We start from the raw sequence: 144,179 nt of genomic DNA, 5'->3' as shown, positions 1-144,179 counted from the left end.
CCGATTCGGATTCGGACGACACTAAACAAATTGTTGATGAAAAACCCTTGGTATCCGAAGATAAATTCCTTTCTCTACGTTTACGACGTACACCACCACCTTTGGATAAGCGTCCAACACCACCTCTGCCTCCAGGGCCAGCAGTACACTGCAGCGTAATACAACGAACGCCAAAGTTAGCACCAAGTCATCCAGATCGTAAAGGTCAACACGAAGTTTTATTTCCACCAGGTTCACTTAATCACCCCGGACCAGAGCGCAGCAACCACCAACAGTACCAACACAGCGCGCCCAAGACCGCGCGCCATAACCAACAACGGCGACAACTTCACCAGCAACAACAACATCACCAGTAACCACGCCGGCAGAGGCCCACGGTACGTACTCTGGCGGCCATGTAAGTACCAGCCATGTATGAACTTCAAAATAATTACCCTACAAAAAAATTTGATCATAAAACTTACCCACGCCCATGCAAATGTGACTAGGAATATAATCTATGACTGTATAATAGCAAGTCAAATGACGTGGAATGACGAGAGCGTTTTGCAGGGTATTTAAAGAAACTTCTAAGCAGTACCTAGAGAGTTTTATACAGCCCGGTTAAACCATTTAACAAGGGTCGATTTTTTTTTCGTCAAATTGTATTATTGAATACTCGAATTGTTAGCTTTACAACAAAGGGCATACATTTTTTATATCATTTTAATAATATATTTTGTTGCTTGAAAATGATTGAAGTTAGCTCTATAAATCTTATTTATAATAAGCCGTCTTCATCACGTGAAACGTTTTAGCGATCCATTTTTGGAGCTCAATCATAAATTGTTAGAAAAAAAAAATTTGCGACCGCAGCCATTGGCCGATTATGCACGAATTGGCTAAAAGATTTAAACTTTTTTTCTTATATCATACAAATACAATATATATATATATACATGTATACATATGAATCAATATTGCTAGCAATATCGTTCGAACAACCAGAAGAAAATAATATACGTGCATATAATACGTAGTACTATCACAATTTGATCTTTATTGCTTTTATAACAAATTTTCTTAGCATATATTACATATTATTCTCATCGTACTATGCGCATTATACCAAATTGATATTTAGTAACACTCAAAAGTAAGTTCTACTACGACCACATAATAATTTTGTAAGAGAGCCCCAAATATCGAAATTTGTATCCAAACTTTATAGTCTTAAAATATGTTTTGTGAATGTGAATGAAAAAGAAAAAAAATTCAACCAAATTCTTACTTTGTATGTAGTATATTTACAATACATAAGTACATTTAATTGCATATTTTTCTCACACATAAATAATTGTATAATTTAAAATATTACGCGCAAAAGTAAGAGAAAAGAAAAGAACCCCCAACAGAACAAGCTTAGTCAGACTTAAGTATTCATACTAGATTTCGTTTCGATTTCGGCCCAATAAAGTGTGATCTGTTGGATCATTTTTTTTTCTCTCACTTATGCACTACACACACTTACCTACATTTTTATAGTGCTGTAGCCCTGGTTAAGAAACTTGCATTATCGCATTTTTTTTTTTTGTTGCATACATACATTAATATGAATTGTGAATAAATTGTGTAATTTATAATGGGAATGCTGACCTTTATTTAGAAGGCATAGGGTAAAGCAGGGATGGGGCCACCGAAAAATTAGGTGCGTCGGTGGCCATGGATTTGAGGGTGGGATAAGCACCGGGCGTCGCAACACCACCCGCGGCGCCCCCTATATATATTCGGCCCTTTTCTGTTTTCATTTTAATTTTCAGATTTTTTTTTGCAATTTTATTTTACAGCAGTTTTCTTTGAATTTCAGCGTTAGTAACCGGCCATGTCCGGTTCGGTAAATTTTTTTTTGTGTTTGATTTTTTTTTTTGGATTTAATTTTTTTGAATGTTAACGGTCTGTCCGTGACATCCGGTTCGGCCGGATGTTGTTTTAGTTTGAATTTATAAGCGTTTTGAGTCGGCTCTGCGCTTCTGTCAGTTTATTTTAAATTTTACAGCTTAGTTTTGATAGGCATGATATGACATTTTTTCTGATTATGGCGCAGCAACAGTAAGGTTGGCAAGGACCCGCCCCAGCCGACAATGACTAGCCACTGTGCACCACCACATCATGCCGGCCGCCTTCCTTACTGCTTCCATCGTAGATGCGATTCCATAACAAGGTACTTTTTAAGGGAGACGGAAACGGTACGCTTGCGGGTGTTTATAAATCTCCAAGTTATAGTAAAGGTGAATTTATTGGTGAGTTCTGTTTGATAATGGAAGAGCTGTTAGATAGTAGTAGAAAGGATTGTATTATTGGAGGAGATTTTAATATCGATTGGTTGAAAGAAGATGATTACTATACCAGATAGTTTAAATCATGTATTAGGGGAATATGTATGAAACAAATTGTGTCAAATGCTACTACAGTGACCCGAAACAGTGAAACTCTGATTGATTTGGTCATAACTGATAAAAGGAACTTAGAATGTACAGTATTACAAACGCCAAGCATATCGGATCATTATATACTTAATATTGATATTGGAGGGTTCTTTAACTATTTTAAAGATAACCAAACAAAGTTTCTTATAAAGGGAAGGATTGATTACCAGGTGGTGACCAGAGTAGTACAGGATAAGTTAAGAAATGAAGAAAGGTTGAGTACTGATTGTGGGTGTAGGTATCAGGTGTTAAAACAAATACTAGCTGAGGGTATACAGCAGGGAAGAAAACCAAATATATGGGTTAAAAGTAAACCGTGCCCTTGGTATTCAGCAGACATAAAACAACATATGGTGGAAAGGTATATTGCTTATAACAGGTTTCTTCTGTTGAAAGAAACGTGATATGGGCAATTAGAAGCGTGGGAGCAATATAAGCAAAAAATAAATAAATTTATTAGCATCTGGAGAAATGCGAAAATGAAGTATCATGAAGATAGTTTTGAAAAACTAAAGAAAGATTCGAAGAAACTTTGGAAATATCTTAAAACGTTATGTAAAGTTGAGTCTAAGCCAATGAATAGCTTGATAATTAAAAACGAACAGGTATTTGATGCTTCTGAAATAGCTAATAGATTAAATCAGTTTTTTGTCGGTAGTGTGGAGGAGATAGTTCAAAATATACCTAATGTAAATACCTATGAAATGGAAGAGAGGGCTGGATATGCTGCATTATGTGAATTTCCAGGAGTAGATAAAGAATCTATTACAAAAATAGTAAAAAACTTAAAAAATACGAATGGCCCTGATGGAATCAGTTGGGATACAATTAAAAAACTTTGGGAAGTGGTGGGTGATGAAGTAACTAGTATTGTACAGCAGTCACTTACACAGAGAAATATGCCGCATGCACTAAAAACGTCAGTGATTTTGCCCATCGCCAAAATCAAGTGAAGTGTGCATTGCAATAACCTGAGGCCAATTAATACCCTTCCAGTGATAGAAAGTCATTGAAACTATTCTACAAGAAACATTGCTTAAGCATATATCTGAAAAGAGATTACTTACAAAGCACCAGTCAGGCTTTAGAGAGAAGCACAGTACAGAATCGGCATTGCAACTAGTTACAGAAGACTGGTTAAGGGCCACTGACGGAGGTGAAGGCGTACTAGCAGTTTTCTATACTACAAAAGAGCACTTGAAACTATTAATAGGAATATGTTGTTGAAAAAGTTAAGGAAATTATATAACATCACTGGAAGAGTTTATGAATGGATTGAAGATTATCTAAGTAACAGATATCAAACTTTAAGATTTAATAATAAAGTTTCACAGGAGATAGAAGTAAAACATAGTGTTCCACAATTAAGTAAATTAGGTCCGTTGTTGTTCATAATGTATATTAATGATTTGCCAGGAGTATTACAATATTGCAAAATACATATGTTTGCGGATGATACACTGACTTATTTAAGGGAAAAGGATGTGCAAGTGGGCTTGGAAAGATTAATGATGATTTACTTACTGTATACGAATGATTGTGTATGAACCAGTTGTGTGTTAATGTGCAAAAAACAAAATGTATGGTAGTAGGAAAGCCTAGATTTAGGGAGGAAGCTGAAATGAGATCAGTTTTACTTTCAGGGTCACAGCTGGAATTGGTCCAAAGGTACAAGTATCTAGGGGTACTTATAGAAAATAGTTTGAGTTTCAAAGAACACGTTGAATATATAAATGGCAAAATAGCAAAGAAAGTAAACTTACTGCGTAGATTGAGAAAAACTATTTCGAAAGCAGGAAAAACTACATAATTTAAAATGATTTTGGTGACTCGTATAAAGTATTGTTCTACAATACTACTGATGGCAAGTAAACAAGCAATATCCAAGTTGCAAAAAAAATTTAATAAAGGTATGAGGGCAGTATTGAACAAAAGTAATACTGATACTTATCTATAGAAAATGAAGTGAAAAGAGATGTACTAACTTTGATCTATAGTGTTAAAAATGGCCTATTACCTGAATATTTAGAATCTTTAATTAGAATAAACTCTGATGTACATCAGTACCTAACCAGGCAGGCAAATCAGTTTAACTTGGAGCCTGTACGTACGTACTAAGGGCTTAAAATCAGTATTTAATAATCGATTAGCAATGTATAATGCCGTCCCAGATGAAATAAAAAAATGTAAGAACAGTTGGATTGTTTAGGGAAAAGATAGGTATCTGGTTAGATGCTAACGCAATAGCTGATGATTAATGTGATATAAAATAATATTTAATAAATTTATTTATTTTAGTTATAATTAACCTTAAATTTTGTATAAAGCTGGCTGTTAAACTAAATAAGAAATAATAATTGAATAGAAATTAATTGAATTAGCCTTAGGCTCCTTTTTAATAAATAAATAAATAGGGTTAATTACCACCATTAGTGGCCACAAAATATGTGGTACGAGATCAGGGTAACTCCTCGACACGTTACGTTAGGTATTGATATTCGAAATTAATGTTTTGTTTGGCAATTACATTGATCTTTCTCCTTTGCAGGTCCTCTTTGTATTGCATACCTGTAACAGCTGATTTATTAAAAACAACAGCTTAGTCCATTACACTTACCGTATCATCAATGGGACGCACGGTTAAGGGTGAATATGAGCCACCCATTGTAAATTTTTGTGAATTGGGTCCAATTAGATGTAATCGTTGCAAGGTTAATATGCAATTTGTAGATGCTGGTCGTCGTTTCTAATGTCTTATGTGTAAAGTAACAACAGATGGTAAACAAAAAATCTTTCACTTTTACTTGTGTTCATTGATCCATATTTTTTCTCAACAGTGCCAACTGTATATTTCCAACATTTGGGCCACACCGGACAGCGTGTCGATAAATATGAATGTCCTGAACTTGTATTGGGTACATATGAGTTTTTGTGTAAACAATGTTTGGGCACCGATAGCTCTCATCCTCCCAGCAGCTCCTTGCAGCGGGACTGCACCATATTCTCTTGCTCCGGGAAGGTATCGAACCCAATCCAGGTCCGTCTCCTGACCCCGGTCCGGAGAAATGGTTTTGCTGCATCTGCCGGAAAAGAATCTTTTTAGGACGGTGATACTCTTGTCAGTGTGTCTCGTGTAAGGGATGGTTGCATCGGACAAGTTGTTCTGGGCTAGACCCCAAAACCAGACGTCCACGTAACTTCTATAAATCTTTTGTGGCTCCTTGCTGTTAACGTCCTAGTACGTCCCGTAGTCTGCGCCTTAGCCCCCCCCCCCCCCCCCCCCACGTTACCTTCCAGCAGCCCCGCTGCTCGCTCAGCAAGCCATAACAAGTAACAAGCACCAATACTCATACCTACAATCTCCGTAGTAGAGTCGGGAGCGATGCCGAGCATCAGCCGCTGCCCCCGTCTCCATCCCCCCTCTTTTCCGGCAGCAATTGTGTAGGTCAGGGAAACAGACTCTTAGTCCCTACCTCCCTTTGCACCGTTTGCCTGCACAGAATATATACGTTTGCGACATCCGCCCAATGCAGCTCCTGCCATGGACGGTGCCACTTTCCTAGATGTTCTCGACTCCACGACGGCAACCCCCCGACGGGTTTCATTGCGCCATGTTGCCAGGCCGCATACCCAAATACAACGGGTACCCCAATGCCTACCCAAGGGCGTCTAGTCCCAGGGCCTCAACAACAATCACGTTCTGGCCTTCCACAACCCAGGCGTAGTCACCCGTCACTTAACCCCAGAGTAACGACGTCTCCCCCTATGAACTTCAGAATTCTGCAGTTAAACTGTAATGGATTAACTGGGAAGATCACGGAGATAGTCGACTTCATGAAGCAGCACAACATCCGCATTGCTGCGATTCAAGAGACTAAACTCACAGCAAGATTTGCATTGCAGACCTGTTCTGGGTATAATGTCTACACAAAAGATCGCGAAAGCGGAAATGGAGGTGGCCTCGCGTTTATCATACACCATACTGTGCAATATCATATATTTGATCACGACATCGACCGCAGGGACAGTGTTTTAGAAGGTCAAGGATTATCTGACCGATCGGGCGATGCAAATCTAGAAATCATCAACATCTACATCCCTCCAGTCCCCTGTTGCCCCAGTGGATACCGCCCTGATATCAGCGGCGTACTCACTGGAAACAATCGCATTATCTTAGGCGATTTCAATGCCCATCACGATCTATGGCATTCAGACTTGCGGGTGGACAGTAGGGGTGAGATGTTAGCGCATCAAATAGAAGAAACGACGTTCTGCACTATAAACGGAGACGCCATCACACGTATGGTAGGAAGCTGTCACAGTTCGCCGGGTATTTCAATCGTGAGCGCAGAACTCGTAAACTGCGTCAACTGGCAGCCGATGGTAACATTGGCATCCGACGACCTGCCTATACTTATCTCGCTCGAGCGTCCCGCCGACTTCATCGTCGCAGAAAAACGCACTTTCATTAACTTTAAAAAAGGAAAGTGGGACGAATTCAAATCCTTTACAGACAACCGCTTTGCTGCCCTCCCTATCCCAAGTGATGCCCGCCAGGGGGAATCCGCCTCGGCTCGCTTCATTCCCGCCAGTAGAATTCCCGAAATTCGGCGCCACTTCCCGGCAGAGGCCGAAAGTTTAGCGAGAGAACGTGACCTTATAAGACTCCGAGCGGCAAGGCATCTGAATCTGTCTGTTTATTAAGTACCTATACTTTCAGAACTGTACTTTATTTTGCATTTTTCACAACCACACTCTGCCGACGTGTAAGAACAGAAAAGAAGAAAAAGGTTCGCAATAAGCCGAAATGCGAAAGGAAACGTACTTTGCTAGACACTTCTTTTATAACTTTCTATAGGTTGATCCGCGGGGAAATGGGGGATAAACTGGTGCCGTGTCATAAGCGAGTAACAAGACACAGTGGTAAAACTTAAATGGGGCGTTAAATTGATCAATACCTATTTAAAATAGTTACTCACATTATCAGCATCATCGGTGCATCCTCAGCAACATGTTAACCACAAATATGGACACGATGAACATCTACCTTAAAGCTCTTAGCTTCAGCTCTATAACCGAGGGCACGCTTGCCGGAGTGTGGAAGATTGAAACCACCAGACTGGGGATCCAGACCCCATTTTACAGACTTAGTTTAGCACGGAATTGTAATTATCAAAGTAACAAAGATATTTTATTTAACGAAGTGAACGTATATTTTTCCCATACCTTTCCATTGTAGGACATAATGTCGGTTTAACATCTTTCGCAAGCTCATCAATTTCGGTGAGTACCAGTAGTTTAAATTCACGTGGGCCTTACGCGTCGGTGTCGTAGGTATGATTCCATGTATACACGCATAAGTTTCACAAGTTGTTTGCATTTATATACGATTAAAAAGTTAACATTATCTCAAAGACGTAGGTTGTGAACTTCTGAATACTCTCGGTCAGGTCTTCATTCAAGTTCTCTGTATGCTCAATTGTCCAACGCAGATACAGGCTCCTCCAAAGCTCCAGTGAGATTGGCGCAACACTAGGCCTAATAACATTTGAATTGGGTTCATATAACGGATTTAGCATATTTTTCAAAATATCTGGCCGATTTAAATATGACCATAGACTAGTCGTGCGGGTATGTACGTTCAGTTCGTGGCGTTCGCATTCGGAATCCCATAAAAATGTTCCAAATTGCGAGAAGTAACTATGCTCATACAATAAAATTAGCAATTGTGAACTACATTCAAAACTGCATGGGAATTGCGTATATACTTGAATCCGAATTTTTCGAACGACTCTGTGCAGGCGTATAGCATGCGTAGCGAGGACGTGATGCAAATGGATGACCTGCCTGTATCCATTCGCGCTCAATCAGCGCTCGTAATCCTCGCACGGAGCGACAGTCAGGATTGAGAATAATTTGTACAAGGGAGGTCACAATCAGTGCGGAATCTAAACCTTTGGATCCATGCACCAAACACCGGACTACCTTCCCGGTCTAGACATTGCCCAACTACACCAGCGGCATTTCGCGAACTTAGAACAAGACTAACAAGACTTAACCCTTGTGGTTCTTGTGCTGTTTTTGATGCCGTGCTTGTTGTTGCAGTAGCTGTCGCAGCTGAATTTGGCACATTTGTTTTGCTGCTTATAACGCCCGCGGTTGTTGGGACCGCTGATTTTGTTTTACTCTTGGGATATTTTAAACGTACTTGCAGCTCAAAAAGTTCGCAACCAATATCGGGTACACCGGTATTTAGGAATGTTAGAAAACCACAGTTATGTTCTAACTCTAAATAATTAGCCAGCTGTTGTACAGCTTTATGGTTAGACCATGTCCGCTGACATGGATCATCACGATCGAAGGGGAATGCCTCATAACACAATCGATCAGGTGACCGTATGCCATAGCCTTGTATTAAAATGCAGCCATTCTTCAATTGATCATTGAGATTATGGACATTCTCAGAATTTAAAATGTATGAATCGGAATGTAGTATATTCACATGCAATTTGCCATACCCAAGAAAGATGCGTGGTAAAACTGAAGTCGCTTGTATTACCATCGCTAGAGAGATAACCAATTGAACTACTACCTTTATCTTGTTGCTTATATTGCGGCGGCAACAAAAAATTATTTTAATTCAACAGCTGACAGGTACGAAAGATCAAACCATAATGTCGGCTATTCTTAGGACTCTGTTGAGTATTTGTAATCAAATAATTGCTACTCAAGAGCAATTACCGGCGCCGTTAAAATATCGTAAGCAAATAATGGAGGCTGTTTTCAGCATACCAATGGAGGCACCGTTTAATGATTTGCCTTTGCTGCCAATTAGTGAAATTGGGCACTCATTTTATACGAATTGGTGGAGTTGATACCGCGGATTCCATTGATGGCAGTGTTATATTTGAGATTGCTTGCAAAAATTTCTTTACGTGCGCTCAGCATTTAAAAATTAAATTTGATTCTCCAGAAGAAGATGAACGTAATAGTTTTTTGGCAAAACATTTGAATGAATCATTGCCCGAGTTGAATGCACTCGCAAAGGCAATCATTGAAACCGATCCATCACCATCTACACTCGATTTAATAATATCAATATTGGAATCGTGGACAAGAGATAAGAATTCCGAAGTACGCGTTTGCGCTTCACACGTCTTCAATAACGCCTTGGACGTTTATATTAAATCAATGAAAATCGGTTGTGAGGCACCATCGAAATTCAATCAAACTGACCAAATGTTAGGTAAAATTGTTCCACGTTGTATTGATTCAAATGGCACTGTGCGTCAAGTGTCGGTGGATATATTGCAAAAGACTCTTGAAATTTCGTGTATATATGAAACGCTCACCGTTGCCAATGTATAACGATCAACTTGAGGTTTAACATTAATATTATCTTTAGCATTGGCATTCAACCAGGCTACATCAATTTTACAATCGAAATGACCAATATTACATACAATTGCATCGTCGGGCATATGTTGAAAATGAGCGCCAGTAATGATGTCCTTGCAACCGGTGGTGGTAACAAAAATAGTTGCTTCTTTGCATGCTTCTTCCATAGTTGTAACTTCATAGCCTTCCATAGCAGCTTGCAGTGCAATAATTGGATCAATTTCGGTGATAATAACACGACCACCAAAACCACGTAAAGCCTGTGCGCTACCCTTGCCTACATCACCATAGCCGGCAACACAGCATACTTTACCAGCAATCATTACATCTGTAGCGCGTTTAATACCATCGATCAACGATCCACGGCAACCATATAAATTATCAAATTTACTCTTTGTTACAGAATCGTTGACATTAATGGCAGGTACACCAAGGCGACCATCCTTCATCATTTTATACAAATTGTGTACACCGGTTGTGGTTTCTTCACTCAAACCTTTAACATTTTTTAGATATTGTGGAAATTACAAGTGCATGATGACAAAATCTGCAACGAAAAAAGAGAAAAAAATCCATTAGTACATGCATAAATGGGCAGCGCAAAAAAGGTGACAACTGACGGCGCGGCCGACGCCGCAGTTGGAGCACCCCTTTTGTGATGCCGGTACAAGCAAAACCAAAAAAAAAAAAAAAAACCAGTGAAAAACCAAGAAAAACTGGCGCCCTGTCCGATGACCATCACCATCCACCAGAATCACCTGAAAAGATAAAAATTTAATTATCAATAAGTTCTTAACCATATTTTTAATTGAATGTTAAATTTTAGTTACCCTTATTCTGCATACAAAAATCCGCAAACGGTTGTACTACGGCCACGCGCCGTAGTAAAAAGAATGAAGCAACGGAAAAAATCTTTCGATTAGTCCCGTTTGTTTCAATTCTGAGGAATTTACATTCTATACACGGGCGTGTATGAATGTGCGCAATTTTTTTTGTCTTGCTGCCGGTAAATATCTACCAGTACGCGGACTTTTTAAGAGGAAAATGTTGGAAAAAAAAAAAAAAAAAAACCAAAATGGTAGTAGTTGGTAGTTTTTACCAAGAAAACAACCGCTACGGTTCATATTTGTACCAAACAATTAATCATTTGTTGTAAAACCAATAACGCGCATTTCAAGGAAATGACACTTTTAAAACACGTAAACAAGACAAAACTACATACATTTGTTTATACATAGCTTATGACTATACGATACTCACTTTTTTCATGTATTGTGAGTGTGAAGTACTAACACAATGTACCAAAACGTCTAATCACAACAACCATATTCCAAAGTACCAAAATACTGCCACAAAATAACCGATTTCGGCATGTTACCGTTTACGTCAAACTTTTTTTCTTCAAATTATTCAAAAAAAAAAGGGCTATTTATCTCATCAAAAATTTACTTCTTGTTTAAAGTTGTTCACAAAGTTTTTCAAAAATTGACTGATTTAATCAGTATCCCCTCCTAAGATTAGTTGGGTGGGCTCGGCAATTCAATACTGTAATGCAGTATACGTTTTCAGCGCGAAAATACTGAAATATTGGTAGAATATTAGTTTTGGTAGCAGAAGTCGTAAAAGTAGTAGAAAATGAAAAGGGATCAAAAAGGTAGGTCAATCTACCAATGCAGTAAAGTCCGTGCACTGACTGCCCATATACTTGTACCAACGTATGTACATATATATGCCGGGTTTTTAAATGTACATTGTATTAGGGATGCATAAAAAGATGCAAACGAGTACCCAAAAACCCGTTTCTGGCAAATCGGTATCGGAGCCAACTACACTTCTGGAACCGTGCCTTTTAGTAAAGACCATCAATAACACAGGACTACAAGTGTAATTGGGAAAAGTTGAACAAATAATCGAAGGACAATACAAAAGAATGGTTCATTCGACATATTTTTCGCCTCGTCCAAAACGAAGATTTTATATTTTTTCTTTATATAGATAAAATTTTACTGCCCAAACATTTTTTTGTGGCGGGCAGGAAAGTTGTTGGTTTTTAGCACCAACAACACAAATAACAACGACTCGAAAGATCCCACATTAAACACTCTCTACCCGGTTCGGTACCAAAATGTGGGTACCAAGCAACTTAAATGTCCATTTTTCTGCAGCACTAGTATGCCTGACTAGCTGAAGCGCTACCGGATGACACAAAATTAAACAGAATAAGGCACTAATGACCCAGGCACATAACGTGCGGGGAAAGAAGCAACGCACATAACGTACGCGAGATGAATATATTCTCGTAGGCATCTAGACATGTTTTCACCCTACTCACGCGCGAAATTTCAAATGCGCCGATAATAGAATTGGGGCTTACTCGCCGCCGAACGCGTAACCTAGTCATAATAAATCAACAAGTTCCCTTTATTTTTTTATTCCATCTTCTCTAAATAGAATGACTCGTTACGCTTCGCTACGAAAGGGGACCGAGCGCCAGGCCGCTCGTTATCCAAAGCCGTGCCACTTATGCGACGCGAAACACCCAATCAGGTCATGCCCGATATACCGCGCGAAGTCCCCGCTGCAACGACTGCGCGAAATTATAAAGGCCAAGTACTGCCAAAATTGCCTTTCAATGGTACATCGTGCACGAGACTGCTCGAGTCAGGGCAGGTGCCGAAGATGTGGTAGCAACCATCATACCACGCTGCACCTGTCGATGGAGGACTTGTCGTCCGAGCCAGAGCCGCCGAAGAGCTGGAACCAGCTGGTCATGGAAGAAGAGGAAGAAGGGTATGAGCGGATGCCCACTATGCAAGAGGTGGACGACGGGACGATGGATGAGGCGCTGTCTCTCCACGCGTCCGAGTCGGCCTTTACCGACGAGCAACTGTTACCATCCGGGAGTGGAGCAGGCACCCATATAGCCCAACCAAACAGTAGGGGATCGGACCCACGGCCGTTCCGACCGCTACTAGCCCACGAGCGACGAGAAAGGAGTGGAGCGGAATCACGGCCTTTCCGCCCACCCACGAAACGACGCCCACGAATAAACCGAGAGAAGCGCGAACGTAGACTGGCCCCTCGGCCGCGCCAGCTACGCGCTGTACGACACCTCCACGAAGAAAACCGAGACGGTAGACTGGCCACTCGGCCGCGCCAGCTACCACACAACGGAGGCATGCCGGCCCGCACTATAGCCGGCCCAATCCTTCGCCCAATGGCCACTCTGGCACCGACTGCGGTCGTGAAGGTGGAAGCCGGGGGGCGTATACATCTCATCCGGGCACTCATTGATGCATGTTCCCCCCGCACAACGATCGACCGCAGGCTCGCGCGAGAGTTAGCACTGCCGACGACCAACGCCGCCGGCGAAACCGGCTGTTTTATCAGATTTAGGGGCAAATATGGACAGAGCAAGACGGTGACGACTCACGCAGTCTGCGTCCATGAGTTTAGGCGCGTCAGCCCAACTTATAGCGTCGACCCCAGCGTCGCAGCTCCTTACGAACACATTCGTCTGGCAGATCCACAATTCCACGCGTCAACACCAATCCGCCTCGTTCTGGGCGGCGACGTTTACGCGGAAATAATTACACCGGGCACGTTACCGCCGTCGTTTGGCTCGCTCCTAGCCCAAAGCACTATCTTTGGATGGGTACTCTCGGGGACCCACCCAATCTAACACGTCTTTACGTTACGTAGTTTTAAGCTTTATATATATATGTGAATAACATCTTTCCTTTTCACACAATAAATGGATTTCTGTAGTAACTGGCAAGAAATATATGATGCGTGTTCTTTTACTTTACCATTCCTTTATCTCGTCCTAGCTACAGATACCGGCGAAGGCAAGGAGGATGCCGTCGCGCCATCCGGCGCGCATCGTTTAATTTTAGTATCTAGGTTTAAGACAAATCGTGGTCGGGGACGCTCGGGCGGAATCTGGGCTGTTGCGTACCGCAAGGGGGGCCGGCATGTTTAGGCCCGAAGCCTAAATTCTTCTTAATTTGCGCCACCCTAATAGCACCACTTTATCGACCCCTAGTTCGCCCACCTGCATGTATATGTGTACATAGATAGGGTTATGTTGTCCGTACACATATACATGCATGCCGGTACAACTATGTGGGGAAGCTTCCCCTTAAAACCGGAGACTTTTTCCGCGGTTCAACGGTTGTCCTCGACAAGGCAACCGTCTACTTTTTCAGCGATCGTTGTGCGAACCAGAGCTAACACCGTCCGAGGAGCCCCACCACATTTTATTATAAAAAAGGTAATTTATTGTTCAAATTTAATTTTTCACTATAATAAAGAAATTATTATAACGAGAAATATCTCTCGCCTTTCTTTAAATCTAACCTAAACGCAATTGTGGTGCCTCCACTCCGTTGCCGAGTTTGCGAAACACCACAATTGTTCACACATTATCTCCATAATTGTAAATCGCTTGTAAGAGCCGGATGTCGTTTTCTGGAGCGTGCGTAGTAGTTCGCATGTAAACCAGAATTCCATGTCAATAATGAAAAAAAGGAAATTTTGCAAAGCAAACAACTCGTTCTCCATTAAGAGAAAGTAATCCCGGAAAAGGTAGATCTTCAAACAGTATATTAATTTTGCCATCCATCGGGCACGGTGCACTGCTCCAGGAGCTCTAATTGTTATTTTTAAATCTACCGGTTTTCCGATAACCAACAGTGACAGCTCTAGAAGTTCAGCGTAATCGTGCCGCGCGTGATTTTTTTTAACTGCTCGTGGATAAACTTTATTTTATTATTTCTTTTAGGTTCCAACAAATTCCAGATCGCATTATCACCAGCGGCACTTATAAACTGATTTGTTTTTATACTTGACCATTTTTTCTTGAATCTATCAAAGAGCTGGATTACTGGACCGGTAGAGACTTCAAATAAGGAATCAAAAACTGACGAGACTATACACTCTAACATGTGATACCGACAAGCGAGGTAAAGAAGTTCCCTACCTCCGGTGTTACTTGACATTGTGTCTGAACACAGATTAGTTATTTGTGAATGCAGATTTCATTCACACAACAATTGAAAACCGGCTTCGACTTGATCCTCGCCAGTTCCTGAGGTAAGTTCCGGAGTCCTTAAATGTTGTTCGATATTATCCGCGCCCGTCACCACCACAGCCAACCGGTCTCTTTTTTCCTTGGTTTACGAATGTTCCATAATTTTCCCGTCCCAATGTACTGTATAAAACTTATCTGGCTGAAAGTTTTCCCTAACCATGTGCACGCTCCTGGATCCGGGCTCGGCGAATTGCTTCTCGAGAGCAAGACACATCTTCAACGTCTACATCGAGAGCAGCGACCACGCCAGTAATAATCTTTGCAGATTTTATGGTCGATACACCGGATACATCCTGCACGAATGTTGTAGAAAAGTTCCTGCAGCACCGCTTTATTGCTTGGTTCCGGCATGCTCGACAAACTTTTTCGCGGACTCCCAAGAAGCCACAGTTTTTCATGATTTTTATGGATTGATTCTTTTGCGAACATTTCGAATGGTTTATTCCGTCCGATGAGGTCAAAGTACGGTACTGCACTGTTATTTACCTTCAAACGATCCACAACCTAATACTGTTTTCACACAGACGGCTTATTGAATAATAAAGGCAGTTTTCTACATTAAGACGCTTATTGAGCTCAATCTTCCCTACAAAATTCGAATCTATAATTTTTTCATTAGTAGCTAATCGAATGCCTAATGAAGTGAAAAGCACAATGCAACTCTGTTGGCAGCGTTCCGCTTTTTAGTTTTTGGTGTGTTCAGTGCTTAAAAATGTCATTTGTCAAAGTAAATGTCATTGTCTGCATGGCGGAACGATACAAGGTGGCCGCATCGAACAGCTGATTATAACCTTTTTTATTTGATTTGATACATCAACTACAGGCGCAGTACGATTTTGACATTTGTCCACCGAATTTACAAGTACACGGAATTTTTTTTACGTTTGTAGGTATGTCACCATGCTGCCACCTTGTATCGTTCCGCCATGATTGTCTGTCATATAGCATTGTCATTTTATTCGCTTGACATTTCATTCTTTATACTAATCGAGCAGTTACTTCTGTGTGAAAGCACAAAATTTACGATTTCATTAGAAGGTGAAATGAGATCATTAAGTTTCGGTGTGAAAACAGTATAATACTAATTTTACACAGACGGCTTATTGAATAATAAAGGCAATTTTCTACATTAGGACGCTTATTGAACTCAATCTTCCCTACAAAATTCGAATCTATTATTATTTCATTAGTAGCTAATCGAATGCCTAATGAAGTCAAAAGCACAATGCAACTCTGTTGGCAGCGTTCCGCTTCCGTTTCTTAGTTTTCAAAGCAAATGTCATTGTCTGCATGGCGGAACGATACAAGGTGGCCGCATCGAACAGCTGATTATAACCTTTTTTTATTTGATTTGATACATCAACTACCGGCGCAGTACGATTTTGACATTTGTCCATCGAATTTACAAGTACATGGAATTTTTTTTGTTTGTAGGTATGTCACCATGCTCCCACCTTGTATCGTTCCGCCATGATTGTCTGTCTCATCCTTCATACTAATCGAGCAGTTACTTCTGTGTGAAAGCAAAAAATTTACGATTTCATTAGCAGGTGAAATGAGATCATTAAGTTTGTGTGAAAACAGTATAAGAAAAGAAAAGCGCGCCAGACAATAATCGATAGCGCCAACAGTGTTGCCGATACGTTACTTCAGTGTTATGATCGCCCGAATTTAAATTAAAAAAAGAATCTTGTGCCAAAAATTATTCAATACGCGAAGATAAGAAAATGTCGGTATTACAGTTATCGAAATACCGTGAAGAGAAGAAATGAGTTCATTTATAAATTGTACTGTGTTTTTAAAATTCATGTGAGTGAACACACATTACTTTCCAGACAGCCAAATAAAAAAGGTACATCTTTGTACTCTTCTATTATGTACTTTATATTATGTACTCTTATTGCTACATATGTTAACTTGCCTACATAACTTCTCTATTAGGCTACTATTGACATAAACAAATTTAACCTTTTTTCTTAGTTCTAAATATAAGTACATAATTATTGATAAACTTTAGTAAGTAAGATCAAGTATATATATAAGTGCATTTCCTTTTTTGAGCGCTGTTTGGGTGATATTGTCAATATAACGAGAGCACGCACGAGAACTATTGGTGTTTCTGACACAAAAAATCCAAAAATGATAAAAACAATACAATATCGGTATTATTAACGAAGTAAAAGTTTCAAAACTTAGAATTAACCTCAAGAGTCCATTCCCAAAGTCATTGACCCGATTACACGTAGTATTACTGTTTTTCGTATTAGGATCATTTCAGTATTTTGCTCATATCTCGAAGCGAGTCGATTCAAATTGAGCCGGCTTTTTTGCATCTCAAAGCTCTTGAAATTTGCTACATTATGCAGTATTACATGTTGAAAAAAACAAATTTTTTTAACACTTTTATTTTAGCATTCAAAGTGAAAATTTCCTATTTTTTGTACATCTGTTGTTAATTTTTCGTGATTTTTGTGAGATATATTGGTTGTAGAGAAAAACTAATACCGGCATCCTGTTCAGCGACCTCGAAAACATATAGTTAGCCTATTATCGGATAAATTTTTTATCATCAACTATCCCCGCCTTCTCTGCAAGGAAGCTCTAAAATGGAGTGGCCAAAACACTCGCACCGGGTAAATTTTCGAGATTCGCCTCCAAACTTTGGGAAATGACTTCTGACGCCTATTCGAAGGTTTTTAGCATTCAGCATCAAAAATCTAAAGATATGATGTAAAATCGGGTCAGTCTAATGTACATATGTTCACTATACTGTTCCATTACTTACAGCTTCATTCTGTTTGGCGATATCGTCTCCAAAACGATCATCGTTCGTGTGTTCGTATTATGAATTGCAATACGATAGACAAAACGATAACAGCTGACTGTTACGTAACGAAAGTGCTCGTCGATTGGTATTCTGTATCACGAAAAGTTGCTACCAATACGAAAACAAAGTGTCAAAAACAAACAACAGGTATTCACCTATCGTTTTGGTTTAAAATGAGCGACACAAACAAAAAAAATGAGTATTATTATTTAGTAGTTATTATTGTATAAAAAAAAATTGTATTTTATATTAGAAGATTCAAGAAAGACCCAATTCCTCGTGCTTGTTCATGAGCTGGAAGAAAGTGTGGATCTGGCCAGAGGAGCACCGGTATACGGCGCAAATAAAACTTTATTTGATAAGCAATGGGCCAAAATTGCGCAAAAAGTAAATGCCCACGGTCCACCTCAAAGAAGAGCGAGTGAATAGAGAAAGGTATTATATGTACATACATATGTATATCCAAATATTATTTTTTTATGTTATTTTATAGATTTTTGCCGACCTCAAATGCCCCACCAAAAAAAAAATTGCAAAAACGCGGCAAATATGAGTGCTACAGGTGGCGCACGATTTCAGCCGTCTCCTCTCAACGAAGTGGTGGAGGTTATAGACAGAATGCTGCTGATGACGAAAGGAGCAGCGCCAAGCGGAATGACACTTGGTGTGTCAAGGCCATCGAGGGCAACGTCCTCCACAGCTGCAGCGCTAGTTGAATTCGCAGGAGTGAGTGCTATAGCAGGCACAGTGTCCCCGTCGCCACCATCTGCCTGTGCCAAATTCCACAGAGGAAGTTAATACCAGCACGACCGCTGTAGTGACACCGAGCAGAACGCAGCGCAGAACCACTCAGACTCAAACATTCCAACACCGCATTGCCGATTCGGCGAAAATTCAAGCCGATGCAACCAAAGCACTAGTTGACGTGGGTGAGGCACAGGCCAAGGCAATGGAAAATTTAGCTGAAGCAGCTATGCTACAAGCAGATGCTATAAATTCCATTGCCAAGTCGTTAGAGCAGCTAGTTGCTATTTTTTCTCGGCAGTCTGAGGCATTAGAAGCTATAGTAAGTAGCAAATATGACTACAGAGTTTGTACGTGAGTCCTAAACTTAATTGTTGTAAACTTTGTTTCTAGGTACCGGAGCGGTTCCTCGAACGACGAGTAACAGAAGCTTAATAATAAGCAGCAACAAAAAGGAATATCAACACTAAAAGCAGAAGAAAAAGAAAATTAGTCGAAGAAATCAATAGTGGATATTCCAAAGAAGTAAAAGTCGAAATTTCCAAATGAAGAGGGACAATAGTTTTAGTGAATCGCGAGGATTTTTACTAATTCAGTGCACTTTTCAAGAACCACTTAACTATGCATTGTTTGAAGAACGCCCTGTTTCAGATTATATTTTGAACTGCTCCTTGCGATTCACTAAAACTATTGTCCCTCTTCATTTGGAAATTTTGACTTTTACTTCTTTGGAATATCCACTATTGATTTCTTCGACTAATTTTCGTTTTTCTTCCGCTTTTAGTGTTGATACTTCTATTTATGCTTCTGTTACTCGTACGTCGAGGAACTGATTCGGGACCTAGAAACAATGGTTCGGCCTTTCCAGACATAAGTATTCAACCAGAAGTACCTAAAAAGTTAAAACGAAGCTTTATGGAAGCACAAGTACCTTAATAAGATAGATAAAAAAATTTTTCTCACTAATTTTTTTTCTGTGATAGTAAATGAATAAAAGTCTTGAACAATTTCGATATACAGATGTGAACACAAAAATAGTAGTGGCACTTTTAGCAAGTTTCGGTTCCAGTGCCAATTTTTACCAAATTTCAGCAAGTTTCGCTTCAGTTAAAATATTTTTGCAATTTTTTTATAAAATTATAGGTCAATTTATAATTAGACGAATATAAGTTGGAGCTTAAAACTTTACTCAAAAATCGGGAAAATCCAGCGGTCTCATGAAAATTTGCAACTTTTTACCAAGAATTTTTAGAAATTTCTGAGAATTCGGTTTTGTAGCTAATTCTATTTTAGCACGATAATGTGCTAATCTTATTTCGATAAAAAGACTTCCTCATTTTTGGCAATTTTTTTTCTAACGGACCTTCACATTTTTTTTCCATACAAATTTTGGAAGGGAATTTTTTTTTATAAAAGGAAAAAAATACGATGGTCCGTTAGAAAAAAAAATTTCCAATACTAAAAAAAATGAGTTACAAAACTGAATTCTCAGAAAATTTCTAAAAATTCTTGGTAAAAAGCTCCAACTTATATTCGTCTAATTATATATTGACTTATATTTTTATAAAAAAATTGCAAAAATATTTTAACTGAAGCGAAACTTGCTGAAATTTGATACAAATTGACACTGGTATTTTTGTGCTTGCAACTGTATAGTAAATAAGTACTATAAAACATGGATCTCACAACATATTTATTTAATATAAAGTTTAGATATAAGTAATACTACAAATATGGATTTAATAGCTTATGCAAATAAAACAATGAAATTTGTAGAAATTCATTATCAATCATAACTATTCATTCACATACTTATACCATATTTCCACCTAGGCTTTATTCGAGATTTAGGCCTCTGAAAAGATTTAACGTTAAATCTTGCAAGTTTTATCATCAACGTCGATATAAATGCTCTTGTTTTTATGAAATGAATTTTATGAATTGATACAAGCTATCAATGTTATACTTGAGTTCTGCCACCACATTGCCTTTGACGCCCCAATCTTTAAACTTTTTATGAATGTAGTCATTATATATGGAGTTAAGAAAAAAACAAAACTAACCTAGCGCGCTCAAGTATATCTTCTTCATAGCTGAAGCGATTTAAGTCCATGATCCGAAGATTGGATCGCTTTTAAGCACATTCGTATTAGACATTTTATAGAAACGGCAAACAAGATCCTTAGGCAATTGCAACCATTGTGGGCGTATTGCAGTTACTTTTGCTGAGCGATAATCAATTATTTTGAGTACGGATGAATCTGAACGACTCTCTGCAACACGTTCAATTAAGCTTATAACAGTTTGAACAAAACACATATCGATACCACTGTTCTGTTGTACAATATTGAAACTGTGCCGATACTGTACCCAAAAGCGTTGGACCTATAACGCCCACATCACCAGTTAATGTAAATGAATACGCACCGGATCTTACTTGTGAGCACCTAATTGAGCACGTGCCAGCGCCCATACACACACAGATAATATATTGTTCATTGGCAATTTGTTGCATACCTGTACCACCAATTGAATTTTGTAACGAATTGGCTGCTGAATCATAGTTAAAACTCGATACTGTGCCACTTGTATCCATGTAGTATTGCAGCATCCAGTGGGAGCTTGTGTAGCTTGGTACATTCACTGAATGTGGTATATCCTTCATCACAAATTCCTGTAATTATTATTATTATTTCTGTTGTCGAATTTCTGCCGATTTGGCAGGTATTAACTTACCGCTTGTTCAAAGAAATCTTCATAACCATAGACACGCACCATCAATGAATTGGTCAAGTCCGCCAATTTTTGTAGAATAATTTTAGTTTTCTTGGCATAATCTTCCAAACTGTTTGACTGCTGCTTTAAAAACACGAAAATACGCGGAATCTCTTTTAAATGAGGCTTTCAGCTATTTGGATTCTTAAATTTAAAGCTGCACTCGACGCTTCTTCATCGGGTAGGAGATCTTGATGTACTTCCGAGAGATTGTCGCTGTTCAAACTCAGAGGCAGTTCATGCTTAAACGAAATGCAAATATTGTGGATTGCGCAGCAAACATTTATTATTTTTATTGCCTTTTCAGCCGAATAATGTAGTCCCCTCGACCCTATGATACAGCGAAATCGGTTTTTCACCACTCCAAAGCAGCGTTGAATAAGGTTTCGAGCTTTACAATGTACCTCATTGTATCGAGTTTGAACCGCTTCTGAAGGGGTCCTAAATGGCGTCATTAAATAAGGTTGCAGAGGATATCCGGAATCGCCTGTGAAAAAATTTTTGTTTGTTTTTTGTTGAATGATAGAGAAATTAAAAACTATAATTACCTAGTAGCCAAAAATTCCTTTTTCCATTTTGATATTGTGTTCTCATATGCCGTTCTGCTTCATTATGCTTCCATATAAATGAGTCGTGGTTTGCCCCTGGATGCCTTAAATCCACAAACGTTATGACCATATTGTGGTCACATATCTATAGAAGGAAACAAAAAAAGCTGTCACCATATTGAACGTAGCCTATGAGTATACATACTTAAAACCAGCACATTTAAGCCATAAAATTCTTTCCGGTTGTAATATAGGTGCTTCATATCTGCAGGAGGTGACGTGATCCGCACGTGAGTGCCATCCACGCAGCCAACAACACCCGGTATGCCGAATTTGGCAATGAAGTGCTCTTTTACTGCACGTTCTTCTTCCTCACTCCTCTCAAAATTTACCCACTTTTGGCTGAAATGATTCTCAAAAATGGATAAGCATTCATCAATGGCTTTCGCTACCGTAGGCTGGGCCATAGATGAAATGCTTTCATTTCCAACGGATTTTTGATAACTGCCTGTTGCCAAAAAACGCAGGAACGTGGATAATTTTAGTTGGAGTGGTAAATGCGTGCTACGAAGTGTATCTTTGAAATATATTTGTATTTCGTCAAAGATATGTTGAAATATTTATTTGTTAACGCGAAAATTTTGATCAAATCTACAAATAAAATTATTTTGTAAACAATGTCAACACAGGCGCAATTTGTTATTTTACTCATCGTCCGGTAAGTGAAGAACGTTCGAGCGGTCTTTCAATATCCGCCTTTGGATTTTTAATTCTTCTTCTTGGGACACTAATAGAGCCATACCTTGATACATTTTTATTATATTTATATCACTGTATTTAGTTCGCTAGCAACTTTATTTTTATTTCACTTATTTTGTTAACTTTATGTACGTGCGCAAAAACAAAACATATGTGCACAGAGTTGCAAGTTTGACACTTGATTATCGTGTAGTTGACGAACGACGTAAAGCTACACGATAAACGGCAACGTAAGATTCAGAATACCACAAGCACACGATATCGTCCAAGCAGGTATTGTTCGTTGAGCGTATCGTTCGCCAAACAGAATGAGGCTGTTACACTCTTTTCATTATAATCAGGGCTGTCATGGAATCCAATTGTTGTCGGAATCGGATTTAAAAACGACAAAATAATACTTTGGTGTCATGAAATGTTATCGGTTTAATGTTCGAATTGGAATTAGTGTCGGTTTTAGGTGTCACAGAATCAGATAATATCGGTTTTGCTATCGGAAACAATCCAACCAGTTAAATGCTGTTGGATTTAATTTTTTCATAGTTGTATTTCTCTTGCAGTTGAGTATTTTCTAAAAATGTAAGTAAATAAAAGTTTATTTTATAAAAATAAATGTAAATTTACATATATTTTCATTCTTAATAGGGGAAAACATAAAAATTCAATGCAAAACAGTATTTTGACTGAATTTATGGAGAAACATCCAGATAGACTAGATTAGATTTATTCATTTTCTTTCAAATCACAATATTTTATACATGTTTCCATATATAAAATTGACACTTGAATTAATACATTGAAAATGAAAGAAAAGTAAGGCATTCTGTAAAGTTATCTAAAATTTAGGTTTAAATGCCATCTCAAAATAAATTAGTGAATAGTGTGTGGGGTGAAAATAGTTAATAAGTTATAACCTAAGTGGAAGTTAAAGTACCAAATGCAAAAAAAAATGTATAAACAATAGAAAACAACAATGTTGATTTTAAATTACTAAGTGGCAGGGTTCAGCAAAGTTTTGATGCCGTCGTGTGACTGCTGTAATAAAAATGATTTGATATTTTTTTAAAATTCACGCATATTTCTAATGACACGTATAGACACAGGTAGCGTATTGAAAGCTTTACAAGATACGATAGTAAAAAAGTTATTATAATGTGTAGTACGAGATGTAGGAACAACAAGTCCGAGTGAGTTTTGCCTCAAATTATAATTATCCGTGTCTAGGCTGTGTAAGTACCCGCAACGAATAAAGAATATTTTTAAAGTTTTGTAATAGTGCATGTATTTTACTGGAAGAATTTTCAGCTCTATAAACAACTCCATGATGTGGTGGAAACGGTTCACATTACATATTTTCCTTATGACACAGTTTTGAATAGTAAAAATTTGCTGGCTTTTACTGTAAGACGCACCACCCCAGCAACATATGCTATATTGAAGCTTAGAGTGAAACAAAGCGTCTTAGGCAAGGTGCACACGAGGCTACGCGTCATAGACGCTGCAGGCGAAATTTGTACGCTTTGATGCCGAACAAATGTGTTTGAATGGAGAGCTGCATACGAGACGTCAGCTGCATGAAAGCGACAAAGCATGAAATTTTCGTGTAGCTAAGCGTACAGACATGTTGGTCGCTGAGCGTACGTACGCTTGAAAAAAGGAAGAACAAGATGTTTGTTTAAATTTTTTTGTATGCAAATTTGTGTAATTAGTTAAAAAATGTTACTTTAGTTAATAAAAGTGCGTGAAAGGTATATTACCAAAGCGAAAAAGAGTATTAAACACCACAACAGCTTGGTTAGACATTGTTGAAGCGTTTAAAAGTCTAAAAAGTGTTGGAAACTGGAAATCACCCTTTTCTCTGTTGTTGTTGTTGTTGTAGCATGGCTCGCCCTACCTAATAGCCGCGACCGATCACAAATTGTCATCAATATCCTCTAACGGGATTCCAAGGAAACTTGCCGTTTCAACAGGGGTGGACCATAAGGGAAGGGGTGTTAGAGGCGTTGGTTCCACATTACAATTAAAGAGATGGTTGGTGTCATGTGGGGACACATTGCAAGCGGGGCATACATTTTGTATGTCGGGGTTGATTCTGGATAGGTAAGAGTTTAACCTGTTACAGTATCCAGAACGAAGTTGAGTAAGAGTGACACGCGTTTCCCTGGGGAGTATGCGTTCCTCTGCCGCGAGTTTTGGATACTTTTCTTTAAGTACTGGATTCACCGGGCAATTCCCGGCATAAAGGTCCGACGCCTGTTTATGGAGTTCACCAAGGACCTGCTTGTGTTTTTTCACTTCATACGGCTGGGTTCTCAGGTGCCGTATTTCCCCAAAATGCTTACGGAGATGACTCCTTAAGCCCCTAGGCGATGCTGGTTCATCAATCAGATGTCTGTTGGGATGCCCAGGTTTCTGGGTATTCAACAGGAACTGCTTGGTCAGCATCTCATTTCTCTCCCTGATGGGGAGTATTCTCGCCTCATTATGCAGATGGTGTTCTGGGGACATAAGAAGACAGCCCGTGGCGATTCTGAGAGCAGTATTTTGGCAGGCCTGTAGTTTCTTCCAGTGGGTAATTTTTAGGCTTGGCGACCATATGGGTGACGCGTAGCACGTAATCGGCTGGCTAATTGCTTTATATGTAGTCATGAGCGTTTCTTTATCTTTTCCCCAGGTACTGCCAGCGAGGGATTTGAGGATTTTGTTACGGCTCTTAATTCTCGGAACAGTTGCGGCTGCGTGCTCACCAAAATGTAGATCCTGATCAAACGTTACACCCAAGATTTTGGGGTGTAGGACAGTCGGTAGCGTAGTGCCATCGACGTGGATGTTCAAAATGGTCGACATTTGGGACGTCCATGTTGTAAATAAGGTCGCGGAAGATTTAGTCTGTGATAATGCCAGGTTTCGCGAGGCGAAAAAACTGGAGAGATCAGGGAGATAGCCGTTTATTTTATTGCATAGCGCATCGATCTTTGGGCCTGGGCCTGTGGCCATTATTGTGCAGTCATCGGCGTACGAAACGATTGTGACTCCTACCGGTGGTGAAGGTAGCTTAGATATGTAGAAATTAAACAAAAGTGGGGATAGGACAACCTGTGGCACCCCTTGTTTAATTCTCCTTTGGTTTTGATGTTTCGTTTCTAAATTGCACCGATGCCTGCCGACCACCCAGATAATTTGCGGTCCACCTTTTAAGACATGGGGGAAGGGTAGACCCTTCCAGGTCTTGCAGTAACGAGCCATGGTTGACCGTATCAAAAGCTTTTGATAGGTATAGCGCTACGAGTACTGTTCTATGGTGGGGGTATTGATTTAAACCGCAATTTATTTGGGTGCTAATGGCATTTAGCGCGGTGGTAGTGCTATGGAGTTTTCTGAAGCCATGCTGATGAGGGGCTAGCTGCAAATTTGCTTGGAAATAAGGGAGCAAAATGGCTTCAAGCGTCTTTGCCACTGGCGATAGGAGAGATATCGGACGATACGACTCACCTATGTTAGCTGGTTTCCCAGGCTTTAGTAGCGGGACCACCTGGGCCATTTTCCATTTCTCGGGTATGACAAAGGTGGAAAGAGACAGGTTGAAGACATGCGCTAAATATTTGAAAACCTCTTTCCCTAGGCTTTTAAGCATCGGCATGGCTATGCCGTCTGGGCCCACTGCTTTGGATGCTTTAGCGTGACCAATGGCGTCCTCAAACTCTTTAGCGGTGATGGTGATTGGTGACGCGCTGAATTTGTGTTTATGTGCGTGTCTATTGGCTCTCCGTCTATCTTTGTCGACCGTAGGATGCATTATATATTGTCGGCAGAAAGCGATCGCGCATTTTTTCGCATCCGACAGCACTTTGTCGCCAAAGGCGATGGAAACTTTGTCTTTGTGCTTAGTCGGATTCGATAGGGACTTTACGGTGGACCAAAGTTTACCCACACCGGTAGAGAGGTTACAACCTCTTAGGTGCTCCTCCCATTTCGCCCGCTTGTGTTCATCCACAAGCAATCTGATGCGTTGGTTTATATCCCTTATTTGGGGGTCGCCTGGATCAAGCTGTCTTATAAGGTCACGTTCTCTCGCTAAGTTTGCGGCCTCCGCCGGGAAGTGGGCCGGATTTCGGGAATTCTCCCGGCGGGAATGAAACGTGCCGAGGCGGATTCAATGACCTTACGGAAGGCACGCTCCCCTTGGCGGGCATCAGTCGGGATAGGGAGGGCAGCAAAGCGGTTGTCTGTAAAAGATTTATGTTCTTCTCACTTTCCTTTTTTGAAGTTTATAAAAGTGCGTTTTTCAGTGACGATGAAGTCGGCGGTACGCTCGAGCGAGATAAGTATGGGCAGGTGGTCGGATGCCAATGGGACCATCGGCTGCCAGTTGACGCAGTTTACGAGTTCTGCGCTCACGATTGAGATATCTGGCGAGCTGTGACAGCTTCCTACTATACGTGTGGGGGCGTCTCCGTTTATTGTGCAGAACGTCGTTTCTTCTATTTGATCCGCCAACATCTCACCCCTACTGTCCGCCCGCAAGTTTGAATGCCATAGTTCATGATGGGTATTGAAATCGCCTAAGATAATGCGATTGTTGCCAGTAAGGCCCTGATATTAGGGCGGTATCCACTGGGGCAACAGGTGGCAGGAGGTATGTAGATGTTGATGATTTCTAGGTGTGCATCGCCTGACCGGACAGATAGGCCTTGACGTTCTAAGACATTGTCCCTGCGGTCGATGCCAGGATCAAATATATAATATTTCACAGAGTGGTGTATGATAAACGCGAGGCCGCCTCCATTTCCCCTCTCGCGGTCTTTCCTGCGGACATTATACCCAGAGCAGGTCTGCAATGCAGATCTTGCTGTGAGTTTAGTCTCTTGAATCGCAGCAATGCAGATGTTGTGCCGCTTCATGAAGTCTACTATCTCCGTAATCTTCCCAGTTAGTCCATTACAGTTTAACTGCAGAATTCTGAAGTGCATAAGGGGAGACGCCGCCACTCTGGGGGTAAGTGGCGGGTGACTACGCCAGTGTGACACCCTTTTCTCTAGTCCGCGGTGGTTTAAAATTGCCTTTCATAATTTACAAAGGCACGGGGATGCAAAAAACGTTTAATACCTATTTTCCTTTGGTTTCGGGGACTGATATAGCTGAAGAAATTTATTTTTTTTATTTTTTTCAATAATTGTTTGCTTTTTGTAGCGACGCTCGAAAGTAGCTTCGTGTGCAGATCTTGAGGCGTAGAGAAATTGTAGCTATATGAAATATCTGGTATGCGTCTATGACGCGTAGCCTCGTGTGCACCTTGCCTTAAGCGTTGCGTTTGAACATATACACCAATTTAAATCAATATTGGTTTGTAATTCCGACAAAACGCAAAACCGACTTGGATTCCATGACAGCCCTGAATATGTTAATGATCGTGTTTTTTTTTTTTTTTGAAAAGCTTGTCAGTTCCCTCTCCGTCTCCTTCCGATTACATATTACTTTCACTCTCCCTTTGCCTGTCTGTGAACACTCTTCAGTTCTCCTGTTGTAGCGGTACTTCGCCACGTTCAATCGAGACCACCACGACGCATGGGTAGTCATCGACAACTTTTGAGTGGTGTGTAGTGGGTTAAACGGGGTTATACCGTGATGACAACACTTTTTCGGGAAAAAATCCCGAGGAACTGCGATAGATTGTTGTTGTATTAACAGTACTTCACGCTGCTTAGCTGACGCATCCATTCATGGATTGATGGTCTAAACAGGGTTATACTGATATGGCAGTCCTTTGTCGGATATGAATCCGGTACGTTTCGGTACCAGCCCCTTGCGGCACCAGCCCGACATCCTTCATTGGATTTACATAAGTCGCCGCTTACGACCGCAGGGGGGAACTCTGTTATCTGAGAACCGGCTGTCTCCAACTCTTTTTCCTTAAAGCACACTACCTGGTAAGGTCGACCGCCATTTTATTACCTTCATTGTAATGATATATCCAAAAATGCGACATAAAACCTGCATCCAAGCATACATGAAAATTTTTCTGAATATGAATTGTAATTTCCTGAATATGAATTGTAATTTTCTGAACATGAATTGTAATATTCTGAATATGAATTGTAATTTTCTGAATATGAAATTGAAATTTTGAATATGAACTGCAACTTTCTGAATATGAATTGCAATTTTCTGAATATCAATTGTAACTTTCTGAATATAAAATGGAAATTCTGAATATGAATTGTAATTTTCTGAATATGAAATGTAAATTCTGAATATGAATTGTATTTTTCTGAATATGAATTGAAATTTTCTAAATATAAAGTGAAAAAGGTGTAGAAAAAATCTTGCAATGTTGCACTCTTAAATTCTAACTTGAACAAGGTCACCTGTCGTTATGCAAAATGGCTCTTTTTATAGGTTATGAGACCCTTTTTGTTACTTAGTGGAAAATATTTTGTGAAAGGAACACACAAACTCACATGAGAGCTGAGAAGAATCAAGAGAGCGACACTATTTTCAGAAAAGAAAACGCCATAAGACAGCCTATAAACATCCCTTTTATCCAGGGCCTTATAAGTTCGGCAGTATACTGTAGCTGAGCCGGAAAAATTCCATCCGGCCCGGCGATTTATAGGGCTTGAAGGTCTGTTAAGCCCAATCTATCCTTTTATCATCTGTGATTTCGCTTATTAGCTGATTATGTGACCCTCCGCTAACAATATTTGAAGACAGGCCCGCGCTTGCTGGGAAGTGTGTATACATAAGCAAGTTTATGGTATCAGCGCTGGAGTCCGTCCAGTGACCGTCCGGCTTTTGGACGTAACTTAGCTGAGTTGGAGAATTCGATAGCACCTTCCTTAACCGGGAGGCCGCGGATGTGGATTCAATCCTGCCGCAGAAATCCCTACAGGAGGATCGCTTTTCATTTCGGATTGCTTTTTTATATATATTTATTTTCGTTTTATAAGCAGCCCATGAGGATTCGTGTCCGTCATGCTTTGCTTTATTAAAGGCCGCCCTACATGACTTCGATAACGAGTGAATGAAGTCACCTTTTCAATCAGCCCAGTTCTAAATATTCCCCCGGAATTTTGTTCTCGGGGATTTTTTTATTTCCGCGAAAAAATTCCTCCAATTCTTTTCTCCTAGGGATAACAATAATTGGGGAATAGGAATTTCGAATTTTCGAAGTCAGCTGTTTTGTCGACTGAAATTTCGTTCCGCATTTCTTATTTTGTTTAAAAAATAGAAGTTTAATTATTGTTGCGAATTTGTTTGAAATGAAGAAATAAAATATAAACAATGCACAGTATTGCATTTCATGTGGTATTCACTGAATTGAGTAATGAATTGGTGCCACAGCAACATCCGAGAAGCATAAGAAGACGGAGGCGGGATAACACAAATCCACCGGAGTTGCCTGCTTTCATTCAGCAGAGCAATTTTCTGGCGGCCAAGTCGAGTTGAGTTCGCCAAGAGCTCTTTCGTTGATTATGATATACTTTTCGACTTAAAATAAAGAATATTGTGGTAGAATGTAAATATTTTAGCACAAATTTGTACAAGTAAGTGTTCTTTCTTAAAAGAACCAATTTCCTTTAACTATTTTGATGCATTCCATTTAATTTAACAAGTGAAAAAACTCCTATGAAATGGCAGAGAAATTCCCTCTCCCACACATTCATAAAACTTACTTTTCTCCCATAACCGGTTTCCGCTTTTTCGAACATTGTTCAGAATAGGAGGAAAGGGAGAAGTGAAAAAACTCAGAAAGAATTTTTATTTAGAATACGAGGAAAAAACTTGCACCGAATTTTTGTTTAGAATTGGGCTGAATATATTTCGTCCAGAATCTCCTTAGTAGAGGTTTACGCCGATCACTTTATCGGCGGCGGTGGCGTGGGCGGCGCGCCGGCGTACGCCGGTCTTGTTACGTTAAAAAGCTTGATTTTTCTATTTAAAAAAATAATCAGAACAATTCTAAATATTCTCGCGGATTTTTTTATTACCGCGGAAAAATTCTTCCAATTCTTTTCTCCTAGGGAGAAGATTAATTGGGGAATAGGAATTTCGAAGTCAGCTGTTTTGTCAATTGAAATTTCGTTGCGCATTTCTTTTTTTGTTTAAAAAATTGTAAAGTTTAATTATTGTTGCCAATTTTATTGCACAAATCCGCCGGAGTTGCCTGCATTCATTCTGCAAAGCCATATGCCAAAATCTATTCTTAAAAAATCCTTGCTTAATTTCTGGATGGCTGCATCAAATATGCGAAGATCTCTTCCGTTGCTCATGATATACTTTCCGACTTAAAATAAAGAATATTGTGGTTGTTGTTATATTAACAGTGAGAATATTGTGGTAGAATGTAAATACATATTTTAGCACAAATATAAGTGTTCTTTCTTAAAATAACAAATTTCCATGTATTTTTGTTGGGCCAAGGAAAAATTATATTTTTATTGCTATTTTTGGAGCTTTTTCGGCCGGTTGATTTAAATAAAACAGGGATTTATTAGATCCTACGCGTTTCGACGCTTATTCGCGTCTTCATTAGGAATTTATTTCTAAATATGAAAAAATAAGTTACAACCAATATTCATTGACTTGAGACATGTAACACTTACGACATTTAACATTTAAAATTCGAATGAATATATTTTTATCACAACATAAAAGTATGTACATAGCAAACATAAATACACAGATACATTTTCAAACATTGAGCAACTTGCACGTCCTCTACCGTCAACATCACGCATTGTATGTGATCGAAGCCGAATACGCGCAGTTTATATTATCCGTCCTCTTTAAAGTTGATAGCTTTATGTATTTGTTGTTGTATTCGCAGGCTTTCTAAAGTCATCCTTCTTCTCGTTTTATTCTCCACATCTAATACTTTAGTATTGTCAAACTCTGCTGTGTTTGTTTTCTGTTAAGTGCTGCGCGAAAGCCGTGAGCTATTGTTCTTCTTCGCATCATGTTTATGTTCGTATATTCGCGTGTCTAATGATGTTTTTGTTGTGCCGATGTAAACTTTGTTGCACTTTTCCCCTTCTTTGCCATTGCACTGGATTTCATACACTACGTTGTGTAGTTCTTCCTTTGGTATTTTGTCTTTTGTTCTTGTATATATGCCGTGTATTGTGTGATGTGGTTTATGTGCATAGCTAACGTTGCTGTTCTTTATAATTTTAGTTAATGTGTTGTTGTCCGCAAGGAATTTGTAATCCATTGTAATCACAATTGCGGATAAAGGGAATAGGACAGTGATGATGTACAAATCCGACTACAAAAGAAAAATGAAAGACCTCTTGGACGATAAACACACATACAAAACAATTAGAACGGATCCTACCCAAGCTTTGTTGAGGAAGAACAACAAAATCGCCAGTGACCTGTACCAAAACCAACCCATAAATACAAAGCAAAAGCTATCCTTAATATGCCCAGCGGCTACAGCTCCGAGACTTTATGGATTACCGAAGAGAACATTCCGCTGCGGCCTAGTTCGTCTTCGATAAATGCACCTTGCTCGAAACTATCAAAATACGTAGGAAGTATTCTTAAAAACGTTATCTCTGAAGAAGTTAATATAAAAAGTTCAATGCAACTTAAAGAAAGTATTAAAAATATAACCATTGACGACGATGAAATCCTAATATCTCTAGACGTTGTATCCTTGTTCACCAATATTCCGATACACTTGGCGATAGCCACAATAATGAAAAAGTGGCATACAAAAATGTCAAAAAGTCAGTTCCTAAAAATTTTAGAGTTCTGTTTGAGAGAGAACAATTACTTTGTATGCGATCGAACTTATTACCAACAAACTTATGGTATGCCCATGGGCAATCCTTTATCGCCAACTATAGCTGACATTGTCTTAGATGCGATTATTGACGACAGCATCTCCGAGCTGATACTTAAAGATATTCAGCCCTATTCTGCATTTCGACTTGGATTGGAATTTTTTCGATTTGGCAATTTTGGTATTCTGTGTTCCAATCTCTTTCGATCCAACTTCGAATCTTTCGATTTTGTGTATTCTGCATTTCGATCGTAGTTCCGTTTTTCTAAGTTGCAAATTAGTTGGCGGAAAAATATTTTCTTTTTATTTTTATCAATTTTTGTTGTTATATTGGCCTACTGATTTTAAGATCGCGGGTTCGAATCGAGCTCAAGGCCTAACAATAATTTTTTATCATTATTATTGTTATGATAAATTTTTTCTTAATTGAAAAAATTTTTAAATTAGAATAGAAGAAAGAAAAAATTTTAGACGACTGCCAAAGCTCGTTTTATAGATCCATTTCGGGAACTGCTAAATTCCTTCATCGGCAACGTTTAGGCGCCGCTGCTATAACCATTCAGCCACCACAGCGGTTTTTTGTTTGTCTTCATTAATCCTACTTCCATTCTGGTTCGTGCCAATTGATATTCACAACACTGCGACATCTGTTGCAGAATAGCTGTGAAAATTGGACTTGTTTGTTGGCAATGCTGCCATAGTGTCATATTTTATTGACACTCTTTTCCCCGTGCTCTGGGATGTATTAACAATTTTTGTTGTTATATTGGCCTACTGATTTTAAGATCGCGGGTTCGAATCGAGCTCAAGGCCTAACAATAATTTTTTATCATTATTATTGTTATGATAAATTTTTTCTTAATTGAAAAAATTTTTAAATTAGAATAGAAGAAAAAATTTTAGACGACTGCCAAAGCTCGTTGTATAGATCCATTTCGGGAACTGCTAAATTCCTTCATCGGCAACGTTTAGGCGCCGCTGCTATAACCATTCAGCCACCACAGCGGTTTTTTGTTTGTCTTCATTAATCCTACTTCCATTCTGGTTCGTGCCAATTGATATTCACAACACTGCGACATCTGTTGCAGAATAGCTGTGAAAATTGGACTTGTTTGTTGGCAATGCTGCCATAGTGTCATATTTTATTGACACTCTTTTCCCCGTGCTCTGGGATGTATTAACAATTTTTGTTGTTATATTGGCCTACTGATTTTAAGATCGCGGGTTCGAATCGAGCTCAAGGCCTAACAATAATTTTTTATCATTATTACTGTTATGATAAATTTTTTCTTAATTGAAAAAATTTTTAAATTAGAATAGAAGAAAGAAAAAATTTTAGACGACTGCCAAAGCTCGTTGTATAGATCCATTTCGGGAACTGCTAAATTCCTTCATCGGCAACGTTTAGGCGCCGCTGCTATAACCATTCAGCCACCACAGCGGTTTTTTGTTTGTCTTCATTAATCCTACTTCCATTCTGGTTCGTGCCAATTGATATTCACAACACTGCGACATCTGTTGCAGAATAGCTGTGAAAATTGGACTTGTTTGTTGGCAATGCTGCCATAGTGTCATATTTTATTGACACTTTTTTCCCCGTGCTCTGGGATGTATTAACAATTTTTGTTGTTATATTGGCCTACTGATTTTAAGATCGCGGGTTCGAATCGAGCTCAAGGCCTAACAATAATTTTTTATCATTATTATTGTTATGATAAATTTTTTCTTAATTGAAAAAATTTTTAAATTAGAATAGAAGAAAGAAAAAATTTTAGACGACTGCCAAAGCTCGTTGTATAGATCCATTTCGGGAACTGCTAAATTCCTTCATCGGCAACGTTTAGGCGCCGCTGCTATAACCATTCAGCCACCACAGCGGTTTTTTGTTTGTCTTCATTAATCCTACTTCCATTCTGGTTCGTGCCAATTGATATTCACAACACTGCGACATCTGTTGCAGAATAGCTGTGAAAATTGGACTTGTTTGTTGGCAATGCTGCCATAGTGTCATATTTTATTGACACTCTTTTCCCCGTGCTCTGGGATGTATTAACAATTTTTGTTGTTATATTGGCCTACTGATTTTAAGATCGCGGGTTCGAATCGAGCTCAAGGCCTAACAATAATTGAGCCTTCGTCGTAATGCAGAATACCGAACTTCGATTTAAGCGGAGCGTAGAACGGGAACGTAATCGAAATGCAGAATAGGGGTGAATAAACAGCTATAATTTGTGTCTGTTCGTTGGGTCCAGTTATATGCCAAAGCAAGCTGCCGGAGTAGAGGAAGGTGGAGCGAAAACGTAAACAATCCTTGCGGAAAGAATAAATAAATCTTTATAAAGTATTTTAGGCCAGTGCAATGAAATTAGCATCCATAAAACTCAGAAAATGTCAACTATATTCGTGCAGGAATCCGTTTTAACAAAACTTGGTGGCCACGGCGGGGAATCGGCCAAAAGAACGACAAAAACACACTTACAATTATGAAAACACTTCACTCAAAAAAATATAACACGGCGGTAATATATTCTATTGCTTTTTTTTACAAAATGGCCTGGATAATAAAATATAAACGTTTTTCAGTGTTTTTTACAAATTTTCTTTAATTTATTTTGTTCCAATGTTCACACATTCCGTACAAACAGCTGATTTCGAAAAATCATTTGCTCTTCCTCTTCCCGTTACGATTCCGTGGTAATGCAGAATACCCAAGTTCGATTAAAGCGGAGCGTAGAACGGGAACGTAATCGAAATGCAGAATAGGGGTGATTAATATCAAATACATAACCAAATATGTAGATGATATGTTCGCCATAGTCAAGGCTAAAGACGTGGAAGAAATCCTCAAGACATTCAATGGACAGCATACAAAAATACAATTTACCCTTGAAAAGGAAAAAGCGAACAAATTACCATTCATTGACGTAAAGATTCACAATATGGAGAATAAGGTAAAAACTAATTGGTACAAGAAAGCCGCGGCATCATCCAGGATGATACATTACCAATCCAATCACCCATGGACTCAGAAGAAATACTCAAGATCACATTAAATGTTATATTCAATGGAGATCTTTACAAAATCTAATTCAAACGGTGGTGTGATGGCAGCGTGCTCCGCCTACAACATCAAAATTTTAGAAATAAGGTTTTTAAATTAGAAGATTTTTCTAAGCGGGGTCGCCCCTGGGCAGTGTTTGGCAAGCGCGCCGGGTGTATTTCTGCTATGAAAAGCTCTCATTGAAAACTCATCTGCCTTGCAGATGCCGTTCGGAGTCGGCATAAAACATGTAGGTCCCGTCCGGCCAATTTGTAGGGAAAATCAAGAGGAGCACGACGCAAATTGGAAGAGAAGCTCGGCCTTATATCTCTTTGGAGGTTATCGCGCCCTACATTTATTTTTTTTTAATTCAAAAGGAGGCTACAATTGACAGACTTATCAATGAACAGCTAATCACTGAAACTCAAAAGTGGAAAGAAATGTTATATAGAATTTTGGACACTATCTTGGTGAACGAAATCGCTCATCTAATTTGCCATACTTTAGATAAACATGAAATCACATTAAAAGATTGTCGTGCACAAGGGTACGATAACGGCGCAATATGAAAGGAGATTACAACGGAGCACCACGTCAAAAACTCGAATGCTGATTACTCGCCTTGTGCAACCCAGTCTCAATTTATGTGGTTTTGATGCTGCAGAATGTTGTACGGCTGCAATTACTTTCTTCGGAGTTGTACAAAAATGTTTTAATATTTTCAGCTGCAGTCCACAACGATGGGACATCCTCAAAAAAATGTACCGAGCTCTCTTCATAGTCTTTCAGACAAAAGCCAAATTTGACTACGTAAGCATACGGCGATGTTACCGGCATTCTCAAGTACATAACCAAGTTAGAATGTATCCTGCTGTCCTCAATTTGGTTCAAAATACTGACTACCATTAATGAAAGAAACGTGGTCCTCCCAGCTAGATACGCCACCATAGATGTTGAGGTCCGACATCTGCAGACCAATTCTAAATATTCTCGCGGATTTTTTTATTCCCGCGGACAAATTCCTCCAATTCTGTTCTCCTAGGGAGAACAATAATTCGGGAATAGGAATTTCGAATTTTCGAAGTCAGCTGTTTTGTCAATTGAAATTTCGTTGCACATTTCTTATTTTGTTTAAAAAATAGAAGTTTAATTATTGTTGCGAATTTGTTTGAAATGAAGAAATAAAATATAAACAATGCACAGTATTGCATTTCATGTGGTATTCACTGAATTGAGTAATGAATTGGTGCCACAGCAACATCAACAGCGGAATATAAGAAGAAGACGGTCGCATAACACAAATCTGCCGGAGTTGCCTGCTTTCATTCAGCAAAGCAATTTTCTGGCGGCCAAGTTGAGTTGAATTCGTCCTTCGTCATATGCCAGAATCTATTTAAGCCTTATTAAAAAATCCTTGCGCAATTTCTGGATGGCTGCATCAAATATGTATACCAAGAGCTCTACCGTTGCTTATGATATACTTTTCGACTTAAAATAAAGAGTATTGTGGTTGTAGTTGTTGTTGTATTAACAGTGTGAATATTGTGGTAGAATGTAAATACATATTTTAGCACAAACTTATACAAATAAGTGTTCTTTCTTAAAAGAACCAATTTCCTTTAACTATTTTGATGCATTCCCTTTAATTTAACCAAGTGAAAAAACTCCTATGAAATGGCAGAGAAATCTCCCTCACATTCATAATACCTACTTTTCTCCCATAACCGGTTTCCGCTTTTTCGAACATTGTTCAGAATAGGAGGAAAGGGAGAAGTCAAAAACTGACAAGGAATTTTTATTTAGAATACGAGGAATGGGAGAAAGGAAAACTCGCACGGAATTTTGGTTTAGAATTGGGCTGCTTATAGATGAGAGAGAGACAATCCGACATCTCCCCAGCGGGTTAGGGGGTCAGAATATACCCGCGGTAGGTATGCCTGTCGTAAGAGGCGACTAAAATACCAGATTCAAGGAGCTGTGTAGCGCAACCCTTTTAGGTTGCCAGCGCAATATATAACTTCTCCAAACCCAATTGTCAACCGCACCTATCCGTGGCGAATCCTGTTTCACTAACAGACGAGGCTCTGGCGACCCGAAGCTCCTAAGGGAACTTGGCGGTGGGGAGGGAGGGATGGCCTGAAGGTTTAATGTGGCCATATAAATCGTTCCCGAGATGGTCGGGCTAGCTCTTTAATGGTGCTGTTACTGGAGCGTACCGGATCTGTATCCGGCAAAGGATCATCACATCGACAACACTCCCCAAAGCCTTCGGGGAGTAACCTTATCGCTACAACAACAAAAACAACAACAACAACAAGGTCCGACATCTTCATGCCTTATTAGCTAATTTGAAGTTGATCAGGAACCAATGGGAAACAATTTTAAACGAATACAAAACAGTTGCTATTCAATTGAACATCCCGCCAAAGTTTCCGGATATTCGAAAGAGAAAACCCAAAAGACGTTCTGAAGATAAGTTAAATGAAATGATTACAGATCATTCAGAGTGTAATACATTCCTGGTGATCGTTGATTCGGTAATCACTGGCATTACTAAACGATTTGCAGCTATGAGAAATTTGAGCGAGACGTTTTCCTTTCTGTGGCAATTTCAAGACATGGATGAAACTACGGTTCGGGCGAGCGCAGCAAAATTTTATCGAAAAATACAAGTCGGACATTTCTCAAAGCTTAGAATGCGAAATAATTCACTTGAAACACATTTACGAAGCAAATTTTGATAAAGGTCTGTCACCATCGGAATTGCTAAATGCCATCTATGTTCAAAATCTGTATACAATTTCCCCAACATTTGCGTTGCTTTACGTATCTTTTTCACTATACCTGTCAAAAAAAAGCAAGAAAAGCCACTCTTTGATATCCGAACCTTCTGTATTGAATAATTAGTATTTATATTTTATTTATTTATTTTTTTTTTTTTTTAAATTAAATTTATAATAAATTATAAAATTTAATTGAATTACAGCGCTAGCTGCCAGGGCTATTGGCTGTATCGGTAAAGTAAAAAAGCGTTATATTTTTGTGTTGATGGCCCGGATGTAGCTGTAGACAGTGTTGATGTTTTCCGTAGTTGGAGATTTCAGTAGGTTGATGGGGTTTTGATTATTTAGGTTGGAAGATCGGTGGTTTTGGTAGATTGGACATTCCAGTAGTAGGTGGCTGACAGTGAGGCGAGTGTTGCAGTGTAGACAGTTGCCGCTGTTTTGTGTGTTAAGCAGGTGTGAGTGTGTTGCGTTTGTGTGGCCGAGGCGTAGGCGTGAAAATGTGACGATTTTATTCTTTTCCAATTTAGTGGGATATATTGCTGGTGTTTTATTAGGGTTTATGGTAAAATAATGGTAATGTTGAATGAGTGCCCTCTGTTCGTTAAGTTTGGCTTGGTGTTGTTTAAGACTGAATCTCAAGAAGTCCAATCTCTCCACGATGGTGCTTGTAATTGTTGGGGTTTTGCAGGCAGACCTCGCTGCGATGTCTGCTTTTTCGTTCCCAGTTATGCCTACGTGTTCTGGTATCCAGAAGAGCTTGTTTTGGGGAGACTGGTGCAGAATGTCTCGGATGGCATTTATTGTGTTCCAGTTGGTGTTGGTGTTGTATTTTACAGCTTCTATGACTGAAAGACTATCGCTGAATATTACGGCTTTTTTCTTGTAGTTTTGAGCCATTTCAAGGGCTTCGAGAATCCCAGCGGCCTCGGCCGTAAATATCGATGCGGTGGGTTGCATTATGTGGTTTGACATCGTTTGACCTTTGGAGTTTACTATGGCGTAGGCGATTTCGTATTCTCCTTTTGAGGCATCTGTGAAGAAAATTTCGTATTGTTGGGTTTCAAATTGGGATAGTTTTTCTTTGAATAGTTGTACATATACGGTGTTGGGGGTGTTGTCTTTTTTGTGTTTTGTAAGCTCTGTGTTGCATGACTTTGTTGTTGTTGTAGCGATTAGGTTACTCCCCGAAGGCTTTGGGGAGTGTTATCGATGTGATGGTCCTTTGTCGGATACAGATCCGATAACACAGCACCATTAAGGTGCTGGCACGACCATCTCGGGAACGATTTATATGGCCACATTAAACCTTCAGGTCATCCCTCCCTCCCCACCCCCAAGTTCCATGAGGAGCTTGGGGTCGCCAGAGCCTCGTCTGTTAGTGAAACGGGATTCGCCGCTCGAAGGTGAGGTTGACAATTAGGTTGGAGAAGCTATATATTGCGCTACACAACCCCTTGAATCCCTGCATGACTTTGTGTTAAAAAGCCATGGTGGATGCTTTTTGATATACTGTATGTAGGTGTGATTTATGATGTTTTGATTTTCGTGAATTATGCTGAGTATTGCCGATGGGACTTTTGGGATGTTTATACATGCAATGGCTTTTTTTGTATCGCTGTCAAGTATAGATTGTTGTTCGAAAAGTATTTTTGAGAGAAGTCTGAGCCTGTTTTCCGCTATTCTTTCCTCTAGTGATGGGAGCCCTGATTCGGTTAGCATGTTGTTTACAGGGGTGGTGACGAAGGCGTATATGCTGCTCCTAACCGCTTGGTGGTATAGTGGTTTAATGATGTTTAGGGTAGTTTTTGGGCTGTTTCCGTATAGGAATAGCCCGTAGTCTATTTTGCTCTTAAAAGAATTGTTAAGCCTCTGACGGTGCGGGTAAGCTATGGTCTACGGTAAAGTCCCTATCAAACTCCACTAAGCGCAACAAAAAAATATCCATCGCCTTTGGCGATAAAGTGCTGTCGGGTGCGAAAAATTCGAGCGCTCTCTGCCGACGATATGTAATGCATTATACGGTTGACAAAGCTAGACAGCGGGCAAAGAGACGCGCGCACAAGCACAAACGCAGCGAGTACCCTTTTACCATCACCGCCGAAGAGGTTGAAGATGCCATCGTTCATACTAAACCATCAAAAGCAGTAGGCTCAGACGGCGTAGCTATGCCGCTGCTCAAAAAACTTGACATTACATTTAAATATCTAGCGCATGTTTTCAACATGTCCGTGTCCACCTTCGCCATCCCCGATGAAATGGCCAGAGTGGTACAGCTACTAAAGCCGTGCCAACAGCTAACATAGCATAGTGTTATCGTCCGATATCTCTATCGCCAATATCCAAGCCACTTGAAGCCATTCTGCTTCCTTATTTCACTTAAAATTTGCGGATTGCCAATCATGTTGTTGTAGCGATAAGGACACTCCCCGAAGGTTTTGGGGAGTGTTATCGATGTTGATGGTCCTTTGCCGGATGCAGAACCGGTACGTTCACCCAAGCACCCTTAAGGTACTAGCCCAACCATCTCGGGGACGCTTTAGTATGACCACATGAAGCTTTCTGGGCCACTCCGCCCTCCCACCGCCTAGATCCATGAGCAAATTGGGGTCGCCAAATCCTTGGCTACTAAAGGAACAGGATTCGACACAGTAGGTGCAGTTGACAATTGGGTTGGAAAAGCTATAAAATCCGCTGGCAACCACTTGAAAGCGTTGCGCTACACATCCCCTTTAATCAGTTCAGTATTTTGGTCATCTCCTAACCCCCTGGCAGTCTTTCCAACCATCAGCATGGCTTTCGAAAACTACATATCACTACCATGGCGATTAACGCCATCAACACGCATATAAATTGAATCAAAAACCCAACCACAGAAGAGTACTCGTAGCGCTACTTATCAAACCATGTCGACCATATTGGACATGCACGTCGATGGCATTACGGTACCATCATACACACGAAAATACTGGGTGTGATGTTCGATCAGGATCTATGTTTTGGCGAGCAGCAATAAAATCCTCAAATCTATTGCCGGCAACACTAACCCCAATAGAGACGCTCATTACCACTTACAAAGTAATTGGTCGGCCGCTTGCATGTTACGCGTTCCCGATATGGTCGGCAAGCGTAAAGGTTACTCACTGTAAAAAATTCAGACCTGCCAAAACACTGCCACGGGGTGTCTTCTTATGTCTCCAGAAGACCACCTACACAGTTAAGCGAAAGTACTCCCTATTAGGGAGGGAAATATAATGCTGAACAAACATTCTGTGAAATACCTGGGCATCCCAACAGACATCTGATTGGAGAGGCCACACCCACAGGGGCTTAAGAAGTTATCTCCGCAAGCATTATGAGGAAATACTGCACCTGCGAACAGCCGTATAAATAAAAAAGAAAACAGGTCCTCAGTGATATCCACAAAAATGCGTCGGACCTCTATGCCAGGAATTGTCCGGCGAACCCAGTTCTTAAAGATAAATACCCTGAACTAGCAGAAGAGGAATGCACTCTCCCTAAGGAAACGCGCGTCTCTCTAGCCCAACTTCGATCTGGGTACTGTAACAGGTTAGACGCTTACCTATCCAGAATCAACCCCGACATACAAAATGTATGTCCTGCTTGCAATGTGTCCCCAAATGACACCAACCATCTCTTCAATTGTAATGTGGAACAACGCCTCTAACATCACTCTTATTATGATCCACCCCTGTTGAAACAACAGGTTTCCTTGGAATCCCGTTAGAGGACATTGATGACAACTTGTGATTGGTCGCACCTATGGGGCGAAGCACTGCTACAACAACAACATACATAATTTGTGTCCTGCGTGCAATGTGTCACATGACACCAACCAACTCTTTAACTGCAATGTTGAACCAACGCCTCTCACTGTAGGGTTCTTATTATCTTTATTTAACTTTGTATTTTAGTTACTTTGAACTTTTTTAATTTTTAAATGTATTATCAATATTTTAAATTTCAATATTGATTTTCAATTTTCAAAAATTTTCATTGTTGTAAAAAATAAAAAATATTGACGTATACTTTTAGGCGAATTAATAAAATATAGTATAGTTTAAAACGTGGTTTCAATCTCCACACTGGCGATCTTGCTTTAGTGATAAAGTGAACTTTTGTGAAAATTAAAAAAAAAAGACAAATATGTGCGAATTGTAATAAAATCATAACAGATAACGAACAAAAAAAGTAAATTGTGCAAAATGAGAAGAATCTCTCAAACAAAGAATAATTAACAAAACAACAGGCATTCATTCCAGTTTACATCGGTCAAAAAGCATACACGCCGAATTGGAAATAGCTTAAACAAAAGCAAAAACCAAAAACAAATATTTAATCAACAAAATATGAATATTTTGGTGAAACACTCGGACACGTACAACTGAACAATTACGCCTTTATCAGCCATAGCATCCAAGAAAATATTACAATCAATACGAAACGAATTTCGTATATCGTTACCCGAACGTTTACCTCACATAGAACCAATATCTAATGCAGAAAGTTTCATTAATTTCAACTCAGTACAAAGATTTGTAACATCGTACGAATTCCCATCAAGACCGGATTGAACGTGTATCAACAAGAATTTGTAGAATAATGTGCAGTTTTTCAAGCTGATCCAAATCACTACTTCGGTTGCTATTATTAAATGCGATGTTAAATAACAACAACAAAACAAAAATTAACTCATCAATATTGTATCATCCAACTATATTGAGGACACACAATCTCAACAAAGCCATTGCATAAACACAACTGTTATTTTTGAGTTCCCTGATTGAGCAGCTAAAACATCAAAAGCCATTGCATTAACAGCAACAAACTGCATATTCACAGCAAGTATTTTGGTGAACAGTTATATTTATATTATATGTGTTTATGTATGTATACTAATATATAGATATATTATTATTATTGTAAACTCTCTCTTTATAGAATTACTAGTTTATTTTACTGTTTTGTTAGTTAACTCTTTTTTCATTTAATTCATTATGATTCGTTCACCACAACATAATACGCAAACATCTACATTTACTAACAATTTAAACGACACTTTGATAGATTTATCACATGACACTTCTCAACAACAAATTACAAATCCATATGCAAATGTTACTCAAAATGAAATTTTGTCAGTTTCAGTAAAACTTCCACAATTTTGGACTAATTGTCCGGAAGCATGGTTTATTCATGCCGAAACACAATTTAGTACTAAAAACATTACACAAGAAAACACTAAATACGAACACATCATTACAGCACTTCCGCAGGAAGTGATAATAACTATTTTGGATTTTATCCAAAATCCCCCATTAATAACAAATTTACTGAACTTAAAAAAGTGTTGATAGAAAGACACTCACTTAGCGAAAATTCGAAACTTGATAAAAATTTTAAACGATTCTGAGATGGGTGATCGTAAGCCATCAGAATTTTATCGCTCATTAATTATATTAGCCAGATCAAATTTTAGCGAAAATATTTTAAAGAAAATTTGGATGCGTAAACTTCCTAAAAATTTGAGTATGATTTTAGCTAGTTCGAGTTCTGATAATATTACCGAATTAACAAAATTAGCAGATAATATTTGGGAAGTGATAAACAAAAATGAAGTATTTTCGGTTAATAATTTTTCGGATACAAAAGCACAAAATTCTGTTGTTGAAAACTTGGTTAAAACCACCTCTTTGGTGAGTGAAAATTTTCAGAAACTTTCTTTGGAGTTAGGTGAAATTAAAACAGAAATGTATCGGAATCAATCTAGGTCGCGTTCCAATTCTAGGAACAATTTTAGAAATTCTTTTAGGCGTCGTTCTAACTCGCGTAATAATCCAAATTGGTTGTGTAGATTTCACTACAAACTTGGAAATAATGCTAGAAGTTGTGAACAACCTTGTTCTTATAACAAAAAACAAAGATTCAACAAACTAAATTCTTTCGTTCTTGCAGCGACGAACAGCGGAAATTTAGAATTTTCGACGCGTCGCTTATTTATTTTTGATAGAGAAAACAAACAAAATTTTTTAATTGATAGTGGAGCAGAAATTTCGGTATTACCCGCATCTAAATATCCTCATACGAAACGTTCCGACATAATTCTCACTGCAGCTAATGGCTCAACAATTGCCACTTACGGGAAAAGGCTTTTAAACGTAAATTTGGGTTTAAGACGTGAATTTCCCTTTACATTTTTGATTGCGGATATAGCCAAGCCAATAATTGGCGCTGATTTTCTTTGTAAATATGGTCTTCTTATAGATATTAAACATAAACGTTTAGTAGATCCATTAACCAATCTCTCAGTTAATACAGTATCCTACTTTTGTGATATTCCATTACCTAAATTATTTGTGGTTGACAATAAATTTACAAAATTATTAAAAGAGTTTCCGTCACTTATTTCAGAGCCAGATTATACTAAACCTGTTAAACATACAACAGTACATCGAGTTGTAACAGAAGGTAGTCTTACATTTTCTAAGCCCAGGCGCTTAGATCCGGTTAAATACAAAGTCGCGAAAACGGAGTTTGATTTCTTAGTTAAAACAGGCATTTGTCGGCCTTCAAATTCTTCAGTAGCATCACCACTTCACCTTGTACCTAAAAAAGAGTTGAATGATTGGCGTCCATGTGGTGATTTTAGAAGATTGAATATTGTAACTGTTCCCGATCGTTATCCCTTACCTCACATTCAAGATTTTAATATGAACCTTGATAATAAAAATATATTTTCAAAATTAGATTTAGTTAGGGCATATCACCAAATTCCTATGGCTGAAGAAGATATTTATAAAACTGCTATTACAACTCCTTTCGGTATGTTTGAATTCATGAGAATGCCTTTCGGACTTAGAAATTCTGCACAAACCTTTCAACGATTCATAAATGAGGTAGTAGGTGACTTAGATTTTGTATATGCTTACATCGACGACTTACTTATTGCAAGTACAGACGAAGAACAACATTTAAAAGATTTACGTATCCTTTTTCAACGCCGTACAGAGTACGGTTTAAACATTAAACCAAGTAAATGTACTTTTGGTGTAACGAATATAGATTTTTTAGGACATAACATTTCTGGAACAGGTATTCGACCTTCCGATGAAAAGGTATCAGCTATTCGCAATTTCGAACGTCCAAAATCAGTTAAGCAGGCACAGAAATTTATTGGTATGGTAAATTATTATCATAGATACATTCCAAAACTAGCAGAATTTACAAACAAAATTTATGATCTAATTAACAAAGTAAATAAGAAACGCGACAAAACTTTGGTATGGGATGAGAATTCGAATGAAGCTTTTGAATGCATTAGAGATAAATTTGCATCTACGATATTGTTAAATCATTTTAACAAAGATGCTAAATTATCTTTAACAGTAGATGCATCTAACACAGCGATTGGGGGCGTTATACAACAAAATTACAATAATAAAATTGAGCCCATTGCATTCTTTTCTAAAAAACTTTCTCCAACTGAAATTAAGTATAGTGCTTTTGATAGGGAATTATTGGCGATTTATTTAAATATAAAACATTTTAGATATCTTTTGGAAGGACGACAATTTACAGTTTATACGGACCATAAACCTTTGACTACTGCTTTAAATTCAAAAACAGAACGAAGTCCTAGACAAACGAGACACTTGGAATTTATAGCACAATTTACTGATGACATACAATACATTAAAGGAGAATCCAATGTGGTAGCAGATACGCTATCTAGAGCTTTTGAGGTTAATGCAATATATAATACAGAACTGAATTTTAAAATTTTACAAACTGAACAACAAAAAGATGATGACTTAAATCAACTTGTATCTGATTCTCAATATCTAAATTTAAAGTTAATTAATATTCCTATTTTAAATTTTAATATTTGGTGTGAAATTTCAGGAGAAACTCCTAGGCCATTTGTACCGAGTAATTTGCGAAAGACAGTATTTGATATTTTACATGGAATAGCACATCCGGGTACAAGAGCTACACGACGGCTCATAGTTAAAAAATATTATTGGCCTAATATGAATAAGGATATTAATATTTGGTCAAAAGAGTGTCTTAATTGTCAAAAGTCTAAAGTTTATCGTCATACAAAATCCCCTGTTGTCAAAATTCAAATTCCCAAGAATAGATTTGAACACATCCATTTAGATATAGTTGGACCATTACCTATTTCAAAAGGACATCGCTATATTTTAACGATTATTGAAAGATTTACTCGTTGGCCTGAGGCATATGCATTAAAAGATATTTCAGCAACTACAATTGCAAATAAGTTTTTTAGAGAATATATTTCTCGGTTTGGAGTTCCGTTAAAGATAACAACTGATCAAGGTAGCCAATTTACATCGAAATTGTTTTCAGAGTTAACTAAATTACTTGGTAGTCACCAAATTACAACATCCGCATATCACCCTCAAGGAAATGGTATGGTTGAAACGTTCCATAGACAATTAAAGACTACTATAATAGCTAGAGAGGACACAAATAATTGGTATGACGAGTTACCTGTCATATTACTTGGTTTGCGATCTATTTACAAAGAAGATATTTCGGCTACACCAGCGGAAATGGTTTTCGGTCAGAATTTACGGTTGCCAGGGGAACTTGTTGTGCCATCAGCTAAAAATTTCTCATCAACTGAAGTTTTAAGTAATTTACGTGAAAATTTTCGAAATGTTAGATCAAATTTAAGTCATCATAAAGATGCTGATACTGGAATTTATGTTCCAAAAGATCTTCAAACTTGTAAATTTGCATTCGTTCGAGTCATTAATAAACATTCATTACAACAACCATATGAAGGACCTTACAAAATTGTGGAAAAAGACCAACAATGTTTTAAACTTGAAATAGATAATAATATTAAAACTATTCCTATTGATAGATTAAAACCGGCAATAATTGAGACAACAGACACAAACAACACAAAGAATTTACATAAAAAGAGAGTTACATTCAATTTGTTTAATGATAAATTTTCTTGAAGGGGGAGTAATGTAGGGTTCTTTTTATCTTTATTTAACTTTGTATTTTAGTTACTTTGAACTTTTTTAATTTTTAAATGTATTATCAATATTTTAAATTTCAATATTGATTTTCAATTTTCAAAAATTTTCATTGTTGTAAAAAATAAAAAATATTGACGTATACTTTTAGGCGAATTAATAAAATATAGTATAGTTTAAAACGTGGTTTCAATCTCCACACTCACCTGGTCCACACCTGTTGAGACTGAGCTCCCGTTAGAGGTTAGTGATGACAATTTGCGAGTGGTGGCGTCTATTGGATGGGGCGAATCAGTACAACACTCTCCCTAGGGAGACTTGCTTCACTCTAGGTCAACTTAGATCTGGATACTGTAACAAGTTCAACTCTTATCTAGAATCAACCCCGACATACATAATGTGATAAAAATGAAATGCTAAACGGAAACCTGGGCATCCCAACAGACATCTGATTGATGAGGCTACACCTCCTAGGGGCTTAAGGTGTCATCTACGTAAGCAATATGAGGAAATATGGCACCTGAGCACACAGCCGTATGAAGCAAAAAAGCACCAGCAGGTCCTCAGTGATATCCACAAATAGGCGTCGGACCTCTATGTTAGGAATTGCCCTGCGAACCCAGTACTTGAAGAAAAATACCCAGAACTAGCAGAAGAGTAATGCACTCTCTCTAGGGAAACGCGCGTCTCTCTAGCTCAACTTCGATCTGGGTACTGTAACAGGTTAAACGCTTACCTATCCAGAATCAACCCCGACATACAAAATGTATGTCCTGCTTGCAATGTGTCCCCAAATGACACCAATCATCTCTTCAATTGTAATGTGGAACAACGCCTCTAACATCACTCTCATTATGGTCCACCCCTGCATAACATACATAATGTGTGTCCTGCGTGCAATGTGTCCCCACATGTCACCAACCAACTCTTTAAATGCAATGTTGGACCAACGCCTCTCACCTGGTCCACACCTGTTGAGACTGAATTCCCGTTAGAGGTTAGTGATGACAATTTGCGAGTGGTGGCGTCTATTAGATGGGGCGAATCAGTACTACCACAGCAACAACCAATCGTCTGGAAGACGAAACGCTCTCTCGCTTCGAGATACATAATAAGGCTGTAAAATATTTATATTAATAATTGAATCTAGAGTTTGCAATGTATTTGTAGAATATTCAATACAAAGCGAGAAGTCGAATCCTTTACACGCAAAATAGTTCGCTTAACCAATAAAGAACTCATGTTAAATTTAGAAGAGTTCGTTTTAAATATTTTTATTATTATATTCGACTCTATCGTTTGCGGCGCATTTGTAATGTATTTTTCCGTTTCCATGCAGCACGACGGGATCCACCAATAGTTTGAGAATATCGATAACCCTTACCAATTCCACGTGAGCTCTTGCCTGCTGAAGTCAAGCCACGAAGCTCACGATGTTTGTGTACATGCTTACAAAGCCAATTAATCTTGGGATCTCGGCGAATGGCGTTATGATGAATATCTACCAATATAACTTCAAAATATTTATACGAGGCATCCTGAGCCACCCAGTAGGAGTTTAGAACTCTGAGGCCTCCAAGTCTACGTCCAACGCGCTCCTAAAAAAAAAAAAACATATTAGATATATCAAGAATGAGTGTATCATAACTTTTGTATTCTCTCAGACATCTAAGGAAGGTAAATAAATCATCAATATTTATTATGACATTAATTGTGTCATCATTTTCTTTCCAGGTATAAAAGAGCAGCCATATGTGCTAGAAGTTTACACGGATCACTTTATCAGCGGCGTAGTATCCATTGTATAGCTGTCATACTTTAAAAATCTTGATTTTGGCATTTAAAAAAATATTATTTGAGGAAGGTTTTGTTTAACTTTATTTGGGGGAGATAGCAACAAATTAAATGGGGTTACACTGAAATGACAGCCCTTGGTCGGGGGAAAATGACTGACCCTGCTGCGTATGCCGAAAAAATCAGGAATATTAAAATGGTCACACTTTTGTTTGTATGGCATTGCAAAGGTACTAGTTGCTTGTGTATATAACCCTCATAAGTGTTTCATATTAGATTATTTTTTTACAGATCTATCTGAGTTTTTACTTGAATATGACCGATATGTTATGTGGAGACTTTAACGTAAATCTCCTTGTGAAAGAACTGTATTCCACGAAGCTATTGGACAATGTCTCTACTGCAGGCCTTAAAGTAGTTAACATGACTATACCAACAAGGTACTCCAATAATTGTAATTCCTCGCTGTTGGACCTTGTAATCACCTCTAATCTTGTCCTTAAATTTGACCCAAATGTGTTTTGTCTCTGATCATGATCTTCTTTTTTGTGAATTTGATGTTGCGTTTAACTATTCTCCTGAGAATGTTAACTTTTTGTATCGTGATTTGAAAAATGTTAACGTTGATGTACTTTTCAATGACCTGTCTAATATTAACTGGGGTGATTGCTGGTTTCTACCGTCACTAGACGAAAAACTTGATTTTTTAAATAAGACGTTAAACAATGTTTTTTGTAGTCATGCTCCTCTTCGTAGTGCTCATGTTAAGAATATGTCTTGTCCCTGGTATTAAAATGCGTAATAGGCTTCGCTCAAAATGGAGGAGAACCAAAACTGATGTTACTTGGGCACAGTACAAGGCCGCCCGAAACAGAGCTTCTGCCATAACCAGAGAGGCCAAGCGTAGATTCTGTAATTTTAAGCTGAACCCTTCGCTTTCATCTAAAGATTTATGGCCCAATATTTGAAACTTGAATGTACATGGAAGACTGAAGTCAGAATGTAGTATTGATCCCAATGTACTAAATGAATATTTTAATAGCGCAAGTAAAAACAGTGAAAGTCCTCCGGCCCAAGATTTCACAGTGCAGCATGAGCTGAGTGAGGAGTTCAATTTCGTTGGCGTCACTGAGACAGAAGTTGTTACTTCAGTCATGGCCATTAAGTCCAATGCAGTTGGAGAGGAGGGAATTTCCTTAAAATTCGTTAAGCTGGTATTGCCTTTCATCCAGGGAACGCTAACACATGTAATTAATCATATTTTCACTGTCTCATCTTTTCCTTCTGCATGGAAAATGGCTATCATAGTCCCTGTTGCGAAAAAGAATACTCCCACTAACCCTTCTGATTACAGGCCGATAAGTATTTTGCCGACCTTTTCTAAAGTGTCTTTAATAAAAAAAAAAAAATGTAAGGCGCGATAGCCTCCGAGTAGATCTAAGGCCGAGCTTCTATTCCAATTTGCGTCGTGCTCCTCTTGATTTTCCCTACAAATTGGCCGGACGGGACCTACATGTTTTATGCCGACTCCGAACGGCATCTGCAAGGCAGATGAGTTTTCACTGAGAGCTTTTCATGGCAAAATACACCCGGAGCGCTTGCCAAACACTGCCGAGGGACGCCGCTTAGAAAAAAATTCTTCTAATTTAAAAGCCTTATTTCTAAAATTTTGATGTTGCTTTGCCCGGGGTGCGAACCCAGGGCATACGGTGTGGTAGGCGGAGCACGCTACCATCACACTACGGTGGCCGCCAAGTCGTGAGTCTTTAATGGCCTCTCAAATATTGTCGTTTATACAAAAACATAATCTTTTGTCTCCTTTACAGTCAGGGTTTAGAACTAAGTATAGCCGTGCTACAGCTATGATGAAAATAATGGACGACATTCGTATAAAATTTGATAATGGAGATCTGACTCTTCTTTACCTTTTGGATTTTCCCAGGCATTTGACTTGGTAAGCCATGATCTACTTTGTAAAAAGCTGAAATACTACTTTGCATTTTCTAATAGTGCTGTTAAGCTTATGGCCAGCTATCTTACAGGAAGATCTCAAAAGGTAAAAGGTAGTGCTGGGTCTTCGTTGTCAAGTGGTGTTGGATTCGGAGTTCCACAGGGGTCTATACTTGGTCCGCTCTTGTTTAGTCTTTTTGTTATTGATGTGTTCTCTGTGTGCCAGTATGTCAGTGTGCATGCCTATGCTGATGACATTCAGTTGTATTTGTCCAGTCGAATTGGTCTTGTCGAGGATTTGTGCTTTAAAATAAATTGTGATCTGCTAGGCATTTCCGAATGGGCCCGGAAAAATTTTCTCCGTTTTAACGCGTCCAAGTCGTATGTGTTACCCATCAGTAATAGAAGTGTCCATGTTGAAGATATTCCCAAGCGCTTCCCAAGGCAGTCGGTTCTATGTACCGGAGCGACTCGGGATTTTTCCCGACCAAGGACTGTCATTTCAGTGTGACCCCATCTAATTTGTTTCGTCCCTCCCACAAATTGTCATCCTCCCAGCAGCTCCTTGCAGCAGGACTGCTCCATATTCTCTTACTCCGGGAAGGCATCGAATCCAATCCGGGTCCGTCTCCTGACCCCGGTCTTGAGAAATTGTTTTGCTGCGTCTGCCGGAAAAGAATCTTTTTAGGACGGTCATACTCTGTTCAGTGTGTCTCGTGCAAGGGATGATTGCATCGGACAGGTTGTTCTGGGCTTGATCCCAAAACCCGACGTCCACGTAACTTTTATAAATCTTTTGTGGCTCCTTGCTGTTCACACGCGAGGGCGTCCCGTAGTAGACGCCCCCACACGTGTGGTAGGAAGCTGTCACAGCTCGCCAGATATCTCAAACGTGAGCGCAGAACTCGTAAACTGCGTTGTAAGATGACCATCGTGGTCATCTTTATTCTTGCGTCGTAGTTGACGCAGGTTATCGCCCAAACGCTTTAACGCAGCTTAAGTAAGGCACACAATATAAATTGCGTAGACTTCTCGCACGCACACCGCTTTCAATACCAAAACAAGAAACTGATGAACTTTACTCTTTAAATATAGTCTTTTTATAATTTTATTTGTTGAATATAAAAATGTTCACAAACTTAGAAATTTAATATATATGTGAGCTGCTGAAAACTTTTGCTTCTTGACGAGTTGAATGCGCGAAATTAATTGGCGTCATTCAAAGTGACGTTTATGAAGGTAACCCTCATTGTGAGTGATTGGTGTGGTCAAAAAATTGACGTGGTTAATATTTAATGATTGATGTTATGGTCACTCAACACTTATCATAAGGGTTGCCTTACATCATCCCCCTTTGGAAAAGAAGAATTGGCCAAATTCTTCTGTCCCAAACGTGATGTATTTTATCTTAATAAAAGTTTAAGACTGTTAAACTAAATTTAAATCTACATCTATGTTTAGATCTAAATTAAAAATGAAATTCTAAAGTCTAATTCTAAAGTAGGACTTAAATTTAATTTTTATAATTAAAAACAATTTTTTTGTGTTTTAATTCTACTGTATGAATTAAGTTCTTAATTTTTAATGATTGTTTAAATTTATTTGATTTCATTGTCTTTTTTTCAGGTTTGGAAGAAAAACATTTTATTCCTAATTTAACAATAGAGATTAACTTTAAATAATCTTGAATTTAAAATTTAATTTAATTAATTTTTCTTATTCTATTTTTATGTACTATTTTTTCCTTTTTCGTTTCGTCATCAATTAACGTGACGTTTACGCCGTCAATACCTATTACGGTATACGGACCAATATAGATACTACTATGCTTGTCGCGGGGTTCTTTTTCAAGCAATACCTTGTCAAATACCTTGACAGATATTGGTTGTGAACTTTTGTTATATCCGGTTTGATTTTTTAATTTGTGTTCTGTAACTGTTTTATTCGCTAATTCGTGAGTTTTTTGAAAACGAAATTTAACTTCTTTCGAATAGTTTGCTATGTTATAAATCGGGTCTATTTTATCGGTTTGCAGTTCTTTTGGTAAATTAGCTGTTTTGCCAAAGACTAATTCATATGGTGAGAATTTATTATCGAATACTGTGTTTGTTGTTGTGTTGTGAAGAAAAGTAAAATATTTCAAGTAAACATCCCAGTCGGAAAAATTGGGATTTAGAAAAGATCTTAAATATTCATTGAAAACTCTGTGATTTCGCTCTACTGTGCCGAGAGTTTCATGATGGTACGCTGTGGAAAATTTATGTTCTATTTTTAATAATTTTGTTAACTCTGAAAAAATTTCATTTTTGTATTCGGTACCTAAATCAGTTTTAATTGTTTTCATAATGCCATATATTAGTATGAAATTTTCGAAAATAGCTGATGCGACCGTTTTTGCACTTTTGTCAGGTATCGCAATCGTTACTAAGTATTTGCTGAGATCGCATATAATGGTGACAGCGAACTTGTTACCATTATCGGATTGAGGTAGAGGTCCTATAGTGTCAATGACAACAATGTCGAATGGCTTACATGGTGTTTCGGTTAGGACTAAATTTTCTTTTGTTTTTGGCTTAACCTTATTCAAAAGACATTTTTCGCAGTTTTTAACAAATTTCGCTATATCGCGCGTCATGCCCTTCCAATAATATTTGGTTCTGAGTTTTGCATAAACTTTTTTGCTACCGAAATGTCCTCCTAAAATTGGGTCGGTATGGTAAATTGTTATTAATTGTTGTTTTTTGTCTTCGTCTGTCACAGTTTCTACGGGTTCGGTTAGGACGATTTCTAAATGTTTTAAAATTTTATTCCCAATGGTTTTCAGATCTGATATCGAAAAATATTTAAAAAGATTATCATTTTTTTGCAATTCAATTATATTAATATTGCGCTTGCCAGCTTCTTTTTGTAGCTTCAAAAGTAATTCATCTAAATGTATTATTTTGTTAGCACACGCAACCTTAATTAACTCAATCTTTTTGTGTTTTAAATGCGCATTTAATTCAAAATTCGTAATTTTACCACTTTTATCATAATTTATTTGGGATTTTACTCTGGGTATTTTCTTTGAAAATTTGTTTGAAAAATTATCATAAACTTGTAATTTTATGTTTTCTTTTAATTTTTCTTCTTTGAGTATTTCTTGTTGCATTAATTGTTCTTGTTTTGTCTGTGATCTTGTCTGTACTGCTAAAATTGATGTTCCTGAATTTTTAATTTCTTCTATTGTGATGCGAGAGAGTGCATCTGCTCCTACGTTCGTTTTACCTTTTATGTATTCAATAGTGAAGTTGTACTCTGCCAGTTCAAGTCTGATACGTGAAAGTTTTGAAGAGGGATCTTTCATATTGAACAAGTAAACTAATGGACGATGATCGGACTTGACTGTAAAGTGTGTGCCATATACGTATGGTCTGAACTGTTTTATTGCAAAAAATATAGCTAAAAGCTCTAACTCAATTATTGATTTCTTTTGTTCTGAATTATTAAATGATTTGGACGCGAAACAAATTGGTAAGTCAATGCCATCTTTATTTTGACTTAAAATGGCACCACAACCAATTTTTGAAGCGTCGACAGTAATTATAAATTCCTTTTTGAAGTCTGGGTATTGGAGAATTTGAGGAGAAATTAAAGATTTTCGAAGTTTTTCAAATGCTATATCACATGATTGATCCCATTTAAATTCCACTCTTTTCCTGCTAAGTTTATTTAAAGGTGCTGCTATGGAAGCAAAATTTGGTATAAACCTTCTGTAATAATTGGCGAATGCCACGAATCGTCTTACTGCATCTTTATCGCAAGGTTTCGGATATTTTTTTATTGCAATTATTTTGGAATCGTCTGGAAGTAGACCTTTTGACGAACATTTGTGTCCTAGGAAAGTGACTTCTGAACGCATGAAGTTGCATTTTTCGGGATTGAGACGCAAATTAAATTTTTTGCATGTTTGAAAGACTTGTTCTAAATTTTTAAGATGGTGAGCTTCGCTGCACCCAATGACTATAAGATCATCGACATATAAAAAGGCTTGGTTTGGAGAAATTCCTGAAAAGGCAATTGACATCATTCTTGAGAATGAATTCGGAGCTACGTTTAAACCAAATGGTAAAACTTTCCATCGAAAAGCACCACGATCAGTGCTGAATGAAGTGATGTCTCTAGAATCTTTATTTAATGGGATTTGGTGGAAACCTGAATACAGATCCAATGTAGAAAAATATTTGGCTCTGCCTAGATTATCAAGAATATCGTCTATTCGTGCAAGTGGGAATTTGTCTGCTATCAATTTTTTGTTTACGGCTCTAAAGTCAACACACATCCTGTAGGATTTCTGTCCATTTGGATTTTTCTTTGGCACAAGTATCAATGGACTATTATAGTTGGAATAGCTGTGTTCTATAAGATCGTTTTGCAATAAATTATCAACTTGTTTATTAATTTCCTCTCTCTGACAGTATGGTAAACGGTAGTTTTTTATGTAAACAGGATTTGTATCTGTCAATCGTAATTTCTGTTCATAAAAGTTGTTAAGTGTCATACGATCGGTCTTTAGTGCAAACACGTCATTATATTTTAGACATAAATCGAGAAGTTTTGGTTTGGCATAATTTGGCATTTGTTTTTCTAAAATTGATTTTAATTCCTCTGACCTTTTCGAATCTTTTGAAAGATCATTGATTTTATACACGTTATAGTTGGTGATTTCATCCGTAACTATGTTACAATTTCTTACGTATTTTACCTCGTCGGTGACGTTTAATACCTTTATTATCGGATTGTTAGTGTCAACAATACACTTTGCGGTGAACACACCACTACAAATTTCCTGTGCGTCTATAAAAACTGGATGTTTAGATTTTTTCAGCTTAAATAAGCGATAAACTTCGCATCTAGGAGGAATTATCAATGTATTATCGGTTGTATTATGTAAAATTGAAATTTTATGAATATTTTTGCCAATGCCAATTGTTATGCTCTCGTTTGCATAGTCTATGATGCAATTGTATTTTTTCAAAAAGTCTTTGCCTAAAATACCATCTGACGGTATGTTGAATTTGTCATCTACTACATTTAAAGTATGTGGAATTGAAAAATTTGAATAAAAAAGTTCTGTTTTAATGGTACCCAATGTTGAAACTGTATCTGTCGTAACACCCGTTATATTTATAATATTGTTGTTATTTATAGAAACATTTTGTTTTAAACTTGAAAGTTTTATAATTGATATATCAGCCTGTGTATCTACTAAGAAAGTGCATGTTTTAAAAGAGTCATTACAATTCAGTTCGATAAAATCTGAGTAGTTCAGGTTTAAACAATAAATTGATTTATTTTGAAAAACGTTATTTAATTCAGATTCTGGTCCCCCAGTGTTCGCTCCTGAGGGCCGTTGGCGTTTAAAGTGCGTACACTAGCGTTATTGGTAGTATTTGAACGTCGGTTGTTGTTGTTACTGTTGTTATTGCTGTTGTTTCTGTTTACGGGCCTGCTATTATTTCGAAAATTATCATTATTTCGCGAGCCATAATTATTGTTGTTATTATGCCTATAATTGCTATTGTTGTTTCTGTTAAAATTGTTGTTGTACCTCGAAAAGTTGTTCCTATTATATTGATTTGACCTGAAGTTACCTCGAAAACTATTATTTTGCCTGTTATAACGTGATCTAAACGCTAGTACCTGCCTTTCACTTGTTTGGTTATTTTGTTCTACGATCATTTTCGCAACTACATCCTTAGAGTCAGTAAACGTAGTTGACGCTAAAATTGATTTTACTAGGTCTGAGCGAGTGTTAAGCCGACAAACGTTGACGGTTTGTTCGACTGCCATTTCGTGCGCTTTTTCCTGAGTCATTCCTTCTATAACTAATGATCGTTCTAAAGCATCGGAGAGTTCCTCAACACGTTTAGCGAATTCAGTATGATTATTATTAAAAACTTTTAACGATGCAATTTTTCCTGCAACAACTTTTGAGTTGTCAGGTTTTATTCTAACTTTTAATGCATCTTTTATTTGTTGAATTGTTGTTACTTCATTTGGAATTGCCTCACGCGCTTTCCCTTCTAACTTGGATTTTATAAACGAAATGAAAGTATTTGTCAAATTTTCTTCCATCAAATCTTCTATCAAAACTATTTTATCTATAAAGGATGCAAGTGAAAGCGGATCGCCGCTGTAGTTTTCTCTAATTATGGATGCACACATAGTAATAAAAGTTTTCTTTTGCTCTGAAGTCGCCATTGTTGGTTGTTCTTCGCTAATTGTGTCTAAATTATTATTGTGGAGTGAATTGGAAAATCCAGGGAAATCCTCAAGAAAAGATACGTGACTTTTTTTAATAATACTAGCTTTGTAAGCTGAAGTTGTCGATGCGTCGGATAATTCTTCCTCAGTGTCAAAATCAGAACTTGATTCGCTTTCTTGTATTAATTCAGAAAGATCTTTGGGTATTTTTATATTGCAGTTAATTCTAGAAAAACATTTAGTGAGTTGTTCTCTGCACTTTGACAAACTTTCGATTATTGAACTAGGCTTATCTCGATTTTCAAAATATGAGTTTACTTGTATTATTATTTGGTTATAGCTTTTAATTAAAGCATCTTCATATTCTATTGATTTTTTCGCTGAGATAGATCGGTTATTTAAAACTCGTTTAGTAACTTTAGTGAAATTAGAGCGTAAATTTTTGAAATTGGAATCAAAATCTGACATTTGACAACTGACATTTGAAAACTTTATTACATTTATTGAAAATGTTTACCTCCGTGGCAGAAAAAAAATGTTTCCTAAAAAAAAATTCGGAAAAATGTTAGATTAACGCTGTAGGCACTGTTTATACAAGAATGAATTTGAAACTATTCATTCGCTCAGTAATTGTGGTTTGTAATTTAAAAAAATTTTTTTTTTTGTTTAAAAATCAGAGAATATTCGAAATATTCAAAATCGATGAGTTAATTGGTAAATGGTAAAGATTCGCATATTCGAAAGGCACTGTATTTAAGACTTATTTTGTAAATGCAAGTGAATGTTGAAATATTTTAACCGCACTGTATTCGTTTAATAATGCAAAGAGAAAAAAACTGTTGGGATATTTGAAAGACACTGTATATAATACACAGTTTGAAAAGAGTCGCAAATGTAAGATATGTTGAAATATTTGGAATACACTGTATTCGTGTGATGCTTCGAAGGAATTGTTAACTATTTGAATGGCACTGTATTTGTTGCAAAAAAAAATATGTAAATGTTTATGATATTCACTATGTTCAATTTCCGAAGAAATAATTAGAAAAAGGGAAAAGTAAGCTTTCACCGATAAAATAAATTTTCACCATTACCATTATGTGACTGTAACCTGTCTATATTGATATTTGAAGTCAATGAAAGATTTCAAAATTGATTAGCTTCGAATAATTATCGCAAAATTTTGGCGAAAAGGTTTGATATTTTTGGTATTATACATATAAAATTGATGTATAATTTGCGTTTCAAAAAGGTTTTTAAAAAAAATGTTTAAATTTGAAAAAATATTTTTCCGATTGTATTTATTACGAAGCAGTGTTCGCATTTAAAATAAAAAATTCAAGTTCCATGTTAATGTTTGAAAAAGAAAGAATATAGTAATATATGCATGATAATTTGCATGTGGTGGGCGTATATTTGAAATTACTTTGTTTAATGTACATTTGAGTTTTTCGAAATTTGAATGTTTATATTTCAATATACTAATTTTATGTATGTAAGTAATTTGAAAAATTCAATTTCTTAATTTAATTAGTTTAACATGTTATTGTCTTTAAAGTAGAAAAAGTATGTTGCTACATGCGTAGTAAACAAATGTTTAAGAAAAGTACGTTTATAATCAAAAGTGTCAAATTGTGTTGCTACATGCGTAGTAAACAAATGTTTAAGAAAAGTATGTTTATAATCAAAAGTGTCAAATTGTGTTGCTACATGCGAAGGCTACATGTGTATTACGAAAAATTGTTGCTACGTTTATAGTATACATGTATTTATATTGAGAAAACCAAACTACCTACGTATGTACAAAGTTAAAATTTTATATACGTATATATTATGGTACTGTACCACCTTTTTTCTGCTTTGCTTGCTGCCTTTGCTTGTATACTGCTGAAATTTGTTGTTGTTGGTGTTGTCTTCCGTTGCTGCCGTTACCAAGTGAATCTTTTCCTATTTGCCTCTCTCTTCCGCTATGCTTTTTTTTCTTTCTCAGGTTGAGTTGGTGGAATAAATGGCGTGAATAATTTACCGCACTTAACGGTGCTTGGTAATAGCGTCACTGGTGGTTGTGCTTATCATCACCGTTATGGCATAGTACAGCCAGTTCAAAAAATTTTAACATATATGTGTATGTATGTATGTAACACCAATAACTTTCTTTCTTTTTAGTATATTAAATGTATGTATATTTTGGATTTTGTTCCAAAATTTTTGTAAAAGTCCACTTTTAGTTTTAAATTTGGTTTTTATTTACCATTTAAAATTTTTTGAAATTGTATTGGTTTTTGTAATTTATAACTTTTTTTTTTTGTAGGTTTTTGAAAATTTTATGAATTTTTTCTTGTTTTGTAGGTTTTGAAATTTTATACTCTTTTTTTTTTGTAGTTTTTGGAATTTTATATTTGTTTTGTAGGTTTTGCAATTTTATGATTTTGTATTTTTGAAGTTTTATTAAAAAATTGTTAGTAGTCTTTTTGAAATTTTGTAATTTTTTTTTTTTTTGTAGACTTTTTATAATGTTATAACTTTTTTTGTATTTTTTTTGTAATTTTTCGTAAAGTTTTGAAATTATCTTACTTCGAGTAATTTTCTTTTTTTTTGCATATATTTTATGAATTTTGCAAAAAAAATTTTCTTCATATTGGCACAACCACCACGCACTTTTTCGTCGCAACCACCACGCACGTATTCTTCCAGATTTTATTTTTAATTATGCTGCTTTTGTAGTGCAGGGAATTTTTTCCTTCCCCGCCGCCAGTTTTTGCCGCAGGCATGGCCACGGTCGCCATGTAAGATGACCATCGTGGTCATCTTTATTCTTGCGTCGTAGTTGACGCAGGTTATCGCCCAAACGCTTTAACGCAGCTTAAGTAAGGCACACAATATAAATTGCGTAGACTTCTCGCACGCACACCGCTTTCAATACCAAAACAAGAAACTGATGAACTTTACTCTTTAAATATAGTCTTTTTATAATTTTATTTGTTGAATATAAAAATGTTCACAAACTTAGAAATTTAATATATATGTGAGCTGCTGAAAACTTTTGCTTCTTGACGAGTTGAATGCGCGAAATTAATTGGCGTCATTCAAAGTGACGTTTATGAAGGTAACCCTCATTGTGAGTGATTGGTGTGGTCAAAAAATTGACGTGGTTAATATTTAATGATTGATGTTATGGTCACTCAACACTTATCATAAGGGTTGCCTTACATCATCCCCCTTTGGAAAAGAAGAATTGGCCAAATTCTTCTGTCCCAAACGTGATGTATTTTATCTTAATAAAAGTTTAAGACTGTTAAACTAAATTTAAATCTACATCTATGTTTAGATCTAAATTAAAAATGAAATTCTAAAGTCTAATTCTAAAGTAGGACTTAAATTTAATTTTTATAATTAAAAACAATTTTTTTGTGTTTTAATTCTACTGTATGAATTAAGTTCTTAATTTTTAATGATTGTTTAAATTTATTTGATTTCATTGTCTTTTTTTCAGGTTTGGAAGAAAAACATTTTATTCCTAATTTAACAATAGAGATTAACTTTAAATAATCTTGAATTTAAAATTTAATTTAATTAATTTTTCTTATTCTATTTTTATGTACTATTTTTTCCTTTTTCGTTTCGTCATCAATTAACGTGACGTTTACGCCGTCAATACCTATTACGGTATACGGACCAATATAGATACTACTATGCTTGTCGCGGGGTTCTTTTTCAAGCAATACCTTGTCAAATACCTTGACAGATATTGGTTGTGAACTTTTGTTATATCCGGTTTGATTTTTTAATTTGTGTTCTGTAACTGTTTTATTCGCTAATTCGTGAGTTTTTTGAAAACGAAATTTAACTTCTTTCGAATAGTTTGCTATGTTATAAATCGGGTCTATTTTATCGGTTTGCAGTTCTTTTGGTAAATTAGCTGTTTTGCCAAAGACTAATTCATATGGTGAGAATTTATTATCGAATACTGTGTTTGTTGTTGTGTTGTGAAGAAAAGTAAAATATTTCAAGTAAACATCCCAGTCGGAAAAATTGGGATTTAGAAAAGATCTTAAATATTCATTGAAAACTCTGTGATTTCGCTCTACTGTGCCGAGAGTTTCATGATGGTACGCTGTGGAAAATTTATGTTCTATTTTTAATAATTTTGTTAACTCTGAAAAAATTTCATTTTTGTATTCGGTACCTAAATCAGTTTTAATTGTTTTCATAATGCCATATATTAGTATGAAATTTTCGAAAATAGCTGATGCGACCGTTTTTGCACTTTTGTCAGGTATCGCAATCGTTACTAAGTATTTGCTGAGATCGCATATAATGGTGACAGCGAACTTGTTACCATTATCGGATTGAGGTAGAGGTCCTATAGTGTCAATGACAACAATGTCGAATGGCTTACATGGTGTTTCGGTTAGGACTAAATTTTCTTTTGTTTTTGGCTTAACCTTATTCAAAAGACATTTTTCGCAGTTTTTAACAAATTTCGCTATATCGCGCGTCATGCCCTTCCAATAATATTTGGTTCTGAGTTTTGCATAAACTTTTTTGCTACCGAAATGTCCTCCTAAAATTGGGTCGGTATGGTAAATTGTTATTAATTGTTGTTTTTTGTCTTCGTCTGTCACAGTTTCTACGGGTTCGGTTAGGACGATTTCTAAATGTTTTAAAATTTTATTCCCAATGGTTTTCAGATCTGATATCGAAAAATATTTAAAAAGATTATCATTTTTTTGCAATTCAATTATATTAATATTGCGCTTGCCAGCTTCTTTTTGTAGCTTCAAAAGTAATTCATCTAAATGTATTATTTTGTTAGCACACGCAACCTTAATTAACTCAATCTTTTTGTGTTTTAAATGCGCATTTAATTCAAAATTCGTAATTTTACCACTTTTATCATAATTTATTTGGGATTTTACTCTGGGTATTTTCTTTGAAAATTTGTTTGAAAAATTATCATAAACTTGTAATTTTATGTTTTCTTTTAATTTTTCTTCTTTGAGTATTTCTTGTTGCATTAATTGTTCTTGTTTTGTCTGTGATCTTGTCTGTACTGCTAAAATTGATGTTCCTGAATTTTTAATTTCTTCTATTGTGATGCGAGAGAGTGCATCTGCTCCTACGTTCGTTTTACCTTTTATGTATTCAATAGTGAAGTTGTACTCTGCCAGTTCAAGTCTGATACGTGAAAGTTTTGAAGAGGGATCTTTCATATTGAACAAGTAAACTAATGGACGATGATCGGACTTGACTGTAAAGTGTGTGCCATATACGTATGGTCTGAACTGTTTTATTGCAAAAAATATAGCTAAAAGCTCTAACTCAATTATTGATTTCTTTTGTTCTGAATTATTAAATGATTTGGACGCGAAACAAATTGGTAAGTCAATGCCATCTTTATTTTGACTTAAAATGGCACCACAACCAATTTTTGAAGCGTCGACAGTAATTATAAATTCCTTTTTGAAGTCTGGGTATTGGAGAATTTGAGGAGAAATTAAAGATTTTCGAAGTTTTTCAAATGCTATATCACATGATTGATCCCATTTAAATTCCACTCTTTTCCTGCTAAGTTTATTTAAAGGTGCTGCTATGGAAGCAAAATTTGGTATAAACCTTCTGTAATAATTGGCGAATGCCACGAATCGTCTTACTGCATCTTTATCGCAAGGTTTCGGATATTTTTTTATTGCAATTATTTTGGAATCGTCTGGAAGTAGACCTTTTGACGAACATTTGTGTCCTAGGAAAGTGACTTCTGAACGCATGAAGTTGCATTTTTCGGGATTGAGACGCAAATTAAATTTTTTGCATGTTTGAAAGACTTGTTCTAAATTTTTAAGATGGTGAGCTTCGCTGCACCCAATGACTATAAGATCATCGACATATAAAAAGGCTTGGTTTGGAGAAATTCCTGAAAAGGCAATTGACATCATTCTTGAGAATGAATTCGGAGCTACGTTTAAACCAAATGGTAAAACTTTCCATCGAAAAGCACCACGATCAGTGCTGAATGAAGTGATGTCTCTAGAATCTTTATTTAATGGGATTTGGTGGAAACCTGAATACAGATCCAATGTAGAAAAATATTTGGCTCTGCCTAGATTATCAAGAATATCGTCTATTCGTGCAAGTGGGAATTTGTCTGCTATCAATTTTTTGTTTACGGCTCTAAAGTCAACACACATCCTGTAGGATTTCTGTCCATTTGGATTTTTCTTTGGCACAAGTATCAATGGACTATTATAGTTGGAATAGCTGTGTTCTATAAGATCGTTTTGCAATAAATTATCAACTTGTTTATTAATTTCCTCTCTCTGACAGTATGGTAAACGGTAGTTTTTTATGTAAACAGGATTTGTATCTGTCAATCGTAATTTCTGTTCATAAAAGTTGTTAAGTGTCATACGATCGGTCTTTAGTGCAAACACGTCATTATATTTTAGACATAAATCGAGAAGTTTTGGTTTGGCATAATTTGGCATTTGTTTTTCTAAAATTGATTTTAATTCCTCTGACCTTTTCGAATCTTTTGAAAGATCATTGATTTTATACACGTTATAGTTGGTGATTTCATCCGTAACTATGTTACAATTTCTTACGTATTTTACCTCGTCGGTGACGTTTAATACCTTTATTATCGGATTGTTAGTGTCAACAATACACTTTGCGGTGAACACACCACTACAAATTTCCTGTGCGTCTATAAAAACTGGATGTTTAGATTTTTTCAGCTTAAATAAGCGATAAACTTCGCATCTAGGAGGAATTATCAATGTATTATCGGTTGTATTATGTAAAATTGAAATTTTATGAATATTTTTGCCAATGCCAATTGTTATGCTCTCGTTTGCATAGTCTATGATGCAATTGTATTTTTTCAAAAAGTCTTTGCCTAAAATACCATCTGACGGTATGTTGAATTTGTCATCTACTACATTTAAAGTATGTGGAATTGAAAAATTTGAATAAAAAAGTTCTGTTTTAATGGTACCCAATGTTGAAACTGTATCTGTCGTAACACCCGTTATATTTATAATATTGTTGTTATTTATAGAAACATTTTGTTTTAAACTTGAAAGTTTTATAATTGATATATCAGCCTGTGTATCTACTAAGAAAGTGCATGTTTTAAAAGAGTCATTACAATTCAGTTCGATAAAATCTGAGTAGTTCAGGTTTAAACAATAAATTGATTTATTTTGAAAAACGTTATTTAATTCAGATTCTGGTCCCCCAGTGTTCGCTCCTGAGGGCCGTTGGCGTTTAAAGTGCGTACACTAGCGTTATTGGTAGTATTTGAACGTCGGTTGTTGTTGTTACTGTTGTTATTGCTGTTGTTTCTGTTTACGGGCCTGCTATTATTTCGAAAATTATCATTATTTCGCGAGCCATAATTATTGTTGTTATTATGCCTATAATTGCTATTGTTGTTTCTGTTAAAATTGTTGTTGTACCTCGAAAAGTTGTTCCTATTATATTGATTTGACCTGAAGTTACCTCGAAAACTATTATTTTGCCTGTTATAACGTGATCTAAACGCTAGTACCTGCCTTTCACTTGTTTGGTTATTTTGTTCTACGATCATTTTCGCAACTACATCCTTAGAGTCAGTAAACGTAGTTGACGCTAAAATTGATTTTACTAGGTCTGAGCGAGTGTTAAGCCGACAAACGTTGACGGTTTGTTCGACTGCCATTTCGTGCGCTTTTTCCTGAGTCATTCCTTCTATAACTAATGATCGTTCTAAAGCATCGGAGAGTTCCTCAACACGTTTAGCGAATTCAGTATGATTATTATTAAAAACTTTTAACGATGCAATTTTTCCTGCAACAACTTTTGAGTTGTCAGGTTTTATTCTAACTTTTAATGCATCTTTTATTTGTTGAATTGTTGTTACTTCATTTGGAATTGCCTCACGCGCTTTCCCTTCTAACTTGGATTTTATAAACGAAATGAAAGTATTTGTCAAATTTTCTTCCATCAAATCTTCTATCAAAACTATTTTATCTATAAAGGATGCAAGTGAAAGCGGATCGCCGCTGTAGTTTTCTCTAATTATGGATGCACACATAGTAATAAAAGTTTTCTTTTGCTCTGAAGTCGCCATTGTTGGTTGTTCTTCGCTAATTGTGTCTAAATTATTATTGTGGAGTGAATTGGAAAATCCAGGGAAATCCTCAAGAAAAGATACGTGACTTTTTTTAATAATACTAGCTTTGTAAGCTGAAGTTGTCGATGCGTCGGATAATTCTTCCTCAGTGTCAAAATCAGAACTTGATTCGCTTTCTTGTATTAATTCAGAAAGATCTTTGGGTATTTTTATATTGCAGTTAATTCTAGAAAAACATTTAGTGAGTTGTTCTCTGCACTTTGACAAACTTTCGATTATTGAACTAGGCTTATCTCGATTTTCAAAATATGAGTTTACTTGTATTATTATTTGGTTATAGCTTTTAATTAAAGCATCTTCATATTCTATTGATTTTTTCGCTGAGATAGATCGGTTATTTAAAACTCGTTTAGTAACTTTAGTGAAATTAGAGCGTAAATTTTTGAAATTGGAATCAAAATCTGACATTTGACAACTGACATTTGAAAACTTTATTACATTTATTGAAAATGTTTACCTCCGTGGCAGAAAAAAAATGTTTCCTAAAAAAAAATTCGGAAAAATGTTAGATTAACGCTGTAGGCACTGTTTATACAAGAATGAATTTGAAACTATTCATTCGCTCAGTAATTGTGGTTTGTAATTTAAAAAAATTTTTTTTTTTGTTTAAAAATCAGAGAATATTCGAAATATTCAAAATCGATGAGTTAATTGGTAAATGGTAAAGATTCGCATATTCGAAAGGCACTGTATTTAAGACTTATTTTGTAAATGCAAGTGAATGTTGAAATATTTTAACCGCACTGTATTCGTTTAATAATGCAAAGAGAAAAAAACTGTTGGGATATTTGAAAGACACTGTATATAATACACAGTTTGAAAAGAGTCGCAAATGTAAGATATGTTGAAATATTTGGAATACACTGTATTCGTGTGATGCTTCGAAGGAATTGTTAACTATTTGAATGGCACTGTATTTGTTGCAAAAAAAAATATGTAAATGTTTATGATATTCACTATGTTCAATTTCCGAAGAAATAATTAGAAAAAGGGAAAAGTAAGCTTTCACCGATAAAATAAATTTTCACCATTACCATTATGTGACTGTAACCTGTCTATATTGATATTTGAAGTCAATGAAAGATTTCAAAATTGATTAGCTTCGAATAATTATCGCAAAATTTTGGCGAAAAGGTTTGATATTTTTGGTATTATACATATAAAATTGATGTATAATTTGCGTTTCAAAAAGGTTTTTAAAAAAAATGTTTAAATTTGAAAAAATATTTTTCCGATTGTATTTATTACGAAGCAGTGTTCGCATTTAAAATAAAAAATTCAAGTTCCATGTTAATGTTTGAAAAAGAAAGAATATAGTAATATATGCATGATAATTTGCATGTGGTGGGCGTATATTTGAAATTACTTTGTTTAATGTACATTTGAGTTTTTCGAAATTTGAATGTTTATATTTCAATATACTAATTTTATGTATGTAAGTAATTTGAAAAATTCAATTTCTTAATTTAATTAGTTTAACATGTTATTGTCTTTAAAGTAGAAAAAGTATGTTGCTACATGCGTAGTAAACAAATGTTTAAGAAAAGTACGTTTATAATCAAAAGTGTCAAATTGTGTTGCTACATGCGTAGTAAACAAATGTTTAAGAAAAGTATGTTTATAATCAAAAGTGTCAAATTGTGTTGCTACATGCGAAGGCTACATGTGTATTACGAAAAATTGTTGCTACGTTTATAGTATACATGTATTTATATTGAGAAAACCAAACTACCTACGTATGTACAAAGTTAAAATTTTATATACGTATATATTATGGTACTGTACCACCTTTTTTCTGCTTTGCTTGCTGCCTTTGCTTGTATACTGCTGAAATTTGTTGTTGTTGGTGTTGTCTTCCGTTGCTGCCGTTACCAAGTGAATCTTTTCCTATTTGCCTCTCTCTTCCGCTATGCTTTTTTTTCTTTCTCAGGTTGAGTTGGTGGAATAAATGGCGTGAATAATTTACCGCACTTAACGGTGCTTGGTAATAGCGTCACTGGTGGTTGTGCTTATCATCACCGTTATGGCATAGTACAGCCAGTTCAAAAAATTTTAACATATATGTGTATGTATGTATGTAACACCAATAACTTTCTTTCTTTTTAGTATATTAAATGTATGTATATTTTGGATTTTGTTCCAAAATTTTTGTAAAAGTCCACTTTTAGTTTTAAATTTGGTTTTTATTTACCATTTAAAATTTTTTGAAATTGTATTGGTTTTTGTAATTTATAACTTTTTTTTTTTGTAGGTTTTTGAAAATTTTATGAATTTTTTCTTGTTTTGTAGGTTTTGAAATTTTATACTCTTTTTTTTTTGTAGTTTTTGGAATTTTATATTTGTTTTGTAGGTTTTGCAATTTTATGATTTTGTATTTTTGAAGTTTTATTAAAAAATTGTTAGTAGTCTTTTTGAAATTTTGTAATTTTTTTTTTTTTTGTAGACTTTTTATAATGTTATAACTTTTTTTGTATTTTTTTTGTAATTTTTCGTAAAGTTTTGAAATTATCTTACTTCGAGTAATTTTCTTTTTTTTTGCATATATTTTATGAATTTTGCAAAAAAAATTTTCTTCATATTGGCACAACCACCACGCACTTTTTCGTCGCAACCACCACGCACGTATTCTTCCAGATTTTATTTTTAATTATGCTGCTTTTGTAGTGCAGGGAATTTTTTCCTTCCCCGCCGCCAGTTTTTGCCGCAGGCATGGCCACGGTCGCCATGTAAGATGACCATCGTGGTCATCTTTATTCTTGCGTCGTAGTTGACGCAGGTTATCGCCCAAACGCTTTAACGCAGCTTAAGTAAGGCACACAATATAAATTGCGTAGACTTCTCGCACGCACACCGCTTTCAATACCAAAACAAGAAACTGATGAACTTTACTCTTTAAATATAGTCTTTTTATAATTTTATTTGTTGAATATAAAAATGTTCACAAACTTAGAAATTTAATATATATGTGAGCTGCTGAAAACTTTTGCTTCTTGACGAGTTGAATGCGCGAAATTAATTGGCGTCATTCAAAGTGACGTTTATGAAGGTAACCCTCATTGTGAGTGATTGGTGTGGTCAAAAAATTGACGTGGTTAATATTTAATGATTGATGTTATGGTCACTCAACACTTATCATAAGGGTTGCCTTACAGCGTCAACTGGCAGCCGATGGTCCCATTGGCATCCGACCACCTGCCCATACTTATTTCGCTCGAGCGTACCGCCGACTTCATCGTCACCGAAAAACGCGCTTCCATAAACTTCAAAAAAGGAAAGTGGGAAGAATATAAATCTTTTACAGACAACCGCTTCGCTGCCCTCCCAATCCCGACTGATGCCCGCCAAGGGGAGCGTGCCTTCCGTAAGGTCATTGAATCCGCCTCGGCACGTTTCATTCCCGCCGGGAGAATTCCTGAAATCCGGCCCACTTCCCGGCGGAGGCCGCAAACTTAGCAAGAGAATGTGACCTTATAAGACAACTTGATCCAGGCGACCCCCAAATAAGGGATATAAATCAACGCATCAGATTGCTTGTGGACGAACACAAGCGGGCGAAATGGGATGAGCACCTAAGAGGTTGTAACCTCTCTACCGGTGTGGGTAAACTTTGGTCCACCGTAAAGTCCCTATCGAATCCGACTAAGCACAAAGACAAAGTTTCCATCGCCTTTGGCGACAAAGTGCTGTCAGATGCGAAAAAATGCGGGAGCGCTTTCTGCCGACAATATATAATGCATCCTACGGTCGACAAAGATAGACGGAGAGCCAATATACGCGCACATAAACACAAATTAAGCGCGTCACCAATTACCATCACCACTAAAGAGGTTGAGGACACCATTGGTCGCGCTAAACCATCCAAAGCAGTGGGCCCAGACGGCATAGCCATGCCGATGCTTAAAAGCCTAGGGAAATAGGGTTTCAAATATTTAGCGCATGTCTTCAACCTGTCTCTTTCCACCTTTGTCATACCCGAGAAATGGAAAATGGCCAAGGTGGTCCCGCTACTAAAGCCTGGGAAACCAGCTGTGTTGTTGTTGTTGTATCAATGCTCGCCCCACCTAATAGCCGCGACCGATCACAAATTGCCATCAATATCCTCTAACGGGAGTCCAAGGAAACTTGCCGTTTCAACAGGGATGTACCATAAGGAAAGGGGTGTTAGAGGCGTTGGTTCCACATTAAAATTAAAGAGATGGTTGGTGTCATGAGGGGACACATTGCAAGCGTGGCATACATTTTGTATGTCGGGGTTGATTCTGGATAGGTAAGAGTTTAACCTGTTACAGTATCCAGAACGAAGTTGAGTAAGAGTGACACGCGTTTCCCTGGGGAGTATGCGTTCCTCTGCCGCGAGTTTTGGATACTTTTCTTTAAGTACTGGATTCACCGGGCAATTCCCGGCATAAAGGTCCGACGCCTGTTTATGGAGTTCACCAAGGACCTGCTTGTGTTTTTTCACTTCATACGGCTGGGTTCTCAGGTGCCGTATGGAAACTTTGTCAAAGACGCTTGAAGCCATTCTGCTCCCTTATTTCCAAGCACATTTGCAGCTAGCCCCTCATCAGCATGGCTTCAGAAAACTCCATAGCACTACCTCCGCGCTAAATGTCATTAGCACCCAGATAAATTGCGGTTTAAATCAATACCCCCACCATAGAACAGTACTCGTAGCGCTAGACCTATCAAAAGCTTTTGATACGGTCAACCATGGCTCGTTACTGCAGGACCTGGAAGGGTCTACCCTTCCCCCATGTCTTAAAAGGTGGACTGCAAATTAAGAAACGAAACATCAAAACCAAGGAGAATTAAACAGGGGGTGCCACAGGGTGGTGTCCTATCCCCACTTTTGTTTAATTTCTACATATCTAAGCTACATTCACCACCGGAAGGAGTCACAGTCGTTTCCTACGCCGATGACTGCACAATAATGGCCACAGGCCCAGGCCCAAAGATCGATGCGCTATGCAATAAAATAAACGGCTACCTCCCTGATCTCTCCAGTTTTTTCGCCTCGCGAAACCTGGCATTATCACCGACTAAATCTTCCGCGACCTTATTTACAACATGGACGCCCCAAATGTCGACCATTTTGAACATCCACGTCGATGGCACTACGCTACCGACTGTCCGACACCCCAAAATCTTGGGTGTGACGTTTGATCAGGATCTACATTTTGGTTAGCACGCAGCCGCAATTGTTCCGAGAATTCAGAGCCGTAACAAAATCCTCAAATCCCTCGCTGGCAGTACTTGGGGAAAAGATAAAGAAACGCTCATGACTACATACAAAGCAATTAGCCAGCCGATTACGTGCTACGCGTCACCCATATGGTCGCCAAGCCTAAAAACCACCCACTTGAAGAAACTACAGGCCTGCCAAAATACTGCCCTCAGAATCGCCACGTGCTGTCTTCTTATGTCCCCAGAACACCATCTGCATAATGAGGCGAGAATACTCCCCATCAGGGAGAGAAATGAGATGCTGACGAAACAGTTCCTGTTGAATACCCAGAAACCTGGGCATCCCAACAGACATCTGATTGATGAACCAGCACCGCCTAGGGGCTTAAGAAGTCATCTCCGTAAGCATTTTGAGGAAATACGGCACCTGAGAACCCAGCCGTATGAAGTGAAAAAACACAAGCAGGTCCTTGGTGGACTCCATAAACAGGCGTCGGACCTTTATGCCGGGAATTGCCCGGTGAATCCAGGGGGCCTACTCTGTATTGCGATGCGAAAGGCAGTGCGATGCGAAAATAAATTGCGATGCGATAGGTAATTGGAACTCTGTAGCTCTATCGCATCGCTAACAATGCCGCTTTTTTATTTTTCGCTAATTTTTTGCTTGAGTATGCATCACTGACCAAACGTCAAAGAAAGAACAAAAGAAACAAGACGATTACAATTTCGGCTAACGATTAGTTTTTGTTGAACAAATTAAAAAATGGATTATGTAGCATTATGGGACGATTTAAATGAAGAAAGGATTGATAGGAGGATTATAAGAGACAACTCTAACATTATGAGTCTCAGCGTTCAAAGGTAATTTAAACGTTACTAAATTACTCATATACTATTGCTTTATGTTCTATTCATTAGTTTTGTGCAGAATTTTCGGCTTAATAAGGAGCCTTTTTGTATGTGCTAAATAGCATTAAAAGTGAGTTGAAAACTCCACGGAGAGCAACGGCAGTTCCTGAAATAATAAAAGTTTCTACAACGTTGAAGTTGTTTTCGCGTTGGGTGTTTTATGTAACCCTTTGGCCAAATCTGGGTGTATTGCCATGAAGTCCACTAGGATTTCAAATTGTTGTTTTTGTTTTTTATATTTTTAAAAGAATGTACAATGAATATAAAGATATCAATTTATAAAATCATCAATTAATAATTACATATTTGAACAATGCGAATGCCTATTACTTGTAGCAAGAAAAATGCGAAAATGTATGCTGTTTGACATTCGCTTTCGCTATACAGAGTGCTGGCAATGCGAAAAGGGATAAAGTTGCGAATGGGCAAAATGTGAGTGCGAAAGTCAAAATATGCATGCGAATGTCAAGATACAGAGTACCGATTTTGCGATTTCGCGTATTTTTTCTTTCGCATCGCAATACAGAGTAGGCCCCCCGTACTTAACGAAAATTATCCAAAACTTGCGGAAGAGGAACGCATACTCCCCAGGGAAACGCGTGTCACTCTTGCTCAGCTTCGTTCTGGATACTGTAACAGGTTAAACTCTTACCTATCCAGAATCAACCCCGACATACAAAATGTATGCCCCGCTTGCAATGTGTCCCCACATGACACCAACCATCTCTTCAATTGTAATGTGGAACCAACGCCTCTAACACCCTTTTCCTTATGGTCCACCCCTGTTGAAACGGCAAGTTTCCTTGGACTCCCGTTAGAGGATATTGATGACAATTTGTGATCGGTCGCGGCTATTAGGTGGGGCGAGCATTGCTACAACAACAACAACAACTATAAGATCATCGACATATAAAAAGGCTTGGTTTGGAGAAATTCCTGAAAAGGCAATTGACATCATTCTTGGGAATGAATTTGGAGCTTCGTTTAAACCGAATGGTAAAACTTTCCATCGAAAAGCACCACGATCAGTGCTGAATGAAGTGATGTCTCTAGAATCTTTATTTAATGGGATTTGGTGGAAACCTGAATACAAATCCAATGTAGAAAAATATTTGGCTCTGCCTAGATTATCAAGAATATCGTCTATTCGTGCAAGTGGAAATTTGTCTGCTATCAATTTTTTGTTTACGGCTCTAAAGTCGACACACATGCGGTAGGATTTCTGTCCATTTGGATTTTTCTTTGGCACAAGTATCAATGTGCTATTACAGTTGGAATAACTGTGTTCTATAAGATCGTTTTGTAATAAATTATCAACTTGTCTATTAATTTCCTCTCTCTGACAATATGTAATTTTTTATGTAAACAGGATTTGTATCTGTCAATCGTAGTTTCTGTTCATAAAAGTTGTTAAGCGTCATACGATCGGTCTTCAGTGAAAAAATATCATCATATTTTAGACATAAATCGAGAAGTTTTGTTTTGGCATAATTTGGCATTTGTTTTTCTAAAACTGATTTTAATTCCTCTGACCTTTTCGAATCTTTTGAAATATCATTGATTTTATACACGTTATATTTGGTGATTTCATCCGTAACTATGTTACAATTTCTTACGTATTTTACCTCGTCGGTGACGTTTAAAACTTTTATTATAGGATTGTTAGTGTCAACAATACACTTTGCGGTGAACACACCACTACAAATTTCCTGTGTGTCTATAAAAACTGGATGTTTAGATTTACAGCTTGCAAAAGTTTTAAATTACCTCCTTTTAAAAGTGGGCGGTGCCACGCCCATTGTCCAAAATTTTACTAATTTTCTATTCTGCGTCATAAGTTCAACTCACCTACCAAGTTTCATCGCTTTATCTGTCTTTGGTAATGAATTATCGCACTTTTTCGGTTTTTCGATATCGAAAAAGTGGGTGTGGTTATAGTCCGATATTGTTCATTTTAAATAGCGTGCTGAGATGAGTGCTCAGGAATCTAAATACCAAATTTCATCAAGATACCTCAAAATTTACTCATGTTATCGTGTTAACGGACGTACGGACATGGCTCAATCAAATTTTTGTTCGATCCTGATGATTTTGATATATGGAAGTCTATATCTATCTTGATTCCTTTATACCTGTACAACCAACCGTTATCTAATCAAAGTTAATATATTTATAATATTATGCAAGGCTACTTGACCTATTGCGTTGTCAGTGCAAATAAAACAAGTTTATTCACTGTTACAGCCCGACGTTTCGCTAGTCATCCTAGCATTTTCAAGGGCGGAATCTATTTTCAACAACAAACAAAAAATTTTTTACATTATTAAAAAATATTAAATAAAAGTTAATAACTAGTACATATATATATGTATAGAGTTAAAGAGTCTACAAATGTTTTAAGCACACAGAAGGCACATACATAAACAAACATGTATTTGAGTAAAAACAAAAACCTCACTTACTTTAATTATATGTATTATAAAACTTTAAAAAATAAGTTAGGGTCATCGATACCACACATGTTGGGTATCATTGTCATACTAAATTTATTATAAACACAAAAGGTAAGTTGCGGCGATGTCTGCGGTGTCTTCTTTTTTGTTTACTGTGTTTTCTCTCTGCTGCATTATTCTCAAGCTTTCTAATGTGTATCTGGCTCTCCCGCGTTTGTTTTTGTCTAAAATTTTCGTATTCGCCAGATCAGCTTTATGTCCACTCGATGTGATATGCTGTGATAAGGCAGTATTGTTTCTGTGGTTCTTTATGTCCGCTTCGTGTTCTGTTAGTCGAACGCCCAATGCTCGTTTCGTAGTTCCTATGTACAATTTGTTGCGGTCCCCATTTTCTTTTCTTTTATATGTGATCTCGTACACCACGTTGTTTTGTTGTAGGGGTTCGATAGGGCTCTTTGTTTGTGTAAATATATTATTTAAGATGTAGTTTGATTTGTATGCGAGAGCTATGCTATTCTTCTCGTTTATAACATTTTTCCTAAAGCTTTCGGTGAGTTTAGGTATATATGTAACGCTGTAAAATTGCTTTGTTTTGTTTTCTGCTTCGTGTGTTGTTATTAGGTTTCGATTTTTGTCCATTTCCAGGCTTCGCTGGTTTATTAAAGTTAATATTGTCACGGATATTACCACCCCTAAGTTATCCCATCACTAAGGCGATGCTAAGGCCATGCCAAGCAGTATTTACGTTAATAATCAAATCAAGTATACACATATATAAGGCATCCCAGAGAGATGTCACACACAGATGCATTTACTTATACGGCTATGTGCGCGCGAGAGACTGTAAACTACAAACATTCACATCAATAATTCAATCTTTATGTGTTTACATAAACGAATAAATAAATGCGTCTACACATATGTACGTATACGAGCAGCGGAGCGGCAATGCACAAACACATGCATATATCTTATCTCAGTGGTCACAAGAGAGGGCAATAATTTGTGCACGTAGTTGTGGCTGGCGATTTTGTAGCCGAAACAACTAGTAACTTCTGGAAATCGAAGAGCCTAGAAGTATGCAGCGTAAACTATAAAAGCGGTGCAGGCGAGTAAGAAGTAATTCAGTTTGATTTGAGTTGTCAAGCAGTTTGATTAACACGATATCTAGCGAGCAATAGCAGTATTATTTTGAATAGTGGAGTTTCATTTGAGCTATCAGTTTGGTTATTAAGCTATTCGTTGCACAGTTTGAGTGTTATTGTGAAGCATTTTAATAAAGGCCATTTTTGCATTATTCAATATTGGAGTTATTTATTCAACAGTTTAGCGATACGAACCTAGCAAAAGGGGCAAATAAGAGGATTTGCAGCAAATTCGTTACAATTGGTGTCAGAAGAGGAATTGTTGAATAAATTCCGGAGGACAACAAGGACATGGCAAAGTTCAGTGAATTGAAGATCCAGCAACTAAAGAAGGAGTTGGAGAGCCGTGATTGAATACAAGCGGCGTTAAACTTGAACTTCAGGCACGGCTACGAGAGGCAATGGAAGCGGAAGGAATTGATGTGGAAGAGTATGACTTTCATCTTGATGGCGAGGAAGTAACAAAAATTGAAGAGAAAAACGAAACATCGCAGACAGTTACGAGCACAGACTTGAACATGATTTTGGCTGCAATATCTGCTCAAACATCGACAGTGGCTTCTCAACTGGAATCGCAAAAGACAGATATAACATCTCAACTGGCATCTCAACTAGAAGAACAGAAAACGTATATGTCATCTCAACTAGAAGAACAGAAGACGTATATGGTATCCCAGATGGAATCACAAGAAACGCGTATGTCAGAAATGTCGACACAGATTACATCGAAGATGGAAGCACAAGAAACGCGTATATCCGAAATGTCGTCGCAAATGTCATCTCAGCTGGAATCGCAGGAGAACCGTATAACAGCGAAGATTGAAGCACAAGAGGCACGGATATCCGAAATGTCGGCTCAAATTTCAGCACAGATATCATCGCAGATCTCTGCTCAACTGGAAGAGCAAGAAGGACGTATTTCCTCGAAGTTGGAGGCGCAAGATACAAAAATTTTACAGTTTGAAGAAAAAATCGAGGCCGAGATGGATGCTTTGAGAGGACGTATCGAGCAGTTGCAACTGAATCGCCCAGGAGTTTCAACTAGTAATTCAAAGGTAAAAACACCAACCTTTGACGGTTCTGTTCCTTTCCAGGTCTTTAAGCTACAGTTTGAGAAGACCGCAGCAGTGAACAACTGGAATGTGGAAGATAAAGTTGCCGCACTCTTCGTAGCATTAAAAGGACCAGCTGCCGAAATCTTACAGACTATTCCAGAGTACGAACGGAACAGTTATGACGCATTGATGGCTGCTGTAGAACGGCTATACGGAAGCGAACACAGGAAACAGATATTTCAAATAGAATTGCAAAACCGCTACCAAAAAGCTAACGAGAATTTGCAGGAGTTTGCTTCGGACATTGAAAGATTGGCTCATCTTGCAAATGCGGATGCACCCGTGGAATACACGGAAAGAGTGAAGATTCAGAGCTTTATAAATGGCATAAGGGACGTCGAAACGAAGCGAGCCACATACGCGAAGCCAAAGCAAACATTTTCTGAAACGGTATCCCATGCATTGACTCAGGAAACGGCGTCATTATTGAGTACACCAGCATACAAAGCTCATCGTGTGGAAGTAGAAAGGCCAGAGTGGGTAGATACAATTTTGGAAGCTCTGAAGGGATCACAACAGAAAAAGGACGGAGTTATGAAATGTTTCAAGTGCGGTAACCCAGGTCACATTGCACGTCATTGCAGTAGCAATTCCAATAGTTCCAACAATGTGGGTGGCCGTAAACGCAGAGCTGAAGGAGACGAGCAAATCTCCAAATCCACTCAATCGTTAAACTAAAGCGAGTCAGCCGCAAGGGGCGACAGCTGGCTCCCTCAATTGAATGCCCCATAATATCTATCTCGCAAATTGGAAGAAGGTCAAGCAATCTTACTGTCGGAGGACTTGTGGATGGAAAGGAACGTTTACTGACTGTAGATACGGGTGCATCCCATTCCATCATTCGATCAGATTTAGTCAACAAGAAGATAAGACCATTGCTTGGAGCAAGATTACGTACAGCCACGGGAGAGGACACACAGGTAATTGGAGAAGTAGAATGTGAAGTAGCAATTGGGAACGTCTCGGTACTTCACAATTTTATAGTGGCAGGTATTGTTGATGAAATCATAATTGGAGTGGACTTCTTAATCAATCAAGATCGACATGCAAAGCAAGACGATGCGATATAAGAACATGGATGTACCACTTAACTTCGGCTACGAGAGAGGCTACAGCAGTAAACGAGTGCTGGTGGAAGAGAGTCAGCGAATACCACCAAAATCCGAAGCAGTCATCTGGGCAAAGGTTGATGGAGATTGTGGGACAAACAAATTGTGGGTTGTCGAAGCAGCAAACAAATCAGCACTGAACATACTTGTAGGAAAAACCCTGGCTATGACAAAACAAAATGGACGTGTTCCAGTAAGAGTACTCAATGAGTTCAATACACCACTCAAACTGACTAAAGGAGCTATTTTGGGAAGATGCCAAGAGGCTGAAGTAGTTATTAACTGTGAACAGCTCCAGGAACACGTTTCAGCTAGTAATACTAATCTTTCAAATGACATCACGGCATGGATACAGGGGCTAGAGGAAGCATATCAGAGTAAGGCAAAACAACTGCTCCTAAAGTACGCGAACATATTTGACCAGGATGATTCTAAACCAGGCCGCACCAACGTTGTGAAACATCAAATTGACACTGGAGATGCGAGGCCGATCCGTCAAGCTCCACGTAGTGTTCCACTGGCGAAGCGGGAAGTTGTGAGTCAAATCATTCAAGAAATGAGCGACAGCGGCGTCATCGAACCATCAGCTAGTCCATGGAGCTCACCGGTAGTACTTGTAAAAAAGAAGGATGGAAAAATGAGGTTTTGCGTGGACTACCGGAAGTTGAATGACGTAACGAAAAAGGATAGCTACACATTGCCAAGAATTGACGACACTCTGGACTCGCTATCTGGTACGAAATGGTTTTCCACGCTGGACTTGAAAAGCGGCTACTGGCAATAGGAGGTGAAGGAGGAAGATAAAGAGAAAACAGCCTTCAGTGTCGGTGATGGTCTTTGGCAATTTACAGTGATGCCTTTTGGACTTTGTAATGCACCAGCTACTTTTGAGAGACTCATGGACCAGGTACTGAAAGGACTACATTGGAAAACATGCTTGGTGTACCTGGACGACATCATCGTATTGGGCAAGAACTTTGATGAACATCTTAAGAACTTGGAGGAAGTTTTCCAGAGAATAGCTGGCGCTGGTCTCAAGTTAAGTCCCAAAAAGTGTGCGCTGTTTAAAAAGGAAGTCAATTATTTGGGTCACAAGGTAACGACAGAGGGCATCTGTACTGCGAACGAAAAAATAGAGGCTGTAAAGGATTGGCCAAGACCACAGAACCTACATGAATTGAGAAGTTTTCTTGGGCTGTGCACATATTACCGCCGATTTGTACCAAATTTTTCCAGCGTAGCCTATAGCCTCCATGAGCTTACAAGAAAAAACAAAGCTTTTGAATGGAAGAAGGAGCAAGAAGTGGCTTTCCAAACATTGAAGGAGCGTTTGTGCACTGCCCCAATGTTAGCATATCCGATTCCAGGAGCAACATTTATTCTGGATACAGATGCGAGTGGATATGCTATAGGAGGCGTTTTGTCACAACTGGTCGATGGACAGGAGAAGGTAGTTGCATATTACAGCCGTTCGATTGGAAAACCAGAGAGGAACTACTGTGTTACGCGGAGAGAGCTGTTGGCATTGGTAGACTGCATTAAACATTTTCACAAATACCTCTACGGCCAGCGATTCCGTGTCAGGACAGATCACGCAGCGTTGAAATGGCTTCTGCAGTTCCGTAATCCGGAAGGACAATTGGCACGGTGGATCGAGCGACTACAAAGCTACGACTTTTCCATTGAGCATCGAAAAGGTAGTACCCATGGAAATGCTGATGCAATGTCACGAAGACCATGTAGTTTGGAATGCAAGCACTGTTCAAAAGCCGAGGCTAAAGAAGACATTATAGATGTCCGGCTAATGAATATAACATGTACAGATGAATGGGACAAGGAACAGCTAAGAAAGTGCCAGCTAGAAGATGCAGATCTGTCACGTGTTAGGCAAGGGCTCGAACGAAATGAAATACCAAACAGAGAAGAGATGTCAGCAGAGAGTCCCATTGCGAAGTCATATTGGGCACAGTGGAACAGTTTAGAATTGATATCCGGTTGCCTTCATCGAGTATGGGAGAGTGAGGATGGTAAATACAAGAATAAACTGATAGTTGTTCCCAGAAAGAGGATTCCTGACGCGCTCAGCGAGCTGCATAATGGTCCAAGCGGAGGTCATCTTGGAATCACGAAGACGCTCGAGAAGATTAAACAGAGATTCTATTGGGTTGGTTGCCGTCAGTCGGTCACTGAGTGGATTGCGAACTGCGAGGTTTGCAGCAGAGCGAAAGGGCCCAGAACACGAAGTCATGGCCAGATGAAGCAATATAACTCAGGTGCGCCATTTGAAAGGATCGCCATGGATGTCGCAGGTCCATTTCCTACTAGTAACCGCGGAAACAAATACGTACTGGTGGTTATGGATTATTTCAGTAAATGGACAGAGGTATACCCAATCCCAAACCAAGAAGCAGAAACAGTAGCAGAAGTGGTTAAAAACGAATGGGTTGCAAGGTATGGTGTACCAATGGAGTTACATTCTGACCAAGGCAGGAATTTCGAATCAGCTGTGTTCCAGGAAATGTGTAAGTCATTGGGCCTTCGAAAAACACGGACAACTGCATTGCATCCTCAATCCGATGGTATGGTAGAACGATTCAATAGAACATTGGAGGAGCACTTAAGGAAAGTAGTAGACAAGTACCATAAAGAATGGGATACCCGCATACCATTATTCTTGATGGCTTACCGATCAGCAGTGCATGAGACAACGGGCCAAACCCCTGCAAAAGTAATTTTTGCCAATGACCTTAGACTGCCAGCTGATTTGAAGTTTGGGATAGATGCCAATGCGGAGAGAAATGTCAGGAAATCCACTAGTGATTTGGAAGAAGAGCTAAGAGAAATACATGATCTGATAAGGCAACGAACAAATATTATGAGTGACAAGATGAAAGCCAGATACGATAAAGCAATTAATTCAGAAGGTTTTCAGGAAGGAGATTTGGTGCTGTTATACAACCCACAACGTAAAAAAGGTTTGTCCCCGAAATTGCAGTGTAATTGGGAAGGCCCATACAAAGTTGTAAAACGGATCAACGATGTAGTGCACCGCATACAAACCATCGGTAAACCACGAACCAAAATGAAAGTAGTCCATTTGGAAAGGCTGGCAACGTTTAGATCGAGAGATTTGTCTGATCGGGACGATCAGACTTAGGTGGAGGGCAGTGTCACGGATATTACCACCCCTAAGTTATCCCATCACTAAGGCGATGCTAAGGCCATGCCAAGCAGTATTTACGTTAATAATCAAATCAAGTATACACATATATAAGGCAGCCCAGAGAGATGTCACAAACAGATGCATTTACTTATACGGCTATGTGCGCGCGAGAGACTGTAAACTACAAACATTCACATCAATAATTCAATCTTTATGTGTTTACATAAACGAATAAATAATTGCGTCTACACATATGTACGTATACGAGCAGCGGAGCGGCAATGCACAAACACATGCATATATCTTATCTCAGTGGTCACAAGAGAGGGCAATAATTTGTGCACGTAGTTGTGGCTGGCGATTTTGTAGCCGAAACAACTAGTAACTTCTGGAAATCGAAGAGCCTAGAAGTATGCAGCGTAAACTATAAAAGCGGTGCAGGCGAGTAAGAAGTAATTCAGTTTGATTTGAGTTGTCAAGCAATTTGATTAACACGATATCTAGCGAGCAATAGCAGTATTATTTTAAATAGTGGAGTTTCATTTGAGCTATCAGTTTGGTTATTAAGCTATTCGTTGCACAGTTTGAGTGTTATTGTGAAGCATTTTAATAAAGGCCATTTTTGCATTATTCAATATTGGAGTTATTTATTCAACAGTTTAGCGATACGAACCTAACAAAAGGGGCAAATAAGAGGATTTGCAGCAAATTCGTTACAATATCATATTGTATGGATAATTATTGCTTTTCAAGACTTCTATTATTTTAAGGACATTGGCATCTTGGAATCGCTCATGGCTTATGGACAACACTTTATTTATGAAATTTCGGGCTATGTTAATCTTATAATTTAGAGGTTGAGAGGAGTGAAAATTTATCATGCGTCCAGATGTGGGCTTAGTGTACCAATCAAATATTAGAGAATTGTTTTCTTTGTGTATTTTTACATCCAGGAATGGAATGCAATTGTCTTTTTCCAATTCAAATGTGAATTTATTTTTTTGTGGTAGCTATTAAGTGTATCTATAGTTATTTTCACGTCATTACGTCGGACAATTGCGAATATGTCGGCTACGTATTTGACTAGAAATTTTACTTGAATATTGTGCTGTTGCTTAAGAGTTTGGAAGGCGTTGTCAAGTAGGTCGTTAAGTTAATATACTCTGTGAGCTCTGCTCAACTGAGTATAAAAATGCAACGTATAGGTATAACTGGTATAGAACTTGATTGGTTTCGCAGCTATTTGAAGCAGAGGAGAAAGAAAACGGTTATAAATACCATGATGTCTGATGAATTGGAAGTGCCCATAGCGTTACCACAAGGCTCAGTTTTGGCACCGATACTGTTCTTAACGCTATTGAAGGTTGTGAAATTAAACTATTTGCTGATGATACATTAATAATGATTAGTGAGAATAATATTAATTCTGCACTTTCTAAAATACAAAATGAGCTGAATAACCTGTATAAATGGTTGTGCGGAAATAGACTGAAACTTAATATAAGTAAAACGAAATTTATGATAATAACAAGGAGGAACGTTAATGAGGATATAATTGGTTTAAAAATAAATGATGAAAGCATACAAAAAGTTGACAGTATAAAATATTTGGGAATTATTTTTGATAACAAACTCAAATTTGAAGAACATATAAACTACAGTCGAGAAAGTTGCAAAAAAAAAATTGGGGTTATGCAGAGAACACCCAAATATATTCAAAAAAAGTACAAAATAATTATATATAAGTCCATTATAGAACCGCTTTTTGTATACTGCCCATCTATTCTATTCATTGTGTCAGACAAAGAAATAGATAAACTTCAAAAGATGCAAAACAGATGTATGAGATTTATTCCTAAAATACCTAGAGATACTCGTACGGCTGATATGCTGAGAAGTTTGAACTGGTTAAGTGTCAAGCAAAAATTTTTTTTTCACGCTATGAAGTTTATATTTAATATTAAAAGTGAAAATGTACCTGAATATCTAAGTAAAAACGTAGTATTAGTTAAGCAAACACATAATATTAATACAAGGAATAAGCATAATTTCAAACTGCCTTTATTCAGAACTGAAATAGATCAGCAAAATATTTTTTATAAAGGTCTAAAAAGTTTCAATGAACTGCCTATAGATATAAAAAATTGTAATGAAATCGTATCTTTTAAAGCAAAGCTTCACGAATATTGTAAAACCTTAGCAATAAGATAGTAAATTGTAATCTAATTTAATCTATGAATTAGGCTTTTTTGCCGTGATAAATAAATGAATGTATGAATGAATGAATAGTACCCGACGTATAGAAAATATCACCAATAGTACCAACCAATAAAGTAAAAAATTCAATAATGGCAGATCTTAGACCGATACCCCCCAGCGGGAATATACCCGCGGTAGGTATGCCTATCGTAAGAGGCGACAATAATACCAGATTCAAGGGGTTGTGTAGCGCAACCTTTTCAGGTTGCCAGCCCAATTTATAGCTTCTCCAATTGCCAACCTCACATTCGAGCGGCGAACCCCGTTTTAATAGTAGATGAGGCTCTGGCGACTCCATGGAACTTAGGGGTGGCTAGGGAGGGATGGCCTGAAGGTTTAATGTGGCCATATAAATCGTTCCCGAGATGGTCGGGCTAACACCTTAATGGAGCTGTGTTATCGGAGCGTATCGGATCTGTATCCGGCAAAGGACCATCACATCGATAACACTCCCCAAAGCCTTTGGAGGGTAACCTTATCGCTACAAGAACACCAACAACAACAACAACAAAAACAACATCTTAGACCGACCAGCACGTTGTCGAATATCGAAAAAATTCTAGAAACAGTAGTAAAAAATCAGCTGGTGAGTTACTTATAGCGTTTTCTTTTCTGTAAAAAATGTTGCCGTCATGTTGGACTCTTAAATTCTAACTTTTGATCTAGTTGTTGTAGCAGTGCTTCGCCCCACCTAATAGCTGCGACCAATCACAACTTGTCATCAATATCCTCTAACGGGAGTCCAAGGAAACTTGCTGTTTCAACAGGGCCGGACCATAATGAAAGGGGTGTTATAGGCGTTGGTTCCACATTACAATTAAAGAGATGGTTGGTGTCATGTGGGGACACATTTGAAGCGGGGCATACATTTTGTATGTCGGGGTTGATTCTGGATATGTAAGAGTTTAACCTGTTACAGTATCCAGAACGAAGTTGAGCAAGAGTGACACGTGTTTCCCTGGGGAGTATGTGTTCCTCTTCCGCGAGTTTTGGATACTTTTCTTTAAGTACTGGATTCACCGGACAATTCCCGGCATAAAGGTCCGACGCCTGTTTATGGAGTTCACCAAGGACCTGCTTGTGTTTTTTCGCTTCATACGGCTGGGTTCTCAGGTGCCGTATTTCCTCAAAATGCTTACGGAGATGACTCCATAAGCCCCTAGGCGGTGCTGGTTCATCAATCAGATGTGTTGGGATGCCCAGGTTTCTGGGTATTCAACAGGAACTGTTTGGTCAGCATCTCATTTCTCTCCCTGATGGGGAGTATTCTCGCCTCATTATGCAGATGGTGTTCTGGGGACATAAGAAGACAGCCCGTGGCGATTCTGAGAGCAGTATTTTGGCAGGCCTGACGCATAGGACGTAATCGGCTGGCTAATTGCTTTGTATGTAGTCATGAGCGTTTCTTTATCTTTTCCCCAGGTACTGCCAGCGAGGGATTTGAGGATTTTGTTACGGCTCTGAATTCTCGGAACAAATACGGCTGCGTGCTCACCAAAATGTAGATCCTGATCAAACATCACACCCAATATTTTGGGGTGGACAGTCGGTAGCGTAGTGCCATCGACGTGGATGTTCAAAATGGTCGACATTTGGGACGTCCATGTTGTAAATGAGGTCGCGGAAGATTTAGTCGGTGATAATGCCAGGTTTCGCGAGGCGAAAAAACTGGAGATCAGGGAGGTAGCCGTTTATTTTATTGCATAGCGCATCGATCTTTGGGCCTGGGCCTGTGGCCATTATTGTGCAGCCATCGGCGCAGGAAACGATTGTGACTCCTTCCGGTGGTGAAGGTAGCTTAGATATGTAGAAATTAAACAAAAGTGGGGATAGGACACCACCCTGCGGCACCCCTGGTTTAATTCTCCTTGGTTTTGATTTTTCGTTTCTAAATTGCACCGATGCCTGCCGACCACCCAGATAATTTGCGGTCCACCTTTTAAGACATGGGGAAGGGTAGACCCTTCCAGGTCTTGCAGTAACGAGCCATGGTTGACCGTATCAAAATCTTTTGATAGGTCTAGCGCTACGAGTACTGTTCTATGGTGGGGGTATTGATTTAAACCGCAATTTATCTGGGTGGTAATGGCATTTAGCGCGGTGGTAGTGCTATGGAGTTTTCTGAAGCCATGCTGATGAGGGGCTAGCTGCAAATTTGCTTGGAAATAAGGGAGCAAAATGGCTTCAAGCGTCTTTGCCACTGGCGATAGGAGAGATATCGGACGATACGACTCACCTATGTTAGCTGGTTTCCCAGGCTTTAGTAGCCGGACCACCTTGGCCATTTTCCATTTCTCGGGTATGACAAAGGTGGAAAGAGACAGGTTGAAGACATGCGCTAAATATTTGAAATCGTCTTTCCATAGGCTTTTAAGCATCGACATGGCTATGCCGTCTGGGCGCACTGCTTTGGATGGTTTAGCGCGACCAATGGCGTCCTCAACCTCTTTAGTGGTGATGGTGATTGGTGACGCGCTGAATTTGTGTTTATGTGCGCGTCTATTGGCTCTCCGTCTATCTTTGTCGACCGTAGGATGCATTATATATTGTCGGCAGAAAGCGCTCGCGCATTTTTTCGCATCCGACAGCACTTTGTCGCCAAAGGCGATGGAAACTTTGTTGTTGTTGTTGTTGTAGCAATGCTCGCCCCACCTAATAGCCGCGACCGATCACAAATTGTCATCAATATCCTCTAACGGGAGTCCAAGGAAACTTGCCGTTTCAACAGGGGTGGACCATAAGGAAAGGGGTGTTAGAGGCGTTGGTTCCACATTACAATTAAAGAGATGGTTGGTGTCATGTGGGGACACATTGCAAGCGGGGCATACATTTTGTATGTCGGGGTTGATTCTGGATAGGTAAGAGTTTAACCTGTTACAGTATCCAGAACGAAGTTGAGCAAGAGTGACACGCGTTTCCCTGGGGAGTATGCGTTCCTCTTCCGCGAGTTCTGGATATTTTTCTTCAAGTACTGGATTCACCGGGCAATTCCCGACATAAAGGTCCGACGCCTGTCTATGGAGTTCACCAAGACCTGCTTGTGTTTTTTCGCTTCATACGGCTGGGTTCTCAGGTGCCGTATGGAAACTTTGTCTTTGTGCTTAGTCGGATTCGATAGGGACTTTACGGTGGACCAAGTTTACCCACACCGGTAGAGAGGTTACAACCTCTTAGGTGCTCCTCCCATTTCGCCCGCTTGTGTTCGTCCACAAGCAATCTGATGCGTTGGTTTATATCCCTTATTTGGGGGTCGCCTGGATCAAGCTGTTTTATAAGGTCACATTCTCTCGCTAAGTTTGCGGCCTCCGCCGGGAAGTGGGGCCGGATTTCAGGAATTCTCCCGGCGGGAATGAAACGTGTCGAGGCGGATTCAATGACCTTACGGAAGGCACGCTCCCCTTGGCGGGCATCAGTCGGGATTGGGAGGGCAGCGGTTGTCTGTAAAATATTTATATTCTTCCCACTTTCCTTTTTTGAAGTTTATGAAAGTGCGTTTTTCGGTGACGATGAAGTCGGCGGTACGCTCGAGCGAAATAAGTATGGGCAGGTGGTCGGATGCCAATGTTACCATCGGCTGCCAGTTGACGCAGTTTACGAGTTCTGCGCTCACGATTGAGATTTCTGGCGAGCTGTGACAGCTTCCTACCATACGTGTGGGGGCGTCTCCGTTTATTGTGCAGAACGTCGTTTCTTCTCTTTGATCCGCCAACATCTCACCCCTACTGTCCGCCCGCAAGTTTGAATGCCATAGATCGTGATGGGCATTGAAATCGCCTAAGATAATGCGATTGTTGCGACAGATAGGCCTTGACGTTCTAAGACATTGTCCCTGCGGTCGATGCCAGGATCAAATATATAATATTGCACAGGGTGGTGTATGATAAACGCGAGGCCGCCTCCATTTCCGCTCTCGCGGTCTTTCCTGTGGACATTATACCCAGAGCAGGTCTGCAATGCAGATCTTGCTGTGAGTATAGTCTCTTGAATCGCAGCAATGCGGATGTTGTGCCGCTTCATGAAATCGACTATCTCCGTAATCTTCCCAGTTAGTCCATTACAGTTTAATTGCAGAATTCTGAAGTGCATAAGCGGAGACGTCGCCACTCTGGGGGTAAGTGACGGGTGACTACGCCTGGGTTGTGGAAGGCCAGGACGCAATTGCTGTTGTGGCCCTGGGACTGGGCGTCCTTGTGCAAGCATTGGGGTACCCGGATGATTTGGGTTTGCGACCTGGCAACATGGCGCGATGAAACCCGTCGGGAGGGTTGCCGTCGCGGAGACCAGACCATCTAGGAAAATGGCACCACCCAAGGCAGGAGCTGCAATGGGCGGATGTCGCAAACCTATATATTCTGTGCTGGCAAACGGTGCAAACGGAGGTAGGGACTAAGAGTATGTTTCCCTGACCTACACGATTGCTGCCGGAAAAGAGGGGGGGGGGGGGGGGGAGACGGGGGCAGGGGCTGATGATCAGCATTGCTACCGACTCTACTACGAAGGTAGTAGTTATGAGTGGTAGCAGCTGTTTGAGTTGTTAGCGCCGTGGGGCGAGAGCAGCAGTGGGTACTTGTTGTGGCTTGCTGAGCAGCGGGGCTGTTGGAAGGTAGGGGGGAGGGCGCTTAGGCGTAGACTACGGGACGCCCTGGGGCGTAAACAGCAAGGAGCCACAAAAGATTTATAAAAGTTACGTGGACGTCGGGTTTTGGGATCAAGCCCAGAACGACCTGTCCGATGCAACCATCCCTTGCACGAGACACACTGAACAGAGTATGACCGTCCTAAAAAGATTCTTTTCCGGCAGATGCAGCAAAACAATTTCTCAGGACCGGGGTCAGGAGACGGACCCGGATTGGATTCGATGCCTTCCCGGAGTAAGAGAGTATGGAGCAGTCCTGCTGCAAGGAGCTGCTGGGAGGATGACAATTTGTGGGAGGGACGCAACAAATTAAATGGGGTCACACTGAAATGACAGTCCTTGGTCGGGAAAAATCCCGAGTTGCTCCGGTACATAGAACCGACTACCTTGGGAAGCGAGGGGTAACTCTAGAATGCGTTTGTACAATATGGGTATCAAACGAAAGATACTAATGAGTATTTTAAAAGGGGGTGGGCATTAGTTCTATATGTGGACACCTTTTCGAGATATCGCCATAAAGGTGGACCAGGGGTGACTCTAGAATGTGCTTGTACGCTGCAAATTAAAGGTATTTGTGAAGGCGTTTTCCAGATATCGACCAAAATGTGGACCAGGGTGCCCGAGAACATCATCTGTTGGATACCGCTAATTTATTTATATATATAATACCACGCGGCCACCGTGGTGTGATGGTAGCGTGCTCCGCCTATCACACCGTATGCCCTGGGTTCGCACCCCGGGCAAATAAATACAGTTTTTCAATTAGAAGAAAATTTTTCTAAGCGGGGTCGCCCCTCGGCAGTGTTTGGCAAGCGCTCCGGGTGTATTTCTGCCATGAAAACTCTCAGTGAAAACTCATCTGCCTTGCAGATGCCGTTCGGAGTCGGCATAAAACATGTAGGTCCGTCCGGCCAATTTGTAGGGAAAATCAAGAGGAGCACGACGCAAATTGGAAGAGAAGCTCGGCCTTAGATCGCTTCGGAGGTTATCGCGCCTTACATTTATTTATTTTTTATATAATACCACGAACAGTATTCCTGCCAAGATTTCAAGGGTTTTTTATTTCGCCCTGCAGAACTTTTTCATTTCATTCTACTTAATATGGTAGGTGTCACACCCATTTTACAAAGTTTTTTCTAAAGTTATATTTTGCGTAAATAAACCAATCCAAATACCATGTTTCATCCCTTTTTTCGTTTTTGGTATAGAATTATGTCATTTTTTTCGTTTTTCGTAATTTTCGTTATCGAAAAAGTGGGCGTGGTCATAGTCGGACTTCGGCCATTTTTTATACCAATACAATGAGTTCAGATAAGTACGTGAACTGATTTTAGTAGATATAACGATTTTTGCTCAAGTTATCGTGTTAACGGCCGAGCGGAAGGACAGACGGTCGACTGTGTATAAAAACTCGTCGTGGCTTCAACCGATTTCGCCCTTTTTCACAGAAATAAGTTATCGTCCCAGAATCTAAGCCTCTACCAAATTTCACAAGGATTGGTTAATTTTTGTTCGACTTATGGCATTAAAAGTATCCTAGACAAATTAAATGAAAAAGGGCGGAGCCACGCCCATTTCGAAATTTTCTTTTATTTTTGCATTTTGTTGCACCATATCATTAGTGGAGTTGAATGTTGACATAATTTACTTATATACTGTAAAGATATTAAATTTTTTGTTAAAATTTGACTTAAAAAATTTTTTTTAAAGTGGGCGTGGTCGTTCTCCGATTTTGCTAATTTTTATTAAGCATACATATAGTAATAGGAGTAACGTTCCTGCCAAATTTCATCATGATATCTTCAACGACTGCCAAATTACAGCTTGCAAAATTTTAAATTACCTTATTTTAAAAGTGGGCAGTGCCACCCCAAAATTTTACAAATTTTCTATTCTGCGTCATAAGTTCAACTCACCTACCAAGTTTCATCGCTTTGTCGCACTTTTTCTGTTTTTCGAAATTTTCGATATCGAAAAAGTGGGTGTGGTTATAGTCCGATATATGGAGGCTAAGATACTTGGCTTGGATATCATAAGTGGTTTCAGGCTCTGGATCAGGGACTGATTTCAGTCTTAGACCGGCCATAGTGACGAATGTCACGCGTGATTAGTTTTCACGTCCTGCACGAGGTGCCCCTGCTTCTACTGATAATGGCGGATCTAGAGAGGACAACTCGATAAAACCCGCATCCCCTGAGTCATTGTACCGAGCTCAGGGGAGGGAGTACTCTTTAAGAGTCAAGATCGGTACACAACGGTGACGAACTGGACTGTTTTAGGGCTTTGATTTGACATTAAATTTGGACTTGATGACTTTGGGCTGGTAGGTGCGGTATTCTGCCACTTTAGTAGGTCGGGGTGAAACCCTACCCAAATGGCTGGTAGGCTAATGCTGCACCTGCCCACGTCCCGTTAAAACCGTGGCGGGCCTCAAGGTACGTTCCGGCTCCGTCGCCGTTAAGTTGGTGGTGTAGGTGCGGTTGAAGATTTTCCCGCTTCGCGTCCGGTCTGGCTCTGAACGCATTACTCATAAGGTAATGCGTCAACCCTCACGTGGCCTCCCTGCGTAGCATAGATAACCACGAAACCGTTAAGGGCGACTACACAATCGGCTCCGGATAGCGGCCTTGAGGGGGGACTTTTTTAGAATGGACAAGACTAATACGAATCCGCCAAGGATGGGGTGCGGAAGAAGAGCGCTTTTGATGGAAATCCGTCAAATCAATCTTCAGCACTCCAAGGCGGCTTCCGCAAATTTGTTGCTCTGCCTTGAAAAAGGCGGAGTGGATATAGTCCTTGTCCAGGAGCCGTGGCTGAGTAGTAACGGCAGTAAGATTTCTGGATTAAGGACTGAAAAATTCAACACCTTGGTGCATGGGGAGGCAAGTAGGCCTAGATCCTGTGTGCTTGTTAAAAAAGAGATTAAAGCTTTTATTCTCTCTAATTTCAGCAATGCTGGCGTAACCACGGTCTGCCTCGAGCGAGGAAGTAATGAAGTGTGGGTGGTCTCAGCGTACATGCCCCACGGGGACGTAGAGAGACCACCACCTGCGATACTGGGTGAAATCACCGCTGAAGCAAGGCGGAGAGGTGTTGGCGTGATCATCGGTGCCGATGCTAATGCCCATCATAGCATTTGGGGAAGCTCGGATACCAACACTAGAGGTGAGTCTTTATTTACTTTTATTGTAGATGAGGGACGTTGTATATTTAATAGGGGGAATGACCCGACTTTTATTACTGCGGTAAGGGAGGAGGTCCTGGACCTCACCCTGGTTAGTAGAGAACTGGAAGGTCAGATATCTGGATGGAGGGGTCTCAACGAGCACTCCTTCTCTGATCACCGATATATTCAGTTTTCAGTGAACGAAGAACGTCCCGGTAAAATATCTTTTAGGAACCCTAAACTGGGACTTGTATTGTAGGAAGCTGGGAGAGCTACTGCCTGCGGTGCCTATCATTAGTTCGGGCCTGTCCGAATCTGAGATAGACGTTCTGGTGGAAAACTTCACCTCGGCAAGCAATAGCGCCTTTCAGCTGTCCTGCCCATTGAAAACTTACAGGGGGAAGGGCAAGCCGCCCTGGTGGTCGGATTCTCTTGACGACCTAAGACCGTCCAGTCGGCGGCACTTCAACAGAGCCAGGAGGAGTAAATTACCCTCGGACTGGGAGCTCTATAAGGTGAGTCTGGGGCTTTATAAATATGAAATAAGGATAGCCAAGCGAGATTCATGGCGAAGCTTCTGCGAAAACGTAGAGGGCTGCAATGAATCCGCGAGATTTAGGAAAATACTCTCTAGGAACCCCGCTCCTCTTGGGTATCTGAGAGATGATGGTGGGGACTGGTCGATGAGTAGCGAGGAGTCCCTAAGGCTTTTACTGGACAATCATTTTCCCGATGTCTTAGTTGCGCAGGGATCTTCGCCTGCATGGTCGGCGGTCGTTGGCCATGCAGAAGTGCCTGCCATTCCAATACGGGAAAGTCAAATAACCTGGGCTATAGGGTCGTTCAAGCCCTATAAGTCTCCGGGCCCGGATGGAATCATTCCTGCGCAGCTTCAAAGGTCTTTGGGGATTTCCTGCCGCTGGTTGGCCATCATATATACTAACTGCCTCAGGTTTAACTATATCCCGAAGTCTTGGCACACGGTTTGGGTTATTTTCATTCCTAAGGCCGGCAGAAGCTCTCATGTATCACCTAAGGATTTCAGGCCAATCAGTCTCTCGTCGTTTCTTCTTAAGACGTTTGAGCGGTTGATTGACCTGTACCTACGGGAAAGGATACCTCGGGGGTTACTGTCGGCTTCACAGCATGCGTACTGCAAGGGCAGATCGACGGAAACGGCTCTCCATTCGATTGTAAAGCAAATAGAGGGGTCCCTAGAACACAAAGAGTATGCTCTGGGTGCCTTTCTAGACATCGAGGGAGCTTTTAACAATGTCTTACCGGGGGCAATCGAAAGAGCTCTGGTGGGTTTAGGAGTCGAGGCGGCTCTGGTTGAATTTATTAGCAAACTTCTATGCGGCAGAATTGTTGCAGCGGAGTGGGGAAGGGCCATAATTAAGAGGAAGGTGTGCAGGGGCACGCCACAGGGGGGTGTCCTATCTCCTCTCCACTGGGTTGTGGTAGTCAACGAGCTTCTTGTGGAGCTGTGGGTGTATGACAGTCGGTAGCGTAGTGACATCGACGTGGATGTTCAAAATGGTCGACGTTTGGGACGTCCATGTTATAAATAAGGTCGCGGAGGATTTAGTCGGTGATAGTGCCAGGTTTCTCGAGGTGAATAAACTGGAGATGTTAGCTGGTTTCCCAGGATTTAGTAGCGGGACCACCTTGGCCATTTTCCATTTTTCGGGTATGACAAAGGTGGAAAGAGACGGGTTGAAGACATGTGCTAAATTTTTGAAACCCTCTTTCCCTAGGCTTTTAAGCATCGGCATGGCAATGCCGTCTGGGCCCACTGCTTTGGATGGTTTAGCATGACCGATGGCATCCTCAACCTCTTTGGCGGTGATGGTAATTGGCGACGCGCTGAATTTATGTTTATGTGCGTGTCTGTTGGCCCTCCGTCTATCTTTGTCGACCGTAGAATGCATTATACATTGTCGGCAGAAGGCGCTCGCGCATTTTTTCGCATCCGACAGCACTTTATCGCCAAAGGCGATGGAAACTTTGTCATTGTGCCTAGACGGATTCGATAGGGACTTCACGGTGGACCAAAGTTTACCTACACCGGCAGAGAGGTTACAGCCGCTTTGGTGCTCCTCTCATTTCGTCCGGTTGTGTTCATCCACAAGCAATCTGATGCGTTGGTTTATATCCCTTATTTGGGGGTCGCCGGGATCGAGCTTTCTTATAAGGGCACGTTCTCTCGCTAAACTTGCGGCCTCCGCCGGGAAGTAGGGCCGAATTTCGGGAATTCTACCGGCGGGAATGAAACGAGCCGAGGTGGATTCAATGTCCTTGCGGAAAGCACGGGGGGACAGCAAAGCGGTTGTCTGTAAAGGATTTGTATTCATCCCACTTGTTTTTTAAAAGGCGCAGACTACGGGACGTCCTAGGGCAGGAGCAGCAAGGAGCCACAAAAGATTTATAGAAGTTACGTGGACGTCTGGTTTTGGGATCTAGCCCAGAACAACCTGTCCGATGCAACCATCCCTTACACGATTCACACTGACAAGAGTATGACCGTCCTAAAAGGATTATTTTTCGGCAGATGCAGCAAGACCATTTCTCAGGACCGGGATCAGGATCCGGACCCGGATTGGTTTCGATACCTTCCCGGAGCAAGAGAATATGAAGCAGTCCCGCTGCAAGGAGCTGCTGGGAGGATGACAATTTGTGAGAGGGACGCACAAATTAAATGGGGTTACACTGAGATGGCAGTCCTTGGTCGGGAAAAATCCCGAGTGGCTTCGGTACATAGAACCGACGGCCTTGATCTAGTCACCTGCCGCGATGCAAAATGGCTCTTCTTCGTAGTTAATGAGACCCTTTTTCTTATTCGGTGGAAAATATTTTCTGAAAAGAACAAACAAACTCACAAGAGAGCTGGGAAAAACCAACACGGCGACACTATTTTCAGTAAAGAAAACGCCATTAGAAATAAATAAAACACTAATTAAAGAGAACATTTGAAACTAGACAGAAATATAAAGATTGCAAAATTAGATAAAATCGGAATTAGAGGCAACGAGCTGCAGTGGTTTAAGAGCTTTTTAAGTAACCGAAGACAAAAAAGAGCTATTGAGTCGGCTGTCTCGGATGAGGTAATGACAGGATTGCCAGAAGGATCGGTTTTGGCACCGGTTCTATTTAACATACAGTTACTCACAAAAATAAGTACACTTGGTTTATACTGAAAAAAAAACCCAAATGCAGAGGCTCACAGCTTAATTGATAAATTTTCATCTAAACTATCGCAAATTCCCTAACAGAAACCACATTCAAAAAAATGTCAAAGGTTATTCAAAGGTGAGGAGAATTAATCAAATTTCAAAATTTTCAAATTTTGTTTCAGAATTTCTAGAAAATTTTTAAGTATGCAGTTTTGTAACCCAATAAATTTTAATATAATAATGTGCAAGTTAGAAATTGCTCAAAATTTTTCCTGAATTCTCAGAATTTTTTTCGGCGAGGGTGTTGAGCAATTTCCCACATACAAAATGCATTTTTGTTCATGCGATGTAAAGCAAAAGAGATCTACTAACGTAGAGATTCCTTACCCAGTTACGTGGGGTGATATGTCCGCGAACGGCGGAAAAGAAGTTAGCAACCTTTTTGCCTCATTTTTTAAAAGCATTTATAACAACTTACCTACTCGTCCCAGAAACAGTGCAGTTGCCAATGACATAGCACTTGGAAGTAACGATGCAAATATAAAAGTGTTCTATACCCGTTTCGACGATGTTTTCGAGGAGCTATTAAAGCTATATGGCGGCCACCGTGGTGTGATGGTAGCGTGCTCCGGCTACCACCACCGTATGCCCTAGGTTCACACCATGGGCAAAGCAAAATCAAAATTTTAGAAATATGGTTTTTCAATTAGAAGAAAATTTTTCTGAGCGGGGTCGCCCCTCGGCAGTGTTTGGCAAGCGCTCCAAGTGTATTTCTGCCGTGAAAACTCATCTGCCTTTGTAGATGCCGTTCGGAGTCGGCATAAAAATGTAGGTCCCGTCCGGCCGATTTGTAGGGAAAAATGAAGAGGAGCAAGACGCAAATTGGAAGAGAAGCTCGGCCTTAGATCTCTTCGGAGGTTATCGCGTCTTACATTTATTTATTTTTATTAAAGCTAGATATAAAAAAAAGGTGCCGGGCCTGATGGATTACCTGATTTCTTAGAAACTGTGCTGTTGGACTCGCAGAACCAATAACTGCTATCTTCGATCACTCGTTTCAGACGGGTATGTTTCCGTCAGCTTGGAAATCGTCGTACACTACCCAAATACACAAATATGGTTCGAAGTCAGATGTAAGTCACTACAGACCAATCTGTATACAATCGTCGATCGCAAAAATATTCGAGAAAATAGTTCTTCCGCAGTTAACTTTTAGCTTCAGAACATAATTTCAACTCGACAACACGATTTCTTCGGTGGTAGATCAACTACAACAAACCTTTTTCTATACACAAAACCACATAAATGCTATGAACCAAGGATTTGATGTACATGCTATTTATACCGACTTTAGTAAAGCGTTCGACATAGTAGATCACGAAATTCTAATTAAGAAACTGAACCACTATGGTGTAAAAGACAAAGCCTTGGCCTGGATACGAACTTATCTATCGGAAAGGTTTCTAAAGGTGCGTGTCAACGATCATGTATCCCAAGAATATGAAGTAGCTTCTGGCGTTCCACAGGGTTCTCATCTTGGCCCGATCATTTTCACCATCTTTATTAACGATATTGGTGATAATCTTATGTCAGAATATTTATTATATGCAGATGATTTAAAACTATACAGATCAATCAAGAGCAACAACGATGTCTCTATTCTGCAAAACGATGCTGATAAGCTGCATTGCTGGTGCGTGGTGAATAAACTCAATTTAAATATTAAGAAATGTGCCGCAATGTTTTTTTCGCGATCACGATCTCAGCACCCTGTTCAGTACTATTTGCAGGACGGTAAGGTCATCAGTTACATCAATAAAAGACTTAGGTATCACCATTGATAACAAATTAAATGGGGTCCTCATGGAACTCGGGGGTGGGGAGGGAGGGATGGCCTGAAGGTTTAATGTGGCCATATAAATCGTTCCCGAGATGGTCGGGCCAGCATCTTAATGGTGCTGTGTTACCGGAGCGTATCGGATCTGTATCCGACAAAGGACCATCACATCGATAACACTCCCCAAAGCCTTCGGGGAGTAACTAATCGCTACAACAACAACAACAACAACAACAACAACAAATTAAATTTTACCGATCATGTGGACAAATTCACATCGTAAGCATACAGAATACTTGGCTTCATCTTTAGATCTAGGGACGACTTCTGCGACGCCAGAACAATTTCGAGACTTTACACAGCACTGGTTAGAGCAATATTGGAGTATTGCTCAACAATTTGGTCGCCTAACACCAATGTTCTTGCTAACAAAGTGGAAAAAATACAGTACAAACTCTGCAAGCCCTTACATACATTTTACAACGAAAACGCGTTAGCCTAAGCATCGAAGAAGTTTATAAACAGTATAATATCACGAAGTTAGAAAACCGCAGGCAAGCTGCAGACTTAATATTTTTCTATAGTGATCAATGGACACATCGATTGTCCGGATATATTAGAGCAATTTCGTCTGATTTGCAACAAGCCAGATCTAAGGACAAGAAGACTATTACACACTGTAAACTCAACAAGATCGTATGTGTGTAACGGACCTGGGAATAGAATAGCAAACATTGTTAATTGCAATGGAGGCGACGTCGACCTTTTCAGTGGGACTTTATCGACATTCTCTGCTAAAATTAAAGAAGCTTCAAAATTTCATTGTAACTATTCAAGTCATTTTTCATATTTGTATATTTATAGTTTGTCTTTCTTTTTTTAAACAATCATGTGTAAGGCTGATTGGCGCAAATTATTATTTTATTTATATTTTCTAAATAAATAATAATAATTACAACAAATATATCTTGACAGACCCAAAATAATTGACCTCCGCCTTCGGATTATTGTTTTCGAGGTCAATACGCTTCTTTTGACAACTTTCTCGACATATGTGAACGCGTATTAGCAGTGTCATGCTGTCGTATAGAATTACCGAATCCATAGTATTTTTGAGCAGAGCTCTCTTCTGCGAGATTTGGCCACGGTTATAAAAAAAATACTTTAGCACACTACAATCGTATTAAAATTGCCAACCTCAACTGCAAATATCTCCGCACAGATACAATTTTTCTTTTCCCGTTCGGATTAAGTTCTCGAGGTCAACACGCGTCTTTTGACACCTCTCTCGATATTTTTGAACGCGTATTCGCTGTCGGCCCCTGCCTCTAGAGGGAGATGTGTAGCCCACTATATAGCTTCTCCAACCAATTGTCAACCTCACCTACACGCGGCTAATCTTGTTTTATTGACTGACGAGGCTCTGGCGACCCCAAGCTCCTCAAGGAACTAGGGAGTGGGGAGGGAGGGATGGCCTTGAAGGCTTAGCTCACAACTGCTAAAACTCGTCCAAAAATATCGGGAGAGGTGTCAGAAGTCGTGATTTGAACCCGGGACCGCGAATCCCAAAGCGGAAAATAAAATTTTTATTTCTGTCAAGATATTTCCAAAAAACCGAAAAATGGTCCAGAGCGCTCCGAAACCGGGGGTGGAATCCATAGTATTTTTGTCCAGAACACCTTTCTGCATTGGTGGCCGTCGGCCGCGGTTATAAAAAAGGTAGTAGTGCAGTTTACGGTACCCACCCTAAAGTTGGGCCAAGATTTTCGAGTGAGGTATCAAAAGACGCGTATTAATCTCGAGTACAATAATCCGCGGAAAAGAAAAATTTTATCTCTGTCCGGAGATATTTGCAGTTGAAGTTGGCGATTTTAATGTGGTTGTTGTTGTGTGTACCCACAAAAAAAAATTGTGCATCACCGTGGCGGTAGCCACGGTTATACCACACCCGGACTTGGCATGGCGTAGCCCAGGGTTATTTTTTATAAGCGCGGCCGAAGGCCGCCAACGCAGAAAGATGTTCTGCGCAAAAATACTATGGATCCCACCCCCGGTTTCGGAGGGTCCCGCTGGTCTTTTTTCGGTTTTTCGTTAATAGCTTTTGAACGAGTAAAAAAAATTAACTTCCGCGTTCGGATTCTTGATCTAGACGTGAATACGCGTCTTTTGATACCTCACTCGAAAATTTTGGCCCAAATTTCGGTGGGTACCGTAAACTGCACTATTACTATAAAAAATTACCCTGGGTGGGTCCAAAACCGGGTTGGCGACCAAATCTATATCCTCGCAAAACACATATGGTCACAATTTATTTTGTGGGTACGACAACATTACAACAACCAAATAAAAATTGCCAACTTCAACTGCAAATATCTCCAGACAAAGATACAATTTTTATTTTCCGTCTTCGGATTATTGTTGTCGAGATTAATATGCATCTTTTGACACCTCTTTCGATGTTTTTGGACGAGTTTTAACAGATGTGAGCTAAAGGAAAGAATTACCAATACAACAACCCCTGCTCTAGACTTTCAACTCCGTTAACATCTTTTAACGATTCAAATCTTACCTCAGCAATAGACTGCAACCCACGATATGGTTTTAGCTCATTTACTCCATGGCTTTTCGGCTTGCCATAAGTGCAACCCTTCGGAACTGGACGTTTGCGACCACCGCGCCGAACACGTATTCTGTATATGACATATCCTTGTTTAGCGCGATACCCCAAACGACGAGCTTTATCAGGACGTGTCGGTCTAGGAGATCTATGCAGTTTCGTTAATTGGCGATACTGCCACACTCTGATCCGAAGCAGATAACGCATAACGTCACTCTGTTTCTTTCTGTACAACTCTTGCATGTAACGATACGCACCCATTTTTACTTGACCTAGAACTGAAAACAATATTAGGCGCTTGACCGACAAATGCGGCTGCATAAGTCAAACATTGGGTAAAAGTCTAGTTGACGGGTCGACTGCTAATACGCTACCAAAAATATCGAGAGGTGTCAAAAGACGCGTATTAATCTCGAGAACAATAATCCGCAGGCGGAAAAGAAAAATTGTATCTATGTCCGGAGATATTTGCATTTGAAGTTGGCGATTTTCATGTGGTTGTTGGTTGTAACCACAAAAAAAATTGTGCATCACCGTGGCGGTAAGAGGTTGTAACCTCTCTACCGGTGTGGGTAAACATTGGTCCACCGTAAAGTCCCTATCGAATCCGACTAAGCACAAAGACAAAGTTTCCATCGCCTTTGGCGACAAAGTGCTGTCGGACGCGGAAAAATGCGCGAGCGCTTTCTGCCGACAATATATAATGCATCCTACGGTCGACAAAGATAGACGGAGAGCCAATAGACACGCACATAAACACAAATTCAGCGCGTCACCAATCACCATCACAGCTAAAGAGGTTGAGGACGCCATTGGTCGTGCTAAACCATTCAAAGCGGGATTCAAGGGGTTGTGTAGCGCAATATATAGCTTCTCCAACCCAATTGTCAACCTCACCTTCGAGCGGCGAATCCCGTCTCACTAACAGACGAGGCTCTGGCGACCCCAAGCTCCTCATGGAACTTGGGGGTGGGGAGGGAGGGATGGCCTGAAGGTTCAATGTGGCCATATAAATCGTTCCCGAGATGGTCGGGCCAGCACCTTAATGGTGCTGTGTTACCGGAGCGTATCGGATCTGTATCCGACAAAGGACCATCACATCGATAACACTCCCCAAAGCCTTCGGGGAGTAACCTAATCGCTACAACAACAACAACAACAACCATTCAAAGCAGTGGGCCCAGACTGCATAGCCATGCCGATGCTTAAAAGCCTAGGGAAAGAGGGTTTCAAATATTTAGCGCATGTCTTCAATCTGTCTCATTCCACCTGTCATACCTGAGAAATGGAAAATGGCCAAGGTGGTACCGCTACTAAAGCCTGGGAAACCAGCTAACATAGGTGAGTCGTATCGTCCGATATCTCTCCTATCGCCAGTGGCAAAGACGCTTGAAGCCATTTTGCTCCCTTATTTCCAAGCAAATTTGCAGCTAGCCCCTCATCAGCATGGCTTCAGAAAACCCCATAGCCATTAGCACCCAGATAAATTGCGGTTTATATCAATACCCCCTCCATAGAACAGTACTCGTAGCGCTAGACCTATCAAAAGCTTTCGATACGGTCAACCACGGCTCGTTAATGTAGGACCTGGAAGGGTCTACCCTTCCCCCATGTCTTAAAAGGTGGACCGCAAATTATCTGGGTGGTCGGCAGGCATCGGTGCAATTTGGAAACGAAACATCAAAACCAAGGAGAATTAAACAAGGGGTGCCACATGGTGGTGTCCTATCCCCACTTTTGTTTAATTTCTACATATCTAAGCTACCTTCACCACCGGAAGGAGTCACAATCGTTTCCTACGCCAATGACTGCACAATAATGGTCACAGGCCCAGGCCCAAAGATCGATGCGCTATGCAATAAAATAAACTGTTACCTCCCTGATCTCTCCAGTTTTTTCGCCTCGCGAAACCTGGCATTATCACCGACTAAATCTTCCGCGACCTTATTTACAACATGGACGCCCCAAATGTCGACCATTTTGAACATCCACGTCGATGGCACTACGCTACCGACTGTCTTACACCCCAAAATCTTGGGTGTGACGTTTGATCAGGATCTACATTTTGGTGAGCACGCTGCCGCAATTGTTTCGAGAATTCAGAGCCGTAACAAAATCATCAAATCCCTCGCTGGCAGTACTTGGGGAAAAGATAAAGAAACGCTCATGACTACATACAAAGCAATTAGCCAGCCGATTACGTGCTACGCGTCACCCATATGGTCGCCAAGCCTAAAAATCACCCACTGGAAGAAACTACAGGCATACCAAAATACTGCTCTCAGATTCGCCACGGGTTGTCTTCTTATGTCCCCAGAACACCATCTGCATAATGAGGCGAGAATACTCCCCATCACGGAGAGAAATGAGATGCTGACCAAACAGTTACTGTTGAATACCCAGAAACCTGGGCATCCCCACAGACATCTGATTGATGAACCAGCACCGCCTAGGGGCTTAAAGAGTCATCTCCGTAAGCATTTTGAGGAAATACGTCAACTGAGAACCCAGCCGTATGAAGTGAAAAAACACAAGCAGGTCCTTTGTGAACTCCATAAACAAGCGTCGGAGCTTTATGCCGGGAATTGCCCGGTGAAGCCAGTGCTTAACGAAAATTATCCAAAACTTGCGGAAGAGGAACGCATACTCCCCAGGGAAACGCGTGTCACTCTTGCTCAACTTCGTTCTGGATACTGTAACAGTTTAAACTCTTACCTATCCAGAATCAACCCCGACATACAAAATGTATGCCCCGCTTGCAACGTGTCCTCACATGACACCAACCATCTCTTCAATTGTAATGTGGAACCAACGCCTCTAACACCCCTTTCCTTATGGTCCACCCCTGTTGAAACGGCAAGTTTCCTTGGACTCCCCGTTAGAGGATATTGTTGACAATTTGTGATCGGTCGCGGCTATTAGGTGGGGCGAGCATTGCTACAACATGGCGTAGCCCAGGGTTATTTTTTATAACCGCGGCCGAAGGCCGCAAACGCAGAAAGGTGTTCTGCACAAAAATACTATGGATTACACCCCGCTTTCGGACGTACCGGTCTTTTTTCGGTTTTTCGTTAACATCTTTTGACAGTTAAAATTTTTATTTTCCGCCTTCGCTACTGATGTCAAGACGCGTCATTTGACACCTCTTTCGATATTTTTGGACGCCTATTAGCAGTCGACCCCTCAACTAGACTATTACCAATTATTGTTTCAGTATAACTAAATCTTCACTGAATTAAGCTCAGAGTGGTGCATAGCTATTTTCATCATGACAATTCAATAACTGAATACATAAACCCTACCATATTAATCATAACTAACCTTGTGCGACCAACTCTCGGAAAACTTGGCAGGTAAAAGGCAGGAAACACACGAATTTGGCTGTACTTGCATTATGAGGAAACATGAGCAAAAAATATCGATATGTTATGCTGCGGCGACTAACAACAAGAATTATAGCTCCGTCACATAAGCAGTTTTTCATATAGATGAGTTTAAGACAAGCTTATGCATTAAGAGTAGATTGCATGGTACAATTACCAGGTAAAAGCTTGGTGAAAATGTAACCCTCCTGTGAATTTGGTTGTTGCCGCTCGTACATAGACTGTCAATCGTTCTTTAAATTTCCTCTGTCAAAAGTGATGGAAGAAGAAAAATGTAATTTGTAGTTTTTGTCAACAAACCGAAAACTAAATCAGAAAATTAACGAGTAAAAGTTGGTTTACTGATATAGGAGCCCTTTGCCGTTCACGAAATATATTCTTTCACCCCGATGCAGCACAAGCAGTTGGCAAAATTCCAATTAATGCAACGAACATAGATTTAATGTCAATATCTGGCCATAAATTATATGGTCCAAAGGGTATTGGCCCGCTTTATATACAGAGTGGTGGTGGGCAAGAGCGTGGTATACATAGTGGTAATGTACCTGGACTGATTTGGTACTGCATGTGATCTTGCACTCAACGAAATGGAATATGATAAGAAATATATAGGGTTTCTTTCGCAACGTTTATATGATCGCATAACTTCAAGATTATCGCATGTTATATGTAATTGTGATCCAGAGCAAACGTATAGTGGTTTTTTAAATTTATAATTTGCCTATGTTGAGGGTGAATCATTACTGATGGCCTTAAAAGATGTGGCATTGGCTCCTATTATGAGACAAATTCGATCTTCGACTGTGGTCGAAAGAGCTGATAGAATAAATTTTCATTCGGTATTATGATACTCATTCGTTCATGACTACCCTGCAAAAATTGTTGGATTACGTGTTCCATTTTCTTCATGTTGGAGTACTCTAACAATACTCCTTTGCAGAGAGTTTGCGGACCACCATCAGCCGATCATTGCTCGTTTTTTAACGACAGTGATCACGAAACGATGACGATCGAACAGAGTAGCCAAAAGTAAAATATTGCATGCAAATAACTAATAATAAAATTTTACTTTGGCAACTCTGATAAAATGCAACAGCGCACTGGTTTTATGTATACATATTATATTAGTTTCTTTATTCACGTATGCGTATGCGTATTATATTAGTTTCTTTATTCACGCAAATGCTAAATAACATAAGAATATTCGTAATATAAAATATAAAAGTTGTATTGCCCCTCTTCATTTACTTTCATTTTAAATTAAATTCACTCCGATAATTCTTTCCGACAAAATTCCTCTTTATTTATTTATTTTTTTATTTATTTATTTGTTTGTTAAAGTCAACACAGACACAAAGCGGTCGACTACTGAATATAAGATACAATACATATAACAAGGAAAGAAAACATAAGCGTAAAAAACAAAATTTAAAGTAAAAACTTAAATAATAAACAATCAAATTTTAATTAATACATAAATCAAATCAAAAATAAAGATTAGTTAAAATTAATATTGAAATAAAATTGACATCTTATTTAAAAATCTTTAAAAATATCATGCCAGACGTGAGAGTATTTCCTTACGGATAGCAGCAATCGAATACTCAAAACTAATGCAGTTGTACAGTTTGTTATAGCGCGAGCACCAATTGCGAAGAGGGCTATATTTGGCAAAATTACGCCGTAGAATGGGTAAATGAAAGAGTACATAGTGCCTAGTAGTTCTCGCAAGAACGGAAAAATTCAGTCTGCTTACAAGGTCAGTGGAGTCTATCTCACCGATAATCAGTTTATGAAGGAACATTACCCCGAGTAATTTTCTTCTATTCTCTAAAGTTGGCAAACTAATGAGAATAAGTCTATTTCTATAAGGTGGAAGATGTTGATTTGATTCCCAGTTAAGACCGCGTAAAGCGAAGATTAGAAACTGCTTCTGTACCGATTCAATCCGATCTATATGATTTTTATACCCCGGGGACCAAATACAGGAACAATACTCAAGTATTGGGCGAACCAAAGATGTGTAAAGGGTCTTGGTTAAATAAGGATCATCAAATTCTTTAGCCCATCTTTTAATAAATCCGAGTACACCCGATGCCTTGTTTACAATAGATGAAATATGCATGTTAAAGCTCAATTTTGCATCAAAAAGAACACCTAGGTCACTTACTTCAGATATACGCTCCAAGGGAGCACCATCTAGCATATAGGATTTTAAAACTGGTTTGACTCTGTGAAGTGTCATTAGTTTACATTTGCAGCAGTTCAAAACTAGTAGATTTACTGTACACCATAATTGAAATGAGTCCAAATCGGCCTGAAGTAAATCCAAACGGGAAGAGTCAGAAGGCAAGTATGAATAGCATAGTTTAACATCATCTGCATACATTAGAACACGGGAATACGAGATAACCGTTGGTAAGTCATTTATAAAGAGGGTAAAAAGTAATGGACCCAGATGGCTACCCTGAGGCACACCAGAAGTTACTTCTATTGACTCTGAGAGACTGTTTTTGAACATAACTCGCTGAGTTCTATTTAAGAGATAGCTGCGAAGCCAAAGTAATAAATTCTTCGAAAAACCCAGTAAGTCAAGTTTATGAGTTAAAAGCTCATGATTAACAGAATTAAATGCTTTGCTGAAGTCGGTATAAATAACATCGGTTTGCTTATTGGATAAAAATTCATCCTTGACTAGAGAGGTGAACTCAAATAAGTTGGTTGTGGTTGATCTTCTGCACACAAAACCATGTTGGCTGGGTGATAATAAAGAAGTACATGCATATTGAATTTGGCAGGTGATGATCTTTTCAAACATTTTAGCAATAGCCGAAAGTTTAGCTATGCCCCTGTAGTTCTCGATATTGGACCTACTACCTTTCTTATGTAAGAGGATAATAAATGATTGCTTCCAAATTGAAGGGAATACAGAAGATTCAAGAGATAATGTAAATAATTTAAGGATCGGCTTAGATAAGTTGACAGCGCAAAACTTTAGAACACAACTAGGAACAACATCTGGACCCTGAGAGGTAATTGTTTTCAACTCCAGAAGACTCTTCAGAACAATATCTATATCTATGACAGGAACCAGAATACAAATAACGAACTCAATTTGGATCGTAAGCCACGAACATTCTGATAATGAATAGATATATAAGACAAACCGATATTTACGTCTGTAGTATTCTTGCCGAGTCCGGTAAGTTTTTTGAAACTCTTACATTTGCCTTTTTTTGAACAAATGTACCACCGAATGTTTCGGCCAAAAAGACTGGTCAAGAATTTTGTCAAAATATGCATCAGGCACTGATATTTTAAAAGACGAGATGTCCCTTTCATACTTAAAATTAAGGCTTCCCGCCCCAGTTTGTGAGAGTCTAGGACGGAGTCAAATGCCTTCGAAATTTTAATAGGCACATTTACACACTCCGCACACATGTAGCGTATATGATAATTTGATTTTATTAGTTTAACGTCATATTCAGTGATGGCGCCCTCACAGCACGCACGATGGAAGCGCTTTTTACAAAAGCCATTACACGGCATACTTGTATTGTCAGTACGACCAAAACCCTTATCACATTTTCCGCAAAAGTCATCCATAATTAAGTTGAGATCAAAAACTCGAGAACAAAATACCAAAACAAAAACGAAAACAACGCGAGCAAGTAGATTCAATAATGAAGGTCTGGTCACCTTTATATAAACTGATGGACAGATGTCTTCACACACAGGTGGCGCAGTTGACCGCTTGGCAAATGTCAGGTTAGTTAGTAATGGCGCAAAGTGTATTTTCTTGTTCTACGCACTAGTTGTTGTTGCATGCAATTAAAGTTATAAGTGCATTAGTTATTGTTGTTGCACTGCAATTTAATTTTAGATTCACAACTATCCACTTTTACAAGAAATACGCCAGAGAGCAAAAAACGTCCCTTAACTTCCAATCAATAGCAAGGATATAACCATGTATTTAGCAATTCTCACAATTGTTTGACACTTTAAACCAATTAATTAAATTTTCAAAAAGACGAGCAAAGAAACTTTCGACTTGCTTAGCCAGAGTTGCCAATTGGTAAATGTTTAGTACTTTGGCATATGATCATCTGTGGTTGCTCCATGGAGTACTACAGTGAAAGTACTTGGAAAAGTACTCTCACGTTAGTACTCTATGGAATACTCACAAACAAAGCGAGAGTGGGATCACCTACTCCTCTCCTAGGACATCGCAATGTTAATTGGAGCAAATTTTTTGTATGAATACAGATTAGTTTTGGAATACTCCTATACTCCCAAAGGAGTATTCCTTACATTATTTATGGAGTATTCGCGTTTTTTGAAGGGAGATTAGATTTGGAGCAGTCCTATACTCCCAAAGGAGTATTCCTTACATTCTTTATAGAGTACTCGCGTTTTTGAAGGGTACCCTGCAAAAATTTTTGGATTACGTGTTCCATTTTCTTCATGTTGGAGTACTCTAACAATACTCCTTTGCAATGCGTTTGCGGACCACCATCAGCCGATCATTGCTCGTTTTTTAACGACAGTGATCACGACACGATGACGATCGAACAGAGTTGCCAAAAGTAAAATATTGCATGCAAATAACTTGTTCACGGAGTAAGAGAAAGAATATTGTTTTCGAGCAAGCTAAATTTAACGTTATTATTTATTAATTTACAATATAATTAATAGCGCAGCAGGCTTTAAAAATGTTAATCTATCTTCCCTCTCTTCTCTCTTTTTATCAAGTGACGATGACAATTACCAACTCTTGCCCGAATATGACATTCGTTCAGAGTTGCCTGAGAGAAGATAGACTTTTAGGGTTTCCAAGGCTGCATTAAATAAGTACAAGGTTTAATATTACAAACTAATTCAACTAATATCATGTTCACATTAAGTGCTAATTATGGCGGTAACATTCCCCCCCTCGTAAGTAGCCCCGGTGCTTACTAAGCTATTACCGACATCTAACTTGGCTATCTTCGTCGCTGGTCGTTCCATTATCCCTAGAGGTCTCTTTACCGTCACTCGCCGAACTTGTCCGTCTTTGGCTACTATGGTGCTGATTACTCTTCCTTTCGGCCATAAGTTACGAGGGAGAGTTTCGTCGATTACAATAACCACATCATCGATTACTATGGGTGTAGCTTTTTTCAACCACTTGGCTCGCCTGGTCAGTATCGGCGTATACTCCTTCACCCAACGTTGCCAAAAGACGTCTGCAAAGACCTGCGTTTTGTGCCACCATTGCCTTAGGTCCATACCGTCGCTGAAGGCGGGTTTATGACCATCTGCCGACCCCAATAACATGTGGTTTGGTGTGAGAGCAATATAATCCGACGACTCAAGACTAACGAAAGTAAGCGGTCTCGAGTTTATGATGAATTCTACTTCCATCAGTGCGCATCGCAAGCTTTCGTCATTAAAAGAGTATGAGGGGCATATGCTTCGCAAAATGTTATTAGTTGTTCGTACGAGACGTTCCCACGCGCCTCCCATGTGGGGTGCGCCTGGTGGATTGAAGCGCCACTTAATACGGTCATATTTCGCTGTAATTCGATCGAAGTCAAGCGTGATCAGTTTTTATCGGACGAGTTTCTCTGTCGCTTTAAAATTGGTGCCGTTATCGGAAAGGATCTCCGCTGGAGTACCACGACGTGCCATGAAGTTTCTAAGAGCCATAATACAAGAATTTGTATCGAGACTATGATCGATTTCAAAATGTACTGCCCGGAGTGTCAAGCAAGTATAAAGCACTCCCCATCTTTTCTCCTTATGTATCCCTACGTTGACAAGTATTGGACCAAAATAATCGACGCCTGTGAATGTGAACGGTCTAGTAAAACTGGCTAATCTTGCAGCTGGTATCGGCGACATTTGTGGAGGTTCTGGTAAGACGTTGTTAATTTTGCACCTCTGGCAAGATTTTCGTATTTTATTGTACAATACTCGTAGACGCGGAATACAATATTTGCCTTTGACATTATTAATGACTGTTTCGTGTGCCATATGATGGTTCTTTTCGTTGTAATTTCTAACGATCAAAAACGTTATGTAGCTTTCTCTCGGCAGTATGATGGTATCCGTGTGCTCGTTAATTGAATCTAATCTGCTTTGTATGCGCAGAATACCTTTGTCGTCGAGATAAGCGTTAAGCTGATATAATTTGCTTTGCTTGCTCCGCGTGTGACCCGCATACAGTACATTAATTTCCGATGAGTAAATTTCAGCTTGTGCTTGTTTGAAGAGAATATTTTCGCCGATCTCAATCATATCTGGTGTAACTTCTTTTGGCATGATGCGCCTTACTCGTCTGGATTTTAACTTGAATATGTACAAGATGAAGGTCTCAACTGCTCTATATAGATTGCGCCACTTTGAAAAATACTCAACATTGAGAGCTATTGGTGCGACTTTACAGATTACGCATACTCGCTTTCGAAGCTCGGTGGTATCTAATACCTCGCTATGCATATCGGAACTCGGCCACATGCTACTATGTAGAAATAAAAAGTTAGGCCCCTTTCAGCCACTGTTTGTCATCGACCGCGCTGTTGATTTTTGTGGCTAGATCGGCTACGTCCAGCTTCGTAGGAACCCAGCGCCACTGTTTGCTGTCGGAACTTTCTAGGATCTCTCCGACGCGATGCATTACGAATTGCTGAAAGCTGCGTGGGTCCATATTAAGCCATTGCAGTACGGTTTTGGAATCTGACCAATACGTGGTGTTTCGGTGTTCAAGCCCACGTATTTTTATTACCTTTTGCGTCAAGCGTACTCCCACTACGGCGGCTTGCAGTTCCAAACGAGGAATAGAGATTGGTTTTAATGGAGCGACTTTACTTTTTGCCGCTATCAATGACACGTCGACGTCGTCTCCTTGGCGTACCCTCACATAGCAAACTACAGCATAGGTATGTTCGCTGGCATCAACGAACGTATGAATGCCGACGTCGGTAGCGAATTTCAGATTACGTGAGTAGCATCTCGGAACTTCAACCGCTTCGATCAGTGGTAAAAGTTGCCTCCATTTTAACCAGTCTTCGTATAGTGTCTCGGGAAGTTCTTCATCCCACCCAATATTTGCTCGCCAGACTCGTTGGATCAATATAGATTAGCCCCACTGTATAGCGTGCTAACAGCGCCAATGGATCGGAAACCGACGTCAGTACTTGGAGTACTTCCCTTTTAGTTGGAACTACGTCCTGCGTGAACAGATCTCGACGCAGTCGGGTGAACCTGAGAATAAATTTAAAAACGTCAGACTGTGGTTCCCAATACATACCTAGTATTTTTTCGGTATCTCCAAACTGGACTGATGTTTGCACGCCTGGGTTGCCGCCAAGTAGCTTTGCTAGAACAACTACTGAATTTGATGCCCAATTACGTATTTCGAATCCGCCGGCTAGATGGACTTTACGGACTTGTTCCGCTACCTCCAAGGCTGTCTCGTCGTTGTCTGCCGTGTCAATGTAATCGTCGACGTAATGCGCATTGTTGATGGCTTCATATGCGCGTGGATATATGTTGCGATACACCTCTGCATTTTTATTTCGGACATAATGGGCGATACAGGGCCCGCAACTTATGCCGAATGTCATTGCGCGCATAACATATACCTTTGTTTGGTTGTTCAACTTATCGTACCACATGAACCGTTGGGTATGCATGTCTTCATCGCGGATGTTGATTCTGTGAAACATCTCCGCGATGTCACCGCACACGGCCACCTGACCAACTCTGAATGCTAGAAGTACCTCGACAAGTGGTTTTAGTAAATCCGGCCCGGTTAGCAAAAAATCATTTAATGATTTGCCATGAGACTTTGCGGCAGCGTCTCACACAAGTCGCACCTTATTTGGTTTATTGGGATTAAGAGCTATAAATATTGGTAAATACCAAGAGCGGTCAGGCTTAACTGCCATTTCGTTTTCTGATAGTTGTAGCGCATATCCCTTTCGAATTAGATTGTCTATTTGATCATTGATTTTATCATACATTTCTGGCTGTCGACTGATTTTGGTTTTTAAACATGTAAGATGGTTTAATGCGTTCGTGTAGCTTTCGGGTAGCGACTCATTTTCGTTGCGCCACAATAGGCCAATTTCAAAACGTCCATCTGTTTTTGTGCAAGTTCGACCTAGAATTTCCATAGCCTTCTTATCATCATTAGACTGCAGATTGTGTGGTTTTACTTCGTCTAGATTAAAACTATCTTTAACGACGTCGTTGAGCTCTTGCCACCCACAATCACAGTGATGCATCGTCACGTAGCTCGCTGCATTTGAAGTGCCTTGAACGCACCATCCCAACAAACATTTTGACGCGATAGGTTCGCTTCGCTTGCCTTCGCGTATTTTACGCGGAACAGCAAATTTCCAATTATCGGTGCCGATGAGCAGCATCGGTCGAATGCCCGAATATGACGGCAGAGGAATACCTCTTAGGTGCGAATACTTAGATTGAAGCTCTTCTGCGTTCATGGATTGCTTGGGCAAAGCGATGTTTTCAACCGTATGCACGTCATTGAGCCAATACAGCTTACTACTATTTAGTGCGGAAATTTGAATCGACGCTCGCACCGAATTATTTTCATTACGCGTAGTATTGCTGGTCCATTGCAAACATATCGGTGCTGGAACCCCTTTAACACCGAGCTCTCGGAACATCAACTCGTCTATAAGCGTTACGGAAGACCCTTCTTCCAAAAATGCAAACACTTCGACAGTCTTTCCAGCTTAATGTAGGTTTACTGGTATAATACGAAAGTATTGTGTACTATGCTTGCCGCTCTGATGCGTACTTACAACTGCTTGATCATTGGTCTTGTTTTCAGATTTTTGTGTACGATCGCTGTGAAGCAACGGGTGATGTTTTAACACACAGCTATTTACGCCGCACTTCTTTTCTGAAAAACAACTTTTGCGATGACTTTTGAGACAAGAGCGTTAAATCGCAAATGGATCGATTCGCAAACAAAATGTACGCTTTTAAATGCGGATGCTGTAGATTTCATTGGATTTTATTCTTGCGAATGCATTCGTCGTTGCCGCTTTTTCTATCAAAGTTTTGGCGGCACGTGCGTTACCGAAGATTGGTCGGTATAGCTAATCCAAGTAATAATCTCCAACCGCAATTAAAATTTTTAAAGAATTGTTTACGGAGTAAGAGAAAGAATATTGTTTTCAAGCAAGCTAAATTTAACGTTATTATTTATTAATTTACAATATAATTAATAGCGCAGCAGGCTTTAAAAATTTTAATCTATCTTCCCTCTCTTCTCTCTTTTTATCAAGTGACGATGACAATTACCAACTCTTGCCCGAATATGACATTCGTTCAGAGTTGCCTGAGAGAAGATAGACTTTTAGGGTTTCCAAGACTGCATTAAATAAGTACAAGGTTTAATATTACAAATGAATTCAACTAATATCATGTTCACATTAAGTGTTAATTATGGCGGTAACATAACTAATAATAAAATTTTATTTTCTTTTAAATAATTTTTGTGTGTATACTAATTTTAATAAAAATAAAGCATCCTAAAATATATATGACTAATACAAATAGTTTGAAATTACTATTAGGTGGCAAAAAAGTAGAAGATAACCGCAAAAAACTTGCGTTTCAAACAATTTTCTTCTAATTCCATACAGCGTCGACAAAAAATTTCTATTCGCTTCAAGATTAGATACACAACGAAATTTCGACAGAGATTAGATGTCATAATACCAATTTCAAATTCGATAGCCAGCGAAGATCGAAGATCGAAAAATGCTCATAATAGGGGCCATTGTATATGGGCTTAGCATGTACTTCAGCATCACTGGAACCTTTGCACGTACTACGTGCGATTGGAACTGATGGGGATTTAGGTCATAGTCCAATGAGGTATACGAGCTTACCGTACTGAATTGTGTAGATAATTTGAATGCAATTTATTGTTTACAGGTTTGAAGAGGTTGATTATATTCCCGATAAATGCATCAAATATGTCGAACGTTTACGTCAAATGTTTCCATTACCTATTGATTTTAAAAATATCCAATGGTCGCAACATTAATTTTGTATATGATATATAAATAAGGCACTGTTTTGTATTGTATGCATCTTTTTATGTATATATTTAAATATTGAATGTAAGTTCCAGTTTAATGTAAAGCAAGATAGAACTTTTTAGGAAGTATGTAGTTCTTACTTTATTTGCTTAAGGTCGTTACTTTGAAGTATTAAAATGAGATTGGAAATGCTATCGCTATTGTTCAATGTTTTTGCTAGTGGAATTTATTTTCTAAAACAGAGTTGGCTCACGGCAGTGGTTTTCAAGCCGTGCGAATGTATTTCTGCCTTAAAAAAGTGAAAAGCAGAATACCACAAATTGGATCTTAATCTGCTTGGAGGTACATCGTACCAAGGTTTTTTATTTTTGCCCAATGTTTGCGCTATCATTTTTTGACCATTTTTGGATCGTTTCTGGACTGTTTCGGGAATTTTTTTTTAGACCTATAGAGGAAAAAACAAAAGGCTTTGGCCTCTGCAAGTTTTAATAGCTAGGGTGGCACCAAATTGAAATCCAATAATCTTTGGATCTAGAACAGAAGGAATAGCTATTCTACCCTTCTTAAAATTTATCATTTATATATTGTAACGAATTTAGGGAAACTCCGCTTATTTCACAGCTTCTACTAACGTTCGTGTCGCTAAATTGTTGAATAAATAACTCCAGTATTCAATAATGCAAAATGTATTTATTAGAATACTTCACAAATACACTTATATTTCACACTGCTTAAATTAAACTGATTGCTCATGTCGCAGCTGCATAAAAGCAGGTTTCCTCGGTTTCCTCGTTGGCATATTTTTAGGCGTTTCTCCTTCTAGAATTTACCAGTTCGCTGAAGATTGCATACTTTTGTGAGTATCTCAGAAATATGCATGTGTATGTGTGAGAACTACTTTGCTGATGATTGCATACTTTTGTGAGAATCTCTCCGCTGCTGTATGTACATATGTGTGGAAATAATGATTGATTTGTTAATGTAGATGCAAGTACATATTATATACAGTAAATCAAAGACTTTTACAAAAAGTTCGATGTATATATTTTAATGTAACAATAATAAGAACATGTATTTCATATGAATTTAGTATGAAGATTTGTATTCGTAATTTAATAAAAAGCGTTAACGGAGAAAATATTGAGTGTTGAAAATAAATTCACATCTCGTCTTAATAAGTTGTTTGTACTGTAGAGATAATCCAACCATATAGTTGAATAGTTGAACCATGACTGGTATCTAAAAGGTCTGGCAAAGTTGACATAGTTATAACGCCATAGTCATAATGATATTTTTACTTATCATACTATATCAACTGGCATCAGTTATTGGTGGCTTAACCAAAAAATCGTGAAATTTTCATAAAAATGAAGAAAACGCAAAAAATTACAAACATATACCACAAAAAATTAGTCTCTTAATCAAAACGTATCCAAAACAATAAATAAAATCTACAAAAAGTTAATAAATTATCCAAATCAAATATTTTTAGGTTATGGATATGGTGAAAAACCCAAAAACGTTATGGCTAGGGCGTTATGGTATGGCACCATTTTTTTTATTTTTTTTTATTTTGATTAAATTATGTATATGGTATGTATTCCAGTACATTATTTTAAGTTACATTTTAGTAATTTCATTTGGACTAATTAAATACTTTAATCTTGTTTGCAGAGAATAAAAAAATTGTTTGCAACTACTTCGCAAATTTGTTTAGTTTTCTCAATTATGTTATTATAAAATGAAATCTTAATGCATTACACCACACTAACAGTAAATTAAAAATACGATGCGCGGTTAAGGGTGGGCGGATACATAAATAAGTACTCCTTAAAGTTGAGCACTAATGGTGGTTCGGTATAGTTTATTACAGTTTTTTTTTATTAAAATTATAAAGAAAATTCAATCTCAAAATTTAAAATGCACACATTGGTGTATGTTTGTGGTTCACATTTTTAGATTACATTTGTAGTTATAACACCTGATTTTGTTTTATTTTCAACATGCCTGATTCAACTATTTACGTTGCATTGTACTAACATGTTGTAACGAATTTTGGGAAATTGCGCTTATTTGCAACCTTCTACTAACGTCCGAATCACTAAACTGTTGAATGAATAACTCCACTATCCATTAATGCAAAACAGTCTTTATTAAAGTACTTCACAATAACACTACTACTTCTCGACAGATAGCGTGCTTAAATCAAACTGATTGGTCGTGCCTCAACTGCTGCTGCTTTTATACTTTTTGGTTTCCTCGTTGACATATTTCTGGGCGTTTCTATTTCTAGAATTTGCTACCAGCTATAACATAACTACAGAGGCACGTTATAGCTTCTCATATGCGCGTGTATATGTGAGTGATACTTCCACAGATAATTGCTTACTTTTGGGAGCATCTCAGATAAGATATATGCATGTGTTTGTGCATCTCCCTCCGCTGCGTGTACATACATTTGTGTAGAAATAATAGGGGGGCTCATGAAAGCATATAAACTTATAAGGTGTAAAATTATATCCATTTACACACGCGGTTATATGAACGCACGTAGTAATATTCTTGATAAACTTAATTGTTTATCAGCTGTATTATTGCCAAAAAAACAATTTTTGATTGTTATACAAATTAAAAAATACCAAGATTAAGTAAAAAATCAAAACTAAAACGTCTTTACTTGCTAATGTTGGAGATTTCTGATGAAAATGCCTGCTGTAATGTCTGCAAGGTTGCATTCCCTTGAGTTTATCGCGTTTACATAATGAAATGTGCGCGTAAATTTATACAAATTGTGTAAATGATTTTTCATACAAAATTTGACAGCTCGTTTACGCACTAGATAAATTTATACGTTTACACACTTTATAAGGCATTTATACGGTTACATGAGTCCCCCTAATGATTTACAGCCTCATGATTGAAACACAATGCCGAGCGACGACGATATACGCCGCGTCGGGCGATGAAATTACGCCCAGACATTTCGTATACTTAAAACACAATGCCGGGCGAAATTGACGCTGTTGTTGTTTATTCAGAGTGGCCATTATTTAGAAATAAAGAAGAAAACAATTAAAACTTTTTTAATTCTCTGCTTTAGAACTTGACTGTTAAAACACGCCCAAAATGTTAAGAAATTAACAAAACAAAACAAAAATGTTAAGAAATTAAATTAAAAATTATATGTAAAGAAAAAAAAAATTGTTTTTGTATATTATGTTTTCTTTTTTTATACTTAAAAAATTGAACAGCAGCAACCCTTGGGATGTTTGTCGTCATCGACCGGCGGCGACGATAAAAATAAATCTATCGTCGCAAAATGACGTCGCGTGAATTTCGCTCTTGGCGTTCATTGTGTTCACCTTCATGTAATTATGGGAATTCTATTTTTGACAAGGCGATGTTCGTCGCGTTTATTTCGCGGCGTCAGGGCATTGTGTTTCAAGCTTCATTCTGTTTGGCGAACGATACGCTCAACGAACGATACTTGCTTGGACGATATCGTGTGCTCATGGTATTCTGAATCTTACGTTGCCGTTTATCGTGTAGCTTTACGTCGTTCGTCAACTACACGATATCAAATATTAAACTTGCAACTCTGTGCACATATGTTTTGTTTTTGCGCTCGTCCATAAATTTAACAAAATAATTGAAATAAAAATAAAGTTGTTAGTGAAATAAATATAGTGATATAAATATAATAAAAATGTATCAAGCTATTGCTCTATTATTGTCGCAAGAAGAAGAATTATAAATCAAAAGGCTGATATTGAGAGACCGCTCGAACGTTCTTCACATACCGGACGCTTAGTAAAACAACAAATTGTTTATTTTTCTTATTTAATAATTTGGAAAATATTTAAACAACGTGACATCAGGACGGAAAAGGCAACAGCTGTTTCGATTATATCTTTTTTGAATCTCTTCAAAGCCTTTTCCCCCAGGAGTGGAATTCCCGCAATCCTACGATGGCTGAAGTATTATAAACCCATAGCCACGTCATGCCTTAGTTGTTGTAAACCTTATCCCAATATCCTTCTTTGCATGTTTTGTTTATTCGTAGTCCATACTGCGTATGGGATCATATGGTAAAGTTATGCGATGGTCCCGTCCTGATGTCACGTTGTTTAAATTTCTTCCCAAATTATTAAATAAATTATAAATTAAAAATTGCTTCAAATAGATGTTTTCATACATTTAAAGCAATAAGAGCCGTGTTTTTTAACACGCGTATATACGTTTACGTTTACGGGTAAAAAAAAACGGCCATCGACAGTTGCGCATAACCATATAAAAGATTTGGCAGCACTGCCCCGCAAATGTCAAAATGCCACAAAAACTTGGCAGAACTATATAAGTATACATATTTTTTTTGTTTATTTATGACAGTTCATTAATTATTCCGGAAAACATTATACAGAATCATCGGGATGGCCTAGAAGTTTTCATGTGGTCATACTAAATCGCTCCCGAGATGGTCGGGCTAGTACTTTAATGGTGCTTGTTCCCGGAACGTACCCGATCTCAATCCGGCAAAGGACCAACAAAGTCCATAACGGGGAGTGTCATCGGTACAACAACAACATTTGTTATTTTCTGCTTTTCATTCATACGTATGTGAATTTTTAAATAATAAAAAAAGTGTTATATTAATTTAATAGATAACACCTCTGCCGGGGTGCGATTCAGCTCTGAATATGCCAAAATAAGAGGAAACCTACAATCAAGTGCAGATTCACGTTTCATTTGCCAAGGATTTACCTGTAAACAAGGTACTTTCTACAACCAACATGCTTTGGAATACGGTACCAAACTGGTTGGATGTATTTCCCCAAAAAAGGGTGGAACTACGCATCTTGGTTTGCCAGTATTTGCTTCGGTAATTTATATTTGTATTGATTAAAAATTGAATTGTAGGTAATATAATGTGAATTAAAATTGAATAGGTAGTCGAAGCAAAAAAGGCAACTGATCCGCATGAAACTGTTATTTATGTGCCGCCACCGGGAGCTGCTGCTGCTATCGTAGAAGCATTAGAAGCAGAAATTTCTTTGATTGTTTGCCTCACCAAAGGTGTGCCCTAACATGATATGGTTCGCGTTAAACACGCTGTCTTAAGGCAAAATAAATCGCGTCTAGTCAGACCCGATTGTCCAGGAATCATCACACCAGAAAGGGTAAGTAAATTGCCTACTATTTTAAATATATAAACAACATGTATGAATTTGTTAGTGATAATTTGTCATGCTTTGGTTTATAATCAACTGAAGAAAGCAAATACCAAAGAGTACGAAGTTCATGTAAATACCAATTGATTTTTTTAATTAGCGTTGGAGAGTAAAATACTGGAACGAATTTGCTGCAAATCCTCTTATTTGCAATCCTCTGCTAAGTTCGAATCAGTAAACTGTTGAATAAATAACTCCAATTTGTAATAATGCAAAATGGCCTTTATTAAAGTACTTCACAATAACACTCAAACTGTGCAACGAATAGCTTGCTTAATAACCACACTGATCGATAGCTCAATGAAACTCTACTATTCAAAATAATACTGCTATTGCTCGCTAGATATCGTCTTAATCGAAACTGCTTGACAACTAAAATCAAACTGAATTCCTTCTTACTCGCTTGCGCCGCTTTTATAGTTTACGCTGCATACATCTAGGCTCTTCTATTTCAGGAACTTACCAACTATTTCGTGTGTATAGTTCTCATATAGTTTCTACCTGTTTCCAATTGTCTACTTTTCAGCGTCTCTCAGATGTATGTGAGTTTGTAGTTTACCGTCTCTCGCACACACATAGGCGTATAACTAAATGCATCTGTGTGTGAAATCTCTCGGCTGCCTTATATATGTGTATACATGATTTGATTATTGACGTAAATACCGCTTAGCATGGCCTTAGCACCGCCTTAGTGATGGTATAGCTTAGTGATGCTAATATCCGTGACAATACATATGTATGTATGCATAGAAAGGGCGGAATTAATTAATTATGATCAGTAGATTTACAAGATTTTTGTCATTTTCCCTGCGCTCCATTGTCATTACGTTGCGCTAAGAGAGGACATCATCACCTTATTACCCACAGCCAGTTAAAATTTTAGTAAATTTAGCTTTTTTCATTACTGATTCACAACGTGGAAAGTTATATATCGAGCATTCCATGGAGAATGGTAAATTTTAGCAGACTTTCGCATTGCGGTCATTATTAATATTCAAACCCTAGAAGGTTTAATGAAGTCATATCAAAGTTCCCGAGATGATCGGGCTAGTACCTCAATGGCGCTTGTTACCGGAACGTATATAGATAGATAGTTTATTGAGGATTGCACATCTCCTTCACAGCACCTCACCCTAGTCGACTTCCTTGATGAACCCCAGCAGTGTTCTTGGCTTGAGGGATTAAATGTGGAAATGCTCTGCCCATGCTGAGCCCATGAACTTACCCCTACGTCTTGAGATTGCGTCGCATTCTGGGAGCATATGACCGTTTGCTGATCGATCACAAAATCGGCATGTGTTATTCGATAGTATGCCCAGGTTCTGCATACGGCTGTTCAGTCTATAATGCCCTGTAAGAACAGCTCTTGGGATTCTTAGGTTATCTTGCGACAGGTATCGCCCTGTAGCGACTTGTGCTATAACCTCCAAACAGTATCTTAGATTTTCTGAAACCTGGCGTATTGCTCCAGTGTTCTCTCTTCTCCCTCCCTTCTACTAATAAATGCCCCTGTAAACCAACTGGCAGGAACGGCTCGGGATCGATGGGTGATGCAGTTGCTGCCTCTGTTGTTGTTATTGTAGCAGTGCTTCGCCCCATCCAATAGATGTGACCGATCACAAATTGTCATCAATATCCTCTAACGGAAGTCCAAGGAAACTTGCTGTTTCAAGAGGGGTGGAGCATAATGCAAGGGGTGTTAGAGGCGTTGGTTCCACATTAAAATTAAAGAGATGGTTGGTGTCATGAGGGGACACATTGCAAGCGTGGCATACATTTTGTATGTTGAGGTTGATTCTGGATAGGTGAGAGTTTAGCCTGTTACAGTATCCAGAACGAAGTTCAGCCGGAGTGACTCGCGTTTCCCTGGGGAGTATGCGTTCCTCTTCCGAAAGTTTTGGGTACTGTTCTTCGAGTACTGGATTCACCGGGTAATTCCTGGAACAAAAGTCCGACGCCTGTTTGTGGAGTTCACCAAGGACCTGCTTGTGTTTTTTTGTTTCATACGGCTGAGTTCTCAGGTGCCGTATTTCCTCAAAGTGCTTACGGAGATTACTCCTTAAGTCCCTAGGCGGTGTTGGCTAATTAATCAGTTGTCTGTTGGGATGCCCAGGTTTCGCGAGGCGAAAAACTGGAGAGATCAGGGAGGTAGCCGTTTATTGTGTTGCAAATCTCATCGATCTGTGGCCCTGGGCCTGTGGCCATTATTGTGCAGTCATCGGCGTAGGAAACGATAGTAACTCCTTCTGGTGGCGAAGGTAGCGTAGATATGTAGAAATTAAACAATAGTCATTTTTAAATTGCACCGATGCCTGCCGACCACCCAGATAATTTACGGTCCACCTTTTAAGTCATAGGGGAAGAGTAGACCCTTCCAGGTCTTGCAGTAACGTGCTATGGTTAACCGTTTCAAAAGCTTTTGATAGGTCTAGCGCAACGAGTACTGTTCTACGGTGGGGGTTTTGATTTAAACCGCAATTTATCTGGGTGCCGATGACATTTAGCGCGGTGGTGGTGCTATGGAGTTTTATGAAGCCATGCTGATGACAGGCTAGCTGCAAATTTTCTTTGAAGTAGGGGAGCAAAATGGCTTCAAGCGTCTTGGCTACTGGCGATAGGAGAGATATCGGGCGATTTGACTCTCCTATGTTAGCTTGTTTCCCAGGATTTAGTAGCGGGACCACCTTGGCCATTTTCCATTTTTCGGGTATAACAAAGGTGGAAACAGACAGGCTGAAGGCATGTGCTAAATATTTGAAACCCTCTTTCCCTAGGCTTTTAAGCACCGGCATGGCTATGCCGTCCTTGCCGACTGCTGTGGATGGTTTAGCCTGATCGATGGCATCCTCAACCTCTTTGGCGATGATGGTAATTGGTGACGCGCTGAGATTATGTTTATGTGCGTGTCTGTTGGCCCTCCGTCTATCTCTTTTGACCGTGGCATGCAATATATATTGTGGGCAGAAAGCGCTCGCGCATTTTTTCGCATCCGACAGCACTTTATCGCCAAAGGCGATGGAAACTTTGTCATTGTGCCTAGACGGATTCGATAGGGACTTAAGGTGAACCAAAGTTTACCTACACCGGCAGAGAGGTTACAACCGCTTAGGTGCTCCTCCTATTTCGCCCGCTTGTGTTCATCCACAAACAATCCCTTATTTGCGGCCTCCGCCGGGAAGTGGGGTCGAATTTCGGGAGTTCTACCGGCGGGAATGAAACGAGCCGAGGCGGTGTCAATGACTTTGCGAAAAGCACGCTCCCCTTGGCGGGCAGCAAAGCGGTTGTCTGTAAAGGATTTCTATTCGTCCCACTTTCCTTTTTTAAAGTGAATAAAAGTGCGTTTTTCTGTGACGATGAAGTCGGCAGAACGCTCGAGCGAAATAAGTATAGGCAGGTGGTCGGATGCCAATGTTACCATCGGCTGCCAGCTGACGCAGTTTACGAGTTCTGCGCTCACGATTCAAATATCCGGCGAACTGTGACAGCTTCCTACCATACGTGTGGGGGCGTCTCCGTTTATTGTGCAAAACGTTGTTTCCGGGTTGTCCGCCTGCTGTTGTTGTTATAGCTATGCTTCGCCCCATCCAATAGGTGCGGCCGATCACAAATTGTCATCAATGTCCAAAGAAACTTTCTGTTTCAACAGGGGTGGACTATAATGAGAGGGGTGTTAGAGGCGTTGGTTCCACATTACATTTGAAGAGATGGTCGGTGTCATGTGGGGACATATGTTTTGTATGCCGGGGTTGATTCTGGATAGCTAAGAGTTTAACCTGTTACAGTACCCAGATCGAAGCTGAGCTAGAGTGACGCGCGTTTCCTCTGCTAGTTTTGGGTATTGTTTTTTGAGTACATGATTCAATGGACAATTCCTGTCATAGGGGTCCGACGCCTGTTTGTGGATTTCACTGAGGACCTGCTTGTGTTTTTTAGCTTCCTACGGCTGCGTTCTCAGATGCCGTATTTCCTCATAATGCCATGAACAGTGCAGCAACTTTATCTTCCGCACTCCAGTTGTTCACTGCTGCGGTGTTCTCAAACTGAAGCTTAAAGACCTGGAAAGGAACAGACCCGTCAACGGATGGTGTTTTTACCTTTGGATTACTCGCTGAAACAGCTGGGCGATTTAGTTGTAACTGCTCCATACGACCCTTCAAATCATCGACTTCTGCCTGAAATTGCGAGATTTTTGTATCCTGTGCTTCCAGCTTTGATGATATACGGACTTCCTGCTCTTCAAGTTGTGTAGAGATCTGAGATGATATCTGCGCTGAAATTCGTGCCGACATTTCGGATATACGTGTCTCTTGCGCTTCCAGTTGAAATGCCAAATATGTCTTCTGTTCTTCCAATTGTGATGTTATACGTGTCTCTTGCGATTCCAATTGTGATGACATGTTGGTAGATATTTGTGATGACATTTCGGACATTTGTGCCAATATTGCAGCCAATATCATGTTCAGGTCTGTGTTCGCCATTGTCTGCGGTGTTTCATTTTTCTCTTCAGTTTTTGCTGTTGTCTCATCCTCATCAGGATAAAAGACATACTCGTCCACATCAATTCCTTCTGCTTCCATTGCCTCTCGTAGCCGTGCCTGAAGTTCGAGTTCAACGCCGCTTGTATTCAATCAACGGCTCTCCAACTCCTTCTTCAGTTGCTGGATCTTCAATTCACTGAACTTTGCCATGTCCTTGTTTTTCTCTGGAATTTATTCAACAATTCCTCTTCTGACACCAATTGTAACGAATTTGCTGCAAATCCTCTTATTTGCAATCCTCTGCTAAGTTCGAATCACTAAACTGTTGAATAAATAACTCCAATTTGTAATAATGCAAAAGGGCCTTTATTAAAGTACTTCACAATAACACTCAAACTGTGCAACGAATAGCTTGCTTAATAACCACACTGATCGATAGCTCAATGAAACTCTACTATTCAAAATAATACTGCTATTGCTCGCTAGATATCATCTTAATCGGAACTGCTTGACAACTAAAATCAAACTGAATTCCTTCTTACTCGCTTCCGCCGCTTTTATAGTTTACGCTGCATAAATCTAGGCTCTTCTATTTCCAGAACTTACCAACTATTTCGTATGTTTATAGTTCTCATATAGTTTCTACCTGTTTCCAATTGTCTACTTTTGTTTGTAGTTTACCGTCTCTCGCACACACATAGGCGTAAAAGTAAATGCAGCTGTGTGTGACATCTCTCGGCTGCCTTATATATGTGTATACATGATTTGATTATTGCCGTAATTCCCGCTTAGCATGGCCTTAGCATCGCCTTAGTGATGGTATAGCTTAGTGATGCTAATATCCGTGACAATACATATGTATGTATGCATAGAAAGGGCGGAATTAATTAATTATGATCAGTAGATTTACAAGATTTTTGTCATTTTCCCTGCGATCCATTGTCATTACGTTGCGCTAAGAGAGGACATCATCACCTTATTACCCACAGCCAGTTAAAATTTTAGTAAATTTAGCTTTTTTCATTACTGATTCACAACGTGGAAAGTTATATATCGAGCATTCCACGGAGAATGGTAAATTTTAGCAGACTTTCGCATTGCGGTCATTATTAATATTCAAACCCTAGAAGGTTTAATGAAGTCATATCAAAGTTCCCGAGATGATCGGGCTAGTACCTCAATGGCGCTTGTTACCGGAACGTAGATAGATAGATAGTTTATTGAGGATTGCACATCTCCTTCACAGCACCTCACCCTAGTCGACTTCCTTGATGAACCCCAGCAGTGTTCTTGGCTTGAGGAATTAAATGTGGAAATGCTCTGCCCATGGTGAGCCCATGAACTTACCCCTACGTCTTGAGATTGCGTCGCATTCTGGGAGCATATGACCGTTTGCTGATCGATCACAAAATCGGCATGTGTTATTCGATAGTATGCCCAGGTTCTGCATACGGCTGTTCAGTCTATAATGCCCTGTAAGAACAGCTCTTGGGATTCTCAGGTTATCTTGCGACAGGTCTATTATCGCCCTGTAGCGACTTGTGCTATAACCTCCAAACAGTATCTTAGATTTTCTGAAACCTGGCGTATTGCTCCAGTGTTCTCTCTTCTCCCTCCCTTCTACTAATAAATGCCCCTGTAAGCCAAGTGGCAGGAACGGCTCGGGATCGATGGGCGATGCAGTTGCTGCCTCTGTTGTTGTTATTGTAGCAGTGCTTCGCCCCATCCAATAGATGTGACCGATCACAAATTGTCAGCAATATCCTCTAACGGAAGTCCAAGGAAACTTGCTGTTTCAAGAGGGGTGGAGCATAATGCAAGGGGTGTTAGAGGCGTTGGTTCCACATTAAAATTAAAGAGATGGTTGGTGTCATGAGGGGACACATTGCAACCGGGGCATACATTTTGTATGTTGGGGTTGATTCTGGATAGGTGAGAGTTTAGCCTGTTACAGTATCCAGAACGAAGTTAAGCCGGAGTGACTCGCGTTTCCCTGGGGAGTATGTGTTCCTCTTCCGAAAGTTTTGGGTACTGTTCTTTGAGTACTGGATTCACCGGGTAATTCCTGGAATAAAGGTCCGACGCCTGTTTGTGGAGTTCACCAAGGACCTGCTTGTGTTTTTTTGTTTCATACGGCTGAGTTCTCAGGTGCCGTATTTCCTCAAAGTGCTTACGGAGATTACTCCTTAAGTCCCTAGGCGGTGTTGGCTAATTAATCAGTTGTCTGTTGGGATGCCCAGGTTTCGCGAGGCGAAAAACTGGAGAGATCAGGGAGGTAGCCGTTTATTGTGTTGCAAATCTCATCGATCTGTGGCCCTGGGCCTGTGGCCATTATTGTGCAGTCATCGGCGTAGGAAACGATAGTAACTCCTTCTGGTGGCGAAGGTAGCGTAGATTTGTAGAAATTAAACAATAGTCATTTCTAAATTGCACCGATGCCTGCCGACCACCCAGATAATTTACGGTCCACCTTTTAAGTCATAGGGGAAGAGTAGGCCCTTCCAGGTCTTGCAGTAACGTGCTATGGTTAACCGTTTCAAAAGCTTTTGATAGGTCTAGCGCAACGAGTACTGTTCTACGGTGGGGGTTTTGATTTAAACCGCAATTTATCTGGGTGCCGATGACATTTAGCGCGGTGGTGGTGCTATGGAGTTTTATGAAGCCATGCCGATGACAGGCTAGCTGCAAATTTTCTTTGAAGTAGGGGAGCAAAATGGCTTCAAGCGTCTTGGCTACTGGCGATAGGAGAGATATCGGGCGATTTGACTCTCCTATGTTAGCTGGTTTCCCAGGATTTAGTAGCGGGACCACCTTGGCCATTTTCCATTTTTCGGGTATAACAAAGGTGGAAACAGACAGGCTGAAGGCATGTGCTAAATATTTGAAACCCTCTTTCCCTAGGCTTCTAAGCACCGGCATGGCTATGCCGTCCTTGCCGACTGCTGTGGATGGTTTAGCCTGACCGATGGCATCCTCAACCTCTTTGGCGATGATGGTAATTGGTGACGCGCTGAAATTTTGTTTATGTGCCTGTCTGTTGGCCCTCCGTCTATCTTTTTCGACCGTGGCATGCAATATATATTGTCGGCAGAAAGCGCTCGCGCATTTTTTCGCATCCGACAGCACTTTATCGCCAAAGGCGATGAAAACTTTGTCATTGTGCCTAGACGGATTCGATAGGGACTTAAGGTGAACCAAAGTTTACCTACACCGGCAGAGAGGTTACAACCGCTTAGGTGCTCCTCCTATTTCGCCCGCTTGTATTCATCCACAAACAATCCCTTATTTGCGGTCTCCGCCGGGAAGTGGGGTCGAATTTCGGGAATTCTACCGGCGGGAATGAAACGAGCCGAGGCGGATTCAATGACCTTGCGGAAAGCACGCTCCCCTTGGCGGGCAGCAAAGCGGTTGTCTGTAAAGGATTTCTATTCGTCCCACTTTCCTTTTTTAAAGTGAATAAAAGTGCGTTTTTCTGTGACAATGAAGTCGGCAGAACGCTCGAGCGAAATAAGTATAGGCAGGTGGTCGGATGCCAATGTTACCATCGGCTGCCAGCTGACGAAGTTTACGAGTTCTGCGCTCACGATTCAAATATCCGGCGAACTGTGACAGCTTCTTACCATACGTGTTGGGGCGTCTCCGTTTATTGTGCAAAACGTTGTTTCCGGGTTGTCCGCCTGCTGTTGTTGTTATAGCTGTGCTTCGCCCCATCCAATAGGTGCGGCCGATCACAAATTGTCATCAATGTCCAAAGAAACTTTCTGTTTCAACAGGGGTGGACTATAATGGGAGGGGTGTTAGAGGCGTTGGTTCCACATTACATTTGAAGATATGGTCGGTGTCATGTGGGGACACGTTACAAGCAGGACATATGTTTTGTATGCCGGGGTTGATTCTGGATAGCTAAGAGTTTAACCTGTTACAGTACCCAGATCGAAGCTGAGCTAGAGTGACGCGCGTTTCTTCTGCTAGTTTTGGATATTGTTTTTTGAGTACATGATTCAATGGACAATTCCTGTCATAGGGGTCCGACGCCTGTTTGTGGATTTCACTGAGGACCTGCTTGTGTTTTTTAGCTTCCTACGGCTGCGTTCTCAGATGCCGTATTTCCTCATAATGCTTACGGAGATGCCTCCTTAAGCCCCTTTGGCGCTGTAGGCTCTTCAATCAGATGTCTGTTGGGATTCCCAGGTTTCTGGGTTTGCTTGGTTAGCATTTCATTTCTCTCTCTAATGGGGAGTATTCTCGCCTCATTTTGTAGATGGTGTTATGGGGACATAAGAAGACTGCCCGTTGCGGTTCTGAGAGCTGTATTTTGGCAGGCCTGTAGCTTCTTCCAGTGAGTAGGTTTTAGGCTTGGCGACCATATAGGGGACGCGTAGCATGCAATCGGCTGGCCAATTGCTTTGTATGTGGTAATGAGCGTTTCTTTGTATTTTCCCCAAGTACTACCAGCAAAGGATTTGACATTTTATTACGATCCTGGATTTTCGGTACAATTGCGGCTGCATGCTCACCAAAATGTAGATGCTGATATTCATCCATTGAAGGGCCAGGTCCCATTGCCATAATCGTGCAGTCGCCAGCATAGGAAATGATTGTAACTCCTTCTGGTGGGAAGGGAACCTTGATATGTAGAAATGAGATTAGGCGGGGATTGGACACCATCCTGTGGGACCCCCAGGGGGTCAGAATATACCCGCGGTAGGTATGCCTGTCGTAAGAGGCGACTAAAATACAAGATTCAAGGGGCTGTACAGCGCAACCCTTCAAGTTGCCAGCGCAATATATAGCTACTCCAAACCCAATTGTCAACCTCACCTATCCGCGGCGAATCCTGTTTCACTAACAGACGAGGCTCTGGCAACCCCAAGCTTCTCATGGAACTTAGAGATGGGGAGGGAGGGATGGCCTGATGGTTTAACATGGCCACATAAATCGTTCCCGAGATGATCCGGCTAGCACCTTAATGGTGCTGTGTTACCGGAGCGTACCGAATCTGTATCCGGCAATGGACCATCACATCGATAACACTCCACAAAGCCTTCGGGGAGCAACCTTATCTCTACAACAACAACAACCCTCTTTTTAATTTTCCTTAGCTTTGTGATTTCGTTCCTAAATTGAACCGACGCTTGCTAACCATTCAGATAATTAGCTGTCCATCTGTTTAGAAAGGGGGACATGTGTAAGCCTAATTTATATGTATATCTTGGAGTAGCGTGCTGTGTTTGACTGTGTAAAAAGCTTTTGAGAAGTCAAGTACAACGAGCATCGCCCTGTGATGGTCATATAGTCTATGCCCCATAAAAACAGATGGTTCATATAAGAAGCTTTTCGTCATTTCTGCCCCATTTTAAAAGCTACAAGTTTAAAATTTCATGAAATACTTACGTATACGTCATATGTTCTTCAGATAAGTAATTCATAGCTATGTCATGCAGACCACAAGAAACGTGAAACTTTGTATTCTCACACAAATTACCTACTTTTTAATTAAATTTTTATCTAAAAATTCGCTTCCTTAGTTCAGCTAGGTTCATGAAAGGTAAGCCCCGTCCTTCCTTGCTTTAAATGATGTTGAAAACGACAAAGTTAATAGTGCCCTAAAGTCGAAACTAACACTCATTACCATATTGTTATTTTAATAAGTTTTTTTCTATTACAGCATCACCGTAACAATAGTTATAATTCAATGCGTGTATCCCCTACCAGTACGTTGAAGCGACAAAGATTTAATGAAAGCAATAAATATCCCTTATAGGGAGTCTCGAAGGAAAGTTCATCCGGGAATTGAATATGAGCTAATCGGTAAGGACACAATGATTCCACTGCCTGGAGTTTTAGAGAACAAAAGTCACAACATGAGACTTCCTTACTACACTAAAAACCTTTGAATGCCATAAATAATATAATTTGCTGGCTTAATGTATGATTGAAAATCAGAATTAAAATGTATTTATTATATATAATAATCTCGTGTTATGGTTTTACTGGAACAATTCCTTCAGAAATTACTGAACCGAATTTTGTATGTATATATGGTAGGTATGCAAGAACGTAGCTAAATATATATCGTACTTTTGGGTAACCAGGGCCTGGAGATATCTACCTAAATATGGACCCCGGAGACCATACAACGAGGGTTTATATACCCTTGCTCTGTTCTGGAGATAGAAAGCTATATATATACCAGAGGTACCTCCAAGGATTTTTGTTTTAACGATATGGGTGTCAAACGAAAGATATGAATAAATGATGGTTTTTATTTCCATATCTTATTCTGCTCCCGAGGTATTGGCCTAAACTGGGGTAGAGATAAAAGGTAGAGGTAGATGGTACGGGCAACAGTAGTAATAGAGGCAAAGTTAGAAAGGAAAAGAAAGAGGGTAAGAAAAGACATTAGTGTGATGGAGGGATACGGAAAATAGTAACGTCCGGGTAGGATATTCGCTACTACGGATTCAAAAGCAGGCCTGGCGAATTTCCGATGCGGTCGCCATCTAGAAACAAAAACTGTAATATTGAACAAAGACATCTACCCTATCCACAATTTTCTTGAACCTCTTGATTCGAAAATACCATTCCTAATGTAGTCACTTTTAGCTGATGGATCTTGGTATCAAGGCCCGAAAACGACCTATCGCAAAATAGAATGATTTCCAAATGGCCCCACAACGCTGAATACTATAACAGAAGTAAAATTAAACTTGTATACTTTATTTAATTAACTGTTTTGTATGCTGTCTTAAAACAGTACTGTGTTACACGATTGACAGAAATTAAAATTAATTCATAAAATTCATTTAAATTGGCTGACTTCATGTATATACATTTATTTATTACTATATCAACTGCTGAGTGAAATACCTCGGCTTCCAGTTCGAAATCGCCCTATTTCAGAAGCATGGCATTTTCCAAACAAACTCTGAAACAGTTTTCGAACCAGCAGCCGAGGTATTCCATTCAGTAGTCTATATATAGTCTTGTTTTTTGTAACAAAATTAAATTGTCAAATTCAAAATATAATTGTCTAATTATCGCAAAATTAAATTCCTCAATTCAATCATTTTAAATTTACATACATATTTACACACATTCATAACATAATTCAGTTTATAAATTCGCTTACTTGCCTAAAATACTAACGATTATTTTTATTTTTTTTTTTAAATATTTAATTTACTCTTAGCCCTGCGAAATGAATACACTATCACTAAGTTTTTAAATTCATTGCTCATCACATTTAAAATTCATTGTTTTTTTTTAATTTTAAAATTCTAAAATACTAACGATAATTTTTTTTTAAATACTTAATTTAGCCTTAGCCCTGAATTTCGAAATAAATTGACTATCACTAAGTTTTTAAATTCATTGCTTATCACATTTTAAATTCATTGTTTTTTTTTTTTATTTTTTTTATTTTAAAATTCATTTGCATCTTAATAAAAATTGAGCAATTGCTTCAGCTTAAGACTTCCGACCTTCTACTTGAATTTTTGCTTTATGTGAAGTTTCAGAAATCTTAAGAAGAAGCACTTATTTTTTCGATCGTGATATTCACGCTTTTGTGTACTCAGTGCATCTGTTGTATAAACTTGGGAGAACGTGAGCATAATGTGTTGTGAAGTGCCTTTCCTGGATCGGTGCTGACACTCTAACTATCAAAAAGTGTCATAAATGATAGTTTACTGTCGATATCAGGTTTGACTGTTGTACTATTATAAATGACCATTGTTATATTCCGCCAAAAATGAAACAATGCTTTTTGCTTTTTATTTACTTTATTTTATTACGTTTTTAATTTTGTACGTGATAAAAGCATACGTGTTTCTTATTTATTTAAAATAAATAGTTTTTTAAGAATTCGAGTTCAGAATGTTCAATTTAAATTCAGAAAATAACAAAACAACAGAAGAGCGCTTTCCTCATGCGGAAACATGTTTAAAAATGAATCACTACTAACTACTATTATATCAATTTTTGAGTGCGCCCCACACATTCCGACAGCTGTTGGTGTTTAAGCGACTTAAACTATGAACATTTTTCGTTCGTTTGTTTCAGTAGCCATTGAGTGTGCTTGTAATTCTCAACTGGTTAGTGAAATATTCTAAAGACATAGTTTGAGTTTTTTAATTAAAATGGAGGTTCTTCGGATGGTGTGCTAATACATCAGAGCCCAGTGCTCGCCTCCATATCACACTTTGAAGGGGTTCTTCAAATAGAAGATGAGGTGGCTCATTAGAGCGAAACCTCAGAGTGCCCAACTCTCGCCCCAAATTAAATAAATAGAGGTTTTTCTTCTAGAAAATGGGGTGCCAATACCTCAGAGCCGTCCCGTGCTCGCCTCCAAATCACATTTTAAAGGGTTCTTCAAATAGAGGATGAGGTGGCTCAGTAGAGCGAAGCCTCAGAGCCCCCCAGTGCTCGCCCCCACATTAAATAAATAAAAGGTGTACTGATGCTATGCATCCTCCCATGACTTAAACACACCAATAACACTAAAACCACCCAACTTAATAAACTGAATCCCTTAAAATAAACACAAATAAATAAATAAAGGTGTACTGATGCTATGCATCGTCCCATGACTTAAATACACCAATAACACTAAAACTACCCAACTCAATAAATGGAATACATTAAATCAAAAACCCCATAAACTCAATACAGTCCATTAATAATAATAATTTATAAATTTAAAAAAAAAAGGAATGCTTGGTGGGAGTTGAACCCGCAACCCCGGGCGTTTGGTCGGGTACGTCAGCCACTGTGCCACGACTCATACGCTTACAAGCACATAAAATTACTCATTTATAACTCTTATTAAACTGCTCGCCCTCAATTGCCCAAAGCTTAGACATGGTCCTTCGAGCCGGATCACTGGCTCGTATGGAAGTTTCATTAGACGACTAAGCCGCCTAAGGGGGGAGTATGTTTAAGCGACTTAAACTATGAACATTTTTCGTTCGTTTGTTTCAGTAGCCATTGAGTGTGCTTGTAATTCTCAACTGGTTAGTGAAATATTCTAAAGACATAGTTTGAGTTTTTTAATTAAAATGGAGGTTCTTCGGATGGTGTGCTAATACATCAGAGCCCAGTGCTCGCCTCCATATCACACTTTGAAGGGGTTCTTCAAATAGAAGATGAGGTGGCTCATTAGAGCGAAACCTCAGAGTGCCCAACTCTCGCCCCAAATTAAATAAATAGAGGTTTTTCTTCTAGAAAATGGGGTGCCAATACCTCAGAGCCGTCCCGTGCTCGCCTCCAAATCACATTTTAAAGGGTTCTTCAAATAGAGGATGAGGTGGCTCAGTAGAGCGAAGCCTCAGAGCCCCCCAGTGCTCGCCCCCACATTAAATAAATAAAAGGTGTACTGATGCTATGCATCCTCCCATGACTTAAACACACCAATAACACTAAAACCACCCAACTTAATAAACTGAATCCCTTAAAATAAACACAAATAAATAAATAAAGGTGTACTGATGCTATGCATCGTCCCATGACTTAAATACACCAATAACACTAAAACTACCCAACTCAATAAATGGAATACATTAAATCAAAAACCCCATAAACTCAATACAGTCCATTAATAATAATAATTTATAAATTTAAAAAAAAAAGGAATGCTTGGTGGGAGTTGAACCCGCAACCCCGGGCGTTTGGTCGGGTACGTCAGCCACTGTGCCACGACTCATACGCTTACAAGCACATAAAATTACTCATTTATAACTCTTATTAAACTGCTCGCCCTCAATTGCCCAAAGCTTAGACAGTTGGTATTTTTTAATATTATTTTCGAATTTTTTTCTTTTAGCATGGAGCATTGAAATGCTCTCTTTTTCATTTTTTAAACTTATTTTTTATATGGTTTTCGTCGGTTGAAAATGGCGGAATTTAAAAAATAACAAAACAACCGTGATAATCATTTGACTGTCATATGACAGTCAGTAGTGACAACATGATTAAATCGGATAAACTGTTCTCGCATACATAAAATTCGTTGAGAATTATGAATCTGTCTCACATGCATAATGGTATCTGCTGTATGTACTTTTGTTCTGTACCAGGTGTCCGAAGCCTTTCCAGTTTGAGTCCTTTTTTATGATTATAGGCTGTCGTTGGGTACATGCGGACATGCGTGTGCGAACAAAGGAACATACATAAATTTGAGTATCAATGTTTGCGTCATCGCAGGATCAGCATTGTCAATTACAAGTGTGAGTGTATTAGTAAAACTATCAGCGTTTCTTGTAGGGCAGTCAGCTTTTATCGTTTTGTCTATCGTATTGCAATTCATAACATTGTGAATGATGACTAAGTGTGATATCTTCTGCATAAACGTCAAAATTCCAAAGTAATTGGATCACCTGATTTGTATTTGACTATCGCTGTCTCATTCTGTCTCTCTTTCTATCACCCGCTGAAGATAGGCGCCGCCATATTGAACAGCCTGTCAAAACGCTGAAAAGTAGCCATATTGAACAGCCTGTCAGGCAGTTGACAGATAAGATAACACACTTAGTCATCATTCACAATGATTCATATACGAACACACGAACGATGATCGTTTTTGAGACGATATCGTCAAACAGAATGAGGCAGTTATTTGTTGATGTGCATACAAGTCACTGCTTAATATTGGCTTAGAGATGATAGTATCCCTTAGGGTTGCTAATATTCGGCACAATGTGTTTTGTTACGGCCACTAAAAATAGCGTTACCAAGTTCAGGGAAGTTTTCCTTAAGAAATTGCCGCTTATCAATACCTGTTTACATACAGTATATACTTCTAATTTATGTGCTTGTTTTCGTTCATTTGGTGGAAGTTTGTTCAGTTGTTGTGAGTGCACCAAATATAATTCCTAGTGAATGATACAAAACGTAAGTATATTATTTGAGTACTTAAAAAAATAAGCCAATTATTCTTACTTGCTGTTTATTTATGTCTGGCAAAAGCGCTAATAAAACAGGAAAAATGTAGTTAAAACGATCTTTAAGCGCTGCTTGGCAATGCTCATAGTAGGGTTGGGTCTAAAGATACCTTCACGAAACTATTGTGATATGTAACGAAATTCGATCATGGCTTCAGGCGTGTTTAAGGCATCTTGATAAACCGAAACGAGTTACTACAATGATAGATAATATATGGAATATATACACATTTTTATATACATAATAAAACGTATAATGTAGAATGTGTTTTAATATTACCTGATTTCTTAAAGTTACGTCTGGTGGATGCATATATGAATGAGCGCGGGTAGTACTATACCGCTCCCCAAATGAATATCTAAACGTTAGATTATTGGGAGACTTTGATATAGAATTTACCGTAACGTTGGTTGACTGAAGCCCCGTTATTGTGCTTAGCTTGAAGATTGCATGCCATATCCAAGTGGTGAGCGCGTTTCCGTTGCATTATTATCGTCGTCATTACCATTCACCAGAGATAGCTTTTGTCTAAGTTTTCACATTTAGTTGAATTATTATTACTGTTGTTATTTTTGGTTTTGGTTTCTTTATTCCTATCATTTACCATTTGCTGTTGTTAAATGATATTATTATCTATATTTGATTTTTCCCTTTTTTGTTTGGTGTGATTTTGATCTACAACATTTGCATTGTTTAACAATGTTGTTGCCGATTGTTTTTTTTCGTTGCATTCGTGTTTTGTTTATTAATTTTTTCTGTTGCCAATATTAGTGGTGGTCCTACCTTTGCTTTGCGATTCTCCAATTCACGCAGATTTTTCTCTATTTGATTTGGTCCCTTTTGCCAATTCTGGGAAAATTCATAGTGGTGGTTTGCTTATGCCGGCGCTCCACCACCCAATGAAGGAAAATCTTGCGCTGTTAATTTTGGCGCGTTTGCTTGACATGCAGCTTTTCTATTTTTGGTTTCCAGTTCTTTTTTTGTACGGTTTGCAGCTTTTGGAAATTGCTTTGATTCGCTACCGACACAAAGTCATTGAGAAGCGTGCGTGTTTAGCAGCTATATTTGTCAAGGGAATATGTACACCAGATGGCAGCATATCTTCATCTACTGGTGAATGTGGTGTTGCACTCTTTTTTGATTTTCCCGTTGTTGGTAAAGCTGGGAAAACCATAGCATTGTACCGCTCCAATATTTTGATGTGCATTACTTGATGTTGGTTGATTAGATACATGAAGTACCATACCGGATGAGGAAGCGCTTGGCCCTGTGCTATTCCCAGCATTGCGCGTTGTGCGAATGATAAGGCCTGTTGAAACAGCTGGCGCTTTACGCAACTCCGCGGTGATATAAGCGGTGCTGGCTGTTCGTTTTGTGCGCGATTATTACCAACTTCTAAATGAAAAGGAAAATAATTTACTTTGCAAGCTTTTGATTCATTAATTACTTACCTCCATCATTGCTGCCTAGTGCGGGAAAGTTTTCTTATTTCCTTTTAAAAAGAAATTCTTTTATATTAATTAGTAAAATGTTTGAAAAGAACCGCGAACTATTAAATTTTCATGACAAATATAAATAAACAAAAAACGTAAACATAAACAAAGTTTGACATTTTATAGCAGCTTCGAATGAAAACACATGTAAAATGCAACTCTGGTGCTTTTACCTGGTTATTGTACCATGGTAGATTCCACGTATTTTTAGGGAGAACGGTAGAATGAGCGGCACTGGCGCCATCTGATATTGAAAAGTAGCTAACTCTCAAATTTTGTTACAAATAAATCATAAGAAGAGGAATTTGACATTTGTTTACAAGTTGAGCCTGGAAATAAAGAGCATAACCACAATTTTAAAATGTAAATAAATGTAATTATCTGCGAATTTAAATTGCAATAATATGAACAAAGGCCAAATATAGATATTGGAACGAATTTACTTGCAAATCCTCTTATTTGCAATCCCCTGCTAAGTTCGAATCACTCAACTGTTGAATAAATAACTCCAATTTGCAATAATGCAAAATGGCCTTTATTAAAGTACTTCACAATAACACTCAAACTGTCCAACGCTTAATAACCAAACTGATTGATAGCTCAAATGAAACTCTACTATTCAAAATAATACTGCTCTTGCTCGCTAGATATCGTCTTAGTCGAAACTGCTTGACAACTCAAATCAAACTGAATTTCAGCGCCTCTACATCTATCGACTTTTATACTTTTTGACTTTAACATTCGCATCTTCTAGGCGCTTCCAGAATCTACTAGTCCATTAGCTCTCAAACATCTCAGCTGTAACTACAATTGTACAATTTTATAGTTTTTCTCATTGCATACTTATAGGAGTATCTCAGATATATGCATGTATTTGTGCATTGACTCTCCACTGCTCGTATACGTACATGGTACATATATGTAGACGCAGTTATTGTTTCGTTTATGTAGATACATGATGATTGAATTATTGATGTGCATTCACGTCACTGCTTAGCATCGGCTTAGAGCTGGCATCACTCCTTAGTTTTGCTAATATTCGTAACACTGCCCTCCACCTAAGTCTGATCGTCCCGATCAGACAAATCTCTCGATCTAAACGCTGCTAGCATCGCCAAATGTACCACTCTTCTACTCCGTGGTTTCTCAATGCTTTGTATGCGGTAGATGGTATCACTGATCTTCTTCACAACCTTGTACGGGCCTTCCCAACTGCACCGAAATTTGGATGGAACACTTTTCCGCCGGTGAGGGTTGTATAACGGTACCAAATCTCCCGCCAAGAAACGATTCGAATTATTGTTCTCATGGTACCTGTGTTTCATCGTACTACTCAATACCCTGGTTCGTTCCTTCACACTCTGTTGTTTGGCCGATGAACTACTTCGTAGAGCTTGCGCTGGACGGATTTGCTTTGCATAATCAGTATCGTTCCCACGTTTCCCCACAGTAGTGAGCTCTGGCTTGAAACTACCCTAGCATTCTTTCTCGGAAATTCGTTGCTTCGTTTTCCTGCGTCTTTTAGGTTTTGTCAATGCCAGTGTTTCTCTCGAAGGTACTTTTGATTTTGATTTATTTGGCCCATTCGATCTATCAACCTTTGCCTTTGACTTTCGTGGTCTTTGTCGAGTCTTTTCCACCAGTACCCGATTACTGCTGAACCCTTTTTTCAAACTAAAGTTAAGTGGTATGTCCTGGTTAATATCGATCCTGATGTCATGGTCAACCAAGAAGTCCACTCCCAATATGACTTCATCAACGATATCCGCCACAACGAATTTGTGTAGAACCATGACTTTTCCAATTAATACCTCACATACCACTTCGCCTTGAACTTGATTATACTCGCCTGTGACTGTACGCAACCTTGCTCCAGGTAATGACTTTACTCTCCTGTAGACCAAATCAGATCGAATCAAGGAATGAGATCCCCCGTATCTACAGTCAGTACACGCTCTTTACCATCCACATTCCCTCTGATGGTAAGACTGCTTGATTTCCTTCCAATCTGCGACACAGATATCACAGGACTATTGAATGCCGGGGCAAGTTTTCGTTCTTTACATCCGACACGCTCTTGCTCATTTCCGCCAGAGTTGTGTTTACGGCCACCAACATTGTTGGAACTATTAGGACCAAGATCACAATGACGTGCAATGTGACCTGGGTTGCCGCACTTGAAACATTTAATAACTCCGGCATTCTTCTGTTGAGATCCCTTCAGTGCTTCCAAAATTGTGTCTACCCACTCTGGCCTTTCTACTTCCACATGGCGCGCTTTGAAAACTGGCTTACACAGAAGCGACGCTGTTTCCTGAATCAGAGCATGCGATACCGTTTCAGCAAATGTCAGCTTTGGGTTTGCGTATGTAGCTCGCTTCGTTTCCACGTCCCGTATGCCATTTATGAAACTCTAGATTTTTACCCTTTCAGTGTATTCCACGGGTGCGTCCGCATTTGCAAGATGAGCCAATCTTTCAATATCTGAAGCAAACTCCTGCAATGTCTCATTTGCTTTTTGGTAGCGGTTTTGCAACTCAATTTGCAATATCTGTTTTTTATGCTCGCTTCCATAACGTCGTTCTACAGCAGCCATCAATGCGTCATAACTGTTCCGTTCGTACTCTGGACTAGTCTGTAAGATTTCGGCAGCTGGTCCTTTAAATGCTACGAAGAGTGCAGCAACTTTATCTTCCGCATTCCAGTTGTTCACTGCCGCGGTCTTCTCAAACTGTAGCTTAAAGACCAGGAAAGGAAGAGAACCGTCAAAAGATGGAGTTTTTACCTTCGTATTACTCGCTGAAGCAGCCGGCCGATTAAGTTGCAATTCCTGTATACGACCTCTCAACGCATCCACCTCTGCCTCGAATTTTTCTTCAAACTGCATTATTTTTTCGTCCATGCGCGCTTCGAGTTTTGATATACGCACCTCTTGTGCTTCTAGTTGTACTGTTATGCGTGTCTCTTGTTCTTTCAGTTGGGTTGCCATATATGTCTTTTGTTCTTCCAGCTGTGATGACATATTTGTGATTACATTTCTGTTATACGTGCCTCTTGTGCTTCAATCTTCGCTGTTATACGGTTCTCCTGCGATTCCAGTTGAGTTTCCATCTTGGATGTAATTTGTGTCGACATTTCTGACATACGCGTTTCTTGTGCTTCAATCTTCGATGTTATGCGTATCTCCTGCGATTCCAATTGTGATGACATGTTGGACATTTGTGTCGATATTGCAGCCAATATCATGTTCAGGTCTGTGTTCGCCATTGTCTGCGGTGTTTCTTCCATTTTTGTTATTTCCTCGCCATCAAGATGAAAATCATACTATTCCACATCAATTTCTTCTACTTCCATTGCCTCTCGTAGCCGTGCCTGAAGTTCAAGTTTAACGCCGCTTGTATTCAATCCACGGCTCTCCAACTCCTTCTTTAGTTGATGGATCTTCAATTCACTGAACTTTGCCATGTCTTTGTTGTCCTCTGGAATTTATTCAACAATTCCTCTTCTGACACCAATTGTAACGAATTTACTTGCAAATCCTCTTATTTGCAATCCTCTGCTAAGTTCGAATCACTAAACTGTTGAATAAATAACTCCAATTTGTAATAATGCAAAATGGCCTTTATTAAAGTACTTCACAATAACACTCAAACTGTCCAACGAATAGCTTGCTTAATAACCAAACTGATTGATAGCTCAAATGAAACTCTGCTATTCAAAATAATACTGCTCTTGCTCGCTAGATAGCGTCTTAGTCGAAACTGCTTGACAACTCAAATCAAACTGAATTTCAGCACCTCTACATCTGTCGCCTTTTATACTCTTTGACTTTAACATTCGCATCTTCTAGGCGTTTCCAGAATCTACTAGTCCATTAGCTCTCAAACATCTCAGCTGTAACTACAATTGCACAATTTTATTGTTTTTCTCATTGCATACTTATAGGAGTATCTCATATATATGCATGTATTTGTGCATTGACTCTCCGCTGTTCGTATACCATGTACGTATACGAGCAGCGGAGAGTCAATGCACTAACACATGCATATATCTGAGATACTCCTATAAGTATGCAATGAGAAAAACTATAAAATTGTGCAATTGTAGTTACAGCTGAGAAGTTTGAGAGCTACTGGACTAGTAGATTCTGGAAGCGTCTAGAAAATGTATAAAATTGTGCAATTTTAGTTATAGCTTAGAAGTTTGAGAGCTCATGGACAATGCTAGTAGATTCTAGAAGATGCGAACGAGGAAACCAAAGAGTATAAAAGGCGACAGATGTAGAGGCGCTGTAATTCAGTTTGATTTGAGTTGTCAAGCAGTTACAACTACGACGATATCTAGCGAGCAATAGCAGTATTATTTGGAAAGTCAGTTTCATTTAAGCTATCAGTTTGGTTATTAAGCTATTCGTTGCACAGTTTGAGTGTTATTGTGAAGTATTTTAATAAAGGCCATTTTTCCATTATTCAATATTGGAGTTATTTATTCAACAGTTTAGCGATACGAACCTAGCAAAAGGGCAAAAAAGAGGATTTGCAGCAAATTCGTTACAATTGGTGTCAGAAGAGGAATTGTTGAATAAATTCCGGAGGACAACAAGGACATGGCAAAGTTCAGTGAATTGAAGATCCAGCAACTGAAGAAGGAGTTGGAGAGGCGTGGATTGAATACAAACGGCGTTAAACTCGAACTTCAGGCACGGCTACGAGAGGCAATGGAAGCAGAAGGAATTGATGTGGACGAGTAGGTATTTTATCCTGATGGGGACGAGACAACAACAAAAATTGAAGAGAAAAACGAGACATCGCAGACAGTTACGAGCACAAACTTGAACATGATTTTGGCTGCAATATCTGCTCAAACATCGACAATGTCATCCCAACTAGAAGAACAGAAAACGTATATGTCATCTCAACTAGAAGAACAGAAAACGTATATGTCATCTCAACTAGAAGAACAGAAAAAGTATATGTCATCACAGATGGAATCCCAAGAGACACGAATAACATCGAAGATTGAAGCACAAGAAATGCGTATGTCAGAAATGTTGACACAGATTACATCGAAGATGGAAGCACAAGAGGCACGGATATCCGAAATGTCGGCTCAAATTTCAGCACAGATATCATCGCAGATCTCTGCTCAACTGGAAGAGCAAGAAGAACGTATTTCCTCTAAGTTTGAAGCGCAAGATACAAAAATTTTACAGTTTGAAGAAAAAATCGAGGCCGAGGTGGATGCTTTGAGAGGACGTATCGAGCAGTTGCAACTAAATCGCCCAGCAGTTTCAACTAGTAATCCAAAGGTAAAAACACCATCCTTTGACGGTTCTGTTCCTTTCCAGGTCTTTAAGCTACAATTTGAGAAGACCGCAACAGTGAACAACTGGAATGCTGAAGATAAAGTTGCTGCATTGTTCGTAGCTTTAAAAGGACCAGCTGCGGAAATCTTATCTTTTGGAAGCACTGAAGGGATCACAACAGAAAAATGTCGGAGTTATTAAATGTTTCAAGTGCGGCAACCCAGGCATATTGCACGACATTGCAGCAGCGGTCCCAATAGCTCTAACAATGTGGGTGACCGTAAACGCAGAGCTGAAGGAGATGAGCAAATCTCCAAGTCCACTCAATCGTTAAACTAAAGCGAGTCAGCCGCAAGGGGCGACAGCTGGCTCCCTCAATTGAATGCCCCATAATCTCTATCTCACAAATTGGAAGAAGGTCAAACAATCTTACTGTCGGAGGACATGTGGATGGAAAGGAACGTTTACTGACTGTAGATACGGGTGCATCTCATTCCATCATTCGAGCGGATTTGGTCAACAAAAAGATAAGACCATTGCTGGGAGCAAGATTACGTACAGCCACGGGAGAGGACACCCAGGTAATTGGAGAAGTAGAATGTGAAGTAGCAATTGGGAACGTCACGGTACTACACAATTTTATAGTGGCAGATATTGTTGATGAAATCATAATTGGAGTGGACTTTTAATCAACCAAGGCATCAAAATCGATATGCAAAGCAAGACGATGCGATATAAGAACATGGATGTGCCACTTAATTTCGGCTAAGAGAGAGGCTACAGCAGTAAACGAGTGCTGGTGGAAGAGAGTCAGCAAATACCACGAAAATCAGAAGCAGTAATCTGGGCAAAGATTGATGGAGTTTGTGGGACAAACAAATTGTGGGTTGTCGAAGCAGCCAATAAATCGGCACTGGACTTACTTGTAGGAAAAACCCTGGCTATGACAAAACAAGATGGACGTATTCCGGTAAGAGTACTCAATGAGTTCAAGTCCACCATTCAATTTGACCAAAGGAGCTATTTTGGGAAGATGCCAAGAGGCCGAAGTAGTTATTAACTGTGAACAGCTCCAGGAACACGTTTCATCTAGTAATACTGATCTTTCAAATGACATCACGGCATGGACGCATGGGGTAGTGGAAGCCTATCAGAGTAAGGCAAAACAACTGCTCATAAAGTACGCGAACATATTTGACCAGGATGGTTCCAAACCAGGCCACACCAGTGTTGTGAAACATCAAATTGACACTGGAGATGCGAGGCCGATCCGTCAAGCTCCACGTAATGTTCCACTGGCGAAGGGGGAAGTTTTGAGTCAAATCATACAAGAAATGAGCGACAGCGGCGTCATTGAACCATCAGCTAGTCCATGGAGCTCACCGGTAGTACTTGTAAAGAAGAAGGATGGAAAAATGAGGTTTTGCGTGGACTACCGGAAGTTGAATGACGTTACGAAAAAGGATAGCTACCCATTGTCAAGAATTGACGACACTCTGGACTCGCTATCAGGTACGAAATGGTTTTCCACACTGGACTTGAAAAGCGGCTACTGGCAAGTTGAGGTGAAGGAGGAAGATAAAGAGAAAACAGCCTTCAGTGTCGGTGATGGTCTTTGGCAATTTACAGTGATGCCTTTTGGACTTTGTAATGCACCAGCTACTTTTGAGAGACTCATGGACCAGGTACGGAAAGGACTACATTGGATAACATGCTTGGTGTACCTCGACGACATCATCGTATTGGACAAGAATTTTGATGAACATCTTAAGAACTTGGAGGAAGTTTTCCAGAGAATAGCTGGCGCTGGTCTGAAGTTAAGTCCCAAAAAGTGTACGCTGTTTAAAAAGGAAGTAAATTATTTGGGCCACAAGGTAACGACAGAAGGTATCTGTACAGCGAATGAAAAGAAAGAGGCAGTAAAGGATTGGCCAAGACCACAGAATCTGCATGAATTGAGAAATTTCTTTGGGCTGTGCACATATTACCGCCGATTTGTACCAAATTTTGCCAGCGTAGCCCATAGTCTCCACGAGCTAACAAGAAAAAATAAAGCTTTTGAATGGAAGAAGGAGCAAGAAGTAGCTTTCCAAACATTGATAGAGCGTTTGTTCACTGCCCCAATGTTGGCATATCCGATTCCAGGAGCAACGTTTATTCTAGATACAGATGCGAGCGGATATGCTATAGGAGGCGTTTTATCACAACTGGTCGATGGACATGAGAAGGTATTTGCATATTAAAGCCGTTCAATTGGAAAACCAGAGAGGAACTATTGCGTTACACGAAGAGAGCTGTTGGCATTGGTAGAGTGCATTAAACATTTCCACAAATACCTCTACGGCCAGCGATCCCACGTCAGGACAGATCACGCAGCGTTGAAATGGCTTATGCAGTTCCGTAATCCGGAAGGACAATTGGCACGGTGGATCGAGCGACTACAAAGCTATGACTTTTCCATTGAGCATCGAAAAGGTAGTACCCATGGAAATGCTGATGCAATGTCACGAAGACCATGTAGTCTGGAATGAAAGCACTGCTCAAAGGCCGAGGCTAAAGAAGACATTATAGATGTCCGGCTAATGACTATAACGTGTACGGATGAATGGGACAAGGAACAACTTAGAAAGTGTCAGCTAGAAGATACAGATCTGTCACATGTTATGCAAGGGCTCGAACGGAACGAAAGACCAAGCAGAGAGGAGATGTCAGCAGAGAGTCCCATTGCGAAGTCATATTGGGCACAGTGGAATAGTTTAGAATTGATATCCGGTTGCTTGCATCGAGTATGGGAGAGTGAGGATGGTCAATGCAAGAAGAAACTGATAGTTGTTCCCAGAAAGAGGATTCCTGACGTGCTCAGCGAGCTGCATAATGGTCCAAGTGGAGATCATCTTGGAATCACAAGGACGCTCGAGCAAATTAAGCAGATATTCTATTGGGTTGGTTGCCGTCAGTCGGTCACCGAGTGGATTGCCAACAGCGAGGTATGCAACAGAGCGAAAGGGCCCAAAACCCGAAGTCATGGCCAGATGAAGCAGTATATTTCAGGTGCACCATTTGAAAGGATCGCCATGGATGTCACAGGTCCATTTCCTACTAGCAACCGCGGAAACAAATACGTACTGGTGGTTATGGATTATTTCAGTAAATGGCCAGAGGTATACCCAATCCCAAACCAAGAAGCAGAAACAGTAGCAGAAGTGGTTAAAAACGAATGGGTTGCAAGGTATGGTGTACCAATGGAGTTACATTCTGACCTAAGCAGGAATTTTGAATCAGCTGTGTTCCAAGAAATGTGTAAGAAGTTGGGCATTCGAAAAACACGGACAACTGCATTGCATCCTCAGTCCGATGGTATGGTGGAACGCTTCAATAGAACATTTGAGGAGCATTTAAGGAAAGTAGTAGACAAGTACCATAAGGACTGGGATACACACATATCATTATTCTTGATGGCCTACTGATCGGCAGTACATGACACAACGGGCCAAACTCCCGCAAAGGTAATTTTTGGCAATGACCTTCGACTGCCAGCTGATTTGAAGTATGGGATAGATGCCGATGCGGAGAGGAATGTCAAGAAATCCACTGGTGTCTTGGAAGAAGAGCTGAGAGAGATTCACGATCTGGTAAGGCAACAAGCAAAGATTATGAGTGACAAGATGAAAGCGAGGTACGATAAAGCAATTAATTCGGAAGGGTTTCGGGAAGGAGATTTGGTGCTGCTATACAACCCACAACGAAAAAAAGGTTTGTCCCCGAAATTGCAGTGTAACTGGGAAGGCCCATACAAAGTTGTAAAACGGATCAACGATGTAGTGTACGCAATACAAACCATTGGCAAACCACGAACCAAAATGAAAGTTGTTCATTTGGAGAAGCTAGCAGCGGTTAAATCGAGAGATTTGTCTAATCTGGACGATCAGACTTAGGTGGAGGGCAGTGTTACGAATATTAGCAAAACTAAGGAGTGCTGCCGTCTCTAAGCCGATGCTAAGCAGTGACGTGAATGCACACCAATAATTCAATCATTATGTATCTACATAAACGAAACAATAACTGCGCCTACATATATGTACCATGCACGTATACGAGCAGCGGAGAGTCAATGCACTAACACATGCATATATCTGAGATACTCCTATAAGTATGCAATGAGAAAAACTATAAAATTGTGCAATTGTAGTTACAGCTGAGAAGTTTGAGAGCTACTGGACTAGTAGATTCTGGAAGCGCCTAGAAGATGTATAAAATTGTGCAATTTTAGTTACAGCTTGGAAGTTTGAGAGCTCATGGACAATGCTAGTAGATACTAGAAGATGCGAACGAGGAAACCAAAGAGTATAAAAGGCGACAGATGTAGAGGCGCTGTAATTCAGTTTGATTTGAGTTGTCAAGCAGTTACGACTACGACGATATCTGAAAGTCAGTTTCATTTAAGCTATCAGTTTGGTTATTAAGCTATTCGTTGCACAGTTTGAGTGTTATTGTGGAGTATTTTAATAAAGACCATTTTTCCATTATTCAATATTGGAGTTATTTATTCAACAGTTTAGCGATACGAACCCAGCAAAAGGGCAAATAAGAGGATTTGCAGCAAATTCGTTACAATATTTTAAATGCTTTTAACTCTGAAAATAATACATTACATGGATTTACAAAGTCAGTACGCCAATGGTGCGATATAGCAAATTGGCATTCAGGCTTCTTCGTCAACATGGTGTGAAATTGGCATTGACACCAATGATAATTGCTGATTCATTTATAAATAGTAAAAAGGCGCGTGATAATGAATTTACCACAAGTTTAGAAGACATTCCTTGTGTATCACAATTCGCCTCGTGCGATGTGCATGGATTCTCCTTAGCAGCCCAGTTAATATATCCGTATGTTGATAGCATGTATTTGAATTGTGGCTCTGCGCAATCATGGGCAATTTCTAAAGCATATGCCTGTGGTCTGCTGAGACATCCAGAACTAATGAAAGATATTGTACAAATAACAATGCGTGTGCTATCAGTAACATTACGCTGATTAAATGGCAGTGGAGAGCAATCAGTAAGATCTACAGTGGAACTGGCACGTCAACTAGAAAAATGTGG

The 144,179-nt window shown here is 39.2% G+C and overlaps 3 protein-coding genes, 1 long non-coding RNA gene and 2 pseudogenes across 6 annotated transcripts; 1 reads left to right on the top strand and 5 right to left on the bottom strand.

Moving 5' to 3' along the window:
- Positions 1–8,867: 8,867 nt before the first annotated feature.
- Positions 8,868–10,715, bottom strand: LOC137239181 (adenosylhomocysteinase-like). The gene is made up of 3 exons (XM_067764194.1): positions 10,694–10,715; positions 10,571–10,621; positions 8,868–10,410 (listed from the first exon to the last, which is right to left on the bottom strand). Exon 3 carries the CDS (start codon positions 10,313–10,315, stop codon positions 9,755–9,757), a length of 561 nt encoding a protein of 186 aa, XP_067620295.1. The 5' UTR covers positions 10,316–10,410; positions 10,571–10,621; positions 10,694–10,715; the 3' UTR covers positions 8,868–9,754.
- A 9,646-nt stretch (positions 10,716–20,361) lies between these two features.
- Positions 20,362–23,170, bottom strand: LOC137239169 (uncharacterized). Of its 2 annotated transcripts, XR_010949299.1 has the most exons (4): positions 22,055–23,170; positions 21,850–21,994; positions 21,263–21,788; positions 20,362–21,200 (listed from the first exon to the last, which is right to left on the bottom strand). It is a non-coding gene; the product is annotated as an uncharacterized lncRNA (long non-coding RNA). The 2 variants fall into 2 exon arrangements; XR_010949298.1 differs by having other exon boundaries at positions 21,850–23,170.
- A 15,171-nt stretch (positions 23,171–38,341) lies between these two features.
- LOC137236882 (uncharacterized) lies at positions 38,342–48,363 on the bottom strand. 2 transcript variants are annotated; one of them, XR_010948688.1, is made up of 2 exons: positions 47,460–48,125; positions 38,342–39,249 (listed from the first exon to the last, which is right to left on the bottom strand). XR_010948688.1 is itself a non-coding variant. In XM_067759972.1 (2 exons), exons 1-2 carry the CDS (start codon positions 48,361–48,363, stop codon positions 38,465–38,467), a joined length of 1,017 nt encoding a protein of 338 aa, XP_067616073.1. In that variant the 3' UTR covers positions 38,342–38,464. The 2 variants fall into 2 exon arrangements, 1 of the variants encoding a protein (XP_067616073.1); XM_067759972.1 differs by lacking the exon at positions 47,460–48,125 and adding an exon at positions 48,132–48,363.
- A 138-nt stretch (positions 48,364–48,501) lies between these two features.
- RpL15 (ribosomal protein L15) lies at positions 48,502–101,615 on the bottom strand. The gene is made up of 3 exons (XM_067759973.1): positions 101,504–101,615; positions 98,135–98,460; positions 48,502–48,851 (listed from the first exon to the last, which is right to left on the bottom strand). The coding sequence occupies exons 1-3, from the start codon at positions 101,586–101,588 to the stop codon at positions 48,546–48,548; spliced, it is 717 nt and encodes a 238-aa protein (XP_067616074.1). The 5' UTR covers positions 101,589–101,615; the 3' UTR covers positions 48,502–48,545.
- Positions 101,616–101,670: 55 nt separating this feature from the next.
- On the top strand, positions 101,671–111,634 carry LOC137238239 (cysteine desulfurase, mitochondrial-like; annotated as a pseudogene).
- Positions 111,635–131,987: 20,353 nt separating this feature from the next.
- LOC137238235 (GATA zinc finger domain-containing protein 7-like) lies at positions 131,988–137,057 on the bottom strand (annotated as a pseudogene).
- Between the last annotated feature and the right edge of the window lie 7,122 nt (positions 137,058–144,179).

This window comes from Eurosta solidaginis, chromosome 1 (genome assembly GCF_040869045.1).
Source record: "Eurosta solidaginis isolate ZX-2024a chromosome 1, ASM4086904v1, whole genome shotgun sequence".
NCBI lineage: Eukaryota > Metazoa > Arthropoda > Insecta > Diptera > Tephritidae > Eurosta > Eurosta solidaginis.
This window is presented reverse-complemented; position numbering and strand designations above follow the sequence as displayed.

What these genes read in the sequence shown, in the direction of transcription:
- RpL15 (XM_067759973.1), bottom strand. Translation starts at nt 101,588, where the DNA reads ATGTTTCCTCATAATGCAAGTACAGCCAAATTCGTGTGTTTCCTGCCT. An exon ending in CCGAGAGTTGGTCGCACAAG is followed by an intron (nt 98,461 to 101,503) that starts GTTAGTTATGAT and finishes TATTGTTTTCAG; the next exon opens with TTCTAGGTCAAGTAAAAATG. An exon ending in GGTTGCAGTCTATTGCTGAG is followed by an intron (nt 48,852 to 98,134) that starts GTAAGATTTGAA and finishes TTTTTTTTTTAG; the next exon opens with GAGCGCGTTGGACGTAGACT.
- LOC137239181 (XM_067764194.1), bottom strand. Translation starts at nt 10,315, where the DNA reads ATGATGAAGGATGGTCGCCTTGGTGTACCTGCCATTAATGTCAACGAT.
- LOC137236882 (XM_067759972.1), bottom strand. Translation starts at nt 48,363, where the DNA reads ATGTATCTCGAAGCGAGAGAGCGTTTCGTCTTCCAGACGATTGGTTGT. An exon ending in GCACGCAGGACACACATTAT is followed by an intron (nt 39,250 to 48,131) that starts GTATGTTATGCA and finishes TTTTCTTCACAG; the next exon opens with ATGCCTCAAAAGGAGAATAC.